The following is a 110,829-nucleotide window of genomic DNA, read 5'->3' on the forward strand; positions in this document are numbered from 1 at the left end:
TTGATTTTGGTTGGTGGCCTTTTGGGCTCACAAAAACAAGGCATTCTATACTGCTCTTTTCAAGACACCCCCCCCCCCACCTCCCACCGATCCCAGAGGCTAAGTAAGACCAGGTGACCTTACAGACCTTAATCCATTTCCCCCTAGCTCTTACTGTAGCCCAGATGTGGACCACCCTGCCTGTCCATTAGCCTGTACCCACCCTCCCCAATCTGGACATAATTCTAGTCATTATCCTGAGATATTATTACCAACTCTATAAACAGTACACTCTATGTAAACAGCATAGGTAACTGCTTCTGAACATAATTACAGGAGATGTTTCCAGACCCGCAATTGCATCAGAGTAAATGATAGCTTCCTTTCCTATCGTTAATACTCCGATATTAGGGACCTATCAGGGCCAATTAGTTAAACCCCAGCAGTGAGGGGGTGAGAAACACCTCCCATTCTTCCACTTCCCGCAAAGCAAGAAGGGACCCCTCACAATCCCTCATAGGAGACAATGGATTAAAATCCAGAATCCTCTTCTACCCCTCCTTAGCGTCTGGACTCCACCCCTCCCCCCTACTCCCACCTGCTGCTTCTACAGGGGTAGGAAACTTGAGGAAAGTCAAGATTTCCAAGGATACCAAGAAAGCTGCAGATCATAGGCTGTGGTGGACACCACTGCCCACGAGAACAAGTGAGTTCTTTCAACTTGTGGACAGATCACCTGCTGGTCTTAGGACCCAGCCAATAGAACTGGAATGGGCCGTCCAGAGTCATTATTGCCGGCAAGTAAGCTAGGCGTGGGTGCTATCAACGATGCTAGAGGCTACCGGCCACTGGTCGGGCTCTCTGTCTCTTCCTTATCTCCTGTTCTCACCGCTTCCTCTTTCTGACTGCCCCTCCCCTCCCCTTTCCACTCGCTTTTGCTCTCCAGCGTTGCAGTCCGCTGCCCGCCCCCACCCCTTCTTCCTGTCCCCGTTGTGCCGTTGGGTGGTATCTCTCCAAAAGGGCGGGGGCGGGGAGGGTGGAGCAAAGGGCGCAGGCCTGGCTAGGCTTCTGGAATCTCTCGCTGTCCTCACGCAGGGGCGCCGCTGTGGCTAGGCCTTGGAGTCTGCGGATTTTCCGCTTGCATCTACCCTCGGACACAAAGGCCAGCTCTGGCGTGCGAGGGAGAACGCGCTCGCATCCACGACTGTGCACACACACGCGCAACTGCACAAAGACGTGCTACCTCTGCATTTATATTCTACCCCCGCCCCACCCTACCCCCCCCCCCCGCTCGCGCGCACAGCTGTGCACAGGCACCCACACTGGCACGCGCTTTCGTGCACGCGCTCTCGTGGACCAGCCCCGGCCGGCCGCCCAGCCTTCACTCTCTGGGCGCGCACACGCAGAGCCGTGTATCGAGCCCCACACGCGCGTTCACACCCGCACGCTCCACGCCCCTGGCGGCGGCCGGGGCGCTGTGCTGCTGGAGCGACGGGCGGGGACCCGGGCGGGGGCGGCGGCGGCGACAGCGGCGGAGGCGGAGCGGGGTAGCCGGGAGCAGGCTGGCCCGCGCTCCTCCTGGCGGCCGGGGATTTTCCAGCCTGGGCGCTGACGCCGCGGACCTCCCTGCGGCCGCCGCGGACCATGGGCGACAAAGGGACACGGTGAGTGTGGATGGCCGCCCTGCCCTGCGCGCGCGTGGGGACGACCTGGGCGAGGGCACGGGCGGAGGTTCCAATCAGCGTCACCCGAGATCTGGCACTCTGTTCTCCGCCCAAGTCTCTTGTGTGGTCGCTGGCCAGAACCATGTGTAAGGACTGAGGCAGCTAGGGTGGGCCACCCCATCTGGTTCATGGCTCTTGGCCGAGAGAAGCTCACACACCCAGCACTGGCCGGCAGACTCGAGGACGCTCCGGGGCAGGCTGACACACGACACACACGCTCATGAACACACGAGCACCCTCCTGCTGCCACACACTGACAGCCTCTGCCACACTTCACATTTGTGACACGACGACGTCACACACGTTCTCTCGCGCATACACTTGTCTGTCAACACATTCTTGCTGACAGTCCTGTTAGCATACACAGGTCCTACTTGAACACGCACCAGCTGTAACACACCTCGTGTTGCCACACACATGTGGGCATATATATACCGACACACGTAACCTATCACTTGGATGCTGCAAAGCACGCTCTGGCCAGTGCATGCAGTCAGCCCACCCTCTCTGACATGACACTGACATGACATGATGCGGCCAAATGTCTAAGCTACACATTGAGGCAAACTACATAGATGCATGTTAGAAAATGCCTGCAGGGCCTGACATCCCCAGGGCAGTGGATTACACTCTCTCCTGACTCCCCATGGCTGCACTGGAAATACAGGTCACAAGAGTGGAGGGCCTGTATCTGGAGCCTGGAAAGGCAGGTCCCATTCACAAGACTTCCTTGCCCTCTGACCTCCAAACCATATAGCTCCAAACCATATAACATCGAGCAGAGGAAGGTGAGGGGAACTGTTTTGTAGAGCCTGTCTTGAAAGGAGAGGTTAGACCCTAGAAATGGAAACTAGGTCAAAGTAAGAGGGCTGGAGAGGGGGTGAGCAGAGGGGAGCAGGTTAACTCTTGGGGTTAACCCTTATGACCTAGAACAGCCCTGGTCACCTTTCTATCATTTCATCTTCCTGGCCCCTGAAGGTCTCCTTGGGGGCCTCCCTAGTCCTTCTTCTGGCTTTCCTGCACCTGCTGTTTTTCTTTGCTTTCCTTGTTGCTCTTAATTTTTGTGTCCTTCTATCTCTGCCTTCTTCCTTTCAATATTTATTTATTAAGCCCCAGTTGTATACTAGGCATAGCATAGGGGATGAGAGATGATCAGAAAGGAGACATCTCTGTGGTCACGTGTTGCCATCCTTAAACAAACTGATTTTTACCCATTGACAGCTGAGACTTTCCATGTGTGAAAGGGGCTCCAGAACGTATTCCCATTTCACGGGAGGAGAAACTGAGGCACTGAGGAATTCAGACACCTCAGGCTTAGAAACTGCCTCCCACAGGCCTCCCAGGAGGTGAATTTTCCTTTTCTGGTTTCTCCAAAGAGGAACCGAATGTGTGAGAAAGGTCACTTGCCTAGCTTAAGGTCAGGAGGGGGACAGAGGACAGAGCCCACTGTGTTTGTGGCTCTTCTGGGGGGGGGCACTTGGCACTGCGTTGGACCCCAGGTGTGAGGACAAGTAGGGTACCCACTCTGCAGAGGCACAACCTTGGGAGACCGCAGCGGGTCATGAGGTGTTCACCTTCACCTTGAGGCCAGGCTCAGCGCAGCAGCTGGCTGGTCAGCACTGTGACCCAGGCCTCTGTCCTTGGAGACAGGATGCAAAACTCTTTCTTCAGCCACATCCCCCCTCTGCCCCAAGACCCTCTGGACCTGGAAGGTCATGCTTTGCACCCTGCTGGGTACAGCAGGGAACCAGCAGCCATCGCTGCCTTTGTTCTCCAGTGCTGCTGGTGGCCAGGGTGACTCAGCCCTGCTGGGCCTCTGTAACTAGGGGAGAACTGTCACAGCTCCCTGACAGTGTGAATTGTCACAGGACGGGGACACTGAGTTTCCAGACACCTGTTGGAAAACCTGTTTGAGGCCATAGCTTTGCCCTTGACTCCCCATGGTGTGCTTCTAACCCCAGGGCAGGCCCAGGATTCCCATCTGTAAATTGGAGCAATCAGGAGCTCGCTGAGCATAGGAGCAGGAGTTGCCTATGCCAGGAAATGCAGACTTAGATAAACTCCACCTGTCCCTGCTTTCCCGCCTCTCCAGGCCCCTTTAGGCACTTTGAACTCTGCCATCCCCTTTCTAGACCTAGCTGGATATGAAAGGCAACATTACAAAGAGGCTTCCACCATTGTGCCCCACTAGCCGTGAGATTTTTGCTCTGCGAACTGGAAAGGACACTGCAAATACTCAATACTCTGAGGGCTCTGGAGTGATCACACCTATCTGCCTGTAGGAGGAAGCGATAATTAACACTAAACAAAACTATCCCTGTCCTCTGGGAAATCCCTAGGCTGAGGGAGAGGAGTCATGGGTCAGGAACATGCTAGCACCTAGCAGGGGTCCCAGGAACACAGGTTCATTCAGTAAACGAACAAATTCTTTTGTACCCTGGGGGCTGGAGTTTCTAGAGCGGAGCCCAGAAGTCATCCCCAGGTGACTGTGATACAGGCCTGTTGCTGTGGGAGGTGGAAGAGGAGAGCCTGTTCCCACCAGAGCCCTGGGTTGGATGTGGCCAGAAGCTGTCCTGGGTGTTGGGAGCTGCTGAGATTTACCTAGAAGTGTAAGGAAGCTGAGGAAGGGAACGGAACCAGTGCCTCCTGTCAGCTCAGGGTGTGAAAGGAGACCTGCAGCCTGGGGGTGAGCCTTAGGAGGCGAACACAGGCCAGTCATCCCCCAGCCTGGGAAAGTCAGGCTAAGGAGATAGGCTTTTTCTCCCAGGGTCAGGATCAGCTGTCAGGAGAGGGTAGGGCAATGGAGGGACAAGAGCAAATCCTCCTCTCAGACAGGTGCTTCTGGCAGTGGCCAGGAGGAACAGGCCTTGAGGCAGAGACACTCGAGGAAGAAGCCTCAGAACCAAGGCTGCGGCTCAGAACTAAGGCTCCAGGAAGGATGGGGCTGATCAATAGCAGATGATCAAGGAAGTGGGGCTCGGCAAGCGAGATGGTTGATGGGACATTTGCTGCCTGTCTGGGGTTAGAATTATGTTCACAGGGGCTAGGGGCATGGCTCTAGCAAAAATGCTTGTTGCTTAAGCATGGGGCCCTGAATTAGCATCTCCAGAACCCACATAAAGGCTGAGCATAGTGGTCTCTAACCCTAATGGTGGAGTGACCCTGTGGTCTCAAAACATAGGGTGGAGAGAGTCTGAGGATGGTATCTGATATTAACTTCTGGCCTTTACACACGTGAACCTACATGTAGATGTACATCAGCACACATACAAGAAGTATGTGCATAATCTCACCATGTTCTTCCCACAGTTTGGGAACGTAGGAATTGCCGGAATTAAGCCAGAGGAGAGGGGGCAAGGCCACCACCATTCAGCCAGCTAACATCAGAACAGAGGTTCCCCCTGGCACCCCTCTTCTCCCTGAGTCCTCTCTGTTGCTGTATACCTCTTCTCAGAGGGAAAGGGGCTTGTCCGATCCACAGCTGGCCTTTCAACTGCCCCCACTCTAAAAGTGACCCAAAGAATCATCTTGAGCAACAGGAGCGATGGAGTAGAATTCCCTTTGCAGCAGATGCTGCTGAACTCTCCCCCCTATCCACTGCCCCCTCCCTCCGTCCTGGGAGAGAGGGTGGCTGTAATGGGGACTCGCAATCACCAGCTCTCTGTGAACCTTGGCTGTCTTTCTTGAGGTGGTTAAGCCCTGGGTGACCCATCTTGGCTGGAACATGGGGAAGTCCTGTGGCTTTGGCAGGAGTGCTCCTGGGCTGCTGCTGGGTGTGGCGGGGAGCCTGGCCCAGTGTCCCCGATTCCCAGCTGGCCTCTGGGCTGCAGACTTCTTTGATGGCTCGTTTCCTTTCAAGTCTAGACCTCCTGGCCTGAGACTAAAACCTCCAGTTGGCATGGGGTCAGGGGTCCTTAGTTGTATGCTTGCCTCCTCCAGGGCTTTTCCCACAGGCTGTGTTGGTTGAAGGCGGCAACAGGAGGCTCAGAGTGGCCTCCACCAGGCTTTCCTCTCTACTGCTTGCTGAGGGGGAGGGGGGAACAGGCGACCCTCTAGCCAAGGCCCTTGTGGGTGGCAGGGGGGGCGGGGCCAGGAGTGGGCTAAGGGAGATAGAAGAGGTTTTGACAGGGTCTTTTGCACCTCAGGTTAGGGACAGAGGGGAAGGTGGGGGCTTGAAAGTCGTCTTTGTGGACACAGGTCTATGCTGGGCCTTGGAGGATGTAGATGACCTTGATATTGGGAGAAGGGAGAATGAGAAGATGGTTGGGACCGCAGAGCCTTGGAGAGCACGACATATGGGGTGGAGAGAGAAGTAGCAGACAGCTGAGGACAGCTGGGGCCTGGAGTCCCAGAAGCAGGGAAGATCCTACGGAGGATAGAAGAGGAGCTGAAGCAAGATCCGCACATGTAGCCAGAGGATGGGAGTCTGGGGGGTTGGTGGGGTGGTGAGGGTGCTGCTGAGTACAGTAGGCAGAGGAGAAACAGGTAGTCCTTGCTTTCCTATGCACCCCCAGGGCTTCTCCTCTGCAAAATGGTCTCTGAGCTTTTGAAATCAGGGAGGGCTTCCTGGAGGAATCCACGTGTTGTAGGGTGAGAAAAAAAAAAAAAAAAAAAAAGCACAGTTTGGTGTGTGATCTGGCCAGGGCAGGCATGTTTCTGGAGCAAGGATCTTCTGACTCTGGTGGCAGTCTGGATGGGACTTCCTGGATCAGATGACCCTGAGCTGGGTGATGGATCTCAAGGCAGGCCTAGGTGGCAAGAGGGTGCTCTAGACAGAAGGAAGAGAGCCCTTGTCACTAGCTTAAGTGTAGGACTGTGAGGGCAAGGCTGACAGGGGTGGCAACCCTGGCCTGTCAGCCCTCGGTGCCGGAGCAAGTGAGTAGCAACCGAGTAACATGGCATATTTTTACCTGTACCAGGGGTGGGGGAGGTGGGGCCTTGTTTCCCCACTTGGTGAACTCTCTTTGGTTCTGGCTAAGTCGGCTTCCTGTTGGCGGGCCCGCCGGCCTTCAGATCTCGTTCTTGGGAGATGCCTGGCAGAGCTTTGTTGAGCTAGATTGAACTCTGTCCTCTTTATACCTCTGCTCTCAGCACCCGCCCCTCCCCCCATGGGGGGGGGGACGGACCCTAAGTGCTAATGTTAGTTCATCTCCTCCATTAGGGATCCCTCAGAACCAGAGCACTACATCTCTCTCACATTGGGGCTGGGTGTCCAGAGGACGGGAATCAGGGCTCACATAGACTGGGAGGTCCCAGGCCGAGGCTGTGGCGCTCTTTTCAGCCTGGAGGCCGCCTAGCAGACCATGCCCCCACTCCACAGGGCATGGGGGCAGCTTGAAGGAGGGGCTCATTACTATATGTATGCTGGGACAGGGCAAAGGTCCTCCTGGGCAGGTTTCCAGGTACTGCCCTGCCATGTGCAGGATGGAGCCTGTCCCCCGGGGATGGGTAGCTTGACTCCTAGCTAGGGAGTGGAGGATGGGACGTGGGTGAGCCTGGGTGGCTGTTTTGAGACAGGAACAAAGAGCTCTGTTGTCCAGCCCCTTCTTTGCCTCTTTCCTCAGAGGAGCCCTGGCTAGGTCATCTCTCAGGAGACAGCCTCCTCCTTCCTGGGACTGGCCCATCTCTAGAAGAACTACCTCAGAAGAACTCCTTGTTCCGACTCGGGAGACCTGGTGCCAGATGAGGTCCCAGGAGGTCAGGCCTTAGGGGCTGGACCTCACAGGTCCCTGGAGGTCTGTGTGATTGAATTCCATACTGAAAGGATGGGGCCCTGTCTGGTGAGGTCCTCTTAGAGCTTGGGTCCCAGGGAGAGAAAACTGTTGGCTATAGAGCTGTGGCAGGACTCAGGACTGCAGTTCCTGAGCTGTGGGGCAGAATGTCCCTTCCGCGCTGGCCTTGCTGGGTGGGGCCTATGGATTCACAATGGGTCCCTTTGGTGCTCTTGTAATTTCACCCCTCTGATGTTGCTAACAAATGAGACTGGAAAGGTTTTTGGCAAAGGATCCAGGGAGTAGGCTGGGATGGACCATTCTAGGAGTGCTCCAGCCGTTGCTGACTGCTCACACACTGCTGTGAGATCTAGGACGTGTGAATCACCGACTCTGAACCGTAGCGTCTCTGGAGAAGTCAAACCAGCCTCACGCACGAAGCCCTTCTCTTGGTTACAGCCTTTTCTTCCTGGAGTCAAAAATGGGGTGTAGGACAGCTCGGGCTTCTGTTATAGATGGGTGAAGCAGAGACTGCCAAGGAAGTAGATCCAGGATGTAGAGTCCGTGGTGATGGAGGTAGGAAAGACGTACCTCCTGTTTGCTTCTGTGGGCAGCAGGTCTTCCTTATGTAGTGGCCTTTACTGTCTGAAGTCTCATCTCCAGCTGCCAGGGACATCAGATCAACTAGTCATTGGCGAGTCCCTGAAGGCCAATTACCCCTGACAGGTTATTCCTTCCTGGATATGTTTCTTCTTCTCTTCCCTTCAGCCTCCCCCCTCCCCCACCCCCAAGGGTTTCTCTATGTACCCAACTGTCCTGGAACTCACTCTGTAGACCAGGCTAGCCTCAAACTCACAGATCCACCTGCCTCTGCCTCCCAAATGCTGGGATTAAAGGCATGCGTCACCACGCCCCGCTCTTTCAGAATCTTCAGGGATCACTTCCTTCATGGTACTCTGACTGGTCCTCTTCTCTAGACTGGCCTCTCTGATACCATCAGCTCTATCAGGCATAGATTAGTTTGGCCTGGGAAGAACAGATTTCATAGGTTTGAATCCCAGCTCTGACACTCAGAAGCTGAAAGTCTAACCCATTTGTTGAGTTGCTTGTAGCTTGCTGCCTGGAAATCTGGGAGGGGGCTGTCTCAAGGTTTAGGTGAGTTGAAACAGGTATATATAGCTCACAGTCCTGGCCCAGTGTCAGGGTCGATGGTGAGTGTTGATTGCTCACCCTGGGTCAACCTTCCTCATCAAACTGAGCCCCTCCCCCCTCCCCCTGGGGTGTGGGGTGGGGTGAGGAGGGAACTGGCTGATTCATTTTCACACCCCAAAGGCTCCATCCTCAGTATGCAGCAGGTGACTTGGCCTCATGCAAAACCCTTCCCATTTAACAGGCCCGGGTCCCCCCAGGAAGCCCTCATGCCGCTGCTGCCGCTGCCACTGCCGATCTCCAAAGCTTTCTGACCTCTACCGTCTTCTCATGCGTACACTTTCCTATCTCACTGCTTGCATCTTGTGATAGTCTCAGATGCAGCAAGAACTCCCGCAAGGGCACCTGGCCCAGGTTGCCCAGCCCTTGGTATCTGTGCAGGCCTGGCACGGCACTGAGCCCTGTAAATGCTTCTTCATGAAGGAAGCGGGATGCAGGCGTTTCAGAGGAAGATGTCCTCAGAGGGGAGAGAAGGATTTCAGTGTGGCGTAGAGCCACAGGAATTAGATTAGGTTCCTGGCCCAGAAGGCAGAGGTCATGGGATGGCCAACCTTCTCTCAATTAAAAGACGTAGTTTCTGATCATGGAACTTCCTGGCAGGGGATTGATGGCTGCTGCCTCGTGGTAGCACTGTCTGAGCGTCTCTCTGCTTGTCCAGATCTTATGGTACTAGAGACTGAACTCATGTGCACTAGACACGTGCTCTACTGCTGAGCTATAGCCCCAGCAGGGTCACCGGCTCAGGCTGGCCTTCATCTTCCTATACAGCCAAGGTTGACCTTGAATTTTCAATCCTTTTGCCTCTATCTCCAGAGTGTTCAGATTACAGGTCTGCATCAATGTTTATGTGGTTTATGTGGTGCTGGGGATTGAACTCAGGGCCCTGTTCATCCTAGGCAAATACACAAATACCTAATCATCTGAGCTACATCCCAGCCCCAAGTCCCACTTCTTAGAGCCATCTTCCCCTGACCCCTAAGCATGGGCTCCTTCTGTGTTGCTCATCCTCAGATGTCCCTGAGCCTTTCCTTCTTTGCTTTGGATGATGGCATGAGAGAGCAGGGAGTCCCATTGGAGGGCGGACATCTGGGTCGGCCTACAGTACACCCAGTGTGGTTTGACCTGGCTTGAGGAGGGGGCTGTGGCTTCCCATGATCTGCTTGGATCAAGGAGCTCTTTATGCAGTTCGAGAGCTTGCCTTGGCTGGCAGAGCCTAGGTCTCCTCATTGGCTGCCCAGTGGGCAAGTGCTCAGAACCCATCTCATTATAAGGGACGGAATTCTGGGCACTGCATCCAGCAGGCTGTGGTCATAATCAGCTAATTAAACCTCCCAAGAATGGATGTTTGGCCCAGAGGAGTGTGTGTGTGTGTGTGTGGGGGGGGTCAGGGAGGATGGTGAGACTGGGAGAGAGTACAGGGGGTAGGGAGGCGGGGGAGAGGCTGAGAGCTGAGGCTGCTGGGCCGAGCTGGGAAAAGGTAGCAGGAAGTGGGGAAGGAGCTAGAACAAGGAAAGAGAGACAGCTATCTGGGGGAAGGCACCCTTCAAAATGGGAGCCTGAACCCCACTTCCTCATGGTCTCTCTTATCAAGGCAAGCTGCCCCTCTTCTTTGAGCCCTAATTTCTCAGTGTGTCAAAGTAGAGGTGGAAGAGGCTTTGGCCTGGGAAGTCTCTGGGCTCTCTCCTTGTTTGACGGGTTCTGGGATGAGGAGCGGGGAAAGGCCCAAGCATCCCTGCTCTGCTCTGAGCTCAAAAGCAAAGGCATTGCCTCCAGCAGCCTGGATCTCGGGACAGTGCCTTGCTTGGGCTAGAACCCTGGGCCGAGCCGAGCCGTTATAGGTTAGCTGGACGGGGAGGCCTACCAGTAGCCAGCCAGGCTGCTGCTCTCCCCAGGCACCTCCTGTCCTCAGGCTGAGTCCTGCCCAGGACAGTCCTGTGACTCCAAATAGTGTCCTCAGGGAGAGAGACTGTTTAAAGCTCTTCCCTCCCCAGGGATGAAGTAGTGCTCCCCCCCCCCCCCCGTGTATGTGTGTGTGTAGGTTTGGGGAGTGGATTTTTTTGGGGTGTGTGTGGATTTTACAGTAAGGCAGCCTCACCTGCTACCCACTGAGCTCTCACTAGGTCACTATCATGACCCTGGTCAAGGGGCTCCGACTGTCTGGGTCTCACTTTGTACATCTCGGGAGTCAATGCTCCTATCATACTGGGTAGCTATGGGCCCAGGGGTAAGGGGTTGATAAAAATCACTGCTATAGATGGGAATGGTGGTGCGTCTGTGATGTAAGCACGCAGCAGGATTGCCTGCACCTTGAGGCCAACTAGCGCCTAAGATAAAAGAGCCAGGGAGATGGCCCAGCTGGTGAAGGCCCTTGCTGCGGAGACTGCTCTCTATACAGGAGAACTGATTCTCAGGCACACGGACACACAAAGAACTAGAATGTGATGAAATGTGCACGGCACTTGTTATCCAAGGCTGGGAAAGGCACTTTGGCTTTGGGCGGCCTCTCCCCTCCACTCATCCCCTTCCTGTGCCTGCCTTTCCTCTCCTGACTTGCCCTTGCCTGGTGCTATGAGCCCTGCTAAATGGTGGGCAGCAGGGTTGCACAGCGCCCTAGGAGAAGCCCAGTCATGACAGGAAAGGGAAGTGAGATTGCCCAGGGCCAGCGGTGTAGTGTTGGGGTGGGGTGCCTCCTCTTCGGCCCCCGTCCCCCGTCTGCCAAAGCAGAGTCTCTCAGAGGAAGTGGGGAGAGAGGGCAGAGCTAGAAGCTCAGAGCAACTGCAAAGAGAGAGCCCTTGGCATCCTGCCCCAGGCCTTCACCCCCTGTTCAGAGCCCAGAGCCTGGTTTGCTGCCAGGGAAGCCGGCAGGCCACTTTTTCACACACTTGAAAAACAACAGCCCTTCCTGGTTCCCAGCAGTCAGCAGATGGGGCTGGAGAGTTGTGGGGAGGTCTGGGGGGGACTGGCAACACACGGCAGGAGGCTGCCTCTGCTTTCCCAGCCTCTTGCCAGCCGCTGAGTTGGGCTGTGACGTGTCCCCAGCCAGGGCCTCTGACATGGAGGACAGGCCCTGACTAGGAGGCTGGTTATATAAGTCAGCAGGACTCCCTGCTCACTTCCTCCTTCCTTCCCCAGTGAGGCCCTGCAGGCAGGAGGCAGGTGCCGCTTTGCTCAGAATCAGCTAGGCCCAGCAGGTTATGGTGCTCATCCTGTACTGGGGTGGGGGGGTGGTCTCCTTGTTGTGGGCTGTCTCCGTGCAGGCCGCTGGGTCCGCAGTGAGCATTGCCTCTTCCCACACCCTGAGGAGGAGTCAGCTGCAAAGCTTCATTAGAGGAAGCAGCCGGCGGGGCCTGAGATCATTTGCCTACAAACCGCCCTCAGAAGGGAGCTGGCCTCTGCAGCCAGAAGAACAAATCGCCAGCATTTTTCAGTTTGTTCCGTTCCATTCCACAAACAGTTCTCCAGTGCTGGCTAGGTGCCAGACCTCTACTACAAGGCATGTCCCTGGAGTGGCCCAGCTTACCACAGTGGACATTTAAGAAGCAGGTCGGTTTCAGGCGCCACCTAAGGGTGAGGCCTCTCCATGGCTGGTGCACTGGCCCTCTTGGAACTCTCAGGAATGAAAGGCTGTCTCCTCTAGGCTGGGGTTTTCAGAAATGGCTTATTCCCTTTCTAATGGGCCATGGCACTCCCCCCAGGAGATGCTGATGACAAAAGTTTCTCTGAGGGTCTTGCCAGGCTCTGGGTCCTGTTCTGGACACCTATCAGCCTCTTATGGCGTTTGTATGTTTGGGAGAGACAGAAAGTAAATGGCTGTAACATTCCTTTTATTTGTGTGTTTGTTTTAAGATAGGGTTTCTCTGTGTAGCCCTGCTTGTCCTAGAACTCATTCTGTAGATCAGGCTGGCCTTGAACTCTGAGGTCCACCTGCCTCTGCATCTTTAAGTGCTGGGCTTAAAGGTGTGCAACACCACTGCCCAGCTGGCTGTAACATTTTTTTTTTAAAGATTTATTTACTTAGTACATATACAGTGTTCTGCCTGCATGTATGCTTGCACAACAGAAGAGGGCACCAGATATTATTATAGATGGTTGTGAGCCACCATGTGGTTGCTGGGAAGTTGAACTCAGGACCTTTGGAAGAGCATCCAGAACTGTTAACATCTGTACCATCTCTCCAGCCCCATTCTTTCTTTTTCTTCCTTCCTTCCTTCCCTTCCTCCCTCCCTTCTTTCTTTCTTTTTCTCTTGGTTTTCTGAGACAGGGTTTCTCTGTGTAGCCTTGGCTGTCCTGGACTCACTATGCAGACCAGGCTGGCCTCGAACTCACAGAGATCCACCTCCCTCTGCCTCCCAAGTGCTAGGATTAAAGGTGTGTGCCACCACTGCTCGGCAGCTGTAACATTCTTTTTTTTTTTCTTTCTTTTCTTTTTTCTTCAAGACAAGGTTTCTCTGTGTAGCTTTAGCTGTCCTGGACTTCCTTTGTAGACTAGGCTGGCCTTGAACTCACAGCAATCTGCCTGCCTCTGCCTCGGGAGTACTGGGATTAAAGGCGTGCGCCACAGCAGCTGTAACATTCTCAAGAGAGTGGTAAAGGGTATCACTTTACAACTGGATACAACAATTAAGGCTCAGAGGCCACTAAACATAACAGGGGACACTTGAGCATGCTGTGGCAGATACGTTTGATAGGACTCAAGAGATGAGCTTGGTGGTATGGGAAACAAGCCTTCATCTGGGACTGGAGAACTCTTCAGGTCAGGTTGAGTTTCATGGCGTTCAGTAAGGAGCTTCTTGGGGATGCAGACTGTTTCAGGACAAAGCAAACAAAGAAAACAAAACTGGCTTGAAACTAGTCATGGCAGTGCTTGCTTATAATCCCAGCACTCAGGAGAAAGAGCGAGGAGGAGGAGGAGGAGGAGGAGGAGGAGGAGGGCTACAAGAGTGAGGCCATCTTGCATCATAAGCTCCAAGTCAGAGAGGGTGACATAGTTAGTTGTGCCCCCAACCCCTTTAAAAACAAAGAAATGAAGGGTGAAAGTGCAAGTGTCTCCATGAGTGTTTTGGTGAGATGAGAAGGAGACGGACGTTTTGGCAGACACCGGGCAAACTGCACTGAAAGCAAGGCTGCCCGGTGGGGGTTGGGGGGTGCTACCCTGATGGCAGGCAGAGGTTTCAAATCTTCTCTCCAGCAGAGCAGATCCTACAAAAAGTCATTGGAGGTTTCCAGCAGAGTGTAAGGCTGGGGAGCCAAGTCTTAAGAGAGAGATCTCCCTCTTGGGGCTGTGGCCCAAAAGGAAGGAGCATGTGTGCTGGGCCCTATAGTTTAGACTGCCATCATTAGGGACATCGAGGCCAAGCTGTGTGGTAGAGAGGGCAGCAGGCTAGGCTTTTCACATCCCTGTACCTGTATCTATCTGTGGGTGAGATGCTCAAATGGTGGGGAAGTGGTACCCTTCTTTTTCACTGTATCGTCTATGCTAATGAGTGTGCACAGGATATTAACAGGGCTCACCTGGTGGGTGAGCTTTCTGTCATGGGTCTGTGTGGCCCCGGGGCTGTGGGGGAAAACTGAAGGCATTTAAAAAGACTTAGTAAGGAGAATTTTGATTTTTTTTTTTTTTTGGCAAGTTTTTTTTTTTAATCTCCTAAAAAGGACAAAGCTGATGACACGTTATAATCAAGCAGTTAATATGCATACTGCTCTTTCTTGCGTGCAGCATCGCTCTGCCTTTTCTGCAGCCATTCAGCAGCCATGATTGAAGTCACCGTTTTTTGCAGAATGAAGCCTGTAGTAGTGAATTTTCAGGGGGACTGTGGTGAGGCCTGCCCTGACCAAAGGCGGTCCTGGGTTCTTCCAGCACAGCTTCCTCAGGAGAGAGAGAGACTGGATCTGGGACAGAGGTGACACACTTCCTGTAGAGAAACCTATTCCCTGCCCTGGGCATTCTTGCCTCAGACATCCAGTCCAAATGGTGACACGCGCCTGTCTTCAAATGCTATTCCATTCAGCCAGCTTCTGGCCTGGGCCTTTCCACTAGCCTTCTGCCTGTTCCGGGCCTCAGGATACGGCCTTGAAGTGATCCGTTTGCTTGGAAACATACCAGGCCGTGACCTTCCCAGCTTAAAAAGCTAACCAGTTTCTCTCTACAGGAGCATCTCTGGCTTTCAGGTGGCACCAAGAGCCTGGCAGTTCCCGTCCCTAACTTCCTGCCTGCTGACCCCACACGATGGACGTTGACATACCCGTGTCTCTCTCAGATTGGGCCTTTTGCCTGGACAGCCATTCCTTCTCTAATTGGGTTTCTCTATATGTTGTTTTCAAGACTCAGTCCCCCTGTATAACCCAAGCTGGCCTTGTACTCAAGGTCATCCTCCCACCTCAGCCTCCTGAGTACTAGGAATGAAGGTGTGTACATCTATACTTGTCAGAACCTTACATCCCCTCCCCACATCACATTTTGAGGCAGGGTCTCATGTATCCCAGGCTGGCCTCAAATTCACTATGTATTCAGGGATGACCCTGAACTTGTGACTCACCTGTGCCCATATCCTGACTATTGGGATTGCAGCCCTGTGCTATCCGAAAGGGTTTTATGTGTCGCCAGGGACCGGAGCCATGCAACGCAAGTATTCTGCTCTCTGAGCTACATCCCCCCCGGCCTCCTTCCTTATGCCTTAAGTTGAACAGTTGCCTGGGCACCCTTTTCCAGGTATAGAGCCTTCTCTTGGCTCTGTGCTCCCCCAAAGAAGAACAAATAGTCCTCGTGGTCCCATGGCACCTGACAGGATTCCTTGGTGGCACTCTATGCCAGAGCGGGCTACTGACAGGTAGATGGGCCTCTGTTCCTGTTAGAGGCCATGGTTGGACCAGAGTTAGGAAAGGTGGGTCAAAGTAGGCTCAGAGGAAGTAGGCCTGAGCTGCTGACCCAAAGGAGAAGCACCCTTTCCTTCTTCTCACTTCCTTCCTGGTCCCAGTGCTGAAAGAAATCAGGCAGAAGTAGTAGAAAAGGGGAAATGGATGTGTTTTGAGCTGACGGTTGAGATCTCTTTGCTTGGAGACGATTAAACAAGGCTCAAGCCTCTCTCTCTCTCCTCTTTTCCCCCTCCACTCCTTCTGGTCCCCGAAGGACACGCAGACACAGGCTACAAAACTCACTTGGCATCGTTGCGTGTTTTTATAGCTCCTGTCGTGTGCGTGCTGGAGCTCACCTTTCCTTTATAGCTGTCTCAGTGGCTCTGAGTTCAAATCTTGACAAGCACTTATAGCTCTGTAACTCTGGGCAAGTCATGCTACTGTTCTGAGTTTCCTCTGCATACAGTACAAAGGATAACACCTTCCTCACAGGGTGGTGTTGACTGTGGGTGCGGGGCTGAGCAGGTGTTTGATAGCACCTGTGTGTTAAGTGGAAGCTACTTTCGAGCCAGCAGCTTCTTGAAAGTGTTGACCATCACCTGGGCCAAGGCTAGGCACACAGTGCCATGCCAGCCTACTTGGGACTGTCTCATTTTCACAACTGAGGGGACACCCCCCCAACCCCCATACAGCTCAGTGCTGGGCACATTAGGTTGGTGTTACTGTCTTAGTTACTATGCTGTTGCTGTGAAGAGACACCATGACCAAGGCTGCTTATAAAAGGAAGCATTTAATTGGGGGCTTGGGTTTGCTAACAGTTTCAGAGGAAGAGTCCATGACCACCATGGTGGCAATCATGGTGGCAAGTGGGCACGCGGCACCAGAGCAGGAGCTGAGAGCTTACATCTGATCCTCAGGCAAGGGGAAGACAGAAAATGGGAGTGAGGTGGGGGTGGAGGAGACCAGGTCTAGCTTGGGCTTTTGAAACCTCAAAGCCCATACGTAGTGACACACCTCCTCCAAAATGGCCACACCCCCTAATCCTTCCTAAAACAGTCCACCAACTGGGAACCAAACATTCCAAACATATGAGCCTATGGGGACCACCACAGTTTTCTACTGTACATTTTCCATCAAGTCTCATGGGTGAGGTGTATCAATGAACTCATCATTAGTGCAGTACAGGGGTGGGACTAGGACAAATAAAAGCAAGTACTGGTTTGTGATGTGAGACAGGAAGCAACAAGAGCACCTGGAAGGTGTGTGCAATGGGAAGTGAGACAGACTTGGCAGGAGTGGAAGGACACAAGGCGCTGAGCGTTTAAGGCTCCGAAATGCGCTTCCAACATCTACTGCTTTCTTGGATGTCTCGAGAGGAGGCAGGGCAGTGGTTTCTGCTGTTCAGGAAGCTCTGCCAGGAATTCCCAGCTGCTCTTCTGTCCCAGAGACTCACGTCCTTTCACTCTGTGGCCCACTGCCCTCTAAAGTGCCTGCCTACTGCTTCTTCCCTCGGGGGTGAGCTGAGACTGGGCATGGCTAGGGTGGGAGGCAGGAGAGGAAGGGTGCCTCAGACCCACGCTAGGGTCCATTCTCAGAAATACAGGGCTCAATTTCTCACCTGCTCTACATGGGTACAAGCCCTTCCACCTAAGCATTTGTGCCGCGGCTCTTGAGGAAAGGCCCTGGTGTGTCTAGTGTCTAGTTGGTACGGACTTACTGTCTCCTTTTGCAAAATGGGCACAAAACAGCTTCGCCTGTATAGCTGCTGGGATTATACGATGTGCTAGCTGGCAGGTGAGGTTCTTAGCTACTCTGGGTTTGCAGGTGCGGGTGGGGGCAGATCCTGCCTGCCTACTCTCCTCGGGACCTTCTCAGGGATGTGCGTCAGGATCGCCAAGAAATTCACTGGTTGTGGCCTCTGTGGGCAGCAGGCCCTGGACTCAGATGGGCGTGGCTACTTCAGAAGCTGTGGCAAGCAAGACACACAGACCTGGACCCACGGCAGGGAGGGTTCCGCACCAGAAGAACTTCCTCGGAGCCTCATCTGTCTGTTGGGCTGGGGGCAGGGCCTTTGTGAAGGCGGGTTATGCTCAGATCGCCTCTGGGCCCTTCCTCCAGTCCCGAGGCAGATTTCCTTCTAGGCAAAGCTGCACCCAGGTTCAGATCTTCCACACTCCAGGCTCCTCCCTCTCAGGGCCCTCCTCTTGTACCCCAGGGCTCAGAGCCTTCCTGAACTTTGAAAAGGAAAGATCATTTGTAATGTTCATTTATTATTATTATTATTATTATTATTATTATTATTATTATTATTATTATTATTATTATTAAAAACAAGGCTTCTAGGATAGGGATATAGCTCATGTGTGGCCCTGGGTTAGATTCCACATGTTAATGGCGTGTGGTGGTGCATGTGCGTAATCTCAGCATGTGAGAGGCGAAGGCAGGACAAACCCGAGGCTGACTTGCTTTCTCAACAGTGGAGCACAGCTGGACTGGACAGGGGCTTTCCATAGGGAAGGATTAGAGGAAGCCTGGCCTTCTCTGCTCAGCAGCTGGTTGAGGACTGTGGTGGCTTTGGGGCTTGCAGATGTTTCCAGGACAGCTCAGCGGAACTTCACTGCTCAATAAGGAAGCCAGGCTGTGCTGTGCTTCTCTGGAGTCCCAGCCCTAGCTGTCTGGCTGTAAAGAGAGATCAGGGGCTGGTTATCAGGGCAGCTTTCAAACCTCATATCTAACTGGGTGTGATGTACACACCCATAATCCTAACACCAGGGGGACTGAAGCAGATCAGTTCAAGACCACCTTCACCTGCGTGGTGAGTCCAAGGCTGGCTTTGGCTATATGAGACCTTGCCTTTTAAAAAAAAAAATCAAATTTCACCTCTCACCTCTTCTGCTTGTCAGGTCAGTGAATATTAAATAGTTACATAATTTCCTGAACTTTTTTCCCCCCATCTTAAAAGTGGGTTAATACTATGCTCTTCCAGCTATGGGGCTTGTGGTAAGCCTCAAAAGAGATAGTATAGGACTTAACACAGGGCCTGGCACAGCCTTAGCTTGTATTCTGCACTGTAGCCATCGCCTGTGCCCCTAAGTCAATGAGTACTCCCTGAGTTTTGCTTTGTTCATCTCATGACCTTCCCCAGCACATATACATCGCCTTTGAGACATTTTGAAAGGATCGGTAAGAAGAAAAGAACATTCTTTTAGCTAAAAAGCCATGTTCTGTGCACTTACTGTGTGCTCCTGCCAGGGAGCTTCCATGTGGTTTTTGCCCTGTGGAGCTCCAGTGGCCGTGACTGTTGCTAGGTTCCTGGGAAGCCAGCAACTTTATTCTCTGCGGAGCCCTGTAATCAAATTGCTGCTAGTGACAATCTGACATCCGCAGCCTCCCTGCCGAGGAATGCAGGCACCCTGGGAGCTGTGTCTCCAGGTCCCAGCTCCTGGCACCAGAGGTATGCAAAGACATGAGTTCTATGCTGAGGACGAGGCCGATGCTTGCTTTTCCTCCCCTCATCAGTCAAGCATGCTTCCTCATCCAGCCCAGCCATTTTCTAGGTGGGGCACGTCTCCTGCCTGGTTCAGAGTCCGTTTCCTCGGGATCAGATTGGGCAGGCAGATAAAGCAAGTGTTCTGCTGGGTCTTGGATGAGGTCACGCTGGACGTCAGCTGTTGTTTTCAACGGATCTTCAAGGGTCCTTCCATCTGACCTGTGATCTGTCTGCCTGGGGTGGAGGAACAGACAGCACGGACATTCCATTTCTAGTGGACCCTCACTGCTGGCCTCACAATGGGTTTGGAGCTCTGTACAAATCTGTTTATGTTTCCACGGCAGAATTTATTGCCCAGCCTGGCCTTCTGCAATTAATTATAAGCCAAACAAATAACTTGTCTCTGGGAGGCTGGGGATCGGCATAAACATTTATGTATAGCCTGGGGCCAGCCCAGAGGCTGGGTGCTTCCCTCTGGCCTTGGGAACAGAGGGGCAGGATGGGGTGGGCCCGTTTCCGCCTGAGCCCAGGAGAATGCGTATTCTCTCTTTCAGTCTTCCTGATTATCTCAGAATAGGGCCCCTGTAAAGGGAGACTCAGACGGGGTTCAGCACTGTGTCCAAGACCACACAACTGGCAGGGAAAGTTGTCCGTCTGTCCATCCATCAGTCCACCAAGTATTTATCGAGCTCTCGCCACACGGGAAGGGGGTGTTCTAAGGTGGTGGCCTTGGGGCCAGGCATGTGGCTCAGTTGGTGGCATGCTTGCCTAGCATATGGGTTCGATTCTAGTGCCACATAAACTGGGCATGTTGGCCACCTACTGATGCAAGAGGATCAATAGTTAGAGGGAGTGCTGGGTGTGGCAGCGCACGCCTTAAATCCCAGCACTCAGGAGGCAGAGGCAGGTGGATCTCTGTGAGTTCGAGGCCAGCCTGGTCTACAGAGCTAGTTCCAGGCCTGTTTCAGCTACACAGCCTATTTATCACCACCACCATCATCATTATTATTAATTATTGCTTCGTGAGAGTAGAATATAAATCTACCATTCCCTCTTTTCCCTTTACTCCCTCCATACCCTCTCATATTCCTCTCTTTCAAATTCATGGCCTCTTTTTCATTAGTTCAACAACTAAGCATATACAAGTATGCATATATGTGAATATACTTTTTAAAAAAGATTTATTTATTTATTATATATACAGTGTTCTGCCTGCGTGTACACCTGTGTGCCAGAAGACGGCATCAGATCACATTACAGATGGTTATGAACCACCATGTGGTTGCTGGGAATTGAACTCAGGACCTCTGGAAGAGCAGGCAGCACTCTTAACCACTGAGCCATCTCTCCAGCCCAAATATACATTCTTAATGTGTGTATATATATATGTGTGTGTGTGTGTGTGTGTGTGTGTGTGTATGTATATATGTATATATGTGTATATATTCCTAAGTGTAAGCTACTCGGTGTGTTATGTGTGTGTATGTTTTTAATACATTGGGTATTGGATTAGCAGTTGGTGTGCTCTTCCTTGGGGAAGATGCTTTCCCCTACTCTCAGCCATCCTTAGTTGCCTGTAGTTCTCGATGTAGGGCTGAGGCCTGATGATGGGTTTCCAGGGCCACTTCAGCATGGCTAGTTAGTGAGCCCTTATCTAAAAAGAAGATGTTCTAGGCCTCAGCCTTGGTTACAGAGGTAGGGAGTTTGGAGGTAGGGAGTTTGGAGACTCTATCCCAAAACAGGAAGAAGGTGATGGTCTTTCTGTGAAGGCCTCTGGTGGTCAAACTCCACCAGTCTTATGTGGGGATGGCCTGGCTGGGAGCAGCCTTATTGCTTGGCTTCCCAGATCTGGAATTCTTTTTTCTTTCTTCCTTTCTTCCTTCCTTCCTTCCTTTCTTTTTTTGGTTTTTCAAGACAGGGTTTCTCTGTGTAGCCTTGGCTGTCCTGGACTCACTTTGTAGACCAGGTTGACCTTGAACTCACAGTGATCCACCTGCCTCTGCCTCCCGAGTGCTGGGATTAAAGATTTGTGCCATTACTGGCCCAGCCAGATCTGGAATTCTATGTAGGCTCAATATCCTTCACACTTGGGGGATGTTTTTGATATGAGACCTTGAAATATTTTCATATAAGTCATAAAATTTCTTGGGGATGGGACCCAACTTAACATGAAATTCATTTGTTTCATGTATGTCTGATGGTAATGATGGTGTGTCTGTGTCTGTGTGTCTATGTGTGTGTCTGTGTGTGTGTGTTGAGGACTCAACCACGCTGGGCAAGGGCCATATCTCTGAGCTACATCCTTGGCTCCTGTTTCACACTTCTCAGTGCTTCTTTGTTTCCCACTTTGACCCTCTGTGTGAGGTCAAGTCTGCAGTTCTCCTTTGCTGGCCTGTTGATGCTCACAAAGCCTCAGATTTGGGAGGGTTTAGGACTTTCAAATTAGAGACCACCAGCCTATCTCTTGCTGTTGGGCTAGATGGCTCGGAGGGTGTGTGAGTCAGTGTGGTCCCAGGTCAGATGTCAGGGAGGAGCAGTGGGGATTCTAACTAAGGATAGTTAAGACTGAGAGGCGAAGGCACTGGATGCAGAGAGCCCCTCACTAGCTACTGCTCTATTCTCTCCCACTTCCATGTTGGTTCTGTGTTTTCCAGCTTCCTGTGCAGCCAACCTGGCTCCCTAGTCTTGCTCCTGCGTCTCTAGAGCCATCTGCTGGGGACCACCTTTCTCTTTGCAGAAGAAAACAATTTGAACAGTGAAAGGCTCTGGGCGCTACTACAGATTCCTACCTCACACAAGGTGCTTGGCCTCTGGCCGTGGGTCCTAGAAACCCTTGGTTGGGCACAGGCCCATCCTCAAGGGCGGGGCTACCACCCTCCAGTCTGTGGCTTTGGGCCACAGTGGCTCAGCTGGAGCTGAGCACACCACTTCAGCCCCTCCCCCTCCCCCTTCTAGGAGCTTGGGGTGTGGCACAGAAGGTCAGAGAAAAAGGGATGTGTGGTGTGAGAGAATGCTAGGAGCACACCACATCGGGAAGGCATCTAGTTTCAGAAGTTGGAGATTTTGGTTCAAGTTCTAACCTGTACCACAGGTGACACGAGTGTTGTCTTCTGGGGATGGGAGTTGGTGTCCGGGAGGGGCGGGGGTTGCAGATAATATCTAACTAGGGGGCCAAATTAGGTCACAGATATATAGATAGGCAAGCTGTGGTATATCTACGCCGCAGAACGTTATTTAACTGCAAGGCAATGGAATCCTGACTCAGGCTGTAATTGGATGAGTCATCATGAAGACAAAATGCTAAGAGATAGAAGCTGGGTAGTAAGGCCGCGTATTATATTAGAGAATTTGTGGGAGATATCTAGAACAAATGAGTCCACCAAATGGACTGCAGCCATGAGGGGGTGAGGAGAAAGGACTTAATGGGTAAGAAGAGTGATGGAAATGTGCCGAGAACCGATATCAACTGCCACTGACTTCTTCCCTTTACAAAAGGCTTAGTTTTATTTATTTTTGTTTTTGATTTATGTTTTTTGAGACAGGGCTTCTCTGTGTAGTCCTGGCTGTCCTGGACTGGCTTTGTAGACCAGGCTGGCCTTGAACTCACAGTGATCCGCCTGCCTCAGCCTCCCAAGTCCTGGGATTACAGGCATGCGCCACCACGCCCGGCTAAAAGGCTTAATTTGAACAGTTAACTAATTTTGTGTGTTTGTAGAGGCCAGGGGTTGATGTTTGGCATTTTCCTCAGATGCTATCCACCTTACTTCTTGAGACAAGAACCCGGAGTCCATCGATTTGGCTAGTTAGGCAAGTGAACTGCAGGGACCCTTCTGTTGTCCCCTCCCTGGTTCTAGGTACCCACCTGGCTTGTTTTGGACTAGGTTTTGGGGAATGAAATTCAGATCCAAGCTAGATCTCCCTGGTTTGTAACTTTTTTTTTTTTTTTCGTTTTGAGACAGGATTTCTCTTGTAGCCTTGGCTGTCCTGGACTTGCTTTGTAGACCAGGCTAGCTCTGAACTCACTCACAGTTCTGCCTGCCTCTGCCTCCTGGAGTGCTGGGATTAAAAGCATACACCACCACGCCTGGCTGGTTCCTAACTCTTTTATTGGTTCCTTACAACCATTTGTTGCTGTTGCTTTTTAAAGAGGGTTTTAAGATTTATTTATTTATTACTTATACATAACAGTATTTGGCTTGTGTGTGAACCAGCAGGCCAGAAGAGGCCACCAGATCTCATTATGGATGGTTGTGAGCCACCATGTGGTTGCTGGGAATTGAACTCAGGACCATTGGAAGAACAGCCAGGGTTCTTAACCTCTGAGCCATCTCTCTAGCCTCCATCTGTGTTTCTTATAGATGGCATTTGATTGATTGGTTGATTGATTGATTGGTTGGTTGATTGATGGGGTCTGCCTGTGTATCTCAGGCTGACCTCAAACTCATGATCCTCCTGCCTCATCCTCCCAGGTACTAGGATGGTAGGCGTGTGCTACTGGGTCTGGCTCAGATTCATCGTTATAAATATTGGTGGCATGCTATGTGAATTTCATCTCAGTAAGTTTGTGTTTTAAGTTGATCACAGTCATAAGGAAGGTGGCTTCTCTTGCGGGGAGGGGCGCTTGAGATGAGGACTGGGATTTAGGTTGGAGCTGCTGAAGAAAGGAAAGTTTGGGTCTGAGACGCTATGGTAGGTTAGCGGCGCCAAGTGGAGCGGCTTGACCGGTTCAGACCACAGTTCTTGATATCGGTGTGCTTTCTGTTGCTGTAGCGGACTGCCTGAGGCTTATTTAGCTCACAGTTCTGGAGATTCCAAGCTAAACACCCTGGCATCAGGTGGGCTCAGGTGAGGGCCTCATGGTGGATGACGTCATGGCAGGTATGTGTGCGCGCGCGAGATCTCACGGTGAGCCTGGGAGCCAGAGAGCCATTCAAGGGGTCTGGCTTACTTTTCCTAACAATTGACTCTCTTTTCATAGTGTGTGGGTGCCCGTGTGGGTACACATGTGTGTGTGGGTGCCCACTCTCATGTGTGTGGAGGCCAGAGCTGTCATTTCTCAGCAGTGACCTTCCTCAGGAGTATTCTATCTTCATTGGTTTTGGGTTTTGGTTTTTGGTTTGCTTTTTGAGACCGAGTCTCTTACTGGCCTAGAACTCACCTCTTAGCTTAGGCTGGTTTCCAGTGAGTTCTAGGGACTGTCTCAGTACCTGCCGGGGTGGGGAGGATAAGGGACGCCACCATGGAATTGTTTTCCTGTGGGTCTATATGCTTTCCCAGATGCTCACACTTCACTTTCAAGCACTAACCTATGAGATCAGCCTTATTCCCTTCAGAGGGCAGTGCCCCAGCCGCCTAGCTGCCTTCTGCTAGCTTCTTTCTTCCCCTTCCTTCCTTTAGCTAAAGCCCAGGCCTCACAAATGCAAGGCACACATTCTTTGTACCACTGAGCTGTACTCCTAGCCAGCTCTGCCTCTTGAAGGTCCATCACCTCTCAGGGCCACCACACTAGGAACAGACTTCCAATACCCAAATCCTAGGTTAAAACACACTCAAGTCGTATCCAAACCCTAGCAATTCTCAGGGGCTGGTGAGATGGCTCGGTGGTCAAAAGTGCTCATTCAATCAGGAGAAGTGGAGTTGGGTGGCTCACAGAGGCCTGTAACGCTAGCTCCCAGGGATCTGATGCCCCTGTGGACATCTGCACACACATGTGCACATATACTCATACAGACACATACATGTAAACACCTAAATAAGATTTTTGTCTTGTTTTGTTTTGTTTTTTTGGAGACAGGGTCTTTCTGTGTAGCCCTGGCTGTCTTGGAATTCACTCTGTAGACCTGGCTAGCCTCGAACGTATAGAGATCCACCTGCCTCTGCCTCCCAAGTGCTGGGATTAAAGGCGTGCACCACCACTGCCTAGTCATACATACGATTTAAAAAAAAAATCTTAAAAATAAAACTGTAACAGTTTCAGGTCAAAGCTGTGCTATCTGGGTCAGGTTTCTCATCATTTATTTGTTTTAGTTTCCCTGCCTATGAAGTGGGAATAGTAAAGTTTTTATTATGGAAATTTAAGTCTTCTGTTATTGGGAACCTTAAAGCTTTCCTGAGGATGAAATGAGTTAATATTTGAAAGAACTCCACATTGGCAGCCGTTATTATCCCTCATTCACATCTTTATTTATTTGTTCATTTGTTGGGCACTCACAGGCGGGGGCAGGGTTCTGGAGACACAGCTGCGTGCATGACTCAGAGTCTGCTCTCAGGAGCGCATCGCATCCTGGTAGGAGAGTCAGCCCACCGCACCTGCAGCTTTGGCTATTGATGAAAAGCCTTCATCATCTTTTGGTTCTCCAGAACTGGCTGAGCTGGTGCCTCCCTTGGGACCTGGGAGGCCTTCCTAATGGTTTTGTAGTGTTCCAGACTCAGATGCTGGTGACAAGGCTTGAGGAGGCCAGCAGCCAAGGCCTGGGCATTGGTTTCCCTGCCTGGCCTGAACAGTTCAGGCTGGCTCCCAGCCTTTTTCTGTAACCAGCACAGAGCTGAGTTGGGCCTGGGTCTTTTGCTGCTTTTGTGAGCAGGAGCTGCCTACAGAGTGTGGAGACTTGAGGTCCATAGGGTCTCAGAGGTCCATGGAGGTTCTGAGAAGTGCCTGGGATTGTTGAGGAAGAGAACAGCAAGATCAGAGAGAGAAGGGCTCTGGTGGCTTCGGCCACACCTGTCCTTAGCAGGACTGCCGGTTCAAACGCCTGAGCTGGGGTGGGCCTAAGCTCTCATGCCTACTGAGACTCGATAAGAAGTGAACTACTGGGCTGGAGAGATGGCTCAGTGGTTAAGAGCCCTGTCTGCTCTTCCAAAGGCCCTGAGTTCAATTCCCAGCAACCACATGGTGGCTCACAACCATCTATAATGTGATCTGATGCCCTCTTCTGGCGTGCAAGCTAACATGCAGGCAGAGCACTGTATACATAATAAATAAATAAATCTTTTTAAAAAAGGGGGGGGGGAACTACTTAGAGGGTAAAGAATGCAGTTTCTGCCTGGTCAGTAGCCCTGGAGAATGGAGATCTAGTATTTGGATGAGGCTGGCCCCGGTTCACTTCCCCACGTTTATCCACAAATCATTCAGGCTCAGTGGGACCTCAGCTCTCCTGGGCAGACCCATCTGATTCTGGTGCTGTTCCCTGCGCTCTGCCAGCCCCTGTAGGTGTCTGTTTGTACTTCTCCCAGCACCTTCAGTGTCAACCTGAACCGGAAGCCTTGTATACCCCAAAGTAGTGAAAGCTGACACACACCATCACCTGGCTGCAAGTCACTCCCAGCAAAGTCATCCTTAGGTGTACCCACATCTCCCCCATCCAGGATGCTGAGTGGTTTGGATGCCTGTGTCTCCCCTGCCTCCCACCCACTTCAGTGTGCACCCGATGGCTCCCCTCCAGGTGCTGTCCCAGCTGTTCGGACAGGGATTCAGAAGAACCTATTCTCTAAGAAGGAGCTTGCTCGCTTCTCCTCTCCAAAGCTGCAGCATGCAGCACAGTGAGCATGGTACAGCATGCAGCACAGTGGGCGTGGTACAGCATACAGCACAGTGGGCGTGGTGCAGTGGCCCATGTCTGTCATCTGAGCACTCAGGGGATGGAGGCATAGCAATAAGGAGTTCAAGGTCAGCCTGGGCTACGTAAGACCTTGTCTCAAAACAGACAACAAAAGCAACAAAAGGAAATAATAAGCGATGTGGGGTGGTGACTCACACCTGTAATTTCAACACCTGGGAGACAGCCAGGAGGATAGCCACAAGTTTGAGGCCATCCTGGTCTATACAACAAATCCAGGCTGGCCAGGGCTCCTGCCACAGATAGGATAAATAAAATAAAACAAAACAAAGAAGCTATGTCTGGAGTGAAGATACAGTAGCTGGAGCCTTGCAGGGCTGCTTTGTCCTCTGTGGTCTTGGGTGTTCCAAATGGGCTAAGTCACAGAGGAAAGAGAGGGGACACGAGGCAGCAGGAGGAGACAGGATCTGTCTGGATCAAGCTTGCTGTATTCTAGAACTTCCAGCCAGTCTTCTCCTTGCATATTCTCACAGATCCCAGACCTCGGGAACTTGGCATCCTGGGACCAGGGAGGACTTTGGAGAGAGCCTTTCCTTCATCCGCAGGCCTTTGGTAACACCTTGATACCAGATTCTGACCCAAGCCCAGGAGAGCATGGGGCAGACCTTCCTTGCCTCCACTTGACACTGATAAAGGAGAGTACTATGGACTCAGGAGCACATTCATTCATTCTTCCTTCCTTCCTTCCTTCCTTCATTCAGCAAACACCATGAGTGCCTTCCTTTGCCGGGTGCAGTACTGGCATCGGACACTAACAGTGAACAAAATGGCTAAGAGGACCATTCCAAAGCTAGCATACTGCTGCAGAGTTCCTTCAGACATGGGAGTGGGCTGACACAGCCCCAGTTCTGAGGGCGGAGCTGACAGCATCAACATTACAGTTCAGTGATTAAGCAGCACCAGCCTTTCCCGTTTGGTCAAAGAAAATGACAGTCTCTCGTGATCTCACGATTCAGAAGGAGTTAGGATTTATCTAATCCATGGAGCCAAGTCCAGAAACCTGCTCCAGGAAGCCTTTCAGGCCTAGAATTTTTTTTTTTTGTGTGTGTGTGTGTGTGTATGTGTCTGGTCTGTCTCTGTGTGTCTCTATGCATGTGTCTATCTGTGTATGTATCTATCTCTGTGTGTGTCTATATGCATCTGTGTCTGTATCTGTGTGTGTATGTGTGTGTGTGTGTGTGTGTGTGTGTGTGTGTGTGTGTGTGTGTGTGTGTGAGAGAAGGGCACTGGCAGAGATGATACTGTCTTCTTCCTCAGTCCCTATGCCTCCTCTTGTCTCTTTATTCCAGCCTGCTGTCCCACAGGGTTAAAGCTTTGTGCCTGCTTTGTGCCAAACCTGAACTACAGACCAGTTTCTGCTTGTCTGGAGCCCAGGGTTGTCTCTCATCCTGCACTCCCTCCTTTGGGCTCCCTGAGTTTCCAGTGGGCTCGGGCTTTCCCCAGAGACTAGGCCTTCATTTCCCCCTGATCAGACTAGTTTTGTACAATAATAGTTTTTTATTTTGTGCTAATCCCACTGAGTTATTGCTCAGCCTGGACCTTGGGTTCCAGGACTTAGAGAAGTGTTAGGTACGTGACTGGGTTATTTAGTAGTCTTTACTAGGCTTCCAGAGGCTCCAGCCCCGGGGCCAGCATCTCACCCTGGCCCTTGAGACCCTAGATTCTTTCCCTGTGGCCTTCCTCACAGGTCTCTGCCTGCTGGGAATTCTGTTTTGATTGGAAGGAGGCAAAGTGGAGGAGTTTGCGTGTCTGGCTCTTTCCTCTTTCTCATTCCTCCTCCCTTCCTCTCAGTGTCGCTCAAGATGTTTCCTCTGCCAGCCTGGCTCCATTCCAACTTGAGTCCACCTCAGGCAGCAACTGCAGCAGCAGCAGCAGCAGTAGTGATACTCTCTGCCTCAGAGTGTCTGTGGGCTGTGGCTTTCCATGGCAGTCCTTTGGAGGGACCCAAGGAGCAAATCCCTCCGGGTTGGGGCGCGCCACCTGCTTGCTTTCTCCTCAGCAGCCATTCCAAGCCTGCTTTGGGTGGAATATGGCCGCGTCCTTTCTCTAGGGTCTCTGTTCTCTGGAAAGGCTCATAATGGCCTTGTCCTCATTTGGTAATAGTTTGGGTCTGCCTCACCCAGCATCTCTACTCCAGGCCTGAGGGCAATAGAAGGCCTGGCCCTAACCTCAGCAGTGGCCTGGAATGTGGGAGCTGAGCACAGTTTCCCAGCCCAAGGCCCCCTCCCCCAACTCCCTGGGGACCTTCACTGGTCCTTGTCTGGTTGACATTCGCAGGATGCCCTGGCCAGACCCATGCCCTGGCCTGATGGAGCCAAATCTTAGCCTTGTTACCCTCAGGGTAGCAGGGGAGGGGAATGCAGCTGTTTCGTAAATATGGTGGAGGAGCAGCCAGGGAAGCTGAGCTGGTGAGGGTAAACAGGGGCCTCAGGGAGCTCTTGCCTGAGGAAGTAGAGCTGGAATGGGTTTTGCCTGGTGAGAGTTAGGCAGGTAGGCCACATGGGAAGAGCCTCCTCCTATGTAATCAGAACTGCCTATGCTAGCTCTGCGAGGTGTCCCGATGCCTACAGTAGCACAGCACGGAGGCTGTGAGAGGGTCTAGATGTGGGGAAAAGCTCCAGTCTGGTGATGGACACCTTGTCCTGCCAGAATGACACCAGCACCGGCCTTCTCAGCTTGGTCTCTGACTTTGGTAGGCCTGGGCCTGAGGGGCAACAGGCAGTGTAGGGGAAGGGGAGGGTCTATCTATGGCTGTGAGGGCCTTGAGGCGGCCTGAATACCTCCTAGGGGTTTGGCTGTGCTTTCTGGGTGAGCAGAATGTGGGGTGACAGCTGTGACTGAAGCAGGTTTTCACCTATATGTGAGATGGAACCCGAGGCCTCCTTCGTGCTCTGCCTGTGACTGGGCAATTTGCTGGCTTTGGTGAGTTGCAGTTAGTTACCTCTATAGCAAGGGTGGAGAGTTAGGAAAATTAAGCAAGGCAACCTGAGTAAAGCTTTCTTTCTTTCTTTCTTTCTTTCTTTCTTTCTTTCTTTCTTTCTTTCTTTCTTTCCCTCTCTTCCTTCTGGTAGTCCGCTCCCCCCACACTCCTCTTCTGTGCAGGGCAGAGGCCTGACTACAATGTGGAGGATGCTGAGTATCCTCAGGCCTGACATCTTGGTTCTCAGTGTCTCTGGGCCACGCTTTTAGCATCTCCTTTTTAAAAAAAATGCAGCTAATAGAGGTGAGGAATTGGCTCAGTGGGGAAAGTGCGTCCTGTGAGAGCGTGAGGACCTGGGTTCGGATCCCCAGGTCCTGTATAAAAAGTTGGGCATGGTGGCCTGTGGCTGTGATCCCAGCACTACAGAAGGGGAGGCAGGGGGAGTCTTGGAGCTTGTTGGCCAGCCAGTCTAGCTGAATTGGTGAGCTCTAGGTTCAATGGGAGAGCCTGTCTGAGAAAGACATGGGACACTGACTTCTGCCCTACACACACACACACACACACACACACACACACACACACACACACACACTCAAAATGCAGCTATAAAATTTTTTTCCCCAGCATCCCGTCTCTACCCTGAGTAGGGCCCAGCTTGGCTATAACAAGCCTTCCCTGAGCTTCTGCCCACCTCCTCATATATGAGATCTGATGCCTCTGGTGCTTCTGGGGCCTTTTGGGACTTTTGACTTTGCACGTCCCATAGAGAGTGACCTGGTATTGCCAATGGAGATGGGCCCTCCACAGGAGGCAAGGGGTGCCCAGGATCTGTAGTCCGAAGGGTTCCCCGGGGCTCTAATACTGCTGTTTCTGTCTTGGCATCTGTACAGGGATGTCAAGGCCACCTTTCCTGTTGCGTGGGGCCCATGAGCTGTGTAGTTAGCCTGAGTGCTTTTTCTAGCTGGGCTGATGCTTAGCTGGGTAACCAAAGGAAGACATCCCCCTTTACCCCCACCCCAACCCCCCATCTGGGGTTCCCTGTCCTCATCTATGCAAGGGTCAAATCATCCTCTGCCCTCCTGAGTGACTACCGCAGCTTTCAGCATGGAGCTGGCACAAGGCAGTGTGAAGTGACTTCCTTATGCTGAGTGCCAGCACACTCCTGGGCTACCCCTGTTCACCACACAGACATCGTCTTGGGCTTAGTGAGGGCCCTATTCCACGGCGGGGAGAGAGCAGCAGCAAGGGATGCACAGTGCAGGAGGGCTCTGAGGAGAAGAGCATGCACGCCTGGCGAGCGGCTGAGTGCAGGATCTGAGGAGTGCCAAGGGCTCCCCGAGGATTCTGAACGAGCAGCAATACGAGACGCAAGACGTGACAGAACTGGGTGCGGGGTGCTGTGCACACTGCTGAAGCAACAGAATCGCTGTGTGGTGTTGTTATTATTTTAAACAGTAATTTACGGTCATTGATGACATGTCTCGAGAGGCTGAAGTGACGCGAGGGGTAGGGAGAAGGGGATTGAGGTGGGGCCAGAGGCCACGCCAGGCTCTTACCTTCCTGGTCTGGGGCCTTTCCTTCCCAAATGCCCTAGACCACGCTGCTTCAGAAAGAAGGTGAAGTCTACCCAGAGTTCCAGAAGCTAGGAGGAGGGGCAGACCTGCTTGTGCTTTGAGAGAGTATACCCAGCAGCCAGTGCGGTGTGTGATGTACTGGACGTGAGCGAGTCATAGCCTTTCTCTGAGTATTGGTGTTGCCTCACCTGAAATACCTCCTGAGTGGTCTCCTGAGGCTTCGCTTATTGTTTCTGAAGGCCAAAAGTCCTAAGGTTAGCCCACAGGGCCATGTCCCTTCTGGAGACCCCAGAAGAGGATGCCTGTCCCTTGTCTAAACTGGCTTCTAGAAGCTGCCTGCATCCCATGGCTGCCGGCCCTATCCTCCACATTCGGTGCGTGCAGCAGACCGTCTGTGGTGACTCTAACCCTGTCATTTCTCTGTGACCCAGTGATTACTGTAGGGCCACCCACATGATTTGGGAGACTCTCCCCCAGACAGACCACACGTGCAGAGTCCCTCCACCATACCTCAGGCTTAGGATGTGGTACCTGTGACTTGCCAATCAGTTCCCGATACTTCCCTTTTCTCCTCTTTCTGACTTCCTGTCTCTGTCCATCTGTAAAGCGAGACCTCCAGCACTCCCAAGAGTCTTGAGCCCAGGCCTCGGTGCTCCTGGCTGCCTGGGGCTGAGGAAATAGAGACTTGATCCTTGGCCCCTCGCAGATGCCTCCTCTGCTCCCTCCCCTAGAGCGGCCTTGCTGCCTCCTCTCAGTTCCTGGCCAGGAGCACTTCCCATCATTCCTGAACCACTGATGGGAAAAGCTGAGCTAACTGCACCCTGGGGAGGGTGAGGGGCAGAGGAAGGAGATGGGAGGGGCTGGTGGGGAGTGGAGGATGGGGTGGGGGGTGCGCTTGCAATTGAGGGGAGAACAGATTTACAGCAGGGAGGTCGAGGTTATCAGTACTCGGAGGCGCTGGGCTGAGGATTCATCTTTGGCTTTTGCAGAGACATGTAGCTTTGCCCTGCTGGCCGCCCTCCCAGGGTGGGTCCCTTCTGACAGGTCCTAGGGCCTGGCTGAGTGTATAGGCATGGGGTGGGGCGAGGGGTGAGAGGAGGGCCAGAGACCAGAAGGCCTGAAAGTGATATAAAGAAGAGCGCGTGATCCCCGTGATCCCCTGCCTGCCGCCTGCCCGCCCATAACAGACTGCATCTCAGCTGGGCTCCAACTCACCTCCCTCTGTCTAGAAACCAGCCTTGGCTTGCCCTGGCTGGCCTTCTTATCTGCGTCACTGAGTGTTTTTTTTTTTTTTTTTCATTCACCTACGGGTATGCAAGTGTGTGTGTGTGTGTGTGTGTGTGTGTGTGTGTGTGTGTGTGTGTGATGGGGTGTGAGAGAACGGAACAAGAGTGGCTTTGAATGGAGTGTGGCTGTGCCCTCTGCTATATAAGGAGTGCCGAATGCACACGCACACTGCTTTAATGTTCTTTCTCCCAACATTAGCTTTCAAGCCCCAGCTTCGGTGCAGCTTGCTCTCTGTAACTGTTAAGCAGCCCCTGTCCATCCCCATGTCAATGTCACCCTGGAGTTACTGCCCTCCTTTTGGCAACTCCCACTCCCCCCAGCCCCCAGCCCTGGTCTGGTGCCTTTGTTAGGCTTGTGGCTGGGTTGGGTTTTCCATATCCCATGTGGATGGTGTCTAGCGGGGGCCCTCTGCTTCTCAGTGGCACTGAAGTTGAGGCAGAACAGAGAAAGTTTGGTAAAGGTACTGGGGGAGTTGGCCCCCTGGAGTCTGGCTTGGGGTGGCAGGGGATATGAAATGGAAGCCACGTGGCATCAGTCTGTCTACCTCTTAGATTCTAGCTGTCCTCAATGCCGAGTCAGTGCAAGCTAGAGCATGTGCCGGACACACAGAGAGTTCCCAGTCAGCACTGGGTGATCCACCTGCCTCTGCCTCCCAAGTGCTGGGATTAAAGGCGTGTGCCACCACATCTGGCTTGTTGTTCTGTTTTTTGTTGTTGTCACTTATTTGTTTGTTTTTTGAGACATGTTTCTCTGTGTAGCCCTGGCTGTCCTGGAACTTACTCTACAGACCAGGCTGGTCTCGAACTCAGAAATCTGCCTGCCTCTTCCTCCCAAGTGCTGGTGCCACCACTGCCCAGCACCTGGCTGCCGTCCATATGTAATATTATTTACATCAGTTTTCCCCACACTTGACTGGCAGCCCGGAGGGCACGTCCTCTGTAGCCTTGTTCTTGTGCAGGAAGCATCTTCATTGCCCAGTACATGAAGACATCGGTTCAGCTGTTCCTGTAACCCGGATGTGGACAGCTGAGGCAAGGTGCCACGTAAGACACAATGCCAGGGTAGCGATGGCAGCCTTTCCTCTAGTTTGCTCTCTGGAGGGCTTGAGATCAAATGAGGCTGGAGTGGCAGAACTGGTTCTGAGGTGCTGCTTTGGAGAAACTAGTGGTTGAGGCGGGGGTCAGTGTGCCTCCTCCTGACTGGCTTCTTGTCATCCCTGTGGGAGCAAAAGAAGGGAAGCTGAAGAGTGGTTTGAAGGTTACAGTGGATCTGAGGATGCGTATTACCAAGTCCAGAGAAAAGCTTTGGAGGTGCTTTTATTCCCCAAGATTTATTTATTTATTATGTATACAATGTTCTGCCTGCATGTACACCTGCAGGCCAGAAGAGGGCACCAGATCTCATTATAGATGGTTGTGAGCCACCATGTGGTTTCTGGGAATTGAACTCAGGACCTTTGGAAGAGCAACCAGTGCTCTTAACCTCTGAGCCATCTCTCCAGGGTCTGGAGGTGCTTTTGAATGCTCCTCCCTGCTCACCTCCTCCCAGGGCTCGTGAAACCATTCGTGTCCACCTTCGTGGCACTCACCTCACTTTTAGGCCTCTGTGATCTTAGAAGTAATGGAAAAGCACTTAAGTGACCTCGACAATTCAGCCATGTTCTACCAAGCATCTGTGGTTCTGCTGGCTTGATGGCCTCCTGGCATGCATCATTCCTATGATCTCTCTCATCAGGCGCCCAGGACCCTGTCCGGTAGTGTGACTCCACCGAGAGCCCCTGGTCCAGCTGAAGCCAAGAGGGACTCGGACCTGCGCAAGCCTACCTGGCCAGTCTGTTTGTTGTGGTACTGTTAGTTTTATGGTCAGTTATAGAGCCCAGGCTCGTGCTGGAGCCTGGTGTCACACCCTGGCCAGCTGAACAGCAGGACGTTGATGTCACAGGCACATTAGACATCCTGCCTGTGCCCTTTGCTCCTTTATAATGTTGTTCTGTGTGTTTGTCATGAGACAAGAGACTCTGGAGTTCAAGCCGAGCCTGGGCTACATAAGGAGAGCATGTCAACAAACAAACAAACAAACAAACAAACAAGGTGAGAGCGTAGCTCCAGGATGCAAAGGGATCGTGCCTACAGGGAAGTTAAGTAGGGGCTCCCCTGGAGACCTTCATACCCAGGAGTCAGTGCTTCCTAGAGCTGTCTCCTCTGAGGCCTCTGGTCCCCTCAGCCTCCTTTTGAGAGCACAGTGACCGGTATAGCTGGCAGAGGGAAGAACAGACAGTGGCCCTGCCTTCAGCCACCCAAGGGACTGTGATGGCTTGCTTTCCTCTTCTCTGGATTCAGCTTCTCCTTCTATAAACTGAGAATAATGTCTTTCCCTCAGAATTGTCCAAAAGTGCTTAACACCTGACCCGTTAATAGCCAGGAACTCTTCAAATAATTATCACAAGGGATTTGTTTCTGAAATGCTAAAAAAAAATTACTCAAAGTTTTTAGAAAGCCTGTAACCTGTAACCCCAGTACTTGGGATGCAGACACAGGAGGATCTTGACTTCAAGTTCAGCCTGGGCTATAAGAGGAGAACATGTTGAGAAGATAGATAGATAGATAGATAGATAGATAGATAGATAGATAGATGTAGAGAGAGACAGACAGACAGACAAGGTGGGATGTAGCTCAGTCGGTAGAGTGCTTGCCCAGCATGCACGCAGTTCTGGGTTCCATCCACAGCATCATAGAAACTGGATGTCAACCGTCAGTGCTTGCAGACAGAGGCAGGCAGATGAGAACAGTTAAGGTTATTCTTAGCTATATAGTGAGTTTGAGGTCAGCCTGGGCTACATGAAACCGTAGTCAAAACAAACACACAAGCAACCCCAAAACCTTGAAAAGAAGGTTAGTGGTGGCCTAAGATGCCTGGGAAGCCTTGTGTTTTTTATTTGTGGGCTGTTCTGTTAGGGCCCCCGCCCCCAGCCCGAGCTGTACCATCCTGCGTCCAGTGATGACGTGTGTGCTTCGGAACAGAAATGGGATGACTTATGTCAATTCTTTTAATATTCAGAAGCATGTTACTGGGTTTTAGTGGTTTGGGCTAGAGGCACTGGGGTCCAAGTGCTAGGCAAGTGTGCCACCAGCTACATCTCTTGTACTTTTCGACTTCCACATTTATTTTCGTGTGTGTGTGTGTGTGTGTGTGTGTGTGTGTGTGTGTGTGTGTATAACCTGGGGGAGTCGGGCTTTTCTTCCACTGTGTGGGTTCCCGACTTGGCAGCAAGCACCCCTAACCCTCTGAGCCTTCTCCCAGAGCCTCCTTTTGACTTCTTAATTTGCTTTGAACTGCTTACATTGTTCATCACCTACTTACTCTGTTCCTTGGGGCGAACTGTTAAAGCCACATGTTAGTTTCAATGGCTGCTTCAGTGGGGGGCGGGGCGTCATTCAAGGAAGGGCGGTATTGGCCTCAGTGACAAACCTAGGATGAGCCCTGTTGTCCTTTCCTCCTGATAGTTCATGTCACTGTAGCCATGAGCGGGGGGGGGGGGGGGGGGGAGGGTGGCAGCATCCTTTGGAGATGGAGGGATGGTATTACTGGACAGGAAGCGTTTCCAGAGGGACCTGACATACAGTGGCATCAAGACCAGAGCTGGGTGCACAGTCTGACTGGCACCCCCTTTTTTCAGGGACACTTCCCCACCACGGCCACCATCCCTCCAGAAGCCGATGGTCCTGACAGTTGATAGATAGCCTCTGCCCAGCCACTTACGTACAACATGACAGTTTCAGTGCAGTTGAGGTGTGCGCTATAGAAGTCGGCATGGGACCCTGGGCAAAATGCCTTTCGATTCTTCCCTAGAAGGGAGCCATCTTTACGTCTTAGTCTAAACTGGTCTGCTCTTGAACTGCTGTGGGGGGCCGTAAGTGGGGGAACACATCCTCTCAAAGCTGCTGATTTGATGGAGAAGAAGGCACATCCTGTCTGCCCAGAGAGGAATTCTGGTGTGATGGAAGCGTTCAGCTCCTGTTCCCTCGATCTCTCTACCACTCACAAGTACCACAATCCTCTCGTCCAAGGATGGAAGCATGCCCTTTGTTCTGTGGGAGCATCCATCCTGACAGAGGAGTCATGCTGTTCCCCTCAGGAAGATGCTGTTTGAGGCCTGACCTCCACCCTCAGGAAGGACTCCTGTATGATAGAACAGGCACATTTTTATCCTTGCACTCAAGGGACCCCATTTATTAGGAGTGCTCTGACTTTGGGATCTTCTCCCTTGCCTGACTCCTAGAGAGTCCAGCTCCCACAGACAGCAGGTGAAAGATGAGTTGGGCAGCTTGGTACAGAATAGAGACAGGGGAATGCAGAGGGATTCCTGCAGCAAGTGTGTAGTACGGAAGGCTTCCTGGGGGAGGTGGTCAGGTGTGGCCCGTGGCTTCCCTCACAGAGGTGTAAAGTGTACAGGCTTCTGTGTTGCGCAAAGGAAACTTGAGGGACACTCACAGGAAACCCTCTCTGTGTAGCCTGTGCTGCTGAGGTGAGTGTGTGTGTATATGTGGGGGGGGGCATGGGGGGGGGAGAGTGCTCAGAGGGACCCTCACCACTGGCAGGCTGTGTGCAGGCCAAGTGCTGCCAGCCCAGAGACATCCGCTCTCTCTGGCTCAAGAAGCCCACAGGAGGAGAGGAAACAGGACGCGTATCAGGACCGCCTTTTCCTCTTCTTTGTAACTGACCCTCATTTGGGGCTGGGGAGAGCCATCTGCAGGGCTGGCCCGGCTGCTGCTGTTGCCCTCAGCCCCCAGCGCTGGGGCTCACTGAGGGGCCTTGACTCTCTGCTCTGCTCCTTCCTGGGTTTGTGCTGGTGACACCATTGAGGCTTGAGTCTGCAAAATGGGGTAAGACTTCTCCTCTGCCCATCCAGGAAACAGCTGTCTTCCTCTATGCGGGTTTGCATCGCTTATTCCTTGATCTCTCTGTGCTAATTCTGGGCTGGGCTGGGTTGGGCTGTCCAGAGCTCACAGGGGAAGAGCATCTTGGGAGGAGCTGCTTAGGACTTGCCTGAACTCTAGTAGCGGTGACCCGTGACCCGAGGATCGTGGATATGTGTGGGAGGGCCTGGCTGCAGAGAAAGATTTGGGATTAGCCGTGTCTGTGGCAGCTGAGATGTCCCGGCTGATTGAATTCTGCAGCGTGTTGGTTGCTGTGGGTTCTAGGAAGGGCAGAGGTCAGTTCGGCTCCAGAGCAATTCAGGCACGAGGGAGGACTGACCAATTGCCTGGCCAGCGCCTCCAGGGACACTGAAAGGGGACATGTGAGCTTCATGCTTCCTGAGGGGAGGTTGAGATTTTTGCATTAGGAGGCTGGTATTGGCGGAGTGGGAATGGGTGGACCAGGAAGAGTGAGGAGAGGGACAGTGCCCAGCCGGGGAAGGGGCATCAAGGGGACCCCCTCCCCTTTCTCTCACTCTCCTCTCATTGTTGTAGTGATCCCTTTGCACGGTAGAGGGCTACTGTGGGAGTTCATGTGTGTTTATGTGTTGTGCAGATGAGACGGTGTGAAGCATGCATGAGGTAGCAGTCTGCAATGTGTGCATGATATGGTTAGCGTGTTATGTGGTGTGCTTGTGTGGGTGTGTTAGAATGTCTGGCATGGTTTCTGTACATATATACATACACATACATATGCACACATATACATATATGTAGTATATATGTAGTGTATATGTATATAGATAGTATGTATATATGTGTGTGTAGTGAATACATACATACATATATACTATATATATGTATATGTGTGTAGTGTCTTCAGGCAGGTGTTTTGGTGCATAGTATAGTGTGTATATGTATGTATATATAAATACAGATATATAGATACACACATATATGTATGCACATACTCACACACACACACACACATATATTGTCTGCAGGCAGGTGTTTAGGTACATAGTGGAGTGTGAGTGTATGCACGTGACCATGATCTGGTCCTTGAGTGCTGCTGGTACTTTGGTATCTCCCTGTACTGGAGCTGGCGTAGAGGGGTTCCCCTTCATTTAGGGCAACACCCAATGTTTCCCTGAGGACCACTGACTCCTTGGAAGAAAAGAAGGTGATGGGGGATTTCAGCCCTTACCTTTCCTGTACAGCATATTCTTCCAGCGTGGAGTTCACACTGCCAGTGTGATTGCCCTTGGATGGATAGCTGAGAAGGCTGAATAGGAGGTGCCAATTCAGTGTTCCCACTATAGGACCCCGTAGCCTAGCTAACCTCAAGAACAGAGGAGGGGTCCGTAGGTGACATGGAAGTGATGGAGCTTCCTTGTTTCTGAGGTGATTTATTCAGTTGTAAGTGTGGATTGAGATTCTTGACATGGGTCCATGGGGGCTCGTGAGAGCCTTTGCTGGCAGGGGTGTGCCCTGTGCATTGGGCAAGCAAATGGCCACATGTGCCAAATGTCCCTTGTGCTGAAAACTCATCCCTATTTTAGAACCCCTGGTGACGACTGTGTGTGACAATAAGCTCAGAAATTACCCCAAACTGTGGTGCCAAGCAGCTCTCAGCCATCTCGAGAAACCTGCTCCAGCTTACCTCAGGCACCATGACCAAGCTCTTCCTCAGGCAAAGAGCTGTCCCTGTGCACACAGAGGCCCAGGCTGCAGAGGGCTCTCAGCTCAGACCAGGGCTCACAGAGTGGCTGTCCCAGGCAGAGAGGAGCCGCGAGAACAGGAAGAGAGCAATGTTTCTGAATTAGTATTTTTTTGTTTAACAGACTACAGTACGTTATTCTGTATTATGAAAGTTTGCACACTCGCACTGGCAAAATCAAAGCAAATCGAAGTAAAGTAAGAGCAGTGTTTTCAATAAAAATTGTCCCCAGACTTGGAGATGCATGCCTGTCACCGGGGTATCCCAGAGGCAGAGACTAGTGGACCAGGAGTTCAGGGCCAACTGTTGCTATGTAGAGCCCGGCTTAGTGCCCAGTACTCTGGACTCATAGACAGGCAGATCTCTGTGAGTTCAAGATCAGTATAGTCTGTGTAATGAGTTCTAGGACAGCCAGAGTGTTTCACAGTGTGGCTATCAAGAGAGGGAAGGGGAAGGAGGGAGGGAGGGAAAGAGAGAGAGAGGGAGGGAGATAGACGAAGAGGGGGGCAGAGAGGGAGGGAGGGAGGGAGACAGAGGGAGAGAGGGAGGGAGGGAGGGAGAGAGAAAAAGAGAGAGGGGGAGAGGGAGGGAAAGAGAGAGGGAGGGAGAGAGAGAAAGGGGGGAAGGGAGGGAGAGAAGGAGAAAAGTTTGGGCTATGTGAGACCTTATCTCAAAAAATAAAAATTGTGTTTGGGTTTTTAAAGACAGAATTTTTCTGTGTAGCTTAAACTAAAAGAATTTTTTAAAAGGTAGAGTAAAAACATCTCACTATAAAAACAAGGTACCAACTGTCTTGTGTGTGTCACTCTGTTGTTACTGGCCCCACTAAGCTGAACATCTGCTAGGCCCATCCTGATGTCTAGGCCATCCCCCTAATTTACTGCATAGCCAAGGTCCCATGCTGCTGGGCCTCAAGCTCAGAGCTTCTCTGTCCCTGGCTGAATTATCCACTCACCCAGAGTATTTGCTAAAGACCTACTGCGTGCAGAGGAAAACAAGAAGGAAAAAGGGAGTCGCTTCCTGGCCTTCTTCCCCGTCCATGGCAGTCAATTTCAACTGTCAACTTGATAGCTAAAATCATGGGATTAACAAGGGACACCAGTGTGGGGTCATCTTGATCAGGTTTATTGTGATGGCACAGCTCAGCCACTGTGGATGACACTACCCTGGACTGTATACAAAGCACAGAATGAGGTGAGCACCAGCGTCAGTTACCCTCCGCTTCCTGAGTGTGGTTGCATTATGACCGGCTGCCACTTGCCCGTCATTGCTGGTCTGCCCTGGAAGAGTGAGGCAGAATAAGCTCTCCCCTTACGCTGGTTTTGCTAGGGTATTTTATCATAGCAACTGGAAAAGAAAAACAACATCCCTGGTGTCCCTGCTGGCTAGTGTGGGTGCTGAGGGGATCCTGAGGCGAGAGAAAGGTTCTGATGTGACTGGGCCCAGCCAGGCATGTGGTGCCTGTCCCTGCCACCCTCCCACTGTGCCTATGAGTGAGGTTAGATTTGTTTGTGGACTATCTGCCCTTTGCACTCATTTACACGCTCTAGCCCATACCCCTACTTGTCCTACCCCGTAAATCTTCCTTCATCAGTCTGGATCATGGCCAGATGTGGCTGGAGGCTTGCATGCCTGGATAATTACAGGGACTCCTAGGAGTCCATGGCCCCCAGCCCTCAGGCCAACTAGACATCACTCTGTGCCCAAGGACTGTGTCAGGCCCAGGGGACATCATTGTGAAGTTTTGAGAAGGGCTACAGCAGGAGCCGAGGTGACGGAAGCCCAGCGTGCTCGCTTGTGGTGTTCTAGGCTGTCTGGGACACAATGGCGGGGCTGAGTGAGCCGGTCTTTTGGCTCCAGTGCAAGTAGCTGCCCCCCCCCCCCCCCCCCCCCCGCCCAGGCTTTGGTTTCTGTCCAGGCAGTACTGTGACCTCTCAGGACCCCCTGTTCCCTCCCTTCCCGCACCCCCCCCCCTCGCCAGTGGGGGAGAGAGGTGACATTTCCTGTCTCTCCCCTCCTGGGCTGACCTGAGAAGCAGGTGGGCTGAGCGTGTGAAGTGTTCCAGTCTGCTACTTCCTCAAGGCAGATAGCAAGACTAGCCCAGCACAAACAACTCGGCCCAGGGAGAATATGTTAAGTGCCCCCCATGCCCTCCCCCCCCCCACCTCCTGGAGCCTCTGCTGCCACTGCCACCTGCTCCTCACGCCTCCCTGCTCCCTGATGGCTCTTCTCACACCCAAGAAAGTGGGTCAGAATGTAGGGCGGCTGCCGCTGACAACCAGTGCCCCCTTGCACTGGTCCCTACCCCACCCAGCTGAGCCAGTGCTGCTACAGGGGCAAGGGAAGGGCAGGGCGTGGGAGTGGGGATGAGGGGTGGGGCAGGAGGGGGCGGAGTAGGGGAAGTTACGAGTTCAAGGGTGTGTGTCTGTGTTCAGAATTCAGCTCCAGCTCACCATCCTCTCACTCTGACTGACCGTGGCCCTCCACTGCCTTCTGGATGTGTTCCAAGTGTCTCGGCCTGGTCCGCAAGGCCCCCCCCCCACCAGCTAGCCACCTGCTGTGTTAAGACCCAGTTGTATATAGAGATGACCCGTGACTCTCCAGGAAGGATGGACCATCCTGGAACTCAGCCTGCCCTCCTGGGGTCTTCCCAGGCATTGCCATCACCTCCCACCGTGTCCCCGCCCCCCACCGCCACAAGCCTTTCCCAGAGACAGCCATGCAGTCCCACCTTCCAGTACTGGGAGGTGTTAGAAGCAAGGTCTCGGGAGTTTTGTCGGCACGTGTCCATCATCCTGAAACTCCGGAGGAGGTGGCAGAAGAATCAGAAGTTTGAGATGCTCCTCACTACATGAGATCTCTGCCCGCCCCCCCCAATGTCTAAGCATCATTATCTAGTTCTCCAATGTCTGCCTTAAAAAAAAACCCACACAACTGTATTTTGTGCATATGGTTGTTTTGCCAGCTTGTTTGTGAACCCTGTGGCTGCCTGAGACCCAAGAAGGCCCGAAGAGCTGCCAGACCCCTTACAACTGGCGTTACAGATGATTGCGAGGCACCATGTGGGTGCTGGACATTGATTGCAGCTCTTCTGGAAGAGCGGCCAGTCATCTTAACTGCTGAGCCTTCCATCCCCCTGGCTCCTCCATTTCCTATCGAGTGGCTTGTGGGCAATTAGATTCCTCCCGTGTAAATACGAATAGAGTGCTACTCCGTATAGGACTGTTGATGGAATACGTGAGTTGTTTGTGATGCACCATCTGGGCTCTGTTGTAGGCCAGGTTCTAATACCAGCTGACAAATGAGCGGCGGCTGCTCACTGGGTCAGTAACCGCCCCCCCCCCCCAATACTCACAAAGGAACAAGTTGTCCCTATTGCTTTCCCAGCTCACACAGGGGACCCATGTTCCGTCTTGTGTTGGTGACTTCCCACAGATGGGTCTGTACACTTCTAATGCTGCATTGTGGTGCCTTTGGGCATGTTTCCTGGGGTCTCTGAGTCTTGAGTTTGTCTTGGCATTGAAATAACATACCATGCATGGCTGACTCAGCACAGCCCTGGGCATCCAGGAAGGCAGAGTGGATGGTGGCCGCTGTTCTTAGTGGGTCAGCAGGGACCATGTACTGGGCGAGTAGTCTGACACCTGGCATGGGCAGGACTGGGTGAGTGAGTGAGTAAGAGGTGAGACAGTCTTGATCAGAGCTGGTTAGAGGCCTGTTTTGGGGGTATTAACTGTGATTGAGCCTAACCCCATGTGACCTGCCCCAGGAAGCATTTTCTAAGTCCAGTGCCCATTGGCCACAGCAGCCAAGCAAAGTAAAGCTAGAACCCCCTCTCCAGAGCAGAGCGATGCCGCCACCTGTGGCCCCATGCTTGTCACACTCATCTTATGACAGTCACTCAACAACCTTAAGCTTTTATTGATTCTCGGAGCAGGCTTTGCCCTAGGCAGCGCACTGTGCCCCAAGGCCCCCTTGCAATAGGTGCTCCGTAGGTGCTCCACTCTTCCCCCCTTAATTCATTTATCTCATTACTTTACAACCCGATTGAAGCCCCTTCCCTCCTCTCCTCCCAGGCCCACCCTCACACCCCTCCCCTTCTCTGAGAAGGGGAGGCTCCCATGGGTACCAACCCACCCTGGCACATTAAGTTACAGCAAGACTTAAGTGCATCCTGTCCTACTGAGGCCAGACATTCCCAGCCTGTGGAAAAGGGATCCAAAGGCAGGCAACAGAGTCAGAGACAGCCCCTACTCCAATTGTTTGGGGACCCACATGATGCCCAAGCTGCATATTTGCTAACATATATGGAGGGGCCCTAGGTTCAGCCCATGCATGCTCTCTGGTTGGTGGTTCAGGCTCTGTGAGCTCCCATGCCCCCAGGTTAGCTTACTCTGTAGGTCTTCTTGTGCTGTCCTTGGCCCCTCCAGCTCCCTCGCTTCTTCCACAAGACTCCCAGAGGAACTCTGCCTATTGGTTGGCTGTGGGTCTCTGCATCTGTTTCCATCAGCTGCTGGATGAAGCCTCTCGGAAGACAGCTAGCTACGCTAGCATCTTGTCTGCAAGCACAGCTGAGTATCATTAATAGTGTCAGGGGCTGGGAGCCCCACTCTTATTTCTGTTCTAAAGGTGAAGTTAGTTAGTAGGCTGTCACATCGCTGTGAGTGGGGACGTGCTGGTGTGCAGCTGGGGGTCAGGGAAGCAAGGCTCCCTGGAGACAGCAGTTGTAATGGCAACACCGTGGCCTGGGGTAATGGCAACACTGTAGCCTGGGGTAATGGCAACACTGTAGCCTAGGGTAATGGCAACACTGTAGCCTGGGGTAATGGCAACACCCGTAGCCTGGGGTAATGGCAACACCGTAGCCTGGGGTAATGGCAACACTGTAGCCTGGGGTAATGGCAACACCGTAGCCTGGGGTAATGGCAACACCGTAGCCTGGGGTAATGGCAACACTGTAGCCTGGGGTAATGGCAACGCTGTAGCTTGGGAAGGCTCTGAGACAGCCACCGACAGGTGAGCCCTGATTTTTCTTCACGGAGACTGTGGCGTGCCAGCATTCAGGGGCTAAGATCTGGGCTGGGGAGACGGCTCAGTCAGTACCGTACATTCGTTGCAAGCGTGGAGCCCTGAGTGGATTCACATGGCATATGTGAAATGAAGCCAGGGGTGTTGGTATGCATCTGGCATCTCCACTCTGGGGAGCAGGGACGAGGAGGTTCCTGGGGTTTGCTGGCTAGTCAGCCTGGCCTGCTTGGTGAGTTATAGGTAGTGAGAGACCCCAAGAAAGGTAGAGTGGTGCCTGACCACGGACACCCAACACTTCCCTCTACACACACACTCACATGTGTAGGAGAACATCTGTACATGCGTGACGTAAGACATAGACACACCCCAGAGTTCCTTTACTTAAAATACTTAGCATTTGTTCCAGATGGTTCTTTCTCAGAGACTTGAGGCCGACCTTGTTTATGCTCAGCACACCATACAAGAAAATAACAGAGAGAAAGAGTGTTTTTTTTTTAATGCCCCTATTATTTATTTGGGCACATTTCCTTTCAAACTCTCTCTCTCTCTCTCTCTCTCTCTCTCTCTCTCTCTCTCTCTCTCTCTCTCTTCTTTCTGTTTTTATAAAATAGAAATTTTTACTATAATATACACATTGTGGTGTGCCAACCTGTGGGTTTTAGCGTATCCACAAGGTTGCAGTTCTGTAAGTACTGTCTAAGCCCACAATGTTGTTACCTTCTGAAGAAACCGTGAACCCACGAGCACTGGTCTGCTTTCCTCTCTAGCCCTTGCCTCCCAGCACCCAGCCCTCACCGATCCGCTTTCGGTGTCCATATGTTTGCTTAGTCTGTATGTTTCAGGTAGGTGGGATCACACAGTGCGTGGCCTCTTCATCAACTGACCATATGATTTCAGTGTGGTAGCACGGATCAGTATTTCATCCCCCCATCATATTGGTCTGCTGCATTTAAAATACATATATTCATTTTATCATGTGTCAGGCATTCTCTCTTTTGTGGCTATTTTAAGAGATGGTTACTGTGGACACCCAGGGATAATCCTCTTAAAGACAGTCTTTGCTTTCTTGGGTCTGTACCTAGGAGTGAACCAGATGGGTAACATCTTAACTCTCTTTAGCTTTTTTGGAGACTCCTTTCAAAAGTGGAGTCTAGGGGCTCGAGAGATGGCTCAGAGGTTAAGCGCACTTCCTGCTCTTCCAAAGGTTGTGAGTTCAATTCCCAGCAACCATATGGTGGCTCACAACCATCTATAATGAGATCTGGTGCCCTCTTCTGGCCTGCAGGTGTACATGCAGGCAGAGTACTATATATGCAATAAATAAATAAATATTAAAAAGACAAACAAACAAAAAACAAAAGTGGAGTCTGTCTTTCAAAGTGGCCGCTACACCACTGTCCACTTTACACTCTCACCAACAGTGCGCGACTGTTTCACTCTCCTTGGATTCTTGTCACCTTAGCTATATTGTCCCTCATTAGAGCCATTCCAGTGGGTGTGCAGGGTTAGCATTGGCTGATAGAGTAGAGTGTGTGCTCTTAGTCACTGAGCCATCTCTCCAGCCCTCTTCATCACTGTATATTTGCAGTAAGTTTTGAAACTGGCAAGGGCATGCCTTCCAAATTTGTCCTATTCTTTTCAAGACTGTTTTGACAATTCTGCTCCCTCGCGTTTCCCTGAGAGTTTTGGGGATCGGTTTGTCACAGGCATTCCCCGTGTTAGGTTCCAGCTGGTCTGCTGCGGTAACAAATGCCTCAGGGTGCCAATAATTTTAAAATCTTGTATCTGACAAGGCTCTCTGTCTGTGTTACCATGTGGCAGAAAATTCAGATCATTGCTGAATTTAGCAGCAGCAGCAGAAAGGCAGGGCGGCAGACAAAGTGGTACTTCACCGGGGTGTCCAGGCCCTAACCCTCAGAGCCCATGAATGGTGTGCTGTGTGTGGCAATGGGCAGTGAGCTTTGCAGGTGGGCTTCAAGTTCTAATCTGCTGCTGGCCTTAAAATAGAGAGGTTATTCTGGATTCACCCAGCTGGGCCCAGTGTCACTTCAAGGATCTCTAAAGGTGAGAGGGCAGATCTGAGTGACACAGTGTAGTGAGAACTCACCTTCTTATTTTTTAAATTTTTTTTAAATTTAATTTTAATTTATGTGTATTGGTTTCAGATCTTGGAGTTACAGGCAGTTGTGGGCTGTCATGTGGGTGCTGGGAATTGAACCCGGGTCCTTTGGAAGAGCAGGCAATGCTCTTAACTACTGAGCCATTTCTCCAGCCCAGAACTCACCTTCTTTTGCTGGCTTTGAAGGTGGTGGCAGGAGGCTGTTGGACAGGGAAGGAGGGCTCCTAGAAGCCAGAAAGAGTAGGAAGCAGATTTGCCTCAGAATCTCCAGAAGGCGTCAACGGCTGCTGGTGCCTTGATTTTAGCCCAGGGAGGCCCATCTTGACTTTCTGAAGCACAGACCATGGGTAAATTTGTGTTGTGCGAAGCCATTGACTTTGGGGGACTTTGTAATGACAGTTGCATCAAATGGGTCTGAGAGGTTTGCACAGCCTCTTCTATGTACCTGGCTGGAAGTGGCATGGGGTGTCATTGGGCAGAACAAGTCTTAGGGTGGTGTCTACCTCCTTAGGACTGGAGATGCTTGCAATTCCCACATACCCAGCCTCAGGGAAACAGTAGTGGTACCCATATGACTATCTATTACATCTTTGATGCCTGCAGCATTCATTTCTATGATCTAAAATCCAAAAAATAAAGCCAGGTGTAGTGGTGGATGCCCTTAGTCCCAGCACTGGGAGGCAGAAGCAGGTGGATCTCTGTGAGTTTGAGGCCAGCCTGGTCTACATAGTGAGTTTAAGGACAACTAGAGCCACATTGTGAGACCCTGCCTTGAAACAAACCAACCAACCAACAAACCCCCAAATAGTCAAGCATAGGAGTGCATGGCCTTAATACCAGCACTTGGAAGGCAGAGGCAGGACAATCACTGTGACTTTAAAGGCCTGCCTAGTCTCCATTGTAAGTTGCAGGCCAGACAGGGCTACATAGTAAGATTCTGCTTAAAAAACAAAAACAAAAACAACAACAACAACAAAGCAAAACAAAACTCTGTATATGTGTGTAGTATGTGTGTGTTTGTGCACACGTGTATGGAGGCTGGAGGTCAATGTAGCTGTCTTCCCCTCTCATTTTTCACCTTATTTTTTTGAAACAGGGTCTCTCACTCAATATAGAGATTTTTCTGAACCCCGAGCTTTCTATGTAGGCCAGACTGTGTGATCTGAGAATCCCCCAGGATTTGCCTATCTTTGCCTCCCCAGAGCTGGGGTTACAGGAGCACACTGCCTCGAGCCAACTTTTATGCGGGTGCCAGGGATTCAAACTCAGGCCCTCATGCTTGTGAAGTGGGAAAGTCATCCACAGAGCCATCTCCCCATCCCCTAATCTCTTAAGTAGACTTCCTAAACAACTAGTCACTTGTGACAGCGGTCTTGGACAATAGTAATCTCCAGAGCCTCTTCTGCTTGCTTCGTGGGACCACAGGTTATGTCCCAGACATAGGTGATTGGACCAGGGGCTGGGATACCTAGTCAAAGCTGACCAATCAGATTTCTCTCCTGGGAATTTGGAATGGGGCCATTCAGTCAGTTAGCAGCGGGAGCTGAGAGAGGGGCAGGGGAGAAGCAGGCTTGGAGTGTGAGTCACATGCAAGCCCAAAGGATGGAGGAGCAGAAAAATCCCTGAGTAAGCGGAGCGAGCTGGTCCACAGAGACAATGGAGCAGCCGCACAGACAGCTTCGCAGCCAGGAGGACCCGCAGCCCCAGAAGGAGCGGTGGAGACAGGGAGCCACAGCCTGAGGCTCCGATGGCGTCCCCGTTCCCAGCTCCGGTCCCAGCTCATCCTGCCTTCTCCTCCTTCCCGTGAGATTTTTGACCTCCTTATAGGACCCCGCCCCCTCTGTCTCTTGAGCTAGCCTCAGGAAGGACGCTGCTGGTCTTTTTTTTTTCTTTTGGGGGAACCCAGGTGTGACATGAGGCTCAGGTTGTGGGGCACAGGCAGGGCTGGGGGTGAAACCAGATGCAGCCGCTCATACCTGCAAGGCTAGCTGGGATTGTGGTCTCAGGTTAAATTGGTGCCTGCCACGCGCAGAAGGTCTGTGTGGTGTTGCACACGTTGCGGGGAGGGTGTCTTGGAAACTGAAAATACCCCTGTGGAGCCTCTTTTCCGATACTGTTTAGGGCAAGACGTGGCTAGAGTTTGGAGTGGTGGCGCTTGGCTAATTAGCTGGACGGGCTCAGCACTGTTGACTATGGAGGCTAGGATCTGCATCTTGCAGTGGGATTGTCCAGGACCAACACGGTCCTGGGAAAAGTACTTAAAGGCACGCATGAGGAATAACAAACGCTTGCGAGAGAACGAGGCAGCTGCTGTTGTTTGAGGAAGCTACGAGAGTCCTGGCTTCCTGAAGGAGGCGGCCTCCCGTGCTGACTAAGGTAGTAAGAAGCAGGACATTCCCTACTGATGGCTGTGCATCCTGCACTGTCTGCCCTTCACCCCAGCACCTCTCCTCTTCCTCTCCCCCTCTTGTTGGTTCTTCCTGCCTTTTTGAAACACAAGTTTTAGGAAACAGTGGGTTGGATTAAGATTCTAGCCCCACCCTCCAGAGGGAGGCCCAGTCTAAAGCAGGTCTGGGTCCTGACCTAGCTAGCCCCTTGTTTGCTGTGGTCCAGTTAATTATCTGTGAAGTGGGAGTTAGAATATCCGGGTCTACGATGAGAAATGATTAGCTGCTCATTAAAGCTCCTCCCTTCCCTCTTCTTTCCCTCCTTCCCCTGCTTGGTGAATACTGTTCCTTCTGGCCCTAGGTGTGTCTCATCCTTTCCAGCAGCTTCTGGAGTGGCTTTCCCTCTCTCAGTTGTTTATGCTGTCTGGGCGTGAGAGCTTTTTTTGTTTCTCTCAGAGCCTGGGCTTCCAAGGGCTGGAGGTGAGCGAAGCTTGGAAGCCACAGGCTTTTCACTTCTGTGGTGTTCCGGAGAAGTACGGGGCGCCTAGCTCCTAGCCTGGAGTTTGCTGTTTCAGACTGGGTGGTCTGCATTTCTCCCCACCCCCCCCACCCCCTTAACTTTAACAAGTAGCACACCCCTGGCCAATTGTGGCATCTTCACACTCCCCGCACTGATAAATATTAATAAGGAGAAGAGGCGCCAGGGCCCTCGGGGAGTGCTTGAGGGAATGCTGGGCCAAGCTCTCCTTTGCAAGCAGGGCTCAGACCCATTAATATTCCCAGGGCCCCAGGAGGGAGGGAGAGAGGAGGGAGGCCCAAGGCTGTGAGACCCCACAGAGCCACAGGCCTGGGTACCTGCTGAGCGGCTTCTGGGAAAGATTCAGGCCTGACTGCTCACCTGGTGGAGCTGTCTCTCTTTCCTGGTCTGTCCCATCTCGCTCTGCTTCAGGCTTTCTGTTCCCTTCCCTGCTTCTCTTTTCCTCCCATCTCTTGTTCATCTTCTCTCTTCTCTCTCTCTCTCTCTCTCTCTCTCTCTCTCTCTCTCTCTCTCTCTCTCTCATATCTATCCCTACTTTTTCAATACCTTTGCTCATCCCCTGGTCTCTTGTTCATTTCTCATCTGCCTTCCCCTAGTGATGGCTGAGAAATTGTGGGCTGGATGACGGCATGTGGGTGAGGGGCCTCAGGCTCCCAAATACAGTTCTTAGAGGGCGAAAGGGTTGTCACGGGGGACAAATGGCACTTTCCTTCCTTCCTTCCTTCCTTCCTTCCTTCCTTTAAGATTTATTCTTTTTTTTTATTTATTCATTTATTATGTATACAATGTTCTGTCTGCACGTACACCTACAGGCCAACAGAGGGCGGTAGATCTCATTTTAGATGGTTGTGAGCCACCATGTGGTTGCTGGGAATTGAACTCAGGACCTTTGGAAGAGCAGCCAGTGCTCTTAACCTCCGAGCCATCTCTCCAGCCCCACAAATGGCACTTTTCAAGATCCTGGGACTACATTGCCATCTGACCTCACACCCAGTGCTCTATGCTATGACCACAGGCATCTCCCCTCACCCCCACCCTCCCCACTTTCCTGGGCCTCCGTCCCTTGGCGAAGCAAGGCAGTTCATTTCTTTATCTGTTCAACTAATATTTATTGAGCCCTTGCCACCTGCTATTATTTAATATGCCGTTGTACAATAGCGAGGCGTGCCCTTGTGTGTGTTTGGGATTCACCTGTGGACAGGAGAAAGAGAGAGAGAGTCCACTGTTGTGGTGTGGGCATGCTCGCAGGGCAGGCAGGGGAGGCATGAAGTAAAGCTCGTGTCAGCTCAGGGGGGCTGGGGAGAAAGAATCAAGAGAAGGACTGGGCGGGGCGGGGGCGGGGGCGGGGGCGGGGGCAGGGCTTGAAGGAAGTAGGTATTTGGGAAGAACATTCAGGCTAGGAGAATAGGGTGGAGAAACTTCTAGAGCGAAGGCCTTGTGCAGGGGTCACCTGGTGGAAGAAGGAATGGTAAGGAGCAGAGAGGCCAGAGAGAGTGAGGCTGAGGAGGAAGAAGGCCGAGGTGACAGGGAGGGGAAGAGGTGAGGCCGGAACAGGGACCTTGCAGGCACTCGGGGCTTTTCCTGTGTGTGAGCTGCGTGGAAAAAGGAGAGCAGCGGGTGGCTGGTCCTAGGAGCTGGCCTGCTCTGAGGCTTTGCTGGTGCCTCTAGGACACTCCAGGCCTCTGTCTTTGGCCCTGCCTCAGGGTCGCCTACAGGAGATTGGTTGGGCTAAATCCATTAACCCTGGTTTCTCCTCTCTTTCTTTCCACAGAGTGTTCAAGAAGGCAAGCCCCAATGGAAAGGTGAGTCTGTGGTGCGCGCGCGCGGGCTCTTCACGGTCGTCCCCACACTCTGGGTGCCTCTGTGGACTAGGGGAGGAAGCAGCATTCCCAGGGAGAGCCAGGCACTGCTAACTGTCTAGGGCGGACACAGCCCTGTCCGCAGGAGCCCTCAGTTCTAACGGGGAGGCAGGAGGTAAGGGGAAGCCTCCTCTTCTGTGTGGGTTTCAGGGAGCCCCAGCTGTGGAGAGATGGTCTGGGGTGTGTGTGTGTGTGTGTGTGTGTGTGTGTGTGTGTGTGTGTGTGTGTGTGTGTGCCAGCCATGGCTTCCTCTGAAGGTGACACAGTTCTAGGCAAAGCGAAGTGAAAAGTGGGCGTTCTAGGTGGAGCATAAAATCCATGGAAGTGTGGGGCATCCCAGGGTAGTGTCCAAGTGAGCAGATAGGGCAGAGATGAGGAAGGCGCAGGGACCCATGGCAGGAGTCCTGTGGCTGGCCTTAGCAGCTCACACGCCCTGGGTTGCTGTGTGCGTTTCCATGTCTCCATTTGGTGTCCATAGCCGACATCGCTAATCTTTTAACCTTTCCTGCTGAGCTGGAATCTATCCTATCTTGGATTCCTTGGCAATCCAGGGCCCGGAGGCATCCCAGACTATTCAATTAGATTTGGTACTCAGAACGAAATCCATTTGTCATCCTTATGCCCCAGGCACAGAGGAATGGTCAAAGAGTTCTCAGAAAGGCACAGCTATTATATTTGCATGTAAGGTGTGAACCGTCCCTGCCGGAGGCTGCCTGATGTCACAGGGACTGGTGTGGTCACCCTTGAGGAGCACGGTGGAGTGGAATGGTCGAGACCAAGGGCAGGTTAAGGAGCAGGGGGCGTCTAGGATGGTGCTCGCAGTTTTGAGCCAGTGGAGCTCTATGTGGCTCAGGGCTCTCTCTCATTGGCTGGTGCCTGGGTCGGGAGCTAGCTCCCTGACTCCTCAGTGACCCAGAAGCAACGTCCTCATTTAAGTGGCTCCTTGCCTGGTGCAGGGAGACAGAGCTGCAGAGCCCAGAGCCAGCCTCAGCACTTGCTAGCAACTCCTCAGTAGTCTTTGGCTTGAAGAACTCTCGAGGCCTCAGTGTGTTCGTCTATAAAACAGGAAGAATAATAACTCGTTCCTAGGGCTTTGGGAGGCAGAGGTGTTTGCAAACTTTTCAAAGGTCTGTTATCATCAATATTAGGTTTGGGGCGAGGGGCCACATTAGGGGTTAGGAATGTGTGTAGGTATCAGCGTTAGCTTCGGGGCAGGGCCCTGTGTTTTGCTGTCCCACAGCCACTAATGCTCATGTGCCTCTCCTCCCCAGCTCACAGTCTATCTGGGAAAGCGGGACTTTGTGGACCACATTGACCTCGTGGACCCCGTGGGTGAGTGCTGGACAGCAGGCCAGGGGAGAGCTCCATCTCCGGGGGGGTCCTGGTATCCAGAGTGGGTGGGCATGGCTTCAGGCTTTAGGAGGCAAGCTTCTGGGCAGCTCCTCCCTATTCGAGAGAGAGGCCTCTTTGGCTGCTCCAAGGTTGGAAGGAGGCCCTGATGGACCGCGGCAGCCACGGCTTATGTAAGGCTTACTGTGCAGCAATGATAACTCCTGCATTCCGGACCGAATGAGGCACAGAGAGGCTCAGCAACTTGTTCCAGGTCACAGATCTAGTGGGTCCAATGGTCTGATTCTAGCCCCCAGCTCTGCTATCTTCTAGGGAAATCCTCCTTAGGACTTCCAAAGTAGGGGCCGTCCCCACCTACGTGGGGGCTCTGTAGGAGATGCTGAGTCACAGCTGAGATCGGCTCCCAAGGTCTTGTTTGAGTTCAGAGTTTCTTGCCTTTGGATCTGTTGCCATCTTGGTCTGGATTATTCTTTGTTGTTGGCATCTGCCTGGTACATTGCAGGATGTTTGCCAGCATCCATGGCCCCTGCCCATTAGGTACCAAAACTACCCCTACCACCACTATAGTTAAGACAATTTGCTAAATGACCCTGTGGGAGTAGATTGCCCACACTCAGAATGCCTGCTTCTATAGAAAGACATTCGCCTCATGGCCTCTTTTCATACTGTGCGGGGGAGGTCCAGAGTCATCCTGATTTACAAATGGAAGCACTGAGCTCAGAGAGGCTTAATATTGATGATGATGATGATGATCATCATCATCAACAACAAAAATAACAACAACAACAACAACAATAATGTCATCCTGGTTTACAAATGGAAGCACTGAGCTCAGAGAGGTAATAATAATAATAATAATAATAATAATAATAATAATAATAATAATAATAATAATACAACAATGATAACAATAACTGTTATTATTACTATTATTACTATTATTATTATTGGTATTATTATTATTATTATTATTATTATTATTATTATTATTATTATTATTATTATTATTATTAAGGATGGTCATGAATAAGCCAGCATGATAGAAACTGAGGCCAGGGAAGGGGAGGAACCAGGGTGTGTAGCTTGGGAAATTGTCTTGGAGATGTTGCTATGCTTGGTGTGCACTATCCTGGGGCTAAGGGGAACCCTTGCGGTTCCCGAGTCAAGAGGACAGAGCATAGTCGCAGGTTTCAGCTCATCAGAGAGAAGACCTATGTGACTGAAAGCAGAAGCCCTGGGGGCCTAAGCCCACAGGGCATTGGCAGGGCTGCAAGCTGCAGATTCGGGCTTTGCTCCAGGCCCCTTCCTTTACGACTTGGGACAGGACCACCCGCTTTTCCTCTCCTGTCTTGCTTGGGGATAGTGTGTAGGTCTTCGGATGTTCCTCCCAGTTGCCTCTTCTGCAGAACTGGCTTTTCTTAGGCACTAGGCCCCAGGTTTACTGGGATTCACCTGTGCTCAGCTTCAGGCAGTGGTTTCCAGAGAGTTCTCTGTGGACCAGTGTTAAACATAAGCTTAGCAGGAGCATCAGAGGCTGTGGGATGGTGAGAGAGAAGGAGGGAGGCAGATCTTCAGCGTACACATTGGCAGTGGAGGGTACCTTCTCCATGTCAGGCTCCCTGCTGGACCTGAGGACCCAGCCAGTTCCTAGGGCACTGTCCAGGTTTGGTCATGTGCCTGAGTAGGAAGCCCTCTGTCTATGGCACTGCTTTCTCTCTCTGAACTGGTCCTGTCTTCTGTTTACTCTTCCATCCCATCTGAGGTGGGGACCTGATGCTAGTCCAGGGCCCAGGGCCCAGCTCATGGGGCATTTGCTATCAACTCTGGGTGCTTCCTACTAGCCTTCACAGTTTATTGCTCGCAGGCCACAAAGCTGAACCATTCCTTCTGCCTATCTTGTCATGTCCCTCGGTCATCTTGTGGACAGCACTTTCTTATCCTGTGGGGCCTGGCTCTAAGTCACCACCCCCCTCAATCCCACTGAGGAAGCACCCCCTGGGAGGGACATTATGTGTACACTTAGCTGAGTGTCAGGTGCTCAGTCAGTGTAGGATATGGCGCAGAGGTGATTCCATCATGGATGCTAAAGCATGTATGGAGAGGATGGACTGGGAACATCCCTGTTTAGAGATCCCTATAGCCTGGGGCTAAGATACTCACTATCTGTTTCTTGAGATACTCTGAGTAGTCAGTTATAGAGATTGCAGTGGGCATAGTGGTGTTGGTGGGGGTGGCTAGTGTGCCAGTGTGTTAGAGTGCATGTGCATATGTGTGTGTGCGGGTATGGATGCGGTATGTGCACACGCGCATGCACGTATGTGTGTGTGCATGTGTGCATATGAGTGCATGAACAAGTGCATGCATGTATGCGTGCGAGTGTGTGTTTGTTTGTGTGTGTGTGTGTGTGTGTGTGTGTTTATGTGTGTGCACGCCTGACAGAGATGATCCTTGGGACAATGCTTTCAAGTTCCTCAGGTGCTCGGCTGAGAAGCATCTTCTGTGTCGTGCCAGATGCTCTGCTCCCAAGGACAACCCTTGTGAGAGGCATTGAGGCACTTGCCATTCCCTCCGCCCTGTGTGAGTCACTCTGATCACTGTGACAAGATAGTCACTTATCTGGGCGATGGCTTTAGAGGTTGCAGCCCACAGTCAGCCAGCGCTGTGGTACTGCAGTGAGGCAGAAGGCCATGACAGGGAGCAGGTGGAGCTGCTTCCGTCACAATGATCAGGAAGCAGAGAGGGAGGGAGAGACTTGAGAGCCAAATATACCCTTCAAGGCACACTGATTTAGATTCTTCCTCCAACTAGGTCCCATCCCCTACAGGGCCCGACACCTATTAAGCTATGAATTCACGGATGAGTTAGGGCCCTGAGGGCCAGTCATTTCCCAAGGCAGACACTATTGCTTTGGAGACCAGCTTTCAATACACCAGCCTTTTAAGATCCAATCCGTAACAGGGCCTGTCCAAATACTTCCATGTGTGACAGAATTTGCCTGTGTACACGTTGATACAGACTGCTCATCTGTCCTCACATGAGCCTGAGAGCTACTGATCAGCACCTGTCCTCCCAACCCCCCTGATCCATAGACCTCCCAAACCATGTTCCAGAAGCTCTGAAGGCTTCCCTGTTCCTAAGCCTGCTGCAGAGTCTGTTTATTACAAAGCTGGTCTGACATGACTCAAGGCCACTTTACCATAGTTAGCCTCTTGGTGAGATTAGTCATTTAATGATGGCAATTCTGAGAAAAGTCCTTGTGTGGTTTTGTCACTGCATGGAGGACATAGTGTGCTTACACAAGCCAAAATCACCATGATGTCCCTAGGCGGAACAGGGCTACCTCATATATGCCGTTCTTTGACATGTTGTCTGTGACTGCAGCTGTGTTTTCCTGTAGAGTTGTCAGTGGCTCTGAGAGTAGGTACACATCCTGCAGAGGGCTGTATCTGAATGGGCTGCGTGCCCTAAAGCCGTCGGAGTTCGGTTTGTGTGCACATTTGGGGCTCTGGTTGAGAAGGACAAATGGGGAGACCCCGTTCATCGTCTCCCCTCAGATGGTGTGGTCCTGGTGGATCCCGAATATCTCAAAGAAAGGCGAGGTAAGCCGTGCGTGTTCCCCCTACTCACAGCATGCCAAGCGCCTCCTCGTCCTCTGCTCTCCGGTGACATCGGCAAGCTGCCTCCTTGACGCCCGAGCAGGACTTCAGCTAATCCCATAGCTTCACCCTGTCCGTCCCACTGGTCCTTTAAATGCACCGGTACATTTGCTGTACTGAGAACTCTGGTCTCCTCTGGCCCAGAGCAGCCCTGCTTCATGCCCACCTTGGGAGAAACGTATGCCCCAAGCCCTGACCCCGTCATCAATCGTACAGCAAAGCGTGGGGCAGGCGGATGACAGCAGAGCCGGCGAGAGGGTCTCATTTTATAGACATAAAAATAAAAGGTTTGGGTACAAGGTGGGGGCTAGGCTGGGCTGAGGTCCCCTGCCTTTTAGATATAGCCTTCTGTTCGCTTCCCTAAGCTGTCTCTATGCCCCTCTCTCCAGCCTGCCAGTCTAATCCAGGCACCATAGCTACCAGGCTGCCTAACCACCCTTTCTGCCTCTCTATGCAGAAAGATGGGGTGGGGAGGGCAGAACTGCCCACCAGAAAGCCCCTTCTTAAGAGACCCCCATCAAGGCTGCCCTCGAAGGGCGTCCTGTGTCAGAGAGCAGCATACCCACCCCCATTTAAACCTGGGACAGGCTTGTAGCCTCCAGTAGGCAAACCCCAGGGCTGCAGCTGGAGCTCTGGTGGGGGGTTGTGTGCTACCCTCCCAGGCCCCTCCTCAGTGCCCCTGCTCCTCACAGTCTACGTGACGCTGACCTGCGCCTTCCGGTATGGCCGAGAAGACCTGGATGTCTTGGGTCTGACTTTTCGCAAAGACCTGTTCGTGGCCAACGTGCAGTCCTTCCCACCAGCCCCTGAGGACAAGAAGCCACTGACGCGGCTACAGGAGAGGCTCATCAAGAAGCTGGGGGAGCATGCCTACCCCTTCACCTTTGAGGTCAGCCCTCTTTCTTCGCCTGCATTCCAGGCGCGTCACCTCTGGGGGTGCTCTCAGGGCAGGCGTATGGGGAACCTGTGAGGGTAGCTGCTTTGGCTCACCAGGTTGTGACCCAGGCAGTGTCATTTATATTATCTGTCACGTGCCTTGTCTCTGGCTGCTGTGGACATGTCGCCTTCACCTCTAGCCTGCTCCTTTGGCCTTCCCACATTTAAATTACTAGAAAAAGGAAAACCCAGGGATGGTTGCGGTGAGGGAAAGAATCCTGCCTGGCCCTGAGTCTATCTATCTTCTCTCAGATAGGCTGCCCGCTCATCCCCAGCTTATCCCCCCCCCCCCCCCCCCGCCCTCCTACCCTCCTGCTCCCCTGCCCCCCGCCCCGCCCCCTGCCATGCCTCCTTACTATCCCAAGATCCCATGCTTCTGGATTCACTTCACATCTTCATGTTTCTGAGACTCCATGAGCCTGGGGCGGGGCTAAGATGAGCTCTTAGGCGAAGAACATTCAAATTCTTATCTTTCCTAGTCAGCCCGGACCCTCTGTGGGGCGTGGTGTAATATGGCTTGACCGGGACCAGGGGCTCCTAGTCTGATGGAAGAGATATGGCTTGCTTTCAGAGGACGTGGTCTGATGGAGGAGGGATGGTCTGTCCTCAGGGCACCCGGTCTGATGTGTATATAGGAGTGACAGGGGTGTGTAGGGGAGGACAAGGCGGGGGCAAAAGGTTAGCTCATGTTATTTGTCTCCTGACCAGATCCCTCCAAACCTCCCATGCTCGGTGACATTGCAGCCAGGGCCCGAGGACACAGGGAAGGTACGTCACTCCAAGAAGACCATCTCTGGGTCCAGGCTCTCATGTCCCCAGAGTCCTGGTTTTTCTCTCTATGGGGTAGCGGGCATCTGGAACCTTCCTTCCTATGGAAGCTGCCTGAGCCTCGGCCTGGCTGATATTCCTTGGACTACCAATGTCCTGAGACAAGGCTGCAGATGCAGGCTGGCCTTCACCCCCATGTTCAGTGATGTGTCACAGACTCTCCTGAGTCACTCTTGCTGGCTCTGGTATTTGACTGCACAGGATTAACACAGCTTCTGAGTACCTCACGCAGGCCCTCGCAGCCTTGTTTGGAGATGGGATCGCTGCTGTTTTAATGGGGTGGGGCGGTGTGTGTAATGCCTGAAGTTTGGGCAGGTGTGACACCAGCAGCGTCCCAGACCCCAGACTTTAGAGCCTACTCTCGCCATCTGCAAAGCACAGACAGTGACCATGTTCCCTCATGTTGTCAGAGAGCTAGGTAGAGACACTGTGACACCCGGCACAGGGTCTACACACAGCCGATAGCTGGGCTGCCTTGAGGAGGACAGCCACTCACACTGGCGCAGGAGTCCCAGGGGTGATTGGGGTCGGCTAGTGGGCTCACAGGAGCAGCTCAGGAGTCAGGGGCAGCAGCGGACCAGAGACAAGATTGAGTACCAGGGTTTTCAGGTTCACATTAAAGAGTCCTCAAGTGGCAGAAGCTTGTGTTTCCAACCCAGCATCCTGGTTCGTAAGATGGGAGGGTGGTTGGGGACCTTGCCTCCCCCAAAACCATGGGGGTCAGCGTGTCCTCCTCCACAGGCCTGTGGTGTAGACTATGAAGTCAAAGCGTTCTGTGCCGAGAACTTGGAGGAGAAGATCCACAAAAGGTGCGTAGGATGCTGGCGGGAGCGGGAGGAAGGATGGCAGGGGAAGTCCAGCAAGGAGCAATGAGGAGGGGATGCGCTTTGAGAAAGGTCCGGAAGGCTTTCAGGTCACCATGAGCTAGCTAGCTTCCTGAAGGAGAGGATGGCCTGAGGGGCCAGAGCCAGGCTTCTCTCATTCCGTCTTACCCCTCCAGACTGCAAACATTTTTGGTATTAGAAACACCCCAACTTCAGTTAACTTTCAGCAGTGGATAGGATGTTTCCAGGCCGTCCACATTCCTGTTTGTCCAGGGAGAGGCCGTCAGCAGGGGAGGGGAGTGGAAAGAGGGAACCTGGAGGGCGCTCGCTGTGGCTCAGAGAGGGGACATTTCTCCTGCAGTGCTCAGCAGACAGAGAGGACAAAGTAGCTGACTTCTCATGGCTTCCCTTCCTGGGGTTCGAACCTCCTGCTTCCTGCCGTTGCACGCAACTCTGACGCCCATGCATCCTAAGTCCGGTTCCTAGACGAGGCGCCTGAGGGGCGTCCACCAGCCTCTTTAGGGATGAGTTTGCCACCTGGTGGTGACTAGGTGTATTACAAGCATTTCCATCTGCTGCATGGGCAGCTCCTGTATCAGGGAGCTAAGACTCCTCTCTTGAGTCTGTCCCAACTTTCCTCTTAAAAGCGGAGAGGCTGGTGACTCTGTTTTTCTCCCCCACAATCTCCCTTAGGAATTCTGTGCGGCTAGTCATCCGGAAGGTTCAGTATGCTCCAGAGAGGCCTGGCCCCCAGCCCACGGCTGAGACCACCAGACAGTTCCTTATGTCAGACAAACCCCTGCACCTTGAGGCATCTCTGGATAAGGAGGTAAGAGGCTCAGACCCCACTGTGCCCATCTCTGAACCCCATCAGACCCCACTGTCTCCTGAGCTCCCTTGAGGGGTTTGGGAATCCTGTTGGGGTGGAAAGGACTGGCAGAGGTAGGTGTGTACCTCTCTGATAGGAACAGTGTACCCTTTGGAAGCATCCTGGCCATCCCACCCCACATCCTGATAATTGCCTGCTTCAGGCCGGGTGGAAAAGCCTAGTCTGTCACCAGGGAGATCGGGATAGGACCCAGGGACTCCTTGTTAATTCTCTCTCACCCATGAGCCAGAAGGCAAAAGACTCTTGAGAAGTCAGGGACTCTAAGCCAGCTGACTGGAGTGTGGGTGTGCCCCTCCTTCTTGGGGCAGCTAAAGGCAGGCGCCTGGGCAAGATGGCGGTGCCCTTCCCTAAGAATTCAGAGCAGGTCGTTCAGTGAGCGGGTTAGCCATTCCTCCCTTCCCTTGAGTCTTTCCAGAGCTTTCTGTGTCTACAAACCCAGGCTATCAGAGCCCACAGGGGCTTGAGACATTGCTCCGTCCAAGCCCTCACACTGAATAAAGGAGAGACTGAGACACAGATAACCTGTCCAAGGCCATGCAGTCTTCATCACCGCCGTTGCTCTTACTGTTGTCTTAGTGAGTGGTCAGAACAGGACTGGAGCCGGGCACGCCAGCTTCCTTTCCTTCTGTATGTGTGTATGTGGGTGTGCAGGGGTGTGTATGTGTGTGTCTATGCATGTGTGTGGAGCTGGGTGTCAACCTTAGGGGTGTCATTCTTAGGGACACCATCTACCTCCTTTAAGACAGAATCGGTTATTGGCCTGGAGCTTACCAACTAGGCTAGACTGGCTGGCCACTGGGCCTCAGGGGCCCTCCAGTCTCTGCCTCCCTAGTGCTGGGATTACAAGCAAGGGCCACCACACCTAGCACTTTTTTTTAAAGAAAGTTTTATTTATTTATTTATTAAGTATACAGTGTCTTGCTTGCATTTACACCAGAAGAGGGCACCAGATCTCATTATAGATGGTTGTGAGCCACCATGTGATTGCTGGGAATTGAACTCAGGACCTCTGGAAGAGCATCCAGTGCTCTTAACCTCTGAGCCATGTCTCCAGCCCATACCTAGCACTTTTACACGGGCTCTGTAAAACACAAGTAGTTTTACAACACAAGTAGTTTACTGACAAAGCCATCCCCCAGTCCTGGAACGTCGTCTTGTGATACTGACATCCTTGAGAAGTCCCACAATGGCACTGCAGGTCGATGCACTTGGTGTTTTGTGTGACATTTCTATACCGGTGGAAAGTGGCCGATGAGCTGAGGGCAGAGGTCAGAATACTCAGGTGTTGTCCCCACCCACGCTTTCCCTTTGCCTTACAGATCTATTACCACGGAGAACCTATCAGCGTCAATGTCCACGTCACCAACAACACCAACAAGACTGTGAAGAAGATCAAGATCTCAGGTAGCTGGGGACCCTTCCAAGGGTTGGCATAGCTGTAGGCATGGCCTTTCTTAAAAGCCTGAGACACCACCATCAGGAGCTTCCGAGGCTGGCGCCTGCTCTCAGCCAACTTCAACACTGGCATCCTGGGCCGTGGGCTGACGCTCTGGCTCCCTCTGGGCCCTGGCCAGGCTGTCCTGAGAGGAAAGACTTGGTCCTAGAAGGGACTGGGGTTTGGTCCAGGGAGGTATTTCTCTTTGGGTGGTGGCCTCCAGTAAAGCCGGGCCATTGTCTCAGGCTAAGCATCCCCACCGTAGGGAGCTTGAGGTGCATCCTGGGAGCTGCCCCCTGACACATACGCTCGCCTTTCCCTCTCTCTCTCTCTCCAGTGCGCCAGTATGCCGACATCTGTCTCTTCAACACAGCTCAATACAAGTGCCCAGTGGCCATGGAGGAGGCTGAGTAAGTGTGTTTGAGGCCAACTTTGGATGGGTGGGGCTGGATGGAGAAACGGTAGCTCTGAGTCCCTGGCCCAGGCATCTCCTGTCAACCTGCTGAGGGCTGGGCTTCCACCTTCTTCCACATTCACTGTAGATGGTGTGAAAGTTTTCTTCTCCTTCTTCTTCTTCTTCTTCTTCTTCTTCTTCTTCTTCTTCTTCTTCTTCTTCTTCTTCTCCTTCTCCTTCTCCTTCTCCTTCTCCTTCTTCTCCTTCTCCTCCTTCTTCTTTTTTAATTTTTCATCTATTTGTGTGTGTGTGTGTGTGTGTGTGTGTGTGTGAGACGCATGTGGAGGTCAGAGGGCAGCTTGTGGGAGTAGTCAGTTCTCTCCCACCACGTATGTGTTAGGCTAATTTGGGCGACATGTGCCTTTACACGCTGAGTGGCCTCACTGGCCCCTGTTTTGGCCTTTGGGCCTAGGTCTCACTCTGAAACTCACTGTGTAGGCCAGGCTTGCCCGGACCTCATGGCAACCCCTCTATCTTCAGCTTTCCAAGCGCTGACATTACAGGTGTGAGCAGCCGCCGCTGCCGCTTTGACATGGTTTCACTTATCCTAGAGATGGAGATGTTACTAAGCCGAAGTATTTTCATACTCGTTGTTGATTAAAAAGAGAACCCACAGCCACGAGGCATAGATTTCTGTTGAGTGTTGGGGGTACAGTGAAATGACCTAGAGCCAGAATAGCCTTTAGCCCCAAGTGGAACGCCACATCCCGTCATGGCTTTGCACCGGCAGCCTGGAGAAAGGGTAGCTGTTCCAGTGGGCGTGGTTTCCTGTGGGGTTGGGCTTGGGATTGAGATGTGCCTGGCTCTGCTCAAAGAGGCAAATCTGAGTCTCACTCCATGGCTGCCCCAGGGTTCGTTGCCTGCACCCATCTCAGTTTTGAAAAAGGGAGAGCAGGCAAGCATGAACAGTGGAAGTACCAGTACGTGACCGGTAGGTTCGCATTACAGCAAGTAAAGTTTCAATGGTAGAACCTAGGCAGGGGCTTCCAGACGTTCAGTAGCTTTACTCATGGTCTGTATGTGGTGATGCTTTTAAAAGTAAATGTGGGCTGGGGAGGTGGCTGAGCAGTTAAGAGCACTTGCTGTTCTTCCAAAGGACCAGGGGTCATTTTCCAGCACCCACGTGAGGCAGCTCACAACAGCTTGTAACTCCACTTCCAGGGGATGTGACGTGCTCTTCCGGCTTTTGAGGGCACTTGCACGCATGTGGCGCACATACCCTCATATGCACCACACATGCACATAAATAAACTCTTAGCCATTAAATAAATAGTAAAAATAAATGCTCTGTTTAAAGGTGCATTGTGGCCGCTCCTAGCCCAGGAACAGTCCTGCTTGTGTGGTGTGCCCGTCCTCTTTCTGGTGGCAGTGGGCTTCTTGCCAGAGCTGGGCCTGGCCCAAGTGGCCCCTGCATCTGGGATATGGAGGCTGCTGGCGAAGGGAGTTTTGGAACAGGGCCAGGCCAGACATCTTGGCTGGGTTAGGGCTGGCATCTTCATGCTGCGTCTCTACTTCCCAGTGATACTGTGGCACCCAGCTCAACTTTCTGCAAGGTCTACACACTGACTCCCTTCCTGGCCAACAACCGAGAGAAGAGGGGACTTGCCCTGGATGGGAAACTCAAGCACGAAGACACAAATCTGGCTTCCAGCACTCTGTAAGGACCACCCCTCCCCCCATGCCCCCCACCTCCAAGTCCCAGGCTCCCCCCCCCCATTCTTAATAGGGCCTGTCCCCCAGAGTGTGGCTAGCCAGAGAGGCTGTCGCTTTAATCCTGCCTATCCAGTCAAAGACAAATGGGCCCCATCACTTGACTCTGGGGGAAACAACTGGAAAAGCTTCCTGCAAGAATTGGCAGCTCTCAGCCTAGAGTCCTGAACACAGATTGAGTGTGTCTCTGATGCCGTTGAGGCTGGAGGGGAGAGAGTGGCTTCTAGAAGGGTCTTGGAAGGAGATAAATGGGGACTTGGAGAGGCTGGGGGAGAGGTGGCGAACTGGTTATGTAGCTACAAGGGCCCCTTCACGTGTGGCAACATAAGACCACCTTGTTCCGTGGCCATCACGGAGCCTTCAGGGTTGCCCCACTCTAGAAGAGTCTAGACAGCTGTGAGGGGTCTCCTGTCCCCTCCCCTCTGATGACATCTGGCTCTCTGTACGGGATTTGGTCTCCGTCTGTGGTACCTGAGACCACAATTCCCAGCTTAGACTCTTGGTTCAAGCTAGACCGTTATCACATTATCACCCCTTGTAGGCTTCCCACTTACCTACCGACAAGCTCTTTGTCCCTTTTTGACTCTGACTCATATACAACTTGCCATCAGTGCCCTCCCCCGCCCTCCCCACCGCCCCAATGAGGGATCACCTCCCGAACGCGTCCTTCCCATGCTACCCTGGCTCCCAGCCACCCCTGGCTTCTCGGCTCTCACCGTGGGTCTTTTCTGCTTATGGGTTACCCGGGCTGCAAGTTCCGGCACACTGGCGCAGCTCCCTTTCCCACCTTTGTTGGACCTGGTGGTTCAGGAGAGGCATGGACACGCCTCACGTCACAGTGCACTGCCTACCACATCCCACACGCCGGGGAACCCCAAGGACCAGCTTCCCTGTCTCCCTACAGGTTGAGGGAAGGTGCCAACCGTGAGATCCTGGGGATCATTGTTTCTTACAAAGTGAAAGTGAAGCTGGTGGTGTCTCGGGGCGGGTAAGTCCAGCTGCCCCAAGCCCCCCTACATCTCCCCCGCCCCCCCATGCCCCATCCTGCCTCTTCTGGCCTTTCAGCTGCATCTTCCTGAGGAGGAAGAGGAGGAGATGGGACTTAAGAACTTGCTCTTTTCTTTCTCCCTCTGGCTCCCCCCACCTCCTCCACTGGCTGAGGCTCTTCCTCCCCTTCATCTCTCTGCCTTTCTCCTCCTCTTTAGCCTAGGCCCTGGGTCTGGATCTGAGGATTGGGCACAGGCTATTTTGAGTCGGGGTGTCCTCAGACTGTGTATTGTGTGTGACTCAGGCCTACATGGCTACATGGGCTCACATACACACACACACACACACACACACACACACACACACACACACACACACACACCCCTCTCTTAGAGACTGAGAAACCCAGAGCTACACACACACACACACACACACACACACACACACACACACACCCCTCTCTTAGAGACTGAGAAACCCAGAGCTACACACACACACACACACACACACACACACACCCCTCTCTTAGAGACTGAGAAACCCAGAGCTACACACACACACACACACACACACACACACACACACACACACACCTCTCTTAGAGACTGAGAAACCCAGAGCTGCATTGGGAGGTTGCTAACTTGGCTGACTTTCCCCTTCTGTAGATGAGGAGAATGAGGCGTAAACAGTTCTCCTGAAGAACTGAATAGCATTTGTTAGGGCAGTGTCTCCAAGGCAAGGACGCTGCACAACTCTGCTGCCGTAGCTGGGAGGGAGAAGCAGGACAGCAGGCATCCAAGGCCACTCTTGGCCGCATAGCGAGTTTGAGGTCAGCCTGGACTGTATCATACCTGACTCAATAGAACAAAGAATATTGTCTCTGCGGCTGGCAGTGTTAACACCGACTTTGTATTACACAGTGTTTCTAAGCCCAGCGGCCAATCCTGTGTTCTGTGACCTTGCAGGACCCACAGTCTTCCTACATCCTAGTGACCCCCAAAGTCTTCCATCTGCCATTAGATAGCCTGGGAGTGGGGAATTAGTTCCTACGGATGAAGGTCCTGGGACGCAGGGATCTGCAAGGCAGCCCGCCCCTCGGTGCCCTAGATGAGACGTCAGCTGCACAGGGGTAGGGGTGGGGGTGGGGCGTGTTCTTTGGGTCTTCTGTGGCAGGGTGGCAGCGTGGTGAGTGAATGCCGTTTCTCTTTTCTCCCTCTCTGCACTCTGTCCTGCCGCTTCTTCTGCTCCTCTGGCCCACTCAGCCTGTTGGGAGACCTTGCATGCAGGTAAAGTCCTTCCTTTGTCTGCTTTGTCCATCTTCCTGGAGGTCCCCGGGGTCACAGGCTCAGCTGATCGGAACCACAGGGGCCTGGGAGGGAAGAATCTAGGGGTCACCTCAGACCGCAGGCTGGGGATGTGCTGCAGCCGGAACTGTACCTGGATGGAGTGGGGGGCGTGAGGTGGGGCAGAGATGTGGCTCCTAGCAGAATGCCCCGACCAGCTTTCCTCTCCACTCAAGTGACAGGACCCTTTGTAGACAACAGTGATCTGGGCAGTGGCCTCTATGAGGGCCACTTGAATTACTGACCTGAATCCTAGGATGCTTCAGAGATATGCTGTATTCTTAGTGGCTTTCAAACTTCTACTCCACTGAGATCTCATGGCTAACTGCAATCAGTTGCCCGTGCAGCAAGATGACAGACAGCTCAGGGGTGTGTGTGCCCATGATCAGTGGGACCTCCTGTTGTCACACGATGATGCTGTGACTCATCCTATGGAATCTGAGTGCTTCAAGAGCTAATTCTATCTTGTTCAGTGCCATCCAGCAAAGGGTTTATGAGGCCAGACTTGAGGCCAGGTTTGTATAGCACACTGGAATCGCAGAAGGGGAGACAGCGGTGGCCTAACTACCCCCAGCCTGGCAGAAGCAAGAACCAAGTCCTTCCAGTCACATCCAGTATGGCTTCAGTGAAGGCTGCCTTGTTCTGGCTTCTACCAGCTCAGCACACCGCAGTCCCTTCCTCCCTCCCAGCTGGCTCTGAGCGACAGGGTCAGGAAAAATGTGGTTGTGTGTCCTGGAGGCATTCATAATTTTAGGGAGGCTCTCCTTGGACGATGCCTCCTTTCCACAGAGAGGAGCCTGCGGGGCTACTTTCAATCAGTCTCCCAATTCTGTTTATCATCTGGTGGCTAAGGGGATGAATGGTGGAGCCAGAGCCGTTCTTCACTCACCACCTAGTAGCTGTGCAGCCTGAGGCGAGAGACTTACTCTACGGGCACCTCAGCTTCCTGGTCCCTGTCTAGGCCATCACAGTAGTAGGGTTGTTGTGAGGATTGTCAGAGTTGCTCTAATGAAGGCCTTGGAACAGTCCTGGGTACACCCTGTACCGTGTAAGCATCTGCTCTTATCCTCAACCTGTCTGTCAGGGATAAGGTCAGGGGAAGAGCCTGGTCACTAACAATGGCTGATGGCCAGCTCTCCCTCTCACACGCACACACATGAGGTGTTAGAATCTGCACATGGTGTGGACAGGTCTGAACCCCAGTCCCTGAACCTTGTAGTGGGCAGGGACCTGGAGTCACCCGAACACCTTTATAGGAGTGTTGGGAGATGGGGTGGGTAGGATCGGGGGGGGGGGGGGAATTGGGAAGGGCAGTGTCAGGAGGCCATGGTGATTTGAAGTGTAGAGGGCCCCCAGGATTCCTTGGTTACCTACTGACCATGGTGTGAGTCCCCAGTTAGCATGGTCCCCAGCCCATGGCAATCAGACAATCCTTAAAACAAGGGGGATTTCTGTTTCTTTTGGGGCATGGGGGAGGGGAGGCTGGGGTTGGGGGGTGCAGGAGTGGGTGGGTAGGACTTGTATCTCTTTCTAAAGACAGGAGAAGAGGCAAAGGTCAGAACTAGGGTGCAGTTGCTTCTCTATGACCTCCCCAGGCCTCAGACTGACAGGGCATCAGACCTCAAAGCCTGAGGCTCCCTCCGGGCTCACTGAGTTGGCTATGTGTTTCAGTGACGTGGCTGTGGAACTGCCTTTTACCTTAATGCACCCCAAGCCTAAAGAGGAGCCCCCACACCGGGAAGGTGAGTGGGACCCATGGGTCACTGGGGTGGGGTTTACCTGTTATCCCAACACCCCACTTCTTTCTGGGTTAGCCTCTGGCCCAGTATCTCCTTTCCCAAGCTCGCAGTCTTGCTGGGGCCCACAACATAACTAGTATTTGCTTTTGACCCAACTGGGAGACAGAGAAACCTGACACCTGTTCTCTGTGGGAGAGGGAGGCTGGGAGTGGAGGACTAAGCCATATTGGGGGATTTTGAATTTTTCATTTAAAACTATGTTTATTTAGTCAGGTGTGGTGGTGGCGGCACACGCCTTTAACCCCAGAACTCGGGAGACAGAGGCAGGGGGATCTCTGTGAGTTCGAGGCCAGCCTGGTCTACAATGAGAGTTCCAGGACAGCCAAGGATGTTACACAGAGAAACTCTGTCTTAAAAAACCAAAAGAAAAAAAAATTTTTTTTTTTTAAATTTCATTTTATGAGTATGGGTGTTTTGCCAGTATATATGCCTGTGTACTACGTGCAAACAGTGCCCTCAATAGGCCAGAAGAGGGCATTAGATCACTGAGACTAGAGTTACAGATGGTGACTAGATGCCCTGTGGGTGCTAGGAATTGAGCCCACAACCAGAAGACCCAGTACTCTTAAGAGCGGAGCCATTTTTCAGTCTCCATGTTGGCTGAATTTCGAAAGTGGTAACAGATTGGCCATATTCCAGTGAAAGGGACCATATTCCACTGTTACACTTGGTGTCACAAATGCAGTCTGCGCCTATAAGCAGACTATGAGACGCCACAGATGGCACTCCAAATTCAGAGAAAAAAAAAACCAGCCAGGCATGACAGCACGTGCTGTGCCCACAATCACAGCAGAAGGAGGTGTATGAGGCAGGAGGATTACAAGTTTGTGGCCAGCCAGGGCGGCAAAAATGATCTTCTTAAAGTCAACGGAACCCAGGCAAGCAAGAAATGAGTGTGTCTCACGTTGGAGACCTGTCTCCTGCAGGGTCTTCAGTGGGCAAGGGTGCCTCCACCCCTGCATCTGCTGCTGTTGACCTGGGAGGCCTTCCCACACACCTTCCTTCGTTGTCCATCTTATCTGGACAGTCCCAGGATGGTGGTGGTGGGGTCCTTGTCCCATTCCTCACCTCTCATCCTGCACCCCTACTAACCCCCGGGTGCCTCACAAGCCTTGTGTATGTTCAGTTCCAGAGAGCGAGACTCCAGTAGACACCAATCTCATAGAGCTTGACACCAAGTAAGCTGAACCTGCCTGTCTGTGATGTCTGGGGGTGGGGCTGGGAGGTGGGACCGGAGAGGTGGAGGGGGTCATTTGCATAAATGCTTATTAACCTCCGAGGAGCAGCTGGTCTAACCTGTCTGCTGAGAGCCACTTCTGCTCGCCTCTTCAGCAACCTGCTTGCCTGCATGTGACTTGAAGGACCCTCCGTTGCCTCTTCCTCTTCCTCCCGCATTGGTGGGGTCTGTCTTCCTTGCACGTTCGTCAGTCAGTCCGTCCATCCGCAGCACCCACTCAACTGGCTGGCACGAGGCTGGTTCAGCCCCTGGGGCTTCCCTCTCTCACCTGACCTATGCCAGTTGGAGGCTGCCTGTAGGGTGGAGAAGGTGTCTGGGCGCTGTCACTTCTGTGGCCCCGAGGACCAAACGATTCGGATTCCCCTGCAGCGGTGGAAGGCCATGGGGCACCAAACAATGGCCAGAGGAAGAGGACCTGGTTCCAGGGCTTGAATCACCTCTGGGGCCAGGCTGCTTTCTCCCTCCAGCTCCCTATAAACCTTGACTCTTTGGAGCGCTCTGGGAAGCGGGAGTTTCAAGTTGCCCTAAGAGGAAGCCCATTCAGCTGGCTGAACTCTACGGGGGTTGGGAGGGTGGTGAGAGATGGGGTGGGGTGGCAGGGGATTTCATGTGCCCAAGTGACTTGGTGGAAAGAAACAGTCCTTAGTCCTGCAACCCTAACCAAGCATCTCCCCCCCTGCCCTTCCCCCTCCCCCCCCCCCCGTCCCCATATAGATTTTCCCACCTCCTGCTCAAAAATCCCCCTCCTAACTAGAGTCTCTGTGGATAGCATGTGAGCTAGTACTTCTGGCCTGTTGTAGGCTTTCTCTTCTTCAGGACCAACTTCCTGGTTGAAACAGGCATGCTTCCTACAGCACTCTTGTTGGTTTGACTTTGAGGGGTGAAATGGGGTTTTGGGGGGCTATCCTTTGAGGGTTCCCTTGCAGAACTCTCTTGCTGCCCCCACTTACCTTCTCCATCCCTTCAGGAGCTGGGTCACTTTTCTAGCCCTTATATGCTGAGAGGCCGCTTCTTGGCTTCTTGTAGTTTGTGCAGGGCAATCCCCACAGCCACCAGCTGGGTGTGTAAATGGTGGCTGGGCAGCCTGGCAAGCCTTTCTGCCTGAGGTCATCCCAGAGACCCTAGAGAGTGGTGCTGTCAGAGGCACCTGGCCAGGCCTCTGAGTCTCCCCGGGGTCTACCCCTGCAAACACAAGTCATTTTCCTTGTCTCTCTCACTAGTGATGACGACATTGTATTTGAGGACTTTGCCCGCCAGAGGCTGAAAGGCATTAAGGATGACAAAGACGAAGAGGATGATGGCACCGGCTCTCCACACCTCAACAACAGATAGACTGGGGCCAGCCTTCACCCTGGCAGCTCCAGGATCACGTTTGCACTCAGATGCTTTCTCGTCTCCTTCCCGTTCTGGTCCCCCACCCCACCCCCGCTCCCTTTTGATCTTCCAGTTTCTACCACGAGGCCCCAGTGGTCTTCCAAGTCTCGGTGATGAGCCTCTGGCCTCAGAACTGGCCTCACATCACCATGCCAGCAGGACCACAGCACACACCCTCTCAGCCATCTCTCTGCGATCGCCTGTCCACCCCCTTTTCACGCTCATTTCCGGAAAGGCCACCCTACCTGGCCTTGGGATTTGGCTTGAGATGGGGAGCAGAAAGGGAAGAGTGGGGGCCGGAAGGCCATGGTGATGGTGGGTACAAAGATGTGGAGGGGTTGGGCAAGATTACTCAAGACACACAAGAAGATGTCTGCAGTCCCAGGAGGTGACAGTTTTGGCAGCTAAAAGATAACTGTATTGAAGGCGGGAAAGGGCAGGACTGTGAATAGATTCTCCATGATGTGTGTGTGTGTGTGTGTGGTTCAGGCCCACCAGAGACTCCTCCTCCTCCACCCTCATCCTTGGTCCATGTCCCTGTGTCTCATGGGAGAGGCACATAGACCCCAGGAGTGAAGAGCAATGGACTAACTTTCTAACCAGCAGACACCTAGATTGAGGCAGGCTACAGAGCCTGTGCATTGTCCGTATGGATAGCATGAGACATCTCAGCTTTGTTGCATTTTGTGTGCGGGCACAGAGAGGGGAAGAGGGCTGTTAACAAACACCAGCCCCTAGCAGCAAGCCAAAGCTACTGAGATTTTTCTGAGCAGGGGTTTAAGAGCTGGGGCAGGGCAGGGAGGTGAGCATGCATCCTTCTCTTCCTTAGTGGATGTAAGTAAGGAATTCAGGAAGTAAGGATGGAGGGCCACAGGCCGCTGAGGCCACCATGTCTTCCAGCTTCATCTAGTAGTTCTCCAGGGACTTGGCTCTATAAGCTAGGAGAGAGAGAGAGAGGTGCCTGAGGCTACCATTTGTGCTTTTAAGGGGTCCCGTTCCCAGAAGGTGGCATCCATAGAGATGCACTCCCCAGTAGGAAGGCAGCAAGCTCCTCTCCTGGAGGAGTTGATCCCATTAGAACCCAGAGTCATGGGTACCCCGTATCCATCAGCTGGTGTTAGTGTGACTTTACGGGGGTGTCTCTCAGGGTAACAGGGCAGACAGGTGGTAAAACAGAAAGTGCTCAAGGACATCCTTGTTTTGTCTTTGATGCCAGCTTGTTGTGTGACTGAGGGCCAGTTCCTTCCCTCCCCTCTTTGGGCCTCGGTTTCTTGTTGGAAAACCAAGAGGTAGACCAGATGATCCTAAGAGTTTCCGGTTCTGGTTTCTGTAAATGTGTGACTCTCAGAACTTCTGGTCTGTCTGGTGGAGCTGGGGCTGCCAACTGTTCCATCTGCCTTCAGAGGAGGTTTGTGGTACCTCAGAGGACTCAGGGCTGGGCAGAGCACAGGAAGGGCTGTCCTTGGACCTAGTCGGCTTGTCTGGTCTCAAGTTGTGGCCACAGCCTTTGTGACCTCTGTCCCAGAGCCTGTGTTTGCTGAGATTTGCACAAGGAGTGTGTGGACAACCATGGGTTTATCAAATATATTGGCTAGCAGGGCAAGAGGCTCTCATCTGCACTTCTGTGCCTGGTTTCTTAGTTCTATCCTTGCCTGAGAAGGGAGACCACAGCTTTGGTTTGTTTTTGGAACAGAGTCTCATGTAGCCCAGGCTAGCCAGGAATTCACTATGTAGCTGAGACTTACTTTGAATTCCTGATCCTCTTGGCTCAGGTGCTGGGATTACACAAGCATGTCCCAGCACTCCTGGCTTCACATTTATTATACAGATTGGACCCCATCGTGCCCAGTGATTGTAATTATTTCTCATGGTGAAGTGGTTCAGGCCCACTGGCCCTGCATCTTTTAAATCTCAAGAAGTCAACTTGAGGCACCTCTTCCCAGATTCGAACGGCCAGCTTGGGGGCAGTCACATTCTAATGACCGGCCTTGAGATCCTAACTGCTGGCTCTCCTGACGTCCAGCCCCAGCCATATGTCTCTTTTGCACCTATAGAATTGATTAAAATCTTGAACGGTGTAAGGCAAGCATGTGCCTGCCCCTGGCTTCTACTAAAACCTTTGGAGCGGACACAAGGCCCTTTAGCATTTGGGTTAACCCCTCCTCTCCCACATCCTTAACTTGTACAAGCAACGGGTCTCACTCGGTCAGATTTTTTGAGCTTTCTGCACTTCAGCTCCCCACTCGCCCTTTGGGTTCATCTCACAGATGGACTGAAATTTCTCCACCTGCAGGGAAGAAGTGTCAGAGCCTCTGTGTGTTTTGAGCCAGCCTTGCCTAAAAGCAGTGATCAAGTTGGATTCCAGCCCAAGCGTCCTTTGATGACAGCTCTGTTCTTTTATGCTGAGACACGGAGATGGCTTTCTCCCTAGAGTCCCTGCTTAGAGAAAGCTTCTGGCCAGGGAAAAGATAGAGGACAGTTCTGACCATGCTGGCCACAGCTTGTCCACATAGTGCCTCAGTGTGAGTTTGAATACAGTGTCCCTTCCAGGTGGATTCGAACCCACCCAGGAAATTATACTGCAGGAGGCTAGAGTTCAGTGTCATTTGCCCCTACTCCACAGTAGTGTGCTGCCATACTATGTGAGATACATGGGTTGATGTCTTCCTTTGGTCTTCTCTTCAACAGGAGACCTAGATCCCTTGTCTAGGCCTCTGGTCTGCTCTAGACACCATGCCTCACCCCGATCCCATGATAGGACCCAGTGTTTCTCTCGGTCCTGGAGTGTTCCTGGTCAGGCAGCACTGGGGGTGGGAACTGGAGCCAGGAGAGAGCTCCGTGAAGTTCCAGGCGCCATGCAGTGGTATTGGCTTTTCCTGAACTGATGGCCTGGGACTTGTGCCACCAAACAGCCCACACTGGGACTTTCCAGTAGACCAAAGGGTACATGTTGATGCCAATCTGGGCAGGAAGAGCATGCTTTGGCTTATCAATCCAGGGCGACTACACTTGCACAGTGCCCCAGCCAAGAGAGGAATTCACTTCCCAGAAAGATAAAGAATGGCTTGCCTGGCTGGACCCCGCCATCACTTCAGCTTTAAAGCAAAGCTGGTTCCCCTTGAAGGGTGGCTGACAACCCGATTCCCACCTGGTGCAGTGAAAGGGCCCATGTCCTGAAAGTCCCCAGGGGCACCTCTTAGTCCCTACTGACTGGAACAATAGCCGTTGTTTGCTTTATTTGAGGGGTTGCTGAGTTTGAGGTGAGGATGAGGGCCAGGAGCCAGCACTCTAAAGGCTGCACCCTTGCTGCCAAATGTGGCCCTGTCCCTGCAGGCCCAAGGCCCGAGGTCACACAGGAAGCTTGCTGTGGAATGAGCCTTCTGTTTGCCAGTCTCTGTCTTTTGTCTTGATTTGAGATCAGCCACAAGGACAATCAGCCATTGTGGCTTTGGTAACCATACTGGGGCAGGGAGGAGGACTGTAGGTGCTATTGTCCAAGGGTGGGTCCTAGCAACCAACACACAGAAGGCATGGATGTTGCCAGTCATAGAAGGGTGGGGAGGAACATCTTGGGCCTGGACTTACTCACCTCCCAGAGCCCCACAGAAGTCAAGAAACCTGGGCTCTGAGCATAGGTCAGGGAGCTGAACCCACTATTGTGCCACCCAAGACAAGAGGAAACAGATGTTGCCTCTTCTAAGTAAAAGCTCTCATCCTGGATGACAGAACCATAGCAGCTCCTCAGAGGGAGACCTCTGGGAGTGTCCAGTTCTCTTGCTCTGAGAGCTGAGCCCCAGCTGATCCACTCGTGGATGCTACATCCCAGGGGCAGCTCTCTCCCACCAATGGCTAAGACGTGTGTGTGTGTGTGTGTGTGTGTGTGTGTGTGTGTATGTGTGTGTGTGTGTGTGTCCCTCCCATCAGAGAGGGGCTAGGCTCTGACCTTGAGCTCCTAGGACACAGTCTTGTGTCTGTTCTGATATTTACTCTTTTTAAACATTAGGACCAAATTAGACTTCTGATTTTTTTTTTTTTTTTAATCCACACAGCCTGTCTTGGGCTTGGTCCAGGCAGCTCCATAACTTCTGCCCTGTCTTCTGGCCCACAGCAGCCTACTGGTAGGGGCAGATCCACACTTCCGCCACCCCCATGCACACTAGCTTCAAAGGGAGGCCTGTGGAAGCAGAAGCACCCTCCCTCAACATTACCAACTTGTCACCCCCCACAAGGGAGGTCAAAGTCAAAGCACAGGTCCCTGGGACCCACTGTCACATGCAGACCAGGCCCACCCGTTGGTGTTCCACACAGCCTCTGCCGGGGCTGCTGCCAGGGGAAACTGGGGAAGGGGAGGGAGGCAGAGTCTCCAGCCCTCCCCTCAGGCCTACTTCCTCCAGAATAACTGCTTTTAACTCTCTTATCTATTGAGGTTTCACTTTTAAAACTCTGCTCTGAAGAAAACCTTCAAACCACCATTCTGAGGTTTGATCTTAGACCAGCAAGCACAGGTTCTCTTCTTGTTTCTGTGGGTTGGGGCGACTCCAGCATAGTTTGTGTTGGAACTCAGGTCACCAGGCCCAAGCGTCCATTTGCTTTCTAGTTGACCCACTCTTGACACTTGGCAGTGAGTGTGATGCGGGCTGCGCCTGGTGCTTGGGGGAAGGTAGGGTTTGGCTCTGACATTGTCGAGTGTTGTGTGGGGACCATGGAGCAAGAAGCCAGGCCCAACGTCCACTCAGGACTGATTCTCAGGCAAGGCCCAATGGGAGGAGAAACTAGGGCTGGCTTCTTTATACAGAGCCAAGGGGCAGGAATCCAGGTTCATGTAAGAGATGCACTAGAGAGGAAGGACTCCTCAGAGACATCTGAAGCAAGGCTTCGTTGAGTGACTCTCCTAGGATTCCACTTCCACACCTATGGGATGTCCATGTGCACAACAGGACGCCTTTGCGCCCAATAGACAGGCTGGCTCTCCTGCCATCTGCCAGCTCCCCTCCCTCATGGCCTGCAGTGTCCTGAGGATTCACTTGCAGCTCATTGGTGAGATTTGGGCTAGCCTTTGGCAAAAAGTCCTGCCTGGGTCCACCTCCTGGGGCATTCTAGGTGAGGATTTGGAGCCCAGGCCAATGCCAATAGCCTGGGAGGAAGAATGCCAACTGGTGGTTTTATTCAGTCCAAAGTGTGGCCTAGGAGACCCCACTGACCTCAGGTTTCCCACGTGGAAAGGACTAGTGCCAGGCTCTGCCCACCTCATCGGGACTACTGAAAGGGATATAAGAAGGGTGGTGGGTAGAGAGAGGTCGTGTGAGGTGGCAGCCTACGTAAGGGGATAGGGTCTTGGCCTGGATTGCCGACCTATGGAGTCCACAACAAAATGACAGTGCAGGATATACTGTTTTCCCTGGGCGTCTCTGCTCAGTGTTAGGTCCACAGCTACCCCTTCTGATGAGGGGGAGCTGATGTGTGTGGTGGGCAGGGGGTGGCTGGGGCAGCCTCAGGCCTGTGACCCTCTGTGAAGTGATGATTTGTGGCACATTCTCTCCTGGGCTACATCCAGGTCACCCTGTTGTACCTGTGGCCGCCCTTGTCCCGTGAAGTCTTATAGTGTATTCAACTCCAACAGGACACATGAGCAAAAAGAACCTTGAACGAGAGGCTATTAAAGGCCTTTTGTGATGGAGGACACTGGCTGTGTTTTCATTTCTCGTCACACAAGCCCCGACAGGACGGAGACCGAGAAGTGCCCTTCTGCCCTGCACTGCTCTGGGTTTTGTGCCTCCTCTGTGCCCTCCCTCCCTCCTGAAGATTCCTGAGGGACTTTTCTGTTCCTGTCTTTCCAGTGTCTACCCTCGTGGCCTTGGGGGAGGGGGGTGGAGCTGCCAAGCCTTTGATCCCTCTCAGAACTGGCTGGATTCCATGAGCTCTGCTTTGCTCCTGCGTTGAAGCCCCATCTGTTACTGTCCCCTCAGCTGGAGTCCTCAGCCCGGCCCTGGTTCTGGCTATGCTGACATTACGTAGCCTGTACTGTCAGGTCTTTTTGAAGTCACCTCAGTCCCCCACTCCTGGGCTAATGGGGCACAGGGGACAAGTAGGGGCCCAGATGGAGAGGAGTAGCCAACATTCTAACAGACTGCCTTATTTTCAATAAAGAGGAGGCACGCTAAGCAAGGTGGTACACACCCTCTATCCAGCTCTGGAAGACGGAGGCAGGCAACTCTCTGAGTTTTAGGACAGCGTGGTCTATATAGCAAGTTCTGGGTCTGCCTGGCTATATAGTGAGACCCTGTCTCAAAACAAAAACAAAAAACAAAAAACAAAAAACAAACAAACAAAAAAACCCCAGAAAACCAAAACACACACACACAAGAAGAAAAAGAAAAAAAAAAGGCCCATTATGATTATGATTAATTGTTTTTATAAAATTGATTATGTGATGAAATTTTATTTATATTTTATGTTCCTATAAAAACTATGCCAATTATGTCAGTGCCTTACCCTCCTGGGTAGCCATAGGGGGGGTCTTCCTTTCACTGTTCTATCATAGATGGGGCAAGGCAGGAAGAAGGCAGGGGCAAACCATCTTTTTCTGTTGATGTTTAGGTATATTTATTTTATTTTGTTTTAGAGTGTTCCACCTGCACGCATGTGTGTACCCTGTGCATGCCTGGTGCTCACGGAAGTCAGAAGCGGGCTACAGGTGCTCCAGAACTGCAGTTAGGGATGGTTGTGAGCCACCACCATGTGGGTGCTGGGATCTGAACCTGGGTCCTCTGCAAGGGCAGCCAGAGCTCTTTACCTCTGGGTCTCCTCTCCAGCCCCAGGAAAGTTGATGTTAAAATGTTAGTGACCAAAGGGAAGATGGGATGCGAGAAAAACCCTGGGGGTCAGATGTAAGAAGCCTTCACCTCTCCTGGGGGAGAGGAAGTGGGCAGCCGTACTCCAGCTGAAGGTCTGGGGTAACCCAGCAGGGACGTGAAGGGACACGGTTTCTCAAGATGGAAGAACACAACAGAAGCACAGGCTGTGCTGGTCAGTCTCTGGACTGTACTCGATTTGGGGGTTGGGGCATACGTGTACACACATTCACATGTGCACCTAGTGGAAAACGCCTCAGGTAGACACATCGGTTTCCCTCAGTCCTTCTCCACCTTGGTTTTTGAGAAAGGTCTCTCCCTGAGCCTGTAGCTCACTGATTTAGCTAATGTTGAATGATTATTAATACTTAATATTGATTTATAATTTTAGTATAAATCAGCAGTTACTCCTTAACCAGCTATATACCCAAATAATCCCCACAGAGAGACTAGTGTGTATTTAACTAGCGTAGAGCACAATGCTAAGCAATAATTATCCCATCCTAAGACTCCAAGCTTGCATAGCCGCCTCTCACTCAGATTTCCCACATTATACTTTCTTTTTCACTCATCTCCTAGGTCCAGTTCATTTCTCCTGGTGTTTCCAGGTCCTCTCCCCCTGCATCCCTCCTGTCCTTCCTGCTCTTTCTCCTCCCCTCACTGGACCAGGATGTCTCACTCTGCCTTGCTCAGCATTGGCTAGTTGGCTTTTATTGGCAATACAGAGAACAAATGGTGACCTGTTTACATAAACTTGAGACAGGAGATACTTAGAATAAACTTCACAATGCAATGGAATTGACACCAGAGAGTGGGGTAGAGAAATCAGCATTTGAATGACCAAGGGCAAACTGTAAACATTCCACAAGAACATTATACCAACAGGCTAGACTGGCTGGCCAGCAAACCCCAAGGGCCCTCCTGTTTCTGCCTCCTCAGAACAGGGCCCTGGATCACAGGTGCACCGCCAACCCGGCTGTGTATGAGGGAAAGACCTGCAGTCAGGTCTTCATGTTTACTTGGCAAGCAGTGTCTGCCGGAGCTGATCTCGACTGCTGACTTGATTGGACTGAGAAGGGCCTGCAGGTTAATAAAGCACATCTCTGGGTGCCTCTGAGGGGGCTTTTCCAGACAAGCTTAACAAAGGGAGATCTGCCCCAAAGGAAGAGATCTGCTGATGTGGGCTGATGTGGGATCTCTCTCTCTCTCTCTCTCTCTCTCTCTCTCTCTCTCTCTCTCTCTCTGTCTGTCTGTCTCTGTCTCTCTGTCTCTGTCTCTCTCTCTCTCTCTCCTGCTACAACACCTAAAACCATGAGCTAATAAATCCTTCAAGTTGTTTATGTCAAGCATTTTGTAATAGCAATGAAAACACACACACACACATACAGGCTCACACACACATGTTCACACACACGCACATGCGCGCGCACACACACACACACGTTCATACACACGCGCGCGTGCACACACGTTCACACATGCACACACACGCACGCACACACACGGGCGCACACACGCACACACAACGCACGCGCGCGCGCACACACGCACACACGTTCACACGTTGCTGAGGATGCTGCTGGAACCAGAGTGTGGAAGAAACACTCTGGCCTGTTTTCTTCCTGTCTTCTAGTTTCATGTCAGTACCTACTTTTTTTTTTTTTTCGGTTTTTCGAGACAGGGTTTCTCTGTGTAGCCTTAGCTGTCCTGGACTCACTGTGCAGACCCAGGCTGGCCTCGAACTCACAGCAATCCGCCTGCCTCTGCCTCCCGAGTGCTGGGATTAAAGGCGTGCGCCACCACACCCGGCTGTCAGTACCCACTATTAAGCTGACTTTCAAGGAATTCTAGCAAGTGTAGTTTGCTTCTGCAGGTGCCTGGCATACAGAACAAGAGAAAGGCAAAGATTAGAGCGGAGGCCAGATCAGCTCTTCCTCTCCCAGAACAATTATTTCAGCACACCTGTCGTCCCAGCACTTAGAAGGCAGAGGCTGGAGGCTTGCTGCAAGTTTGAGCCCAGCCTGGTGAACATTGCAAGGTTTAAGACAGCTTTGGTTATTATGTAGAGAGACCTTGTCTCAATAAACAAAAACAAGTCAGCAACACCCCCCCCCCCCCCAGAGAGAGAGTGGGGGGATTGTGTGTGCACATGTGTAGAGGTCAGAAGATAACCTTTCGGAGTTGGTTCTCTCCATTTACTTTTATGTGAGCATGGGGGCTCGAAATCAGGCCACCAGGCTCGAGCAGCAAGTGCATGCATACACCGTGTCACCAGCCATTGGTTGTTTATGGAGACAGCATTAGCGACATTGTCATTCCATAGGAGATTATAACAGGACACATAGTCTACACGGTGTACCATTCACAGTATCCAGAATACAACTTAAAATTACTACACACACACACACACACACACACACACACACACACACATACACACACACTGACTGGTACTTAAGATAAAAAAATACAATCAGGTGCCAGCTCTAAGAGGAGGAGTTATACACTGAGGTTATTATCAGAGATGGCAGTTGTAATTTAAATAGCCAGAAAGACAGTTGTCCGGGTGTTGGTGACACACACCTTTAATCTCAGCACTTGGGAGGCAGAGGCCACCTGGTCTACAAAGTGTGTCTAGGATAGCCAAGGCTACACAGAGAGACCCTGCCTCGAACTCCCATCCCCCCCACAAAAAAAAGAAATGCAGATGCAGAAACTATAGGAGTAATAACAAAGTGGAGATTTTAGAATTTAAAATATATCAAATAAAATACTCCCTGGCTAGGTTCACATAAGGGCGGTGACAGAAAAAAGATAGATATAGTGTGGACAATGTGGAGGCAGAATAGAGAGTATTCCTGTCATTTGATTCTCAGAAGAGAGGAGGAAGACACTGGTGCAGAAAAAAAAATTGAGGAAATAGTAGTGGCTAACCTCTCCCCACCTCAATCTGATGAAAGAGAAACATTAAGATATTCAAGTGAATTAGGCAGGATTCTCTGAAGGCTGAGAACCTTAGGGTGCGTCTATATTATGGAGGGGATTTCTTAGATTGGCTTACGCAATGTGGGCTGGGAAGCCCAACGATGGCTGTCTGCTCACCGGAGAGGCAGCCAGCCTCGTAGGACAGAGCCGGATTCCTCGGGGCCCCGTCTGGGGTATTCCTAGAGAGCTGCAGGCATCCAGGTCACATTGGAAAACTGAAGAAGCTGAAATCTAGTGTCAATGGAGGGTAGAGGGGGTGGCAACACACATGGCGGCAGCACTTGTTCCCTCCTTGGACATCTTTATATGTGGGCCACCTGTTGGGAGATGCCACATACTCTGAAGGTGGATTCCTTCCCCTTCTCAGTTAATCCTAGGTGATTCCAGATCTTGTGGCATTGGCAACTAAGATCAACCATCGTGGTAAGCAAAAGAAAAACCTCACACAGACACGTGTCACCAAGAAAAGGTTAAAACTCACAAAAGCCACTAGAGAAAGTGATGTGTTCTAGAATGTTCTTCTGTTTAAGGAGTTACCATCTGAACACAGATTTCACGGAAGCTGCAAGAGCATGAGACAGATTTAAAGGGCTAACAGAAATGTGTACTCAGAATGTCATATCTGATAAGAAAATACTCTTCAAGGATCTTTGTAAAATAGATGGAGAAAGGCCAAAAGACCACATTGGCACCACACTTACTGGGGGGAAAATGCAAAAAAAAATTTTTTTTTCGAGACAGGGTTTCTCTGTGTAGCCTTGGTTGTCCTGGACTCACTTTGTAGACCAGGCTGGCCTCGAACTAACAGAGATCAGGCTGCCTCTGCCTCCCTGAGTGCTGGGATTAAAGTGTGTGCCACTATTCCTGGCTCAAAATTTAATTTTTAATTTACATTTATATATTGCTATCATCTGTCTATGTGTGCATGATGTGTGTAGAGGAGGCGTGTCGTAAGCACACATATGGCTGTCAGAGGGAAACTTTGCAGACTCTGTTCTCTCCTTCCACGTCTTCGTGGCTACTGGAGATAGTGCTCAGGTCGTCAGGCTTCTGCAGAATATGCCTTTCTCCTGAGCCAGCTCACTGGCTCTGCTGTTGAAATGTAAAAGGCAGTATCACTTAAATATAAAATACTTAGTTAATACATAACAGATTATGTACACAAACTCTACGCAGAAAGTTCAATAATATCGATGAAAGGAATCAGAGTTCATCCAAGATGAGAGTTATACCATGCTCACAGAGTAGAAGACCCAACAGCCCTGGGCTCCTGCCGGCAGCCTGATTACTCCAGAGGCTGAGATGCAGGATCACCAAGGCCAGGAGTTCAAGATCAGCCAGGCCAACACAGCAAGGGACAAAAATATCAGATAGGGGCTGGAGAGATGGCTCAGAGGTAAGAGCACTGGCTGCTCTCCCAGAGGTCCTGAGTTCAATTCCCAGCAACCACATGGTGGCTCATGACCATCTATAATGGGATATGGTGCCCTCTTCTGGTGTTCAGGCAGAACACTGTATACATAATAAATAAATAAAGTTTTAAAAAATATATTGCAAATATTATACATCAGTCCTCCTCAAACTGACAAGTCAATGAAATCCAAATTAAGAACTTGGAAAGGTTTTTTGGCACATGGCAGACACACTGTTTCTGAAATCTGTATGGTAAAGTGAAGGAATAAAAATAGACAAGCAAGTAAAACAACAATGACAACAAGAAGGCTAGGCTGGAAAGATAACTCACTGGTCAAAGTGCTGTTTGTGCAAGCCCAAAGACCCAAGTTCGGATCCCCAGAACCCACATAAGTTCCAGGCAGGCATGGTGGCCACCTGTAATTCTAGCCTTGGAATGCAGATACAGACAGGGGCTCCCAGGGCAAGCTGGCTGGCAAGACTAGCCACTTCTCCAAGTTCTGGGTTTGAGACCCTTCTTCCATGAATATGGTAGAAAAGCAATTCAGGATGATTTCCACATTCATGTGCACACATGCTCACCAGCACACATACAAAAACATGCACACACAGACACAATGCCCATGAAAAATGGAAAAAGAAAGCAAAAGAATGAAGCCGAAGGCATCTACTGTCTGATTTTAAGACTCACTATGAAGCCGTGTGACAGTGATGAAGTAAATATAAGGCATATATACCAACAGAGCAGAATGGGAATCCAGAAATGGTCCCGCACACATTTGACCATTTGATTTTAGACAAACAAGAGAGGCAATTTGTCTCAGTTAAGGTTTCTATTGCCATGACCAAAAAGCACATTGGCAAGGAAAGGGCTTGTTTGGCTTACACGTCCACATTGCTGTTTGTTCATCATTGAAGGTGGTCAGGGCAGGAATCTGGAGGCAGGAGCTGACGCAGAGACCACGGAGGGGAGCTGCTTACTGCTATGCTCCCTATGGCTTGCTCAGCCTGATTTCTTCTAGAACCCAGAACCAGACGTCCCAGGGTGGGCTACTCAACTTTGCTCACTAATTGAGAAAATGCCTTTTGGCTAGAACTCATGGGGGCAGTTCCTCCACTGAGGCTCCTTCCTCTCTGATGACTCTAGCATGTGTCAAGGTGACACAAAACCAGGCAGGACACAATTCAGCTGTCGTTTTCAACAAACTGTGCTGGTGAGGATATGGAACCTGAATGCTCACACATTGATAGAGGGAACTGGAAATGGTACAGTACACAGGAGGGTTGTTATATTTAATAATAATAATAATAATAATAATAATAATAATAATAATAATAGTAATAATAATAGTAATAATAATAGTTTTTGGTGTTTTCGAGACAGGGTTTCTCTGTGTAGCCTTGGCTGTCCTGGACTCATTTTGCAGAGCAAATTGGCCTCAAACTTGCAGAGGTCTGCCTGCCTCTGCACCACCAAGTCCAGCTGGTTTCTTATATCTAAACTCAGCATTTCCATTCCACAAGACACATTTAAAAATGACAATCTCACAAAAATCTTAGCATAGGCATCTACAAGGGCTATATTCACAACTGTCAAAAACGAGAACAGGGCCAGCCTGGGCTACATAGTGAGACTTTGTCACAAAACAGAACAAAACAAAAATCCAAACTATTTATTGTACTCAGTGGAATGCTTACTTCTCCTTGATAAAAAATGAACAAACCACCTACAACTCACACATGATAGAGTCTCTTATGAATGAAGTTAAGTGGATGAAGTAAATCTAAAAGGACCAATCTGTGTTCTGCTTAAGCATGCAGGTAAAGGGACAGCTGTGGAGAGGAGCTTCCCGGTGGCTTGGGCTGTGTGAAAGCTGGCTATGAGGAGGTATCAGGAGGGTGACTTTTAGAAGACCTTTTAGTGACCTGGTCTATATCTCTTCCAAACTCTTGACCCATGTGTCCCAAAGGGTGGACTTTTACTGACCAAATTTCAGTATGAAAGAAAAGAAGAAGAAGAAGAAGAAGAAGAAGAAGAAGAAGAAGAAGAAGAAGAAGAAGAAGAAGAAGCCAGGCATAGCGGTACATGCTCACAATCTCAGGAGACCAGGATGGAAAAGTTTGAGTCCAGCCTTGGCTGCATAGGGAGACTCTGCCTCCAAAAGAACAAGAAATGATGGAGAGGAAGAAGAGGAGGAGGAAGAAGAGAAAGAAAAGAAGGAAGGCTGAACAATTAATAGTTAACTACCACAAACAATAGTTTATTGGCAAGCATCATTTGCTGGGCATGTGCTGGGCTTTTTGTAAGAGAAAGCAGACAGTCCCTCTCCAATTGCTCATACATCCACAGGAGAAAAGATCAAAGTTTAGATTTGCTGCTGGTGGCCTGGACATTTAGTATAGCATACCATGCTAAGGAAGGTCTTCAGGCTCTGCTGAACCTGGGAGGGCGGGTTCATGGGTGAGACAACTTGGACCTGTAGGTAACTACTGGAGTGAAGATGGCTGGGAGAGCTGGAAGCAAGCTGGACCAGAGAGTCACAGGCAATCAACCCAAAGAGCATGCCTCCATCAGAAAAGATGGAGTTGGCTAGTTGCAGAGGAACGAGAGGGATTCTGAAAGTGTGTTCCCATCAGTCTGGCTGTAATGTGGAGCATGGACCAGAGGGGGCGCTGCAGGCAAGAGGTCATTAAGGAAGCAGGGCAAGATCCCATTGAGCCATGCAGAGTTGGGGGCAGCGGTGGTGGAAAAAAAGACAGACCAGAGGGATGCTTAGGGCTAGAGTTTGCCCCCAACCAATACTGGAAATTTGGGTCTCAGTCCCTTGGCACTGGCTGTTTCTTCTTCCTAGGTTGGTCTTTCCCAGCTGGTTTCTCAGAAGGGCCTTCCATGACAACTTCATTTAAAGGAGGTACTTTCCTACCATTCTGACCGCTCCCCCCCAATTTCCCTCCTAGGAAGTATCTTGCTTACAGTCTAAGGCATGGCGGTGCAGCTGACTGTCCAGGCCCTAACCCCATTGGCCTCTTATTAACCATATGACCTTGAGCACGCTATTCATCTTTTTGTGACCTCTGTTTCCCAACTGTGAGGCAGAAATAGTGGCTGTATCATAGAACTGCCATCAGGGCAGCAGCTTAAAAGAAAGAACGCGTCTAGAAGAATTTCTGACACATAGCAAACTCTAGGTGATGCCACCCACATTCTATTTTACTGAAAACTGTGTCCTTAGCTTCCTACTACTTTCTCATGGATGGACTGTGGACTCAAAGAAGAAAGACACTGTCCTGTCTACACCAGCAGATGGCGCCTGCACGCAAAGAAAAGAGAAGGCTGGCACTTCTACCCTTCTGCCCACACACATCTCTCCAAGTCCCTAGGATGAGGAGGAACCCACACTGCAGAGCTAGGGGAGGCTCTGCCAAGACAGGACCCTGAAAAAATGTTCAAAAGAGGACCAGAAAACAAAACCATACTAAAAATATGAAGCGAAGAAGCCAAGTCTAAATTATGTCTTGCAGGGACGCGTTAGCTTAGGGTCTCAGGTTGGCCTTGTAATAGCTGAGGCTGGCCTCCTGCTGCTGCTCCTCCTACCTCTGCCTCCCAAGAGCCTGGACCGAAGGCATCTACGCCAAGTTTATTTGCTTTGTAGAACAGTAAGGGAGGAACCGGCCACCCAGGCATCTTATATCATTGCAATTCCAGTTTAATGAGGCGGGAGGTTGTAGGAGTCTACGGAAGTACAGAGAGGGAGGTCAGAGCGCCCCGTGTGATTCCTCTCCCTCTGGCGTTGTGTATCCGTGGGGGGGGGGTAGGACTGAGGCCACTGGAGCTTTGAAAATATTTTCTATGTACTAGGATGAGGGCCTGAAAGTGAGACGGTCTACCCCCGTCCTGATGTGGGCAAGGGGCAAGAAAAGTGGCCAGTATGGGAGAAGGTCCAGATGCAAAGCGCTGGCAGAGTCCTGATGCTATTCTGGGAAGAAAGTGCTGTGCTAATGGAGACACGGGGCAGGGGACAGCTGGCTGCATCAGTAAGGTGTGCGGAGGAGCTGTCATGGCAGACAGCAAGAGAGGGGGGGGTATTAGTTACACAGTTCTTGGAGACTAGTTAGCCAAGCCCAGCAGTTCAGCACTTTCTCTCTCCTGGTCTCTTGTCAAAAGTCACTGAGTCTGAAGCCTGCAGCCTACATAACTCCAATTAATCTTTGTCCCACTTCTATTACACACACACACACACACACACACACACACACACACACACACACACACGGGGGGAGGGGGAAGGTGTGTGTGTCTGTATAATCTATTTTAAAAGCAGAGTTGCATGTAGCCCAAGGTGACATTGAACCTCCTACATAGTCAAGGATGACTTTGAACTTCTGATTTTTTTTTTTTTTTTTTGCCTCCCAGTTCCCAATTGCTGGAATTACAGTCATGTACTGCTATGTCTCATTTGTGCCGCTTTGGGAACCAAAGCCAGGGCTTTGTGCATGCTAGGAAAGCACTCTACCAATGAAGCTATATCCCCAGCCTCCCTATTTAAAAAATAAAATACAAATGTTAAGTTTTTATTTTTGTCTATGTGTGTGCCTGTATGTGTATGAAGTGTATGTACAGGTGCTTTGAGACCAGCAGAGGGTGTCAGATCTTTTGGATCTGGAGTTCTGGGCAGGAACCAAATTTGTGTCATTAGAAGAACAGCAACAGCAAGTGCCACCCAGGGTCATGGTGAATGTGGCCATACGGGCACAGGGCATTACGGAAATCCATGAGTCGACCATTCAAACTGAGAAACTTTGATGTAAAACGACTTGAGTCATTTCTTCGGTTCTTCCTCTTCCTCCTTTTGAGATTTAAGTGGAAAAAAAAAGTTTTAAATGTTATCTATTTATGTGTGCCCATCTGCATGTATTTGTACATTCATGTGGGCCCCTGAGCAAGCCAGAAGAGAGCACCAAGTCCCTTGGAGCAGTTGTGAGATGCCTGCCCTGGGTGCTGGGATCTGGGTTCCTCTACAAGAGCAGCAAGTACTTTTAGCCACTGAGCAACCTCTCCAGTCCCCATTCATTGCTGTTGTTGTTTGAGGCCTAACTCTGGCCTTGGACGGCCTCGAATTTGTGGCAACTCTCCCGCTTTGCCTCCCAACACCTAGGCTTACAGGTGTGTGCCTCCATGCCTGGATTTCCATCTAATTAGTATTATTTTTAATTTCTCCCGTGTGATTATTCAAAGCGAGTCCTTTTACATCAAAGTTTCCCACTTTGAGCCGTCAACTCAGGGACTTCCCTAACGTCCTGTGCATGTGTGGCCACATTCACAGTGACCCTGTGTGGCACCATCTGAACCTGGGACACCTGTAAGATCTGGTTCTTGCGTGTGAACCCTGTGCCCTGTGTCGTGCAGGAGGAAGGGCTTGCCTGAATGTTAGGGCCTTGAGCTCGGGCATCCAGAATCAGTCCCTGGCTTCCCTCGCGGCAGTCTTAGTCCCCAGCACAGCTGTTGCCTCCATGAAGCGAGATTGGTACTCCTACAACCAATTTGGAGCAGCTGATGACGTGTGGGTGAGCGTGTATCCCATTGCGGGCTTTCATTTTTCCTCTTTAGGCTTTCATGGTTCGGCCTGGCTTCCGGAATCAGAACCACAGGAATAAGAGGATGCTGAGTTCAGAGGTGATGAGCCTCAGACTCAGGGCACACCCACCTGGAGGGCAGGCATTCAGGGCTCTGTGTGACCTGACTGGGCTCCAATGTCTGAACTGCCATCTCCACACGCATCCAAGGAAGAGTGAGTTGAGCGCCACCTATCCGCAACCCCTGGAAAAGCTGCCCCTGTAGGAAAGCGGGTGGGCGCACTTAGTGGGGTGAGGATACAGAGAAGGGGTTCAGAAGGAGGCCTAGTGCACGAGCACAGCTTTATTAACTGTCCCATTCACTTTTCTCAGCCCAGGAAAGAGCATGCCTGTAAATTACCGCCGAGCGTCTGCCGGGCTGGCCTAATGAAGACAGAGATGGGCTTCAGTGGGAGGCGGTGTCTCCAGAGGTCAGAAATCCAGCTCATCCTGAACAGAAGAAGTCCAAGCTCAGAGAAACAAGGGAGTCTAGGAGACTTGTCGGTCTAGGCTAGAAAGAGAGAGGCTGACTCGGCAGCATCCTTCAGCGCCCAGCGAGGACCCACCTGGTTCAAGGGTTCAAGTGACCCGGGAGAGAGGGGTGCTTTGTCCCCAGGCTCTTGCCAGGCCCTCGCGGGGGGCTCTCATTTGAGATCTGAGGGCGCCGGTAGGCTCAGGGTCACCGACACAAGACGCTTCCCCTGGAGGAGTTTTTTGAAAGGCAATTTCGCACTGTTTACAGGTCACAGCAGCCCGGGAAGTCTGCCATGTGTCTCTAAGTGCGTAGCGTAGCGGGTTCATGTCTACCACGCTCTGACAGTTACACCCACACTTTCCCTCCCTCTCTGCTCTGAAAGGGGACATCCCAGAGAGAGCTTTTCCCCTGCCACTCCATCCGTGCTGTGCCTATCCTCTGGGCCTCTGCTTACCCCTCATTCCTTGCAGTTTCTGGGAGAGGCTTTGCACTGAGAGGATGGTATCAAGGAGTCAAGATGACTCATTGCTGGGATCACAACACCTGGGAGGCTAAGACTGGAGGGTCTTGAGTTCAAGGCTACACAGCAAGGCCCTGTATCAAAACCACCACCACCACCAACAACAACAAAACCACAAAACCAAGGGCTTGGGGTACAGCTCAGTGGCACAATAATTGCCTAGCACATGCAACAATCTGGCTTTGACCCTCTAGGACTGCAAAACCCAAACAGAATAAACCCCCAACTCCACTCAAATTCTATTTCATCCGTGAAGTCCTTTTAGGCTGGGGTCAGGGGCTCTTCCTGTACCTCTCAGTGTTTCCTGGGATTTTTTTTCCCTAGGCCTTGATTAAATGACTCCTCCCTGGGTCATGGGCAGAGCTGTGTTCAGCGTTGGCTAAACAAACAGCTAGATTTGAAGAGAAGGAAGGCTGGGGACGTGGGCTGGCAGACAGCAACGGAGGGCAGCAGACCAGAGCTGGCTTCTGATGGGAGTCGGTAAAAGACATGAAGGCAAAACCTCGCCTCGTATGCTGTAGGCCTTCAGTTGATTTTTCTTAATGTCTGTTGATATTTCATGCCTCAGTAAAACTAAGTTCTTAGGACTTAGACGAGTGCCCACAGTAGCACTACGTAAAAGGTGCACTTGTTTGCTGACAATGGACCCACAGCCAACAGCACAGTTTATTTGCCGGGACTCACTGCAGGCACAGACTTCCGTACCAGTACTGAAGTGATCTGTTGAGAGGTGGTTTTCTAACTGGATTGAGAGTGTCGCTGTTCTTGCTGGGCGTGGTGGCGCACGCCTTTAATCCCAGCACTCAGGAGGCAGAGGCAGGGGGCTCTCTGTGAGTTCAAAGCCAGCCTGGACTACAAAGTGAGTCCAGGACAGCCAAGGGCTGTTACACAGAGAAACCCTGTCTCGAAAAACAAAAGCAAACACACAGAAAAGCACATCGCTGTTCTTTTCTAGAGGATGGCCAAGGTACATGTTGAAGGTCACTGAGAGATGCTCATGGAAAACGGTTGGGAGAACAGGCACAGCATCCACTAGAGGAAGGCAAGGAGACTGTGCACCATGTTCCACTAAAGACAACAGAGGCTTCCTATGGCACTAGGATAGCCCTTTCAATATTTAGTAGCCACACAATCCAGAAACACGTGGCTCTGAACTTTGAAAATACATACAGGAATTCTAGGCATCTGCCTCCAGGCCTCTGAGATCCTGCCTCCCAAATCCACTTCTATTAAGGGGTCACTCTGTGCCCCGCTCCCCTCCAGATGCTGTTCCTCTGCCTCTTTCACATGCAGTGCTAAGCTTCAACTCCTCTAGACAAAAAAAAAAAAAAAAAAAAAAAAAAAAAAAAAAAAAAAAAAAAAGCACACCCTGATGCAGGAGGTATTAGCAAACAGATGGGGGCCCAGAGTAGCTAATAGCACCTCAGACAGTTTTGCCCCAATAAACTATATCTCCTCCAAGGCTGGCCTTTTCTTCCCAAGCAGCTCATTTGAGGCTAGGTCAGTGCAAACGTACCCCCCTTTCATCTCCCCACCCTAAACAAAGAGAAAGCATGGGATCCCATGCTGATGGTGAGAGAGCCCTTCTCAGGCCATCTGGAGATGGATGGAAACTTGCTTTTCCCCCCAGCTCCCTGCCCCCCCCCCACGTGTCTAGCCTCAATCTTGCTCTGTGCATTCACAGCCCACTCTTTTTTCCCCCACGCCTCTAGAGAGCGCATAAGGGCCATTGCCTCAAATGCCCTGTCACCTCTCACTCCCACCAATGCCCCAAGGTCAGTAGTAGAAGAAAAGACAGCACCACTTACAAGAGCAGAAAGCATTGGAGATTATTGCAGACTTTATAGAAAACAGCCCAAGGGAGGTCCAGATATCTCAGCTGAGGGTGGGAAGGTGGGCCTCAAGCCAATTACACAGCGCAGGAAGCCTTCCCGGGCAGAGGCAGCCCTTCTGCCTGACGTGGGGTGAGAGGACAGGGAGGCAGCCCCTCCTCACCATTGTGCTTTGGGATCATGCAGAAGGCAGGGCACCAAGGCCACGGCCTTGACCAGGAAGGCTTTCGACTAAAAGTGACCGAGACAAGAGGTCAGACTCTATCCCCTTCCAGAAGGCATGAGAGGTGGTAGCGAGGAGTTCCCAGGGGAGGACCACTTGGGTGGGGGTGGGAGGAGTCACAGAGGAACACTGCATAGGCAGCAGCTCCCAGCCTCACTTTTCCAGAGGGACCAGTGACCCTGGTTTGGAGACCCTGCTCACTCCACCTGCTCCTTTCCTCACCAGAGTCTGCCTGTATGCATGGGGGTGCTTGCTCCCCCCCAAATGGGAGAACTCTTCCTAGGAGGGCAGTGTGGAGCACCCCACCATGGGGGAGGTTCCTCTCTGGACCCTGACTGATGAATGGCAGGGGTAGGTAAAAATGCTAGTGATGGATGTCAAGGGAATTGAGAGCCTAAGACTTGGGCCAGGGCATGAAAGTGACTGAGGTGAAGAGCTGAGTTTGAGACTGAGGACAAACAAAACTTGAGTGTTGGGACACCAGAGCCCCAGCAGAAAGGCTGAGGGTGGATTCTACAGCAAGGCTTGTCCCTGGGATGAGAGAGAGACAAGGCTGGAGCTAAAACCCTGTCAGAGATGAGGAACCCGGGCAAGGACCAGGGTACAAAGCACAACAGACTAGAGGGGACCACGTAAGCCACAGAGCCTCCAGATGTGGGTTCCCGTGGTGCTCTACCTAAACCGCTGCGGCCGATGTGGGTGGAGAATCCAGCCTTCTGGGGTGAGACAGAAAGGCCCAAACTCCACAAAAACCTTCGGATGAGACCATAAGGGATGTAGAACCCTCTCTCCTCCCCGTCCCCTGCCCCCCCAGCTCTGGGAAAGGGACTGAGGGCTCCTAGCTGGGGACAGAGGTCAGTGCAGTCTAGCCAGGGTGTCTGGCTCAAAGCATGTATAGTGGTGGAGAAAGTGCTAGAGATTTCAAAATGGAAGAGCAGGGTCTTTGGGTGAGTCTAGCTACAGAGAAGGGATTTCAATGGTCCGAGAAGACAGGCAAGCAGATTTGTTTCCAGAAACAGATGGGGGCGTCTCTGGGTTTTTGACCTGGAAACTCTCAGGCCAGGGAAAAAAGAGTACACTTAGGGAACTTTGGGGTGGGAGAGATGTTTCGATCGATCCAAAGGTGTCAGAGATCCAAACTCGTGGGTGTGTCATCTCCGGGGCTCAGGCCAGGCAGGGGAAAGCTGGGTGGCCCCAGTAAAGTCATCAGCTGACAGGGACAGCCTCCCATCAGGGAGGTGAGGCTCAAAGACCTGAACCCGGGGAAGTGGCCCGGGAGCCGGCTGGGGCAGCCGGAGCGGGCGCGCGGCGTGGGTCTGCATCTTGCTCGTAGCGGTAGTGATAGCCCTCCATTTGGTCCCTGCAGGCCTCGCGCAAGTTGCGCATCCAGCGCTGAATGCCACGGCGGTTTAGGTAGAGCACCATGAGGAAGATGAGGCCGATGAGCGCCAGCACCAGCCCGAAGAAAACATAAGAAGCTTCTAGCTCCGGGCCGGCGACGTCCACCTCTTCCCCGCGCTCGTTAGCATCGCCGTCGGCGCAGCCCAGCCGCGTCTCGTCCAGGTCCATCAGAGGCCGATCGAGCAGGACGCGCGGGGAAGCGCAGCGCAGGCGGCGCGCATCGGGTACGCGCTCCGTGGCATTGTGCAGCCAGGCCAGCAGGGGGCGCGAGGTGCACCCGCAGCTCAGCGGGTTGTCCGCCAGCAGCAGGCGAGGCTGGGGCAGGTCGCCATCGCGCTCTAGCCCGCGCAGCTCGTCGGGGCCCAGACCCGTTAGAGCGTTGACTCGCGCATCTAGCTGCTCTAGACGGGGCAAGCGCAGCGCGGCGGGCGGCAGGTGGCTCAGCGCGTTGCCTGCCAAGCCCAGCAGGCGCAGCTCGGTCAGCGGGGCGAGCGCGGCGTCCAGTGCATCTAGCATCCCGGGGCCGCCCCGTACCAGCGCGTGATTGAGCTGCAGCGAGCGCAGCGCAGGCAGCCCGCGAAAGGCGCGGGAGCCCAGAGCGCGCAGCGGGTTGTGGCTCAGGTCGAGCGCCGCCAGGCTGGGCAGGCCGTCGAAGGCGCCGTCCTCCACCACCTCGATGTTGTTGTGTGTGAGGCGCAGCGCAGTGAGGAGAGGCAGGCGCACGCCGTCCGTCGCCTCCTCGTCCCCTCCCGCGAAGGCGGCGGCGCGCAGCACGGTCAGGTTGGCGCCCACGATGGTGAGGTTGCGCGCGTCGGGCGGCACGTCCCGCGGCGGCTGCCGGAGCTCCGCGCCGGACGCGCAGCGCAACAGCAGCCGGGGGCTGCCGAAGCAGTAGCACTGGAAGGGACAGGGCGCGGCGGGCCGGCTCAGCGCCGCCAAGAGCAGCAGCCCTGGCAGCGGGCTCCAGAGCCCCCGCTGTCCCGCGCGCGGGGCCATCGCGGCCGTCCCCGCATCCAGCCCCCGGCCCGCCGCGCTCACCAGTGAGTTGGGAGCGCTTGGTGATGATGGGATGGGGGTGGTACGGGAGGGTGGCGGTGGGCTAGACCTTGACTCGGAGCAGCTGACAGTCCCGATCGGTCCCTCCTCCTGCTTGTAAAGTCCGAGGAGGCTTCACTTTGCTGGCTGGGGGTGACAGGGGTCAGGCGGGGAGCGGAGCCCCCCGCCCCCGGTGCCCTGGTCGCCCAGCTCTCTGGCCTCCGACTTCCGCGGCCGTTCCGGGCTCCGAGCCGAGTGGGCAGGGTTTGCCTCCCCCTCCCCGCCTCCCGGCCGCCTCCTCCGCCCCCAGCGGAGTCTCCGCACCTCCTCGCGGAGGGAGGCGGGGTGGGAGGCCCCGGAGCACAGGCTTAGGGCTGCTGCGCTCTCCTGCTCCCCTGTTCTCTAGTTCCCAAGCTGCTGAGAAGTTTGGCTCCTCAAGCCCTCTCTTGCTTCTTTCCCCACCCCCATCCTTCAGGCAGGTTCTTTCCTCCTCCCTCCGAGGCACATGTTGGGCGGGGCCGTCAGGGCTGAGCTGGCAGGTGGGTCTGTATACCCAGTGAAGGTAGCAGAAGAGTTTAGTGCTGGCCCTAGAAGAGGAGGCAGGGCTGAGGGGTGGGCTGAGAAAGTTACTCTTCTTGTAGCCAAGGAAAGGGGCTGTGCTAAGGGAGCGAGCTTGGAAAATCTCTAGCCTTGGCTGCCTCCTCTGCGACCCCAGTTCCCTTAGGCTGTCTCTCCATCTCTGCAGATCCTGTGTCCAGTGTGTTTTGTCGACCATGCCCGAGGGAAGTCTGCAGCATCCCCCTCTCCTTCCACCTCCCACATCCCTAATTCAGACTGCCTGGCCTCTGGCAAGACCCCACCCCTCCTGGGCTCGGGGAGGCGGAGTAGGTGGAGTGATTCAGCTCTTTGCTTTCCCATCCTGCCCCAGCACCTGAGCGCTCCCAGGACACGGTGGTCAGCTTGCCCCTCCCCCTCCAAACTCCTCTACCAGTCAATATTGAGCGGGGTGGGGGGTGGGGTGGGGGTGGGGGTGGGGTGTGTGTGCAGGTTGCAAAAGAGGACTCTAAAAGCAGGGAAATCAGGTACAGATTTTTGTAGTGCGGCATTGGGGTGTGGTAGGATCCGGAGCTGCGGTGGGCTTGTTTTGTTCTGGATTTTTGCTTATTTACTTTTTTTTTTTCCTCCTCCAGGACTGGGTAGCTCAAGACCTGATTTAAAGAGACAGACTCCGGAGAAGGGAGCATTCCTAGTCTTGGCATGAATTATTAAGGTTGGAGAAGTTGACATTTGATCTGCGGGCCATTCGAGTATCTAGCTTGGCAGAGCTTGTTGGGATAGAGGCTCCCCTCCTCCCCATAGGAATCAGTCAGTCTATTTCTCCCGAATTGGAGACAGTTGGTGGACTCCCTCCCTACCCCCCCCCCCCAAGTCGTATTTAGCAGATCCACTAGCAGATTGAAACCACTTAAGAGGTACACCCTTTGGTGGCCTGGGTCTCAAGCAAATACCAAAGTTAAGGGTCAGGCTGGTGATGCTGAGGATGTCCTAGCTCTTGATACCTAGTCCTCTCTCCCTGTCTCCATGATAACTGTCCCAGGTACTGGCAGGTGACAGTAGTAGCTTTCACATTTAGAGTTGGGCGCGTGGGTATACAGGACCACATGAGTTAGTTTATAAGTATATGTGTGCTTCTACACAGAAAGGCAAGCTTTACACAAACAGACCCACACATGTTCACGCGTACTCTCACACAGTCATCTTGCTTGGATGTGCATGCGTACACATGGGAGGTTTGCACAACTCTTGGGCACAGCAAGTTCAAATAGATGGGTCTCACACAGATACCCGCAGGCTCATTCGTGCCTGTGCAGGTAAGAATGTGGCTTTGAGTGCAACCTGGTGTGTGTCTGTAGACTCAGAAGCACACCCAAGTGCTCAAATGGGCACTTCCTGGGCCAATGAGGGTTTCAACTGTAGACTCAGAGGGACAGTTTGCAGACTCATGTGCAAGTGCATATGGACAGAGGGAGCCCACTCCTACCCTGGCCTGTGTCTTCGGCCTTTGGAGGTCACAGGTACCTTTTCTTACGTGGCACACGTGCTCAGTGGCCAGACTGGTCTGCTTCCCGGCTCAACTGCATGGAGACCTTCTGCCTCCAGCCCCTAAGGAAGTGTAGACTGCTTCCAAGGCCAGAGCTCCGTCTCAGGTTTTCACAGTGGCTAAATTCTGATTGCTCAGACTGTCCTGTCCCTGCCAAGGGAAAAGGACTACAAGGCAGGAGGCCTTCATTGATTGGTGCCAGACATCTCGGTTGGGGAAGGGGAGCCTAGGAAGAACCTAGGCTAAGGGGACCCATGCTCTCTGTATTGTATGGATGAGGACATTGCTGTGCTCTCTGGAGTAAGAGCCTCTTCTCCTTTCTGGAGTTGTCAGTGTATTATGTGTATCAATGAATGTGTATCCATTTGAGGCCGTGTTTGTTTCCCAATTCAGCCAGTGGAACTGTATCTGTTCTTCGTCTGCTGTGATTGTTGCCTTGGCTGTGCCTCCTTCTGGCTGTGTCTTCTTCTGGAGCTCCATTTAGTGATCAGAGTGCATGCTAAGGACCTGCTTGGGCTTTTTAACTGTTGGCAGTGGGGACTCCAGGTCAGTCTGATTCCTGTGTTGTCTGGGCACAGCTCAGGGCGCAGCATGGAGAGGTAGCCAGGGAGTGAACCTTCTCTGAAGGTTTGAGGTCGTCTCTGTGAGGATCCTCTACTTATACCTGTATCAGGAGACCCTCACTTGGAAGGTCAAGTGCTCCCCCCCCCCCGTGCTCCCACCCAGTTTGGAGCTCAGCTTTCCATAGCTCCTTTGCCATAACAGTCCTCTGTGTCCCAGGCGTCCTCTCCCAGCAGTGTGACTGGGAAAGAGCTTGTGGGTGGTGAGCTGGCCCTCTCAAACTTTCCTTGAGTGAAGAGGTAGGCAGACACTGCATCACATCCAAGCAGAGTAACTGGCCGCTGTGCACCTGGACCAGGACCTGGGCTTTGTTTGTTTGTTTGTTCCTGTTTTGAGTCAGGGTCTTACCATGTAGCTATGGCTGGCCTGCAACTCACTATGTAGACCAGGCTGGCCTTGAACTCACAGAGATCCCCTTGTCTCTGCCTCTCAAGTGCTAGCATTAAAGGAGCACTGCCATGCCTAGCTTGAGCCTCTGTTCTTGAGATTTTTATCCTGCTAGATCTCAGAACCCCTCTCTGAGCCTTGTGATGCCCCCTCCTGTGCTCAGGTTTTTGTTTTTTCACTCAGGCCCTTTTTTTTTCTCATTGAAAAGACCCTGCTTTCTCTACATTCTAGTGCACCTCAGAGCACAGGGAGGTTGGGAGCTTCTCTGGGGTCACCCAGCAGGTATCCCCTTATTTAGTGTGCACCAGTTCCTCTGTGCCCTCAGAGATCACTCAAATTCTTGGGCAAGCCTTTGTGATTCCAGACCTCAGTTTCCCTATTTGAAAAAAGAAAGAAAGAAAGAAAGAAAGAAAGAAAGAAAGAAAAATGAACAGAGGTTCCCTTAGTTATAGACTTTTTAGATATTTAGGCAGGGGGATAGTATGTAGCTCATTCCTATCTGTGTCTCCACCTTCCTATGTGGCCTTGAACTTGGCTCCATATGGCAATTAAGGCCTCAACTTGCTTAGTCATATGGTGAAAGCAACTATACTCTCCCTCCTTCCCTTCCTCTCTCCCTCCCTCCCTTCTCCCTCTCTCTGTGTGTTTTGGGGGTCCCTTTCAGGTGACGCTCTTTCTCTGAGGCAGATGGAGGTGCATCCAGCAGCCTGGCATGGTGACTGGGGGGGGGGGGGAGGCCCAGCTCCTCTCCTCTGTGCTGCCCTGGCTGAGAAAGGGGAACTTCAGTGTAGGCCTCCCTCTTCCGTCACTCGTCACTCGTTACAGGCTCCCTCCTCCCCCCACTGCCTTGAGACGCAGGAAAATCCATAGGCCCAAGATTCATTTTCTCCGTTGAGTCAGCAGAGGCCATACTCTGCTTGGGAGGGGCGGGCAATTGGCTTTTAAATAACTCTCTGATATTTAATACCCTCCTCCACTCTGTGGCGTGCCTCTGGGGAAGGCTAATATAAATGAGTGGGCTGAGTCCTGGGAAGTGTAAGTGCTCTTGCCCCCCCTCCCCACTGCCCCCTCCTCCACCCACGCTGCTGCACTGACAAAGATGACTCCGTTGCTACCTGGCCTCGATTTGATGACTTACACAGGTGTTTCAGACTGGCTTTCGATCCTGTTTAGAATCAGAAACTTACATGTAGCAAAGGCCCAACGGTTTTGGTTTTGGTCTCCTGCTGGGCTGTGACTGAGGAGGCTGCTGTCCCTCCCTGGTTTTTAGTTCCTGCTACAAGGTGGTTTGGCTAGCAGGTTGCCAGTAGTCCCCTTGTAGCCATTGGATGCCATGGTTTGCTGTGTTGCTTCAGGCCTCCTTCCCTTGTAGAAATACTATGCATTACCCATCACTCTTCTGGACAAAGCTAAGGGGAAAGACCACTGATGCCCAAGCACAGCTCGTGGTTGGTCCAGGGTACCATTGAGTCAGAGGCAGGAGAGGAAGTAGCAAAGGAGATGAGTCCTTTCTTTTCCCTTCCCTCTCCTGCCCTCTTCTCTTCCTTTTTTTGCAGATAAAAGTAGAGGCCAAGAGTAAGAGCCCTTGAACCTTGGTTGCACTGAAACCCAAGGGGGGGGGGTCTTGGCAGCTATGCATGCTAGAAACAAGCCACCCTTCCTCAGCAGCCCGGGGGCCCAGGCTCCAAGCAATGGAAGTGAGCAGGCTCAGTTCTGGCTCTGTTAGTTTTCTGCATCACTCAGATAACTGTTGGCTGTGAGAGAACACTGGCTGCTTTAGGTGCTTTAGAGCTATGTGTGAGTGGCTAGGAGTGTGGGTCAGGGGTAGAGCATTTGCCTAGCATACCCCAGGCCCTGGGCTCAACTTTCAGCACTGCAAAAAAAAAAATCATCTAGGATAAAAATTATGTGCTTGGAATATCAGCATTTATTGCACATGCCCTCCTTATGCATACACATCATTTTATGGAAGTTGTGTTTGGGGTCATCTCAGACGGATCATGATCCGCGGATTGCATTCCAGCTTTTCTAATTCCAAACACGTTGCCAATGTCACTTACCTGATCCAGACAGGAAGTTGGGGGCTGAGGTCTGGGTGGGGATTCCCTCTGCATGACTTCCTTAGCCTCCTCGGGCCCCGCCCCCTGCCCCCCCCCCCCCCGTGCTCTTCCTTGGCTGTATAGTTTTCCATTTTCAGAATCACAGAATTTTGACATCAAAACATCGAATTCTAGGAACCACATCCTTGGACAGCCACAGAGCCACGGTGTCTGAGAAGCAGAGCTTAGGCTCTGGTGTTGGTAATGGGGACGATAGGGAATTGACCCACAGTGAGGCAGTGGGAGGCCATCCCAGTGTCCCCAAATGCATTTCCCCATCTGAGCTCTACTTTCATGTTGTGCCTTCTCATGCTGACTTTGGTGTGGCCACTTCATTCTTTGGGACAATGACCCATCACCAAGGGTGGTGTAAGCAAGGGTTAACAAGGGTGTATACTTCAGCCATCCACTTCCTGTGGCTCCCCTCAAATCACTATGTATAAAAACCCCAAGGATGGAGCCAGAAGTGAGCCAGCCATCTCCGCCGAATCCCCTGAGACCTGCCAGGTCCTAGATGATATACCCAATTGCAGCTGCTCCTGTGACCCCAGCGACAGCAGACTATCCAGCAGATCCAAGCTCTGTTAACTCGGAGTTGTGAATCATCCACCCTAGGAGTGGTGGTTTTAAGCTACTGAACCTTAGACCAAATATGTGACACAGACTGCAGAGACAGAATTAGGCGCACTTCATATGCTCCCTACAATGCCAGCATTAGAGCTGTGGGACCACTAATATAGATCTTAGTAGAAGGAGCCCCAACTCTTCTTCCTTAACACCCGCCCAGTGCTGCCCTGTCCTCTCATTCACAGAGAAGTTCGTCCACTGACCCTTACTAGCACTGGGTCCTTCCCACCCTCATGGTCCCTTATTCTTCAGCATTCTGTCTATTCTGTCACACAGTCGTGTTCCTCTGTCCCTAACAAGCCTTTGCATGTTCACCTGTTTGCTCTGGTCTCAGGACGTCAAAGTGGGGCTTTCTGAACGTTTCTGTAACCCAAGCGCAGCCAACCACCTCACACAGGGATAATTACCTGGTAGGCGCTGTCCGCGGGCTCAGCAGCAGAGCTCTTGATCTGTCCGTGGTGCTGAATCCCTCCATCCCGATCCCCGCTCTCTGTCTCTGTTGTGAGTGTACATGTGTCTCTCTGTGTGTGCCTGTGTGTCTCTTGTCTGTGTGTGTACACGTGCACGTCGAAGAGTGGAAGGTAGAGGACAACCCGAAGTGTCATTTCTCAGACACTATCCACCCATGTTTAGAGTGAGTCTCTTGCTGTCCTGGACCTCACCAAGGAGACTAAAATGCCTGGCCAGGAAGCCCTGGAAACCCACCTGTTTCTACTTCCTCAACATCATGTTACAAGCATATACGACGGTGCCCAGTTTTATTCGTGTGTTTAAATGTGAGCGGGTAAGAGCAGGTACTGATGTTGCAGAGGACTGAAGCTCAGTTCCCAGCACCCATGCCCCACAGCTCACACAACTGGCTGTAACTCCGCCTCCAGGGGCTCTAAACGTCTCTGACTTCTTTGGGCACCTGCACTCAGGCATGCATGTGTGCATGTGTGTGTGCACACATCTATCTATCTATCTATCTATCTATCTATCTATCTATCCTATATAGAGAAATAATCATGTGGTATTTGTCTATCTGAATCTGGATTATTTAACTTAACAGAGATCTCTAACTCCACCCATTTTTCCCCCTGTGGATGCCATAACCGACTCTTCTTTACAGCTGAATAAATGTCACTGTGTGTATATATTATATGTTCTTTATCAATCTTTGTGTAGATGGACATCTAGGCTAGCTCAGTTTCCTGGCTGTTGTGAGTGGCATGTCAGCAAGCACGAATGTGCAAGTATCTCTGGATGGTCTTCTGACTTAGAGTCCTTTGGGTAAAACCCCCAGAGCCGTTGTAACGGGCTCATATTAGTTCCTTTCCTACTTTATTGAGGAAGCCCCATACTTGCTTCCAGTAGCGGCTGTAGCCGTTTACATTCCCACTTGCAGCAGATAAGCATTCCTCTCCCCACATCCTCACCATCCTTCTCTGCCATTTGTTTCCCTAATAATTGCCCTAGAATGGGCTACTCCTCATGGTAGGGATCCCACCATATCTCAGGATTCCTCCCTGTCCTTCATCTCCCCAAGACTTTGTAGAGAGATAACCGGCCTGGATTACTCAACGCAAAATAATATGTGGTGATGGAGACCTACAGTAACAGTGTGAGTCAGATGAACCCTATTCATGCTGCAAATAACACAGGGGTGGAGGAGACTCCCGGCCTTTGAGAGGGGAAGCAGGAAGGGCAGCTCTGGAGTTACATTTATTAGATAATAAACACAGATGGACCTTGCTGCCGTGGACAAGGAGAACTTTGCCGTGGCGTGCAGAGAAACACACGGGCGCTTCCGAAATAGAGGCAAATCACTGCAAAGACGGATGAGCAGGAAGAATTACAGGCACAGGCAGACGCAGGCCATGGTCACACACCCCACAGGCCTGGCTACACATTCGGTTGCACAAGAATATCCAGGGCAGGAGTGCTCCCCTAGAGAGGCTGGCCACTCAGATGAGTGCTCCCCTGGGGAGGTTGGCCACCCAGACATCTTATCGCAAGTGACAACTTTCATGTGATCTCCTGGATCCCACACACTGCAAACAGAAATGAGAGCTATGGAGTGCTCTGGGGGCAAGAAGCCAATCAAGTAAGGTGGAAGTCTGACCTTCTCTGACCTTTGGTGCTCCTAGATGTCATCGGAATGAGTATTGTAGCTATACATCACAGCTTGCATCAGGCTCTGTGGATAAAGGTGACCAAGGGAGCAGGTGTGTCCTCCAGGAAGTTTCCACCTCAGGGGTCCAAGGACACACCTGGAAGCCATTAGCAGCAGCTCCAGCTCCAGGTGAGAAGGCATGCTGGGAACATGTGGCGGTCTCCCCACAGTGGTGCAGGAGGACACCTTGGCTCAGAGAGGCTCCTCATACCCAGTCAATGCGGAGCACAGTGCAGGCCCCGGGCTCCCAATCATTGAATCATTGGTGATTTCTCTTTAGTTCTTCCCAAACCTTTGGTAAAAAGCAACTCAACTTTCTCAGTGACATTGCTCTTTAAAAGGCCATGCAGACAGTTAACGAAAATACACATAGTGTCACATAGCTGCTGTAAGTTTCAGGGAGAGTGAGTTTTAAGGAAGGCTTCCCAGAGAAGGTGGTGTTGGGGTTGAGTATTGGAGGGTGATCTGGAAGTCCAGATGAAACAAAGAACATTCTTAAGAGAGCATAGCTTTTACAGTATCTAGCACTATCACTTTTTTCCAATTTAAATCCACCTTATAAGAGCTGCAAATTTGCCGGGCATCGTGGCACATGTTTATGATCCCAGCACTCTGGAAGCAGAGGCAGGCGGATCACTGTGAGTTCGAGGCCAGTCTGGTCTACAAAGCAAGTCCAGGACAGCCAAGGCTACACAGAGAGACCCTGCCTCAAAAAACAAAACAAACAAAACAAAACAAAAGCCATTCACTAGCCATGGTTTCTCTTTCTCAGCTTAAGCTCAGAGCTCCTGAGAGCCAGCCTGACCTATGACCTTCTGGGGGCCCATGCTGCTTTGCAACTGGCAGCCTTGCCCAAGTCCAAACACCACATCCCTTCACTACTCAGCTGGCCAGTTCAGCTGCCCTGAAGCTGGAGTCCTTTCCCAATGGAGAGGACCAGTGTGTGCCCCAGTGCTGCTTGATGCCACTGATCTTTGCTCCTGTGACCCACAACTGCATCTTCCCCATCACTGGGTAGTTCCTGATAGGCTCTCTTCTAACTTCCTTGCCTCGTGTTGGCCACCATTCACCGGAATGTTCTTTTGCTTGTTTACCTAGTGAGTCTAGGTTCCTGGATCTCTCTGGCTGTGCCCCACAGTGATAGAATGATCACCCCCAGATAAAGTTGGCTTAGTTTTCTCTTTCCTCCATGGTGATCTCTCTGTGATCATTGTGCCCCCCTGGAAGGATATAGATGGGCAGGACGGCCTTGAAGTTTGGCAAAAACATTGATGCTCTTTGCCCTGTATGTTGCTGGGCTTGGGACAGACGCCTCATGATGGCAGGTGAGTGGTAGAGAGCAGACCAGGAGCTCCCTGTGGGGGTCACCCCTTCTGCTAGTCTCTTCATAATCCCCATGATGCAATGTGTAAACAGCTCTCTCCACACTCGGTGTAGGCCCTGGCTTCTTTAGCTTGTCTGGCCCAAAGTGTCCCAATCCTGCTTCTCAGAGGGCAGGGGAAGGAGAAGGAGCCAATTGGAAGTTCAGAAAAGGAAAGGCTAAAAAGGAGCCCACAATGGGCACTAATTAGCCACTGTGAGAAAGGAAAAGGAGGTCAGAGGGCTGAGGCGCCTTTGAGAAGCAAGTGCTTGGCAGGCAGAGTTCGGCTGCTTCTCACCCCTCACGATGCCTGACACAGGCCTCCCCCCCCCACCCCCCCACCCCTGTGCCCATCTGCTGTAGGCTTCTGGGGCCTGACTGGGTCAGGGACCCACAGCTACCCACAGACACTGCTAGATCTTCTTCAGAGGAGGCAGCCGGCTGGAGGCAAGTGGGAAAGAGGATGGTCAGGGGAGGAGGGAGGGCAGGCCAACCCCACTGTGCAAGCATTCGCCGTGTGTGCTCAGCAAGATGCACGGAGAACATTACATGTGATCACATTTACTTTTCTCCGTGCCTCTAAAATGTATACTCTGCCCTGGATTTTTAAATTCGGAGACGGCCACTCAGATGAAGTGGTTGAATTAACGCTAAGGGGTTTGAAAGGTGCCCAGCGGAGGGGAGGTGGGCTCAGGCTTGTCACTTGCCTTTGGTGCTGAGCTGGGAACATTGGGAGGGCAGCACAGTGGTTTGTGTGTGTGTGACACTCCAGTATCCCCAGTGATCACCTCAGGGAGGGTCAGGCATGTGTGGTGAGTGCTGAGAACAGCTGCTGAAGTCTGTGGGCAAGAGAGGCTGAGCCAGCAAAGGACATGTAAAGAGGGGACAGATGGAGGGGGTGACAGAAGTGCTCAGAGGCAGAGGGGAGATCTTTCCCGCCCATGGGATGCCATGCAGTGGATCTTAGGAGCCTGCACCAGTGCCTGATTGGGAATAACTATTGCCCAGACACAGGATGAGGAGAGTGAGGCTTGAGAGGTAAACAGGACACGGATCATTTGTTTTCATCTCTTCATTAATCCCCACCTTCCTAGATGGTTAAACTGAAGCAGGAAACCAAATGAAGAATGTTTAACCCTTGTCAGAGCCAAGCCACCTCAGCAGGAGCTGGGCATATCACCAAGTAGGCCAGATGCTCAGAGCCAAGCTGTGATTCCAGGTTGGATGGTGGATACTGGGGAGCTGGGGCGGGGGCTGTACTGGGCTTCAGGAAGGGCCACTGTGGTCATCACATCCACACAGACTGGATCTTCCGGCAGAGCAAAATGTCCCTAACAAAGAGGTAAGGAATGGGAAAGTGGACCCTCTGTTGTTCCTGCCTGTGGGTGTCCTAGACTAGCAATGGGGGAGTAAGACAGACACCATGAGAGCCAGACTGGTGAACAGAGCTGGCTTAGTCTTCACAAACACCATGGGCTGGGAATGGAGCTCAGTGGGCAGAGTGCTTGCCAAGCATGCACAAAGCCTTGACTTCTATTTTCAGCACTTCAGAGACTGAAGTGGTACTCCCTCCTGTGCTTGCTTTTTGTGTTCTCAATAATTATACAAAAAAAAAAAATTGAGGGTGTGGTGGTAGCATATGTCTGTACTCCCAGAAATCAGGATGTAGAATCAGGAAGATCAAGAATTTAGAGTCATGGTGAACTATGTGGATGCATGATACCTGAAACAAATAAAACAAACAAACAAACAAACAAAACAAAAGGTGTCAAAAGTCTAAAGACAAGGAAACTAACTCAGACTGAAATCCCAACACAGTAGAGGCAAAGGCATGTTGAGTTTGAAGCCAGCCAGGGCTATATTATGAGACCCCCATCTACAAAATCAAAATAAGTTAAAACAAAATAAAGATGAGGAAATGGAGGCAGAGAGATGCCACAGAGGTTCTGAGAAGCTGGGATCAAACCTCCAGGCTCTTGACGCCAGGCTCTTCAGCCCTATGATCTCCCCAAAGGAACAGCAAGAAGCCTGCCTTCTCCATGCCCACTGGCAATTAGGGGCCCCTTGGTACTGTGGGAAAATGCTGGTGAAGTGTGTCTGATTAGGCTCATCAGTGCCCAGCGTGGGACACGTGCACACTTAAGATGGATCGCCATTATCTGTGGCTGAGATGTTGCATGGGGGTTCCTAATCACAAATTACTCCTGCTGGATTCTTGCTGCTCCCTCCTGTGTTGGCTTTTTGAGATTCTTAATAATCACACACACACACACACACACACACACACACACACACACACACACACACACACACACACACACACTCCGTGATCAGCTAAGTTTATTTTCTAGGTCTTAAAGATAGGCAGCCGAGCTTTTTTTTATTAAGACCCAGTATCATCAAGAGAATGCCTGATGCAATGCTATTAATACAAGGCAGCGACGGCTTGGCTTTCACCGGTCCACAAGTACAGTCACTCAGAGCAGACATCTATCACCCTCTCCACGATCTCATTCATCAGAAAGTAGATTTCCTAGCTGGGAGGGTGGTGGCACACACCTTTAATCCCAGCACTCAGGAGGCTGAGGCAGGTGAATCTCTGAGTTCGAGGCCAGCCTGGTCTGTGAATCAGAGTTCTAGAACAGGCAAGGTTGCACAGAGAAGCCCTATCTCGAGAAACCAAAAACCAAAAACCAAAACCAAAACCAACCAACCAACCAACCAACCAACCAACGGTGTGGCTCTTCACTGATGAGTGGAAATTCTTCAGATTTAAGATCATTAAGGAAGACTGCAGAGCGGACACCAGGACTGCAAATGGCGCTCCTGCTACTGAAGGAGAAGGAGCTCATGGAGGTTAAACTTGGAGAGCAGCCAAGCTGGATACCGATGCGGGATTTCACGCCCAGTGGGACTGCAGGAGCCTTCCAGAGAGGTTATGACCGGTATTACAACGAGGGTGCCAACATTCAGAAAGGCAGCAGCTCGGGATTAACATGGTGCTGGCAGCCTAAGTGGTTTTCAGCCATTGCATTTCTTACAAGGAACTCAAACATGAGCGGTGACGGATGTAGCGCTGAAGAGGGGTCCCCATGGAGGGCACTGCATGACTGAGCACAACTGCTGGCCCCAGTCCCATCCGTGAAGAATTCACCTCTGGCTGAATCTTCATATCCTGAGGACTAGTGTCCAATAAAAGGTGACTTACTGGAAAGCAAAACAAAGCCGGCAGAAAAATGAGGCATAAACTGGGCGTGGTATCATATGCTTATGGTTTCAGTACTTGGGAAGCTGGAGGCAAGAGTTAAAGTTGGGCTGGCGTGATGGCCTGGTGAGTAATATCACTTGCTGTGCAAGCATGAAGAGCCGAGTTTGAACCCCTGGCACCACGTAGAAGCTGAGCGTGGCTGTGCCTGCTTATAACACTGGTGTTGGGGAGTGGAGACAGGCGGATGGCTGGGGCTCATGATGAGCCAGCCTAGCCAAGAGAGGGAGCTTGAGGCTCAGTTAAAGACCATGCCTCAAGGGAATAAATGAGAGCGATAGGGAAAGGCATCACATGAACCCATGGGTGCACATGGTTGTATACATGCACATACCACACTAGATGCAGGCATGCATCCTGCCCACCCCCCAAGAAGTTTAAGATTGCTTCTGGTAAGATTGGAGTTTGGGGCTAGCCTGGGCTACAAAAGACCCTATCTTCAAAAAAGAAAAAGCAATCAAGCTAGCTTCTCTCCTCTCTTGTGATGATGGAATCTCAAACCTTTGCAGAAGACATGGGTATCTCAGACATAGTCTTTTGATGAGAGTCTGGATACTGGACCAAGCAGTGATGCATGGGGCTACCTTGCCACTTGGATAGTGCCAAGAGTAGACTGGGGGAGTCAGTGACAGCTAGATGAAGGACCAGTGACGCAGAGCCCCATGCTCTCTCACTCAATCTGATCTGGAAGGATTTGGATAAGGTCAAGTAAAGGAGCACCTGTCAGGTCTGTGGGTGGACAGCGATGATATTGGATGGAAGTACTGGGTTCCAAAATGGTCCATAGGAAATGCCATAGGTTCAAGGTCATGGTGGTAAATTTCAAGTTTCCATTAGGACTCTAAGGCTGGAGTGGGGAGAAGAGAAGGAAGCGCTGCTCTCAGTTACTTCCTTAATTGTGAAAACCCTGAGCAAAGCAAGAGAAGGATGGAGCTTAGAGCAAAATTTAGGTTCTGCTGGGTGTGGAGCTCCATGCTGTTAGAGGCAGGTGGATCTCTGTGAGTTCAGGGCCAGCCAGAGTGACATAGGGAGACTCTCCTTTTTTGGTGTGTGTGTGTGTGTGTGTGTGTGTGTGTGTGTGTGTGTGTGTGTGTGTGTGTGAATCCAGGTTCATCAAATCCTTGGGTAGATTCTTCATTTTTTTCATGTATAATTCTGGACCTAGGAAACAGTACTCAATACAATTTGTGCAAACAACAACAACAACAACAATAACAACAACAACAACAACAAAGCATGTGTCAGTGGTACAATTCCTGAATGAGTAGATAGAGCCTTTCCTGACCTCTTTCCTGTCCTTGACTCAAACTTGGGGTGCAGACATGGAAACTCCAAGCCATGGAGCAAACTGAGCTCCTGGTTTAGGAGGAGAACCCCTACCCCATGCCACAACAGATGGAGTACAGGATGCTGTAGGGTCTCAGAGAAAGCTAGGGTTCAGGGATCAATTCCTGAAGCCTGCACAAGAAGTGGTTCCTGGCTTGAGCACCCAACCTCGTAGGCTTGGCTAGGAATCCAGGCAGAGTAGATCAGTCTTGGCACTTCACCTCTGCCCGACAGTGGTCAGGGGCAGTGAGGCCCACTGCAAAGCCCCAGAAAACCGAGATAGAGTTTCCAGGTCATCATCCTATGTCTGCTCTCATAAATGGAGGGGCTGGGGATGTGGTCCTGGGAATCAGTAGGTGAGGGTGGTTTGGCTCTGAGCACTTTTACTCCATAACTCCCCTGCCGAGTCCTGCAGCTGTTCCTGCAGGTGGAATTGGCTGGGGACTCATGTTCAGGGGCAGGGGACATGTGAGGAACAGATGTCCTAGGAGTCATTTAAAGCAGAAAAGAGAGCAGCCCAAGCTTTGTACCCACAAGGGAGACAAGGTGAGGCACAGTACAAAGGTTTCTAGAGTGGGAGTCAAGGCCTGGTGGGTTAGACACAAGAGGCTAGGAGAAGGGTGAGCAGCTGTTGACTTACCCCCAGCTCAGTCAAAGGCCTTCTTAAAGATGTTGACCTTGGCCAAACATGGAGTGCAAACTTGTAATCCCAGCGTTCAGGAGGCAGGAGGATCCAGGGTGCTCAGAACCATCCCGGTCTACACATCAGGTTCAAGGCCAGCCTGGGCTACATGTGACTCTCTTTCCCTAATCCTCCGAGAGAGTTTGACCTTTAACCCAGAGGTCAGAGAGAGCCTCTGAGGGCTTGTAGGTTGAGAGCGGTGTCGCCAATTTACTTATTGCATTTTGTAGAGACTTACAGCTTGACTGAAACAACAAGCTGCGAGACAAACACCAAGCTTGGCAGTTTACAGGAGAGTGAAAGACAGTGATGCTGGGATGGGGAAGCGGTGTGGAGGCATGGAGAGGTGGTGGTTGGAGATGCTGGAGGACGGGAGACAGATTGCATACACGGAGCCAGGGCCTAGGGCTTTGCTTTCTGGTTTGTAGATGGCAGGGCACTTGCTGAGAGACAAGGCAAAGTATGTGGTGCACGGGAAGGGTGAACTTAGCTTGGTACTGATGAAGTGAGGCATGCTGGGTAACTGGTTACTTAAGACACCCCCACCCCTACCCCCAACAATTGATACATGAACTTTTGGAATCGCTGCCATGGGAACAAGGGAGTTTCTTGTGCCTAGAACATTCCTGAGTCTCTGCAGAGCAGCAGAAACTTCTTTTGGGGAGAAGGAATGCTGCAAACTAACCCATGACCCTCACACATACTAAACGAGTGCTCTACCACTGAGCTGTACCTTCAGCTTGCTAGAGGAGACTCCTCTGCCCATTATGGTCCTTTGGGGTCCTGGCCATGATTAGATTCTAGGTGACCTGAGTCATCCACTTCTAGGGAGTAGTAGAAGCATCTTTTCCAACTATCCCTGAGTCCAGGCTTGGACCATGGCTCTGCAGCCTCCTCCTCTTCCTCTTCCTCCTGCAGAGAGGGTTCTGGAGGCTGCTGACCTCAGCAGGATACCAGCCCCACCCAGCCCTGTGGCTGTCACCCAAGTGTAGATGCTGGACTAGAGTTTAGCAGAAGCTGCTGAGGTAGTACTGGCATGGGCTGCTAGGCTGGCTGGCTGCCCTGTCCAGTCTCCTCAAGCCCAGCCTCGGCCTGGGCCTTCCTCTTCCCCAGATGCCCTCTCCTGACCACTGCATCTCTTTCTCTGCAGCACTCAGAGTCTAGGGAGCTGGGGGGGCGAGGGGGGAATGCTCCTGGAAGGAGGAAGAGAGAAAGCCAGGAGAAAGGGGGTCTGAGAAAGAGCAAGAGAGACATAGGATGCCCTTATTGGGCTGCAAAGCCTCTGGGTCAGCCAGTTTTGTGTCTTTGCTGAGGAAACACACCAAGGCACAGAGAGGGAAGCACAGGGCTAGAAGATGCACAGCCCTGAAAGAAGACTCCTTGTACTTTGGAAGGGGTGGAAAGGAAAAGTGGGAGAGAGTAGGGAGGCCTTGGGGTGGGGGGGTTGAGGATGGTTTGGGGAGTCCAAGCTGGTTGAGATAAAAATTTCTGTGGATGTCAGTCTTCCTACCATTGGGAGTCCTGCCTTTTCCTATTTGGTTAGGACATCCTTAGGATAAGGTACAGCTCTTCCATCAGCCTGGGGTCCTGGGTGACCGCAGGACTGCCCCAAATCTCTATCATCTGTCTGAGTAAATGGACTTGCGGAATAGCATAAGTGGAGACGAAGGGGTGGGGCTTACAACCCAGATAAGAGAGACATAGAAGAGCCTCAGAGGGACCCAAAATGCACAATACAGCAGCCCTGCCACACTTGGAGAGGGATGTTAAGCCTCAAAGCCTGGGAAATTGGAGATAAAGACCAGCAGAGAGGCCAGCCCCTCCTCAGAGCTGGAATCCTCCCAGAACACACCGGGCTGATAACACGCACATGGTTACAAGATGTGGGAGCTCTGGGCTGTTCCCACCCAGGCTCAGTGCCTAGCCTGAGATAACAGTGGTTCCTAGGATGGGGTGAGGCTGCGTCAGCTCTGTCTGCCGACAGTGTGGAGTTGCCAGGCTGCCCAAAAAAACTCCCGGTTGCTTCTGCATCCTGAGGACTGTCCGCTCCAGCAGTACAGAGGACCGAGCCTCTAGTTAATTCATTGTTATCTGCTTTTTGCTGTTGCTGACCTTCCTTTCTTTCTTCCTCTCTTCCTTCTTTCCTTCCTTCCTTCCTTCCTTCCTTCCTTCCTTCCTTCCTCTCTTTTGAGACAGAATCTCATTATGTAACTCTAGTTGGCTTAGAACTTGCTATGCAGACCAGGCTAGCATCAAATTCACAGCAATCCCCCTGCCTCTGCTTCCCAAGTGCTGCTCCACCATCCCCCACATGCTTGGTTTTTTAAAAATATCTGCACTTTTAATACTGTGTTCACTTACGGAAAACTTGAAAAATAGAATTAGAGGGCAATAAAGCATGTTTGTTTGACCAATTATTTTCCTCTAGTCTTTTTTCCTAGGCATATAAATCTCTTAATTGCACTAATGATGCTATTTTTATGCTGTTTTGACTTTGTTTTCTGTGCCTTTTGTTTCAAATAGAGAAAGCACAGAAAGATAAAACAAAACAAAGGAAAGCATTATTCTCTATTTCATTATCCCGTCAGTGATCATGTGAAAACACTGGAATAGTTACTTTGAACAATTTTCTGTGTTCCACACCCTTCACCTCCCCTCCCCTCCCCTCCCCTCCCCTCCCCTCCCCTCCCCTCCTCTCCCCTTCCTTTCCCTCCCCTCCCTTTCCCTTCCTTCCCCAGCACTGAGACCAGCTGTTGAAACCACAAAGGTTAGTTCTGAAATCTTTCCAACAAGAGAATAAATTTGAAGCATGTGACTCATTTCCCAACCCAAGCTTTTTATGCAGAAGAACCCTGGATGTGCTGTGTCCGGTTGGCGCCGCCGGGCTTCTGGACAAAGAACAGGGCAGCCTTCAGGTATGTGCCTCCCTGCTCGGCTCAGCCAGCCAGAAGGGAAGGTTTCAGAGAAAGCAGATGAAGGAAAGAATGGAAGAGACTTGGGAGCAAAACAGGGTTTGGGGGTGAGGCAGTATGTCCCATCAGCAGCTTCTGGGTGGGCTATTTAAACGTAGGTTCATGGGCCTCAGCTGGTTCATCCCAGGATCCAACAAACCAGCTAGAAACACCACCCACCCTCGTCCTCCCATGGTGCTCTCCAGGGGATAGCACAACTCAAGACAAAAGCCCCAAGTATCACCCGGTGTGCCACATGGTGAGTGCACACCTGAACACCTTCCCGTGTCCATCGGCAGGGTATATTACTCTGTCCCTCAGCTGCCTGCATTTGTTCATGAGCCCCTTGCTCACCACTTCCTCTGGAGAATGCTGAGGTGTCAGGAGCTGCCCACCGACGTCAGGTCCATTTTGACCAGCAAGTTGGCTTGGCTGGGCAGCTCGGGCATTTGGCAAAGGGTTTGCTTGAGGCAGGCCAGGCTCAGGAAGTCGGAGCTTTAGAAGCATCCAGCCAGGCCTATCTCACAGCTAACTGGATTTAACCAGTTCCATAAGGGAGAATATTTGTTTATCCTTTTTAAAACTCCAGGGGCCAAAAGTCCAGTCGGGTTCAGCTCTGGTTCCTTCACACCTCTGATTCAAGTCTGACCCCACTATGCTCTGGGAGTGGGAACTGATCCAAGACACTGGGACCCCTGTCTTATCGCGACAGGCCATCCAAGTCAGACCTGGACCCAGCAAGGCCTCCTGCTTCTCCTCCTCCTTTCCTGCCTCACTTGAGGCTCCATCTACCATAACTATTGCTGGTACCATACCATAACTACCATAACTATCCTCACAACTGTGTTATACCTCTGTACATTCTGTGTCCTCTACCCAGACCCCTTCCCCACTGTGCCCCGCACCCTGCCCCCCCTCTTCAGTTCCCACCCCTCCACCAGGTCAGCCTGCCTGTCTCTCACTAATTCATTTCTCCTTTATAGCTTCGTGAGCTTGCTCACTGCCTCCTCTGGAGAACCTTCCAGAACTGGGCCCGGAAACCTCCCTGACTTGTGCCTGCTCTGTGCTCTGCCCACAGAAAACTCTGTTACTCCACTTGGCACAGAGGGCACCAGGACATGGTGCCTGCATCTCTGTCCACTGCACCCTACACAGG

The 110,829-nt window shown here is 51.9% G+C and overlaps 2 protein-coding genes and 1 long non-coding RNA gene across 11 annotated transcripts; 1 reads left to right on the forward strand and 2 right to left on the reverse strand.

Moving 5' to 3' along the window:
- The first annotated feature begins 1,299 nt into the window (after positions 1-1,299).
- Positions 1,300-75,431, forward strand: ARRB1 (arrestin beta 1). 8 transcript variants are annotated; one of them, XM_084774017.1, is made up of 17 exons: positions 1,300-1,643; positions 50,842-50,872; positions 52,201-52,261; positions 55,834-55,878; positions 56,598-56,824; positions 57,580-57,639; positions 58,441-58,508; positions 59,217-59,352; positions 60,732-60,816; positions 61,185-61,257; positions 62,821-62,958; positions 63,916-63,999; positions 65,261-65,284; positions 67,013-67,083; positions 68,267-68,318; positions 69,598-72,005; positions 72,045-75,431. In XM_084774017.1, the coding sequence occupies exons 1-16, from the start codon at positions 1,624-1,626 to the stop codon at positions 69,707-69,709; spliced, it is 1,287 nt and encodes a 428-aa protein (XP_084630143.1). In that variant the 5' UTR covers positions 1,300-1,623; the 3' UTR covers positions 69,710-72,005; positions 72,045-75,431. The 8 variants fall into 8 exon arrangements, with proteins under 8 accessions (XP_084630143.1, XP_084630146.1, XP_084630144.1 ...); XM_084774020.1 differs by having other exon boundaries at positions 1,303-1,643; positions 56,628-56,824; XM_084774018.1 differs by lacking the exon at positions 1,300-1,643 and adding an exon at positions 37,094-37,245.
- Positions 15,980-19,819, reverse strand: LOC311592687. Of its 2 annotated transcripts, none has more exons than XR_014777487.1 (3): positions 18,712-19,819; positions 18,012-18,154; positions 15,980-17,704 (listed from the first exon to the last, which is right to left on the reverse strand). It is a non-coding gene; the product is annotated as an uncharacterized lncRNA (long non-coding RNA). The 2 variants fall into 2 exon arrangements; XR_014777488.1 differs by having other exon boundaries at positions 15,980-17,709.
- A 14,001-nt stretch (positions 75,432-89,432) lies between the features above and the next one.
- TPBGL (trophoblast glycoprotein like) lies at positions 89,433-92,523 on the reverse strand. Its single transcript, XM_084774022.1, has one exon. The coding sequence runs from the start codon at positions 92,058-92,060 to the stop codon at positions 90,909-90,911; it is 1,152 nt and encodes a 383-aa protein (XP_084630148.1). The 5' UTR covers positions 92,061-92,523; the 3' UTR covers positions 89,433-90,908.
- Between the last annotated feature and the right edge of the window lie 18,306 nt (positions 92,524-110,829).

The sequence above is a fragment of the Acomys minous genome (assembly GCF_964271855.1).
Source record: "Acomys minous genome assembly, chromosome: 2".
NCBI lineage: Eukaryota > Metazoa > Chordata > Mammalia > Rodentia > Muridae > Acomys > Acomys minous.

What these genes read in the sequence shown, in the direction of transcription:
- ARRB1 (XM_084774014.1), top strand. Translation starts at nt 47,893, where the DNA reads ATGGCGTCCCCGTTCCCAGCTCCGGTCCCAGCTCATCCTGCCTTCTCC. An exon ending in CTGGTGGTGTCTCGGGGCGG is followed by an intron (nt 64,000 to 65,260) that starts GTAAGTCCAGCT and finishes TGGCCCACTCAG; the next exon opens with CCTGTTGGGAGACCTTGCAT. An exon ending in CTCATAGAGCTTGACACCAA is followed by an intron (nt 68,319 to 69,597) that starts GTAAGCTGAACC and finishes CTCTCTCACTAG; the next exon opens with TGATGACGACATTGTATTTG.
- TPBGL (XM_084774022.1), bottom strand. Translation starts at nt 92,060, where the DNA reads ATGGCCCCGCGCGCGGGACAGCGGGGGCTCTGGAGCCCGCTGCCAGGG.